Genomic DNA, 130,038 nt, shown 5'->3' with positions numbered 1-130,038 from the left:
TATATATATAGTAAGACCTATTAAGTTGAATTTGTGTGCCCAAATGCCGGTCAGCATGGGTTCATTCACTGAAGTCTGGTTAACCTATCTAGATCTCACCCTTAAAGGAAACTGACTCTCCCGCCCCCAGCAGCCATCGGTTGCCAATAGTGTCTCAGCTTAGGCCAGGGCTTCTTCCCCACTTCCCCACGTCTATGCAGGAATTTTGTTTGGCTTGAGCTTGCATGGGTCTTGTGTGTGCATTGCCATTACTGTGCATTCACATGACCAACTGCCCAGCTGTCTGAGAAATTCTTTCCCTGTGGTCATCCACCACCTCTGGCTCTTAAAGATTGATTTTTTTTTTTTACAAGTGTGTGTGCCTGTGTGTATGTGTGTGCACCACATGTGTGTAGTACCCACAGAGGTCAGAAGAGGGCAATTGCAGGCTGTCTGATGTAGGTGCTAGGAACCCAACCTAAGTCCTCTGAAAGAGCAGTACACACTGTTAACCACTGAGCATCTCTCAGCCCCACTTTTTTCTTTTACAGGGTCTTGATAAGTAGCCAAGCTTGGCTTAAAACTCTCAATCCTCCTGAGTGCTGGAGTGACAGGTGTGAACCTCCATGCCCAGGCTGAACCTGGAAGTTTGAGTTTCTTGTTTTGAAGGTCTGATGCTTTTGTTGTTTTTACTGGCTGGTTTTTTATTGTTTCCATGGTGACTGCTTTGTAATGTTGCCTTATAAACTCCGGCTTCTCTGGGCTTCTTGCACAGAAACCTACACACAGAAGTTCAAGGGGCAACCTGCAACAGCTCACTTTGATCTCTACCAGCCAGAGGGACGGATGCTGCTGACACATGTGGAGCTCATGGAGCACGGTGAGTAAGGCAAGTGTCCACTGAGCCCCGCGTGGGCACGCTGGTAGTTGGCCCTGCAGAAGGCTGATCCCCCAGGACACAGGCTGAGGCAGGGAGAGGCTCCCGTCACTTCTCTTTGCCACTGACTGAATTGTTTTTACGTCCTTTCACACAAAAACCGTAGTCCTTTGAAAAGGTTTAGTTTGGTTTTTTAATATATTTTTTATTTTATTTATTCATGTGTGTGTGTGTCTGTGTGTCACATGAGTGCCTGAGGAGGCGAGTAGAAGGGTGAAACTGGAGTTACAGGCAGTTTTGGGCCGCCCCGTATGGGTGCTGGGGAACAAACTTGGGTCCTCTGTTTGGTTTTGGTTTGTTTTTTGTCTGTTTCTATTTTCAGTTTTGTTTTTGTTCTGAGACAGGGTCTTCCTGTAGCCCCAGCTGGCCTGGAACTCACTATGTAGACCAGGCTGACCTCAATCTCACAGAGACCTGCCTGTCTCTGCCTCCTGAGTGCATGATTAAAAGCGTGTGACACCATGCCAGGCTCCTCTGAAAGAGCAGCGAGTACTCAACCACTGAGCCATCTCTCTAACCCCTTGGTTTGACCTTTTTGAGACAGTCTCGTGTAGCTGAGGCTGGCCTCAAAGTCCTGATCCATACACACACACGCACACACACACACACACACACACACATGCATGGACATTTAGTGCCTATTCTGAAATAACTGATGGGGGCATAAAATACATGAAGCCACAGACCCCGGGACTATAAGGTGTAGGCAAATACATAGGGCCTACAGTGGTCCAGTGGAGTGCTCAGAGCTCTAGCCAGAGGAGACCTGGTTGGAGTCTAAGGAGGCCATGGAGCCTGGGGGCCACAGGTCAGGGTCCAGAAAAGGGGAGTCAAACAGATGCCAAGAGACCCCCCCATTAGGAGCAGGACATGGAGCTCAACACTCCCCAGAACTCATGCAAGTCCGCAAGGGCCATCCCAGCATGGGAGCGTGGACACAGGTCTGACAGTGCCCCCCCACCACCCCCACCCAGCAGGTGCACTGAGCCTAGGGCAGAATGCCGCTCCCTGCATCTCCAGGAGCCCAGAAGCCAGATCTGAAAGCATCCGGCTGTTTCCAAGCAACAATGTCCAAACCCTGGACAAAGCTCCAGCAACTCCTTTGTAGACAAAAATACCTGATACCCCAGGAGGCGAGATCCACAGCTTCTGTCCGGTCAAGTCTGGCACTGGAAACAAAGGAGTAGAAGATGCAGCAGCCATGAAAGCAAGTCCTGGGAGACCAACCTGGAATGACCTGGACCACAGAGTTAGCCCAGGCTCTCCAAACACTTATGGTCACTATAATATGTTCATGAACTTTTAACCAGAGCCACAGAAGACACTGAAAGGACCCAACACACTTCTGAGCCTGCTAATGCTCTTGATGCGACTGACAGCAGATTGGAGGCCTGAGACACAAAGGTCAGTGAACTTGAAACGAAAACACGCAAAAGAAACTGGTTGTGGGTCATCCTTGGCTACATGGTAAGTTTGAATCAAGCCTGGACTACTACATGAGACTGTGTCAGAAAGAGAGAGAGAGAGAGACAGAGACAGAGACAGAGACAGAGAGAGACAGAGACAGAGAGAGACAGAGAGAATAAAATAAAGAAGACGGCCTAGTGTGTAAAGGCACTTGCTGCCAAGCTTAACGCTCTAAGTCCAACCCCCAGGACCCACGTGGTGGAAGGAGAGAGCCAACTCCACAGGTTGTCCTTTGATCTTCACATGAGTCCTGCCACTAAATAAATAAAATGGAACACAAACGTTTTAAAATAATAAAGAAGGCACCATGGCCGGGGAGACAACCTTGTAGCCTGGTGTGCATGTGACAGAAGAGAGGAGATAAAAAACAACTGGGACATTTTTGAAGAAATAATGACCCCCAAACTTTCCAAATATAATATCAACTATTAAAACCCAGAGGCTGGGCTGGCAAGATGGTGCAGCGGGTAAAGGTGCTTGCTGCACAAGCCTGACAGCCTGAGTCTGATCCCTAGAACTCATACAAATGTGGAAGGAGAAAACCGACTCCACAGAGTTGACCTTGACCTCCACGTGCACACACAGATTTGTTTTTTTGGTTTTTTTGGTCTTTTTGAGACAGGGTCTCCCTGTAGACCCAGCTGTCCTGGAACTCACTATGTAGACCACGGTGGCCTTGAACTCACGGAGATCCGCCTGCCTCTGCCTCCCAAGTGCTGGGATTAAAGGCGTGCGCCACCATGCCCAGCTACATACACAAGTTTTATAAAAATTAAAAAAATAAAATCTTGAAGTCTAGGAAGTTCAGCAAACATAAATGAGGGCCCCCATGGAACACTGTCAAACCATTCTAGAGAGGAACGCCGCCAGAGGAAAGACACACACAATCCACGAAGGGACACAGACGAGGAAGGTGGCAGAGAAAGATGCACCTTGGACATGCTGCCATTCAGAAGCCCAAGAGCTCTGTGAAGAAAGTGGTAGCATGTAAGTTGAGAGTTGGGGCCAGCAAGATGGCTCAGAGCAGGTAAAGGAGCTTGCTGCCAAGGCAAGGTGGTGGAAGGAGAGACATGACTCAAAAGTCATCCTCTGACCTCCATATATATGCTGTGGCACACGTGCGTGCGCGCACACACACACACACACACACACACACACACACACTGGTCTCATTACAGTCAGTCAATCAATCAATCAATGTAAAGCAGAAATTTTAAAATAAATTAAGACTGAAAGCTGGCCAGGGAGCTAGAAGCCTGTGACAAGGACCTGGGTGAGAATAGAAGCTCTGAATGGGGTGGGTGGGGAGGGCCATGGAGCAGCTAGCAGCAGGGAATGGGTGGGAACTGGTTTCTGCTGTAGACTGCAGTGGTGGCTAATCTTGGTTGTTAATTTGGCACACTTGGGAAGACACAACCTTAATTGAGGAATTTCCTCCATCAGCTGGCCTGTGGTCAGGTCTATGAGGCATTATCTGATTGCTAATTAATGTGGGACAGCCCATCCCACAGTGGGCCGTGCCATCCCTGGGCAGGTGGGCCTGGGCTGTGTAAGAAAGGTAGCCAGCTGGGTGTGAACCTGGAAGCCAGCCGGAGAGCAGCGTCCTCCATCTCCATTTCGATCCCAGCTCCAGGTTCCTGCTCTGAGGTCCTGCTCTGGCTTCCCTAGTGATGGACTGTGACCTGGGAGCTGTAAGTGGAAATGAACCCTTTCTTCCCCAAGTGTTTAATCAAAGCAACAGAAAAGCAAACCAGAACAGCTACTGACCACCCACATGGAAAGCATGGGACAAGGAGGTGAGGGAGACTGTGGGCTCTGCAGTGGACAAGTCCACACAGCTGAGCATGTGCCCAGTGCTCTGGTGTATGCCTTGGGCACTGGTCTCAGGTATTGTTATGCTAGGAAATGCTGTCACTTAGTAGCATGGAAGTTTATTTCTTTTTCGTGGAAACTTGGTCCTGGGTCAGCAGAGGCTCTCCTCCACCCAGTGACTCTGGGATCCAGGCACCCTTCCTCTTGTGGGACAATATTATGACAATGCAACTTCTGAGGTGGGCACAGTACAAGGACACTCATCAGGCCAACGTCACTGGTATGATCTCTGCCCACAGTTCACTGTCCTGAGAGTCACTTGATTTAATACAACCACAAGGCATGCTGGGAAATGGAGGGCAAACATGGAAGTTACCAAGCAGAAAAGCCACAAATTTAATTTTTAAAATTCCATTCGTGTGTGTGTATGTGTGTTCACATAATGACACGCACAGGTCAGAGGACCACTTAAGTCAGTCATTTCCTTCTACCATGTGGGTCCAAGGACTCGAATTCAGGTCACCAGCCTTAGCATTCTGAGGAGAGGGGGTGGAGGCCCAGGCTTTTTGGAAGAACGGATCAAAGTCAGGTGCAATGCTGCAAGCCTCTAATTTCACCACTAGGGAAGCTGAGGCAGGATGACTGAGTTCTCAGTCAGCCTGGGCTATACAGGGAGACCCTGTGTCCTAGTTTGTTACTGTGGCTGTGATAAAATATCCTGACAAAAAGCAATTTAGGGAAGAAAGGGTTTATTTTAGCTCACAATTCTGGGTTACAGCTCATCACTGCAGAGAAGTCATGGTGGGAACTTGAAACAACTGCTCACATCACAGCCACAGCCACAGCCACGAGCAGAGAGAGATGCATGGCACGTGCCTAGTGCTCAGTTGGCTCTACTCTGTACAGCCCAGGGCCTAAAACCACAGAAGAGTGTCACCCATAAAGGCTGGGTCTTCCCACCTGTAGTTAAAGTAATCAAGACAACTCCATAAACGCACTCAACCCCAACCTGTTCTGGACAGTCCCTCTATAAGCCTCTTCCTGCCTGGTTCAAGGGCATGTCAAGGTGACAGAACTGCCCATCACACATTATCTCACACAAGACAGGAAGCTCAGAGAGGCAGGAGGCCGGGCAGGGAGCAAGGCCCAGGAAGTGAGCCCATTCTCCGCCTCCACGGGAGGGGTACACTCCTTCCCCTAAGTCCTTCCCCCAGCTTTCTTGAACTGCAGGAGCAGAGGGGAGTCATTTCTAGAACCTTCTCTCACCGGGCACTGTTACCCTCTAGGCTGAGGGAGGTGGCCCATCAGGATGGGGACAGGGATTGTCCAAGGCTTTAATTTCTTCCCATCGCTGTATGTGGCAGCAGAGGATGGTCCTTGAGGCCCAGTCCAGCCTAGTCACCAAGTTCTCCACCTTTTTCCACAGCAAGTAATGGCAATGCCACGTGCCAAGCTCCCTGGGGCCTCTCCTCAGTTCCTGGGTGTGTTATTCCAGCCGGCCGGCCAGGCAGGGCTGGGGAAGTTGCAGGAAGAGTCTGATTTGCATACTCGGGCTCCTCCCCCACCCCTTAGTAGGGGCACAGTTGCCATAGCAACTGGCCCCAAAAGCTTCTCTCTGCAGTCTCCTCTTCCTTGCAGGGCTGGAATTCTAGCTGCTTACTCAGCTCTGAGAACTCCGAACTCAATTCCTCATCTTAAGGATGAAAGAAACAGACCCAGAGAGGGAAAGCAACTTGCCCAAGGGCACACAGCAAAATAGGTGCCAGAGCTGGATTCCAGGTCTCCTGATTCCCAGTGTAAAGTGTGTGTGGGGGGGGGCTCTGAACTGGAGGTTGGAGCTGTGGTACCTGTGCCCTCCATGGGCCTCCTGGGGGTCCTAGGGAAGGAGTGCCCTTGGGATGTCCTTTGAAAACATACCTGTCCCCTATCCCTCACCATCACGTGCCTGGTATCTTCCTGATTCACTCTAGCACTGTTACTAAGTGATCAAGGCACCAAAACCAGAGTTTGAGAAGACATTTTGGAGGTGGGAAAGTCTGATTTCACATGGCCCTAAAGGGGTGTCCACTGCCACTCAAAAGCACCAATTAATGATGGAAAGACATTCCTTGCTGAGTAAAGACAGCCATTACCACATAGAGAGAGCAAGCCCCGAGAGCAGCCAGCAGACCCCCTTCCTGGGAGCAGAGTTGTGTTTAACTTTTTATTATGGAAATTTCCCAACATCTGTAGAAAGAGAAGCTGTGTAAAGCACTCCGTGTGGCAGAAGTGCCCGCGAGTGGGCAGAGCACTGCCCTCTGCAGGCTGGAATGGAAACCAATTTTGCCAGGAAAGAGGAGAATGTGGCTGTGAGGCTACAGCAGGAAGTCCCTAGGGGAGGCCCCGGAAGTTCAGGGGGCTCCCAGGGGCAGCTGCACCCAGAAGTCAGGGAGGCCCCTGGTTGAGGGAACCCAGCCCTGGTTCCTGCCCCAACCCCGCCTCTCTCTGTTTCCTTTCCCCTTCTTTCCCCCCTTCACTTGCAATAAAAACATAATTACGGGCTTTGTAAGAAAAAAAAAAAAAGGCAAATTATGGTGACATGCTTTAATTATGTGCCAGCGATGGCGGACTGAATTCCACCGGCAGAGCCTTGAGGTTACCTAAAAATAAAGCAAGAAGGCTCATTAGATGCTAATTGCCACTTTTGCCAACTCCAGTGAGATCCTGGCATGTGTACCATTCGGCTCTGGGCTGTCTGGGGAACAGGGCTCAGGGATGCTGGGAGGGCTAGAGCTGAGCCATGGGGACTAGTCAGCCCATGGGGAAGGCCAGGGAACCAAGGGAGGGCCTCAGTCTCCCCTGTGTGCTCAGTGCGTATCTGAACCCCGGGATGGGGAAAACAGAGCTGTAGGGCCCCCTTGAGAACTCAGTAAGGCACTCAGACCTTCTTTGGACTGGGAACAAGAGCCCCCCAATCCCTGCAGATTTAGAGAGCTTCCTAGTCCCTTTGGTGGGCCTGAGGGCAGAGGTGGTGCCAGGGACAGCTGGTACAATGCTGACTGGGGTCCCCTATGGTTTGGTTCCATGCCCCCACCCCTCCATCCTCCTGAGGGTTTTTCAAATGCAGAACCATCTCTGGGACTTGAAGGAACTGGGACTGGAAGGAACTGGGACTCAGGATCCTCTGTTGCTTTTCCCCAGGTTCTGGGAGGTGTGCAAAGGTATCACTTGCTCACCTGGCAGTCCTTGACTTCAGCCCAGGCCCATAGCTGCATCCTCATCTCCTCCACTATGCTTCCAGGAGATGGGTGCAGAGTCCAGGTCCACCTTCTCATGCAGCTGGGCAGCCCTGAGTTGCTGCTGCCTCAGGGAAACAGACCCACCCCCACTCCTCCCCACCCACACCCTGTATTCAGGGGCTCAGAACAAGCTCAAAGCTTCCCTGCTTGACCCATTGCATAGTGGTCACTGCTTCTCTATGGGACCAGCAGCATTTCAGTCAGTATGGCCTCCTGAGGACAGCTCCCCATCATGCCAGAAGCCACCTGAGGGTGGGCTGTCGGTGGGCTGCTGGATGCTGTCAGCCTGTGTCCACTGTGGGAGACCTGGGGGCTGACCTCAGCCCTTTCTCAGCCTCCCACTCTCCCCTCCTGAGTGTGAGGGGAGCAGAGGCGCCCCCACTGGGAGGTGATTTCACCCCGGCCCCTGGATGAGGTTCCCACACATAGTAGGAGTGGGCTGAGTAGGGCCAGGCCCTCTACCTACCTAGTCTTGAGCAGGGGAGGGGCAGGACACCCAGGCTGGGGTGCTGCAATAATCCCCTGGAGGAGATACTGCACCCCCTTCCAGTGTGCTTGCGCGCACACACACACACACACACACACACACACGCACGCATGCACATGCACACACACACACACACACACACACACACACACACACGAGCGCACGCCCGTAACCTGGGAGCTGCCAGGAAATGCCTGTGATCTGGTCTCTGGCTTTGCCTGACTGGGCCTAGTGCTGGGTAGAAAATACTCTGGGAGGTCTATGGACCATCTTACCAGACAGGGAGAGTGAGCCCTCCTCTTCTTCCTTCCCAACTGTGCTTCTTAGCACATACTGAGCATCCCACATAGATCTGATGGTGGGGGGTGTCTGAGCACAGCTGGCCCCCAAGAGGAAGAGCTGGGTCAGGTTCTAACCCTACACTCAGTCCCTGCTGCCTCCCTGCCCTGTCCCTCTGTCCCTCGGCTACCATGTTCTACACCTGTCATCTAGCTGTGGGGTGAGAGGACTAAGGAGGGGGTGGCATGGAGAATTGGGGTCCCACTGTCGGTTGTGACCCTATTGTGTCACTAACTTCATAATTTTCCCCTGGCAGAGCACAGCCCCTGAACCATACCCCCTGCTGACCTCTCAACCTGCCAAGGGAGCCAGCTGCCACCAGCACAGGCTTGCACACCTCCCTCACACACGTGCCACCAACCTGGAATGGGTGTCCTCAAGACATGGGTGTGCTGTGGACAGACACTCACGGTGCACTAGACAGACAGGTAAACACGCACACAATAAACACACGTATACAGAGGAGACAGATGCAGCCATAACAGACAGGCTGGCAGACCTGCAGGGAGCCACAACCCCACATGCCAACACATGGGTCCTCGGGACACCTTAGCACCTAGAGGTAGGACGAACAAGATAGGGGCCTGAGCACGCTGGAGGCCCAGGGCCAACTTCTGCAGAGGGACCCCCTTGGCTAGAGGGAAAGTTTTGTTAAAGGGGCAGGATCCAGGAAGAAATGTTAACAACAGAGTACCCCTTTGACTAGGAGGTGATTTTTTAAAAAGATTTATGTTGTTTTAAATTGTGTGTGTTTGTGCACGCATGTGAACCTGTAAGTGCAGGTACCTGAGGATTCCAGAAAAGGGTGTAAGATCTTCTGGAGCTAGTTACAGGGAGTCAAGAGCCGCCTGACATGGCTACTGGGAACCAAATAGGGGTTCCTCTGCAAGAATAGTGCACAGTCTTAACCGCTGAGCCATCTCTCCAACCCCAGCTGCTTTCTAGAATGCTCTGCAGTGTCTCTTCCCCCTCCAGGTCCAAGGCCACCACAGAGCCTGGTCCCAGCAGGGTTCTGCAGTGCCCAGCCCTTCTGCTCCCTCGGGACGCCAGGCCATCGGCTAAGGCTGAGCATGCGGGCCTGCAGCAAACCTTCAATAGACACAAAGGCTAACTGCAAAACCATGTGTTTATCTTTATTAGAAATGTTCTTGGTATAAAAACAGTCATGCTACACGTCATCAATAACCATCACCAGACACCCAGGCACTGAACTCCGTGTCATCGGCAGGTAGGGGCAGGCGGGCAGGCGGGCAGGACACACAGCAGACGGGCGGGCAGGAAGGGCGAGCAGGCTGCAGGCCACGGGGACACACAGAGGCCACCAGGAGGACGCAGCACATTGCAACACACTCAAGATTTTTGTTTTGGCTTTTTTGTGTTTTGAATTTTTTTTTTTTTTTTTTTTTTTTTTTTTTTTCATAGTTTTTATTTTTTTTTTTTTTTTTTTTTTTTTTTTTGTCTCTTTTGCAACATGGAAGATTTGGTGGATGGAGTTGTGGGGAGGGGGCCGGAGCAAAGGCTGGAAGAAACAAAGTCAACGGGAACAGGAAAGGAAAATGGGGCGGGGCTGGGACATCCAGATGGAAGCTGGAAGCATGACCAGGGTGGACGGGGGACGGCAGGAACAGAAATTAAAAATATAGAAATTGAGAACCCAAACAGACAGCACATGCAAAGGGAAAGACAGAACGCAAACACAGGTGGGGACTGACTGGGGCCGGCAACAAGACAGACAGACAGACAGGAGGAGGGAGGGAGAGAAGCCAGCGCTGGGCTCCCAAGAATGAGCCCCCATGTTTTGGACCAGGTGGGACACTGGTCCAGAAGGAAGGTCTGTGTGGTGGCCCAGAGATGCCCCGGCCCCTCAGCCTCCTCCTGTGGCCCACCTGGCTTGGTGACAGCCAGAGGCTCTACTGTCCTCAGCACCAAGCCATATCCGTGGGTGCCCACGGGCAGGCAGGATGTCAGCTGGGCCTTCAGGAACGGCCCCAGCCCGATGCATCATCCTCAGAGGTCATGGCTCCACCTGCTTGGCTGTGCAGCCCAGCTAGATTGCATGGTTGGTATAGGTGACGTAGGTCTGTTTGGTGACCAGTGCTAGAGAGCGAGAGAAAAAGAGACCAGGGGAACCAGGAGTCGGTGCTGCCTCTTCCAAGCCCTCTTTTCCCAGAGAACTGCACAGGGGCCCCCAGCCCAGACTCTAGAAAGGGGACCCCAACCAAGTGCTGGACCTGCCCTCCCCGCAAGCTGCTTCTCACACCATCCCCAGTCCCAGGTCCCACATGGGGTTCGTACCAGCACACCTTTGCCCAGGTGGGGCACTGCCTGGAGCACCCCTCCTCCCCCTGGTGTCACTCTAATGTGACCCCAGCCTTTGAGCACCCTCCAAGCCCCTTCACACCTCCTAACCCTATCACACCTTAAAATAGCTCTTTGGATACATGATATAATTAGAGGGTCTTAAAACATTCTCCAAGGGAATCTTTCAGAGGTTCAGCCAGACATTTGCAAAAGAACGGTGTCCTGGAAAAGGAGGTGGATCAGGACCAGAGGAAACAATGACAGCCAGAGAGGGCCCTTGCTGGTGAGCAGCTGAGGCACACGATAGGTTCCCACACTGCCCAAGGGAAGCCCAAGTCTCCTATCCCAGAGACCCTGGAGCATCAACTCTTCCCATTTCTGGTGGCTCATCCCCCTCAGTCTGGAGGCCTCTGCTCCTACGGCTCTGGCTCCACCTAGTATGGCACATCTGGTGTCCTCTCATTTCCTGGCCACAACCCCCCTGGGGACCTTTCCCTAGTAGCCCAGCTAGAGATGAAACTGGCTCTCAGACAATGTGAGGCTCCCCTGCCCCTCCAGGGTATAGCCCTCACAGCCCAGTAAAATGGAAGACAAGAGCCAGGTGTGGTGGTGCACACCTTTAATCTCAGTGCTCGGGAGGCAGAGGCTGGTGGATCTCTGTGAGTTCAAGACCAGCCTGGTCTACAAAGTGAATCCAGGCCAGCCGGGGCTACAGGGAGACCCTGTCTCAAAAAGACCAAAAAAAAAAAAAAAAATCAAAGAAGGGTTGTTCCCATCTGACAGAAATACCAAGACCAGATGCAATGAGGCTGGCTTGTCCTGCCAGGTTTGGAGGTGGCAGTGATGGGGTACCTGGGGTGGGAGGGGTTGTGCTGCTGGGGAAGGGAGGGGCTGGGGGAGGAAATCATGCTTCCCTGGTCTCAGAACTGCCTGGATGCCTGTAGCTCAGACAAGGAGGCACACATGTTGGACTGGCCAGGGACACACAGCCTGGAATAAAAGAGATGGGGTAGTGTAGGATGTGGGTCCACAGGTTCTCACCCCAGTTCTCTCCCCATCTTACACTGGGCACATGGCCACCAAGTTAAGGACTGTGTTTCCCGCCTCCCTTGCAGCTGAGTGGGATCTCCATGGTAAGAGTCTAAGAAAATCCAGGAAATGGATAGTGTGCAACTTTCAGCACAGTTTGATTAAAACAGTGTTTCCCCTGCACGTCCATCCTCTCTTTTCTCTTTCACAACAGCAGACGCTGGGGACAGCCAACCTCAACCCTCTGGGAGCCAGAGGAGTGACAAGATGGAAGGAACCTGGGCTGCTGCCTTGCTCCTGCCCAGCCATGTATTCTGATATGAGAGAGACAAACACCTGTCTGATTTGAGTCTCTCAGTTTTGTTTTGGAACCCTAGGTAGTGCAAGGACCAGAGTTCAGTTCAGCTAAAGAAAGAACTTTCTCCTGGCTAGAGCTGAGGGTGCAACTATTGGCCTTATAAGGTAGTGAGCTCCCTGTCCTTAGAAATATTCAAGCAGAGGATGAACAATCATTTGGCTGAACAGTGGCAGGGAAATTCCAGATGGATGTGTGCCTTAACATTCAAGAAGCAATAAGAACATCCAAGAAAAAATAAGAACAGCAATATATGAAGAATTCCTGCATCTCTCCATGGTGCTGCATAACCAGGAGGAATTCCAGGACTAGAGGACAGAACTGGACAAACTTGGGAGAGGAAGCTGGGACACAGGTATGCCATGTGGGAGCCTCGCAGAGTACCATTCTAGTTGGAGGGAGCCGCCTCCTCCCTGGGTGACATTCCTTCCTTCTCTAATGGGCCTCAGTTTCCCTGCCCATAGCAAGAGCAGACAAACCAAGTGGCCCTTTTTCCCTGTACTTCTTTTCCCAAGCGGCTGCTAATCCTGCCAAACACACACAAAACAGAGCTACAGTGGGAAGGCTCTGCTAGCAGTCAGGACTGCCCTGAGCCAGTTCCCCAGGCTCCACCACCCCCTGCAGAAACTGATAAAAACTTCATTTCCCAGCTCAGGGCTTGAGGTAGAAGGACACTTCACAGCAGTACCAGCTAAACCCCTGCAGGAGAACATGAGCCTGCGGCCCTGCCAGACACCAGGAGCTGTCAGCCAACAAGAAAGAACCCAGTGGTGAGGGACATCTGGGCCCTCTCCCACTGAGTCCAGAGCTGTTGGCTTCCTCTAAAATATCTGATTTACTTGTTCCAGAGCTTGGGGGGGTGGGGAGATTCAGCCATCAGTGGCAAGCCAGGGGGCCCCCCAAGCTCTTTATCAAAGCCTGTCTCACCATCTGGAAAATGGGAACAAAGACTCTCCTAACAGTGAGGCACAAAGGAAAGTCAGGCAGCAGCCAGGAGACCTGGGGCACCTGCTGCCCAGTGACCTACCAGCAAGTCAACCCTCCTCGACCTGGAGCAGTGGATCCCCTATGTGTAAACAGGATGGTGATAAACATAGTGACAGACTCTCAGGCCAAGGGAGAATGAAAACCCATTCAGCTGTAAGATGCTGGGCAGAGGTGCTCCTGAACCAAGGCCTGGGTAGGGACTGAATGCTCAAGAGTGGCCTCATAAGTGAAGGGACGAAGGGACAAAGGCGTGGCGGAGCCCTCCCCAGGGTTTTTCAGTCACCAGAGACTCAGATAGCAATTAGCCAAGCAGCTCAAGGCACAAGTTGACAATCGCCATTTGTTGCCCTGTGATCCTGAGCCAATCTGCCCGCAATCAGGGTTCTAAATTATTTATTCTGTTTGTTTAAAGATACATGGCTTGCACCTGACAGAGTGAAAAATGTCCCTGTTTCACGGAAGTGACACCTCCCCACACTCACACCCCCTCAGCTGGGTTGTCCCTGGAACTGATCATTTCATAGCCCTGTCACTGAGAGATGGGAGACAAGAGAAGCTGCCTCATAACAAAGGGGTACTGGGCCCACCTTCCTTTACAGGCATTGAGGACATGGCTTCCCATCCACCCCCATGCCTTCTCACCTGTTTGGTGACCTGCCTGAGCAGGGCAGAGGGGACAATATCAGTGGGGCCATCAGAAGGCCCTGCCCCTGTGCTTCCCTCTGGTCTGTCAGAACAGTAGTGTCACTCTCCTGAGTTACAGTGTTCCCTCCAGGAGGGGCTGATACATGCATGTGTAAGCATGTACATGTGTATATGTTTCTATGTGTGTGTGCATGTATGTTTCTGTATGTGTACATAGTATGTGCTTGTGTTTATGTGTGTACATGTGTATGCATGTGTGTGTGCATATATGTGCCTTTGTGTGCATATTCACTTGTATGTGGAGTGTGTGCTAAGCTGTTCCAGGCCCAGCACACAGGGCTCCAGAGGAACAGGGCTGGAGTGGGCCAGTATCTGTGGCAGGAGCAAGGGCCCAGGTTGGGCCAGAAATATGGATGCGGCACCGAGGATCCTGAACGTTCAGGTGGACATAGAGGCCAGGGGGGGCATCCTGTGAGGACTTCACGTGGTCCCTGAAGGAGCCTCAGGGTCAGGGGTTAGCTGGTTTTATGGGACAGGCAGGAACAGACAAAAGTAAGTTTGGGGTGCTCACTTTTCGAGCCAAGGCAGGGACATGTCAGAAGTCTCATATATTGCTTCACACACAGGATGAGGTCCCCAGAGACGGGAGGCTTCAGCACAGGGAAAGCCACCGTAGTGGCGCCAGCCAGCCACCATCCTGCTGGGTGATCTCAGGAGGAGCACTCACCTTTCTCTAGCACTCACCTTTCTCTCTCCCCAGCCAGCTTGTCCCTCCTGCCACCCACTGGCTCTGTGTCCTAAGTCCCCAGAGCTTGACCCTCCCTGTTGAGGCCTCCTGATAAGACCCTCAGAAAACACTGCTAGCTGGAGACCTCGACCTTTGAATATACCAAAGTCCCACCCCATCCGTCACCCACCTGTCCCTGGCTGGCCATGTCCTGGGTCTCCATCTCTCTGGCCCTGCTAGGGATAAAGGGACAAAACCAAAGGTCCCTCCCAGGTTACTCAAGGACCCAGGAGTAGGGTCTTTGAGGCAACCCCTTCTCCCAGACGATGGGGGATGTGGCCCAGGACAGGGAGATGCTGGGGTTTCATAGCACCCTGAAGGAACCAGTTGGGCAGGCATAGAAGGATGTGACCAGTCACAGGGAGCCTCTGAGGCTCTCTCAAGGCCACCAGGAGGGGCAGGACAGGATGGCTGCCCAGGACTGTCCCTACGGGACCCTTGGGCCAGTGCTCACCCATGGTCTCAAGTCTAGTGGCTCCCAGAGGCAGGCAGGAACCAGACCAGGCCAAGAAGGAGAAGGGTTGCTGTTCTGAGAGGGCAGGGCCTGGGGAGGAGAGGGGCAGGGCCAGACACTCACCTGGGGCCTCAAGGTTCTCACACAGCTCTGACTTGGCCTCCCCATTGGGCCGGAAGTTGCCCTTCTGCGTGAACTTGTTGGACATGGTAGCAGCGGTGACCACAGCTTTGAGACTGCGCTTGCGCTTGGACACGTTCTGCTCCGGGTGGAAGAGGATGATGTAGACTTTGGGCATGTAGAGCATTCCCAGGGACACTGAGGCGCTCAAACTCACCGAGACCGTCAGCGTGGTCGTCTGGATGTACAGCTGCAGTGAGTGGCCAGAGATGGGATCACAGCCTGCTGGCACCCACGCCCTCAGCTTTGCCCAATTCCTGCCTGCTCTGCCAGGCTCTACCCAGGCTCCTTTGCACTCTGCCCTAGCCTGGCCCTGCCCTGCTCCAGCTCCACCCCATTCCACCCTGGTTCCTCTGCACTCCAGCTCCATCTACTCACTCTGGCTCTGCCCCACTCTACCCAGGCCCCACGCACTCTGACCCAGCCCTGTCCACTTAGTCTTGGCAGGGCCCTGACTCTCTACCACTTGCCCAGGGACAGACCACCCTGCACCTGCTGCCTTCCAGCAGAGGGCAGTCAGGGTGTAGAGCCCGCACTTTAGAACTTCTGGACTTAAATTCCGTCGTGTGAACTTGGACGGGTCAATCCTTGTGCTTCCGTTTCTTATGTACAACACGGGCTTGGCAACCACAGCAGCCACCTCACAGGGCTATGGTGGGGTAGAGTTAATCGTGCTGAGTGTGGGGAGCATTGCCTGGTGTTTGTGTTCTTTGTGGAAGCCTGCAGAACACCCTACTATATTCTATCTGAAAAAAAAATGTCCCCAGGCATAGCTCTTGGGGACCAGCACTGACCTTCCCATGGACAATTTCTGCACAGGGCTGACTTCGAGCAGACATGCCACCACCCCTAGGACCAGGCCCCTCATCCCGTGACTGCCTACCACATGCCACCCCATGAGGAACAGGCCCTGGTAGGGACCCACGACACCCAGCGCAGGATGGTGGTGGCAGCAGAGCCGTCAAGGCGCATTTCACGCTCGCTCACCAGCACTAACAGTGACAGATGTTTAGCAAAATGAAAGCCCATTAATCTGGGTGTCGGATAATCCATTCTTCAATGGCGGAAGCCCTCCAAACAGAGCCAGCAATTCCCACCACCCTACCCAGGTTCCCTCCCATCTACTCCCTTCTGCCAGGTGATCCAGGCCCCAGGTGCCCCTTCTCAGCTAAGCTGAAGCCAGAAGACTCAAGTTGGGGCCCCAGGTCCTGGCATGAAGGAGGCAGGGCCCCAGGTCCTGGCATGAAGGAGGCAGGACGTGCCCTACCCTCATTCATTGGGCCTGAGCTCAGGTTTCTGCCAGCTTCCAGCTGCCCAAAGACATCCTTCACTTCCTGCTGCTAGCCCAGCACAGTGAGACATAGGTGTGCACTATCTTCTTGAGCTCACAGGAGCCCTAAGGGGGCAAGAACCCTTGACCCTGCCCCACAGTGGGCTGCTCAGCAAGTCTGCTTCCCTCTCTGGGTGTAGTGCCCCCAGTACTCATTAACACAGGGGAGAGTCGGCGGCATCTTGGACTTGTGTAATGTCTGCTCAGGTGCCCCGTGTGTGCGTTCACCTCAGCCTGGAAGTGGTGCCTAATGCTAAGCCTCGTCCCTGTGCTCTCCTTTCTTTAGCCCAGGAGCCTTTCTGAAGACACAAGGGAGTCAAGAGCAGCTCAGACTGGAGTAAAGCTGCCCTCCGGAGCTGCTGGAGCCCCTCCCCAGCAGCTTGGCCTGTGAACCCCCGAGGGGTAGGCAGAAGAGAGGCTGCTCTCCTTGCCCCAGGGCCCAGAGTTCCCACTCCATCCTGGAGCTGGCCTCTGGCTCCAATGCTATTTCTAGTGTCCCCTGAGTACATGTGGTCCTGGGAGGGTGGCAGGTGATACCTTCTAGAGAATCCCTGGTCCTCTAGAGTGCAGGTGACACCTGAATCAGGGATCTTAAAGCCAGCAGAGTGAAGGTCACCCTGCAGTATGATCTCACTGCCTAACCATCTCCCAGTCCTCTGGGGCCAGACCCACCGCCATTTTGCTCCTGGTATAGGTGGGCCCAGTCACACTGCAGCTTCTCTGTGGAATCCTGGCTGAAACCATGAGCCACAGGTTCCCCAGGGACAAGCAGGGCTTGACGGAGGATGGGTCACAGAGACAGCAGCTGTGTGCAAGGACCATGAGTTCTCTGTTTCTGTGCCAGGGCTGTGAGGGGGCCCTGGGCACCTGAGGAGCTCTGTCCACTTTAGGCTTCCACTCGGGCTGTCCTCCAGTGGGGACAGAGATGCTCAGAACCTGTACAAACTAATGAACTTCCCCATGCACAGGTGGCCAACTGCACAGCCACATCCTGTCCAAGACTGGCTGAGCAGTGATCTCACACAGAGGTGACCCACAGCAACACCTCAGGGCCGCAGTGTTAAGCTCTGGGAATCCCAGCTAACTCCAAGTTATTGCTGGCTCACTAGAGTGGGCCAGACAGCCTCACACTGCATCCAGGGGGCCATGCAGCTGAGCATACGGGTGCCTGGGCACAGAAACCTGGGCATCTGTGCATCTGCTTACACTTGTGCACAGTATTCATACATGTACCTGAACTCACACCTGGGTGCACACACACTTATCCATAGCCATGAACCCCTCAGCAACCCTCTCCTACCTACTAGGACTGATCATATGCACACACAGCCAATCCATTGCTGAGCATGCAAATGTGCCAAAGGGCGTGTACACACTCTTCTACACCCACACCCCAGAACCCAGCACAGCCCCGCCCTTTCACCTTCCCATGCAAGGCAGGCAGCCACACCCACAGCTTGCACTGGGGTACTCTAGTTTGCCGCAGCTCTGCACCCAAGCTGGAGTCTCTAAGGACCATGGTGTCCCAAGCCACAGGACTCAGAGCTCAACCTCTCTACTCCATTTGGAATCTGGGAGAACGGCTGGAGCTGGGTGGCATGGGTCATACGTTGGTGAGGCCAGTCTGTCACGTGGTCCTGGGCTCGTCCCTCTCTGGATTCTGAAGGGACCATATCAGCTGAGAGGGTGGGAGGGCTGGGCCTCACCATCTGGAGGCAGAAATAGACACCCTGAGAGAACAAGAGTCCCACCAGGGAGGGCTAGGAGCAGAGGAGAGCCCCAACACTGCATTGGAGGGGCTCTCAGCTACAGCCCAGACCCAGGGGAAGCACAAAATGGACCTCCTGGTGTGACCCCTCTCCAGGAGGCCAAAAGCAATTTCTCAAGCTGCCAGCTTCCTGGAGTGTGGAACCACCCATCCCAACAGAACCCCACAGGGGAGTGGGGCCTCTGCCTGCACCTGCCCTCAGCAAGGGGCCTCTTCAGGCCTGGTTGGGGGATTGCCGCATGGGAACTGAGCCAGGGGACTCTGGGCTCAGGCTGCAGAGCGGTGTCCCCTGGTCTCATGCTGCCCACCCTGTCTGCTCTTGTTCCCACTGCCCTTCTATACTTGCCCAGCTCACACCTCAACATATATACTATGTCCACACAACTGGAATGACTGAGAGGGAAGAAGCAGGGCCCCAATTTACTGATGAATAAACTGAGGCCAAAGAGAACAGCAAACCTGCCTAGGTCCCATTTAGACATGGAGCTCCAGCCAGGAGCCAGGTCCCTGGCCCACTGTGATGCTGGCATTCGGCTGAGTCCCTATCCACTGAGATAACTCATCTGTCACCAGGCCGGGGCTGACTGTGGAGGAGCAGAATCCACAGGACTACAAAGCCCCTCAGCACAGAGGCAGCACAGAGGCAGCACAGAGGCAGCCCCAGTCCAGGAGGGTGGGGCCCTTGACTGGCACTACCAACCAAGTCCTGGGCTCCTTAGGGCTGGGCAGAGAGGGAGCAAGCACCCTGATCATTTCACATCTTGGGCCCAGGAAAATGCTGGAAGGGGTAGATGGATGAGGGAGAAGAGAGCAATAGGTTTAAAGCAAACAGGGGGCTGGTCAGAGGGAAGGGACAGGAGGAGAGTGAAAAGAAGGAGGTGGGTGGGGCCAGGTGGGCAGGGATGGGGAAAGAGAAAAGCGTGGGCAAACCCAAGGAGAGAAAGATAGGCCAAGGGAGGAAAGAGAAGAGAAAAGAGACCGAGAGACGGATGAAGGAGAGGGGCAGAGAAAGGAAAGGGCGAAGTAAAAGAAAAAAGCATGTCACTGGGAGAGGAATGCAGAATGAGGCACAGGAGGAGCCTCTGGAGGCTGCCCGGGCTCCTGCCCTCACTCCCGCTCCAACATATGCCCCAGAGCCCTCACCACTCACCTTGTCGGCCGACTGTGAGGTGCCAAAGAAAATGGGGATGAAGGCAAGCCAGACGATGCAGGTGGTATACATAGTGAAGCCAATGGGCTTGGCCTCATTGAAGGTCTCGGGCACACCTCGAGTCTTGATGGCGTACACAGTGCACGTGACCATGAGCAGCATGCTGTAGCCCAGCAGGCAGATGAGGGACAGGTCCGAGATGTCACACTTGAGCACGCCCCTAGCGAAGCGGGGGTCGAGCGTCCGCTGGTCCTGGAAGTCCACCACCGAGTGGGAGGGGTCCACCACAAACCACACGCAGATGCCGAGCAGCTGCAGGGAGATGAGACTGAAAGTGATGGCCAGCTGTGAGGCCGGGCTGATGAAGCGTGGGGCGCTGACAGACCGCTTGCCCTGTTCGAAGATGCGGTAGATGCGGTTGGTCTTGGTGAGCAGGGCTGCATAGCTGATACTCATGCCCAGCCCCAGGAAGATGCGACGGAGTGAGCAGGTCCCCAGGTCCGGCTCAGCAATCATGAGGAAGGTGGTAGCATAGCACAGGAAGATGCCCGCCAGCAGCACGTAGCTCAGCTCTCGGCCTGAGGCCTTGACAATGGGCGTGTCATTGTAGCGCACAAAAGTGACCACCACAAACAGTGTGGCAGCGATGCCCACCACAGCCAGGAAGAGGGGCAGCACAGCCCAGGGCGAGTCCCACTCCAGTTTGATGATGGGGATGGGCCGGCAGCCGGTGCGGTTCTCTGTGGGCCGCATGTCGTAGGGGCAGGTCTTACAGGTGTAGCGGTCTACCTGGTACTGGTACCCTGTGCAGGGCTCACAATGCCAGCAGCAAGCCATGCCCTTCACTGTCTTCTTCCGCTCGCCTGGCTGGCAGGGCAGGCTGCAGATGGAGCGGGGCAGCTGCTGCCCACTCCCTGGCCACTGCATCCGCTCTATCTGGTAACGACAGCATGGCAGAGCTGGCCTCAGGACGTGCGCCAGCGCCCAGACCTGCCCTCTGGCTCCACTCCTGAATCAGCCTGTTACTCGGTCAACAGCCCAGTTGCCTGGGCCCTAACCAGAGCTCACTGACTGATGCCTAGAATCAGAAAACTTTCCCACGGGACCCAGACACCACTGGCCTAAGAAGAGTTCCAAGCTCTCAACCTCCTCTGGAGAAACTAAGTCCAAAGAGCTCAGAGGTGACACCTATGGTCACATGAAGCACTGAAAGGGAACCCAGGAGTCCTACTCCAGGGCAAACAGAATGTGGGGATCCTGAGCTCCAGACGCAAGGCCTGGAAACTGGCTTGCCAGGAGCAGGCTGGAAATAATCATTTCAACCCGTTCAGACCTCTGCCTGGAGAGTTTCAGCAACCCCTTCCCATGGGACTCCTCGGCACAGTGGAATGGGGGACTCTGCTCCCCAGCTCAGCCCCAAGCTTCTGCCCAGTGACACAGGGAGAGAAGTCATGCTCAGCAGAGAGCAACGAACAGAGATTTAATCAGAGGACACTTAACGTGTGACCAGGGGTTAGCATTCCTTTACATCTGGCTCCAAATGAGAGCTACTCACAGTTCTGGGGCTCTGAAGATACAATTTGCTGCGAGCAAAGGAGCCACAGGAGTGCCGTCACGCCTACCAAATGGGTTAGGCTATTGAGAAAAATAATCAAGTGTCCTAGAAGAGCTATGGGCGCTGGGCAAGGGAGCCCAATTAACCTGGGAAGCCCAGGTCAGAGGGAGTATTCCCACCAAGTGGCCAGCAGGTAGCGTTCCTTCTTAAGAGCAGCAAGTCTGGCTAGAAGGGACCCTGTGTATGTGTGTGTGCTGGGTGTGGGTAGGTGTGGGTGGGTGGGTGTGCATTCGTGGTACATGCATGCATGCATGGCTGGGTGTGTACAAGCATGTATGAATGCATGAGTGTGCCTGTGTCCATGTGTGCACGTGAGTGGGCATGCATGTGTATGCATATGTGTATATGCATGTGTGTATATGTGTGCATGTATCCATGTGCATGTGTTTGCTGAACGCTCACTCCTGCAGAAATGTGCCTGGCTGATGAGGCCGCACAGTGGGTTCCTCACCTGAGGGCAGTGGGGCGGGGGGGGGGGGCAGTGTTGGGCAAGATGGTACAAAACCTCCTTGAAGAGGCAGGTAGGAAGCCAGCTTGCCTCTTGCAGTGACTACCACAGGGACCATCACAGGAATACTGTTAAGTCCTCACTAGAACAACAGCTTCCAGAAGCTTTGTGCAACTGCTCTGCTAACTCCGCAGCCCCCAGGGTTCACCCATAACAGGGGTCCGGGGAGCTTCCCTGGAATTGATGGACGATACCCAGGCTCTGATGAGGTGGGACGCTTGTGCCAGAAGCCTTCATTCTCAGGTCCCTTCGGGTAGCCTGGAGGCCTGAGTCCTTTTCCCTCAGCTTCTAGAACGTTGACTGCTATGGCCCCCTCAGGACAGCCCAAACCTAGTCATTCAAGGAGACAGCTACAAGGTCCAGTCCCAACCCTCACCTTGCCACCATGACTCAGTCCCGCCTTACAGGCCAGAGACAGGATAGGCATCAGGAGGGTATCCAGGGCTGGGTCAGACTGGGGCTTGGGGATAGACAGACTGGAAGAGAGGGAAGCGGGGACTTTGAATCCACCCGCGCCTACCCCTGCCTTCAGGCTCTGCATCTGTGAAACTGTAACGGTACTGCATCACGGAGCCGCCAGCCACACACAGCAAGGGTGCAAAGTCAGAACTGCAGTACACATGCATGCGCTGTGCTGGAAACAGCCCTGACTGTGCAAAATGCGCCTTCATTGCTGGGTTCCTTCCATCACGCAAAGTGTGCCCACCCACCCTGATCTGCCTTCTCTCCAGCCAGCATCTAGGGAGCCTCATTACAGTAACAGGTCCTGTCCCTCTAAGAGTGTGTGGCTCAGTAGAGCTCCAGGGCTAGTGTCCTGAGACATGTGTTGCAGCTGGCAAGGCTCTGGGGCCACATGAGACCATGGGGGTCCATGCTAGGAAGGGCCGCAGGGGCTCTGTGCCTGGAGAGGATGCCAGGAGGTGACCAGGTAGCTCTCCAAGGTCCCGGAAGGAGAAGGGCTGGATCCAGGTTGGGACCTGGTCTCCTGAGTCCAGCCCTGCAAAATGTCACACACTGTGCCCACCAGAAGGACAACTCACCTTCACCCTTGCAGGGCAGAGATCAAGTCCCCAGGCGGACACTGCAGGTGCTTTCTCTCCAAGAAAGAACACCTATCCACAGCTGGGGACGTCACACTGAGGGCCAGAAGGAACGCTGCAGCACACCTCCCTACGTAAGCTGAGAAGCTGTGACCAGGCGTGCCCAGAAAGACGGCTGCCTTCAAGTGAGGTCTGAGGGGCTGGAGGCTTGTTCCCCAGCTCCCCAGGTGCTGTCTCCCGGGGCCCTCCCTGCCCTCCTGCTTACTCTGAGGTGCAGGTGGTCCGTCCAGGAGCCAATGACCTTGTATTCAGCAGAGCCATTTCGCAGCTGGTACTGGTAGATGTCATAACGCCCAGGTGCATCCCCATTCTCATTGAAGGTCACAGGGTTCCCTGCAATACCTGTGGGGGAGCAGGGAACTTTGCTGAGCCATGGATTCAAGACAGAGATATCTCAGGGTGACCCCTCCACAAAACATCTGAAGACTCTGCCATGCCCACCCTGAGAGCCCAGACCCTCTGTACCCTGCAACTGCATGACCCCAGTGCCCTGCTCCACACCCCCACCTGAGAAGTTGACGTTTCGGATGTACTTAAGCAGCTGGGTGCCATCAACAGGGTCCATGCGGGGGCACAGCCCCACGCGGCCTGGACACAGGTCTCGGTGCATGGCATGCAGTGCATGGCCCATGGCGTACACAGCGTCAATCACAAACTGCACCTTCCCCTCCTGCTCATAGGCCGAGTCCTGCCCGATGCGCTCTCGGTCTGTGAAGGGACAGGCACCTGTGAGGCCTATTGAGCTCAGTAGGGTGGTGGGAGACTGAGCCTGCCCAGCGCTGGACACTCCAAGTCCCCTGATTCAAAGCCCTGTGCCTATCCTACTTCCCTGATATGTGTATGGAGGGGGTGCTCCAATGGATGTCTAACAGGTGACTCCAGGGGGTAAAAGAGAGAGTCCACCACCCTCCACTGTAGTCCACAAGGCCCCAAACAGCCAGAACAAGCCCCTTGACTCTGCCGCCTTCAGCAGGCAGCTGTGTGATGCCCTTGGGGCTGCAGTGTCTGTTGGTCCTCTCCCACATGGCCTGGGGTTGTCCATAGACAAGGAGACAGCCAGGACAGAGGCTATGTCTCTCCTGAGGGTTGTGATAGCCCTAAAGCAGGTCACCACAGGCAGCCATTCCAGCCAGAACACAACACCCTCTCCCTAGGGTACAGGTGAAGAATGGAGGACTGGCTTCCTGATGCCCTCAATGGCTTCTACTTATCCAACACCAGAAATTACCACCATCCCTATTTTCTCATCCCCTACCTCACCAAGAACCTTCCCAGAAGCCAGGGTGAGTGAGCTTCACAAACAGGAACCCACCCACGGCCTTCTCACTACAGGCTGCGGCACCCTCCCGCTTGCCCATGTGCCTCCCACGTGCCATCTTCAAGATATCGGCTGCACTTGTACACCACCATAGCTCAGCATGTGAACTGTTGAAGTTCCCTCATAGAAGGGAGGCATGCGGATGGTCATTTGCCCCTCACCTGAGTGTCCATTCCAGCCGCTTGTATGCAATTCTGTCCTAACTGTATGTGGCCTTGGGGTCTTGGGGGAACGCTAGAGTAAATAAGCTGGGGTGGACTGTGGGGGAAAAGAGGCTCCATATATGGTCACGGGGCAGACATCCATGCTGGGTGCAGACCTTCCAGGACAGCTGCTTTAGGGTTGCCCATACTCCTGGCCGTCACCCCTCACCCATGTTCTATAGCTAACCCCAATAATCTCACCAATTCCCCTGGGTGAACTTTGGTGGAACTGAGTTTTGGCTTGTCCCTTATGAGGAGGGGGTAAATGTTGTTTATACCTCTCCAGAGAAGGGGTTCCCACCACATTCCCTTTGGTGATCACCAAGGCCCTGCTCAGTGGCCCCATGCGAGCTCCTTGGCTGCCAGAGGCCTGAATGCCCTTTAGAGTAGGTAGGGGTCCACTGATCCTGCTTAGACAGGCCGTGGAGGCTGCAGGGAGGTGAAGCGTGGGCAGCTGACTGGATCATGTCCTCTGGGTATGAGTAGTCAGAATGGGGGCTTCTGAGGCCACAGCAGCCGGGAAGTCATCCTGGAGGCAGCAGCTCCTGGCCGGGCCCTGCGTGACAGTGACAGTAAGGAAGCAGCATCTGTGGAGCCTGTGTGTCCTGGGCCCTGTGGATCGATTCACTGAATTCTCAGCTCACTGACGTGAATAATTACCCCCATTGCAGCGATGGAGAGACTGAGGCACAGACACACTGGGCAAGGGGGTGATATTCAGGACCCTGCAGAGCAGAAGCTGGACACAGGTATTCCAGTCCACCACCCTGCACACTGCCAGCCTGGAGTCAGAACAAGGACAAAGGTTCTCAGTCCCACTCCAAACTGTGCCTCCCTACCAGAGAGCAGGAGCCCTCTATGTTGTGGAGTACAGTCTGAAGATGACAGGGAAAACAGGTGGGTAGGAGCCAGGTGGACTAGGTCTGCACTAGGCCCCCATTCCCTGGAAGCTCCAGAGAGCAGTATGTCCTTCTCCCTGCCTAGAACACCTCAGAGACAGATCTGGGATTGGAGGAGCTCATTGCCCACCCCCACCCCTGTGGGGTGTACCTCATCACTTAAAACCCCCATACCAAGAAGGACAGTCTCCAGGAGATGGGGTTGATGGACTGTGGCATCTGTCACCCACAACTGGGCCGGTTGCCTAGTTGGCCCTGCCGGTCAGGAACCCATCCTCAACCAAGCCAGGGTGAGTGTCCACATGTGGCCTAGTGGGCATTAGAGATCCCAGCACAGCCATGCTGAGACATGTTACAGATGAGAAAACAGACCAGGAGAAGGGAGTCCCAGCCACTGGCAGGACAGGGCATTGGGATGGCGGGGTGAGCACGCCAACCTCCAGGGCCACCCTGCACCCCTCCCCTACCACACTCGGCCCAGGGCCTCATCTGAGCCTCAGCACCAGATTTGCTAATAGCACCGTCAGTTCTAGGTCACGAGGCAAACAACCAGAGCAGCAAAACACAGATTCTCCATTTTGTCGGTCTAGCCTTCTTGTCTGAGCCCTCTGCCATGGGGCACTAAAAACCCAGAAGGGGAGAGAAGAGGCAACTTGTTCCCAAAGGGCAACAGAGGGGCTGGGCAGGATTTCCCAAAAGCCTCTTTGAACCAGGACTCAACATCCCAGCCGGAACCCCACCTGGGCCCTGCACCCCACTCTCTCACAGCTCTCAACCCCCGCCCCTGTGCCTCATGGCGCATCCGAAGAGAGGCAAATTACTGGGGAGGGATGCGGGAACAGAGCAGGAGGCTGTTGCTGCTTCCCAGAAGGCAGTTTTCACCCACAGCCAAGGACACCTTGGGGTCAGGAGGCTGGCTGCTCCACTGATGAGACACCCTAGGGTCTCTCCTGTTCCTGGCTCCCAGGGAACCATCCTCACAGAACCTCAACAGAACATCAGATCCTGGGTCATTGTGTGTGCTCCCACTTAGACTCACAAGCCACCAGAGAAAAGGATGCTAGGGGCCTGAACACCTCCCCCGCACCAGGAACTACCTTAGCCCATCTCCGCTGGGGTGGCTCTGGGAGGGCTTTGGGTGCAGTCTTGTGCCCAGCCCTCCCAACTCTCCAACTATCAACATCGGGACTGGCCACAGGATCCTGAAGCCTCCTCAGTGTTCTGGCCCAGCTATGGGTGAGATGTAGTAAGTTGCCCTATCAAGGGTGAGCCAGGCCCCTGTGTGTGGCTCCTGCTCATTCTCTCCTTCCCTGCTTCCCCAGCCTTGAACTCCAGACCCAGCATCCTGTAGCCCCCAGAAGGCAATAGTAACAAGCCAGAGTGCCCACCCATGGGACAGGGATTTGAACCATAATCTCTTGCTGCAAGAGTCTCCATGCCCAGAATAGCAGGTGCAGGGAGCTCCCACTGTCCCCGCCCTGCCCTGGGGCCTAGGCTGTCACTATGTCTGGCCAGGTCTAAGATAGCATTAGGGACACCCTGTAGGTCTCCAGCAGGGCTGTGACAGGAAAAGGAAAAGATCAATGTCCCCTCTCATAGATGAGTAGACCCCAGGGCCAGACAAGGCCCACAGCTCTGGGAGGAGGCCAGACACACGTGCTGGAGGAGATAAATTCCAGACACACGGTGCGGTGACAGCAGCAACAGTTTGAAGATGTCCTAATTGTGTCCTGGGGCACCGTGAGGCAGAGATGCGTTTGGCTCAGCCACGGGTGACAGGCAGCTGGGACAACAGGGAGGATTTTCTCCCTCAAAGCCTGGAGCGGTGGTTACTGCGGAGATAGCAGCCTTTGTGTCCAGGTTGTAAACTGTAATCGGAATGAGTTTTCAAGGTTGAAATAATCAGAGTCCATGGATCCTCTCCACTCTCTCACATGCCGCACCCAACTACCATCCCAAGTGCCCACTCCTGTAGACACCCGCAGGCCTGAGCCGGCTCCCTTGCCAGCCTTGGACACACAGACTCACACACATACATATATACCACACATACATGCTCAGACACAAGCATCTGTATAGACACACATCCAATACATACACAGCTACATATTTAACACACCCCACTTACAGATCACTCAGGGCCACCACGTCCAGGGCCAGGCCATCCCACAAGGAGATGCTGATAACTCAGAGGGTACCTCATCTTGTCTTCTTAGGTCAGCCAAGCTCCCTGTCTGACTCCACACTTGTTTCTAAGTTTTTGTTTAGTTGGTTAATTTGGTTTTGTTTTTGCTTGAGTCAGGGGCTCACTCTGTAGTCCAAGCTAGCCTAAAACTCACACTGTAGCTCAGGCCAGCTCAAACACCTCCTGCCTCAGTCTCCCAAGTGCTGGGATTACAGATGTGCACCACCATGCCCAGAAGGTGCAGGTATCTTAGTGGGAAGGATTCCACGGTGTGTGCGTGCGTGCGTGCGTGCGTGCGTGCATGCGTGTGTGTGTGTGTGTGTGTGTGAGAACTGCAGATGTCAAGAGTAGGGGACACAGAGGGCTGACAACAGAAAGCGAGTGTGTGGGCTCTGTCTTCCTGAGGACTCCCAGGACATTGGGGGGTACCTGTGAAAGTACCTGCCCACTGCAGAGATCCTACCTCTCTGAGGTCACTGAGGACCCAGGATGGCTGAGTCCAATGGGCGTGCTATCCTCCCCTCAAGCCACACCATTGTGAGGCCACTCCCTCCCAAAGACTCCCCATTATTTCTGGGACACCACCACACCCCCTCCTCTCCTTGCCCCCAACAGGCCCTGCACCTTAGTCCTGTGCATCTCCAAATCTACTCCCCTGGTCATTGCATCCAGACCAGTCTGTTTGCTGACACCTCCCTGTGTTCCTAGACCAGGTTCCCACCTTTCCTCCCAGCCCATTTCTCCTGCATTTTCCCCACTCACACAAACAGCATCCATCCAGTGCTGTCTTAACTTCTTGTCCTCTTCCTCTAGCCTTAAGTCTGTAGCCACACTGAAAATCTGCCAAGAACTGACCCCTGCTCACCTCAGACCCAGACCCAGACTCCCAGCTGGCCTCCCCAGGCCCCTTGCCATCTCTACCAGCCTCTTTCTCATACAGCAGGCAGAGGGGGCAGTTAGAATAGCAATTGGATCCCACCATCTGTTCATGACACAGTAGTTTTATCTCAAAGACCTTACTAACTGCCACATGATCTTGGCTACCCCACCCCACCTCTCCAACCTTATCTCCCACCTTTTGTTCTGCCTATGGGTCCTCTTGCTGACCCCCAGCACTGTCAGGACATTTGTACATACTAACCTCTACCTGGCACGCTCTCTCACTGCCCTCAAATTGCTCAAATGTCACCTCGGTTCTCAGAGAGGCCTTCTCACTTAATATGCAACCTGCCTAGGCTCCCAGCACTCCCAGATCCCCTCCAGGATCAGCTCTCTCCCTGATGAGGGCAGGCTGTCAGGCTCCACCGCTAACCACCCTGGCTCCCCTTGGTCTGCAGAGTCAGATTGCAAGAGAGCGCCAAGGCAGGTCTGCCCCTGACAGAGTGGTACAGGCTAGGCAGAGTCAGCCTCTCTCTCTCTCTCTCTCACTCTCTCTCTCTCTCTCTCTCTCTCTCTCTCTCTGTACATTTGTATGTGTGAGGATGTACATGTATGCATGTGTGGAGGGCAGAAGTCAATTTCAGAAATTAATCTGCAGGAGCCATTCACCTTGAGTATTTTTGATTTTGAGACATGGCCTCTCACTGGCCTGGAGCTCACTGGCTCACTGGCTAGGCTGACTGGCCAGGGAGCCCAGGGACTGCCTGCCTCTCTTTACCTAACATTGGGATTACAGACACACATACCACACCTGGCTTTTTCACATGGGTTCTGGGGATCAAACTCTGGTTCACATGCTTTGCAAGACTAGTGCCTTACTGACTGAACTATTTCCAGCCCCTTAAGAAAAGCCAGTAGTTTTATGGTTAGACAACCAAGAAGAGGGATTGGAGGTTGGGGTGCCAGCATCCCCTGACCACCGGGAAGCTGATGGTTTGAGTAACTATGAGTTCCTAATGAGTGCAGAGCTGGTACACAGTAGAGGCTCCCAAAATGCTGTCCTTCCTCCCCTCCCCCAACAGGGATGCTTCCTTAGTCCCTCTGGAGAAGAGGTGGTAGAAAGAGCCTCCAAAGGGAGACTGAGGAAGCCTGGGGCCGGACATCTCTGGAGACCTGGGTTCAAATTGTAGCTCTGTCAGTTATTTCCTATGTGACCTTAGGTAAGTGCTTAACTTCTCTGAGCCTTAGGTTCCGCATCTGTAAAATGGGTGATTGCAAAGATGAAATGCAAAACCCAAGACGGAGCTTGATGATTGATGAATGCTGTTTAAATATTAGCTGTTAGGATCACTCTGTTTTATTGTTGTGACTGCGGTTAGCAGAGCGAATGATTGGCATCTCCTCACACATCCCCAGCCGTCCCATCCTGCCCTCCCTCTCCAGGATCCCAGGCCCTGGGAGCAGCCAACAGTAAATTTTTCCTATCTCCTCATAAACCGAGCCTTCCTCTGCTCAGCCATCACCTGGCTGGCAGTGCTGTCAAAAAGACAGATGCCACATCTGCCTTGTTTATGACTTTAATTCCCAATCCCTGCTCAACACACTCCCAGGGAGGGGCTGGGCATGGAGGAGGCGAGTGGTAGGTGCGGCCCTTCCAGGCCTGACAACCGCAGGACGTCCCTCTCAGTGACCCGTCTCGGAGTGGGCAGCCAGTGGGCCATCTACAAGTCTGGCTTGCACATCAGCTCCCATGGAAGTTTCGAGGGAGGGCCACTGTAGGATGGGGCTCCAGGGGCTGAGCGGGGTGACAGGATTCCCATTACAAATGAGGAACTGGGGCACCTGCTCAAGGTCACATGGGCAAGCAGCAGCAGAATGCGTGTACATCCAGATCTGCAAGCTCCCGTAGCGGTGTCTGGGAGAAGGCGGCTTCCACTGGGGGCCTCCTCCGCCTTCATCTCGTCCCGGCCCCACCAGCCCTGTGCACCGCCTCAGGAGAAAGAGACACTGAGGGCTTGGAGCCTTACAGCAGCCCCACCACACCATCAGACCCCAGCTCCTCATACTCCTGGGAACAAAGGCTTGCCGTTCTCTGTCCTTAAAGCTCCTGAGAACTGAGTCCCACTATTTCCAAACAAACCCACCTCAGGGGAGGCCAACTTCAGACTCACCCCCAGAGTAAGCCCAGAGATACAGTGGTCCTTCCTATCCTCTTGGTAGGCCACCCACCCATGGCCCATGTTGGCAGGGGTGGGAAGGTCTTAACTGGGTGAATCAAGAGAAGCCCACAGGCGTGGCCCTTGCTCACTGGGAGACCTTGGGCAGGGCAGGGGGGACCACGGGACAAGATGAATGGAGGATGAGGGTAAGCAAAGGGGATTGGGGTAGAGGAGGGGACTGGAGCTGGGCTCCAATGAAGAGGGGAGGTGGGGACACAAAGAGGACAGAAAGAAAAGATGGGGGCATCTGCTCCAGAGTCTGGGGACAAATGCACCCTGCCAGTTCTAGCACCAAAGTGCTCCACAGTGGCCTCAGTTTCCTCTTCTGTAAAGTGGGCGTTAGCCTGTGACATTCCACCAGCCCTCAGGATGGCACAGTCCCTTCTGTGCCTAGGGCAGCAGACCAACAGATGGGCTACTGAGGGACTCGGGCTATCAAATGAACCATTACCTGTCTAGATCCCAAGTGCCTCACCTCCTTCCACAGCCACAGTGCCCACTGCTCTATTAGCACCCACTATGCTAGTGCTATCTTCCAAACAGTTGTGTGTTCATGTCCTCACAGCAACCCATGGGGACGGGCAGGGTCTCCAGTGAGGTACCGTCCCTTCACACCTCCTGTCCTGCCTGGACTGTCTGCCATTGTCCACTCTCCTCCCTCCACCTTCCTTTCTCTCTCTGAGCCACAGGGTCCAAGACAGCCACAGAGGACAACCCACCAGGAACTTTAGACAGAGCCTGGTATGCCAGGTGAGGTGGGGCACATTTTAATTCCAGCACTCAGGAGGCAGCGGCAGGTAGATCTTTATGAATTCAAGGCCAGCCTGGCCTACACAGTGAGTCTCAAAAGAAAAACCAAAAAACACCAAGTCATGGTAGCTCACACCTCTAATCCCAGGACTTTGAGGCCAACCTGAGCTACAAGAGACCCTGTACATCAATTTAAAAACCTGTGTTCAGATGCCTGTAGTGTAACTTTAGCTGCACTGTCCTGGGGTGGGATCAGGTATGAGTATTTTTAAGAAATCCACAGTTGGGGCTGGAGCGATGGCTCAGTGGTTAAGAACACTGGTTGTTCTTGCAGAAGACCCGGGTTCGAATCCCAGCACCCACATGGCAGCTAACAACTGTCAGTAACTCCAGTCCCAGGGATCCAACAGCCTCTTCTGACCTCCATAGGCATTGCATGACACAGGTGCACTTACCTACATTCAGGCAATACATGCATACACGTAAAATAAAAATAATAAATAAAATTTAAAGAGAGAGATCCACAGTTAACTCCCTGTGGACCAAGCTTCAGAGCCACTGCCCGAGCCTCAAGTCTGAATTAAAGTCAGCTAGGGAGCTTTGAAAAGTCCACAGCCGGCCCCACCCAGAGGCTCTGATTCAGTCAGTGGGGACCCGGGGCTCCCCAGGTAGCTCTAATGTACAGCCAGGCTGCACAGCTTCCGTTTCCAGCTCAGAATGCACCTCCATTAGTGCCCTCACTTCCTTCTGCACTCCTCCCCCCACCCCCACCCCCGCCCTGGGCCTGGATCACATCAGCCCAGTTTTTCAGATGAATAAGCAGAAGATGGGGTGGGGGATCACAGAGCTGGTCCTTGGCACCCCACAAAACATGCTCTCAGAAGACCTTCATCTGCCTTCTCTGACAGGCAGCCAGGAAGCAGGGCTGCCTCCCTGTGGCTCCACAGAACTGTCCATCCAACCTGAGGCCAGAGTCTGTAGAGACAAACAGAACTTCTCTCCCAACCCCCACAAGACAGAAAGTGACTCCAGAAAGCCCTGACACTCATTAGCGAGAGACTGGAGTAGGAGGTCCTGGCTGTCCATCCCCCACATCCAGCCTCCACCCAACCCCAGCCCTGACAGCTTTGGTAACCCACCACCAGGGTGCCCGAACCATGTTTCACCCCTGCAGGGACAGTAGGGGACAGAAGTAAACAAGACCCATGGCCATCCTGCCAACAAAGGCTCAGCCTCTACTGCTAGGTATATCTGTATTTCCTTGTGTGTATGCATGTGTGTGTAGCCATGTGTGTGTGTTTGTGGAGAAGTGTGTGTGCACAGGTACACACATGCACGTGTGCACACAGAAATCAGAGGACAGCCCTGAATGTTGGTCCTCGGGTACTTTCCACCTTTGTTGGAAACAGGGTCTCCTATTGGCCTGGAACTTAGCCAAGGAGTTTAGGCTAGCTGGCCAGTAAGCTCCAGGGATCCACCTGTCACGGCCTCCTGTCTCTCCATCTCTGGAATACAAGCCACCATGCTTCACTTTTTCTGTGGGTGCTGGGGATCAGAATTCAGGTCCTTGCACTTACAGGACAAGTGCTTTACCCACTGAGCCATCTCCCCCGCCCTGCATATCTGTACTTCTTAGACTGTTTTTGTGGCTACTGCTTCATACGGTATGTGCTGTGCAGCCTTAGACACCTGGCTAGGCCTCTCTGAATCTCCACATTGTGAGGATTTCTAGACTTGTGAGAGAGAGGAGCCTGGAATGTCGAAACGTGAGAAATAGCTCACGCAGGACACATGAGCCTCCTCATAAGACCCCCGCACACGCCCTGGCTCAGACTGACCACTCATGCACACACAAAGTCTCACACACTGGCCCTCAGCCCACTGCCCCTCAGCTCGCTCTCACACCCATATTCACTCTGCAGTTTAGACACTGCGGTCTTGGCTGAATCCCCAAGAGAAACCCACCGCCCAGTGGCTGCCGTAGCCACCAGAGGCCTGCAAACTCCTCACCCGACCTCCTACCCCCTTGCCTCACCAACCCCCTTCTATTCCACCTTGGGGGACCTCCATCTTTCAAAGATTCTTTACAGCACGCTCCCACCCTCATCCCTCTACCCAAACTGGCCAAGCTGCTCAGACAGAGCTCTTCCTTAGTACAGTGCCACATGCTGAGGTGCCAGGAACCCCCACTATCACTGAGGGGTCCTGAGCTGTGCAGATCCAGAATACTCAGGACCTTGGCAGGAGTTCAGGGCACTGCTACCCTGGCATGGGGTGGGGGCTGGAGCTCAGGCCTGGGTTCAAATCCTGATTTAGCTCCTGGCACTAGTGGGAACAGATCCTCTTTCGGATGCCCCACATGACTTCTTTTGGGGATCGGCTTCCTGGCCACTGGAAAGGGCTGCTGCCTTCCCCCATTGATTATATTTGTACTGCATATCTTCCTCTGACACATCCCATGATTTATTTATCTTGTTTATCATCTGTCTCTCCATTAGAAAGAAAACTCTAGGAGGATTCCGACTCTTTGTTCTAGAGGAGATCCTCCAGAAAAACAGGGTCAGGAGGTCCTTTGAGCCAGCTTGGTGCTTGCTGAGTGACTGGGGGGGAGTACCCCTGAGGGGTTAGAGGTATGCTGTGCTGCTCAGGAATGGACAGAGGCCATTCAGGATCAGGCCATCGTGGTGAACCCCAAGGCAGTCAAGAGGCTGATGGCTCCTCTGGTGAGACCCTGGAATCCCTTCCCCCATCAGCTCTCCTGGTCGATCTCCGAGGGGGCACAGTGGGTTGTGCGACCCTCCCACTCTCAGCTCTCAGGGGCTGCTCTGGGCTGCACCCCAAACTGACTGTAGCCCCGCCCCTTCAGCCCTACCAACTCCGGTCTCAGGCCCAGCCCATTTGTATACCCCCAGGTGCAAGGGGGACTGCTGTCTCTGAGTACTAGCTGGCAGGCCTCTCTGGCAAGGCTCTTGGCTCTACCACGTTTGGCTGGAGAAACGGGTGGAAACCAGGCTTGGCACTAGCACCTAGCCCCACCTCCCTCTTGGGCCCCACTCCCATGCCGGACCCCTTGCCCCACAGGCCCCGCCCCCACTGGCCAAGCCTCCCACTGGCCACGCCTCATAGGCGTGTCTCTCTCTCTCTCTCTCTCTCTCACACACACACACACACACACTCACACTCACACACACACACGCGCGCACACTCTCACACTCTCACACACTCACACTCACACACACACGCGCGCACACTCACACTCTCACACACACACACTCACACACACACACACACACACAGGCCAACACCCGGGCGCATGCTCACTGGTGCACTTCTTGATGTGGCTTCCCTTCTTGAGTGCGTGCCGGCTCAGCTTGCAGTGGAAGTTGTCCTCCCAGAACTCAGCAAACCAGATGTTGCGCCGGTTGTTGTCCAGCGTCCGGCTGGAGAAGTAGCGGTCGAAACCTGGCAGGGAGCTAGGACGTCAGGGCCTCGTGCCCTGCTCTTCCCACACGCACCCAGACTTGGAGATGACCCAAGCCAGGGAGGGAAGGAACATCCTTTGATCCTGGGCCCAGCAAAAACAAAATGAGGAGCATTCCCACGCCATGCAAAATGAAAAGAGCTGGGTTAAGTCCCAAGGCAGAAAGAAGTATAACCCAGGGCCACTGCCTTTATGGCTGAGACACCCTCAGTGGCTCAGGTCCAGCCTGGGCACAGTGGAAAAGGAGATGTGGCCAGAGAAGGCAGGGGTCACCTCTAGCACACTGTACAACCTAGATCTTACTGGTCAAGTCGAGACACTTGCTCCACAACCCTCAGCAACTGTCAGGCTCTCTTCCCACCCAGGCACCCTTGCCCCAGGCCCGCACTAACAGGGCAATCCCTCTCCCTCTTCCCAGAGCTCTTCTGTGGCTCTCCCAGTCCGGGGAAGGGTTCAAGTGGAAGCCAGGGGACTGTTCAAGCTGCAAGGACAAGGTGACACGGAGGGGTGGGGATGAAGTCCATCCTAATGCGGGGATTCTCAGCCTCAGCACTGATGTTTCCAGCTGGGTACTTCTTTCTTGGGGGTGCCTCTAGGGTGTTGAGGAGCATCCCTGGTCTCCACCCACTAGACTCTAGAAGCATCACCCCCTAACTGTGACAACTAAACGTTTCTTCAGACAAGAACCAGTGTCCTCAGTGTCACAAAGAGAAAGGGTACTTAAGTCCTGGGTTCAAATCCTGCCTCTGTCCTGGCTGCAGGACGGGTGACTCAAGGGCCAAGCTTCTGGAAGTTTAAATGAGGCCCCTGGGAGGGGCCAGCATCTGCTCTAGAGGCAGCCAGTGGTGACAGTTATTCTGTGCTCATTAGGCTGAGCGGGTATGGAAACTTCCACTGCTTGTGCTGGCTGGGCCTCGGGGTGAAGAAAGGATACTCAGTGTGACCTTGGGCAAGTGATGAAAAGTGTGATGGAGGGGCTGACACCTGCGGTTCTTTCCAGCCCCGTCAACTCAACATACACCAAACAGAGGGCGGGGAAAAAAGAAGGCCCTGGAAGCCACTTCCCTCTGATGAGACTGCGGGTCCCTGCCAAGTCGGGCCATTACCACGACACTGACATCATACCTCACACCCTGCAAGACTCTGGCCAGAGTGATTTGCTCCTGCCCCAAGGCGATTGTGGCCTTTACCCCAAAGGAAGGGATGTAGGACAGAGGAAAGGTTGCAGGGCAGGGAGGAAGGGAGGCAGGGCAGGGAGGAAAGGATGCAGGGCAGGGAGGAAGGGAGGCAGGGCAGGGAGGAAGGGAGGCAGGGCAGGGAGGAAGGGATGCAGGACAGGGAGGGATGCAGGGCAGGAAGGGATGCAGGGCAGGGAGGAAAGGATGCAGGGCAGGGAGGAAGGGAGGCAGGGCAGGGAGGAAGGGGAGGCAGGGCAGGGAGGAAGGGAGGCAGGGCAGGGCAGGACAACTGAACCCTAGCCATTGGTCCTGAGCCTGCCATACCCAAACACACTGTCCCTTCAGGGCTTACCTGCCCTGCCTCTCACCCCCTCTCTGGCAAAGGCCTCTCCAAGTAGAGATGGTCCCAGATGGGAGAGACTGGGGTTGGACTGGTAAGACTCTTTTCGTGACAATGTGCCACGCACCTCCTATAACTCAAATCATCAGAGAAGCAAAGTCCTACTGACACCAGAGACCTCTGCATGCAAGAGGCTGTGGACCAGGGAAAGGCAAGACCAGATGGGGGCAGACAGGGAGAGAAGACAGAAGGGGAAGAAGGACAGTACCAGTGGTATGGGATGATGTAACAGTGGAGGGCATGGAGTCCCCCCATCTCCACCTGCCAGGCCTACCTCGCACAGACATCCTCTTGGGGAGTATCGTAACAGCGCCCTCAGCCACCTCCTCCAGGCGCAGGACAGGGGCGCTCTTGGAGCCCCAGCTGTCAGAACCCATCCAGAAGAAGTGGCCTGTCTGGTTGGCCCTGCGTGCGGCCTCCAGCACCCGCCTGTGGGGACATAGAAGCCCAGCCCTGGCATGTATGACCACTCAGCCGTTCCCATACCTCATGCATGTGCCCCGGGCTGTACCTGGACCCTCCATCAAACTCCTTCAGCCCAGGACCCATGGCTGCCCCAACTACACACACACACACACACACACACACACACACACACACACACACACACACACGGCCCTATCACAGCCCATCCCCAGGCTATTCCTGAGTCCCTCATCCCCGACCCATGGCCCACAGCTGCCTCCACGCCAGGTCCCCGAGGCTATGGCTTCTCCACTCTAACCTATATCTGCCCACAAGTCCACAGCTACCACTCTCTCCTAGGCCCGTCCTCCTAGGCCCACATCTGTCCCTGTAAAGACTTCTCTCATGTCTCCCCACATCCATGCCTGCCTGACTTGGGTCCCAAATGACACCTGCCCAGCTTCTGTCTTCTTAGAGGCATACTCTCCTGACACTACACCATCCATACCAAAGCCATCCTCAAATACATACACACAGAACCTACCCATCCACCCACTACTGAGCCAGAAGTCAGGCCCTCCCTCAGCTGCTCCAGAGCAGAGCAGGATCCCCAAAGCTTGCCTCACCTCCAGGTAGGGGCCTTGATCAAAGCAAAAAGGCTGAGGCCATCGTAGGGCTGAGGAGCCCACAGGGCACTCCACGGGCCTTGAGCTGGGTGACCCTCAAGTCCAGGTCTTATTAGGGGAGAAGAGGGGAAGAGGAAGTACTCTCTTTACCCAATTCCCCTTAGAGAGGTCCTGGAGCCAAGAGGAGTCAGTAATTTGCATGTTGGAGACAGACTCCAGGAACTCCAGAAACAGCCCTTGCCCTTCCTGGTGAGGACCAGGGTGCAGGTTCAGGGCCCGCAGCAGTGCCAGGCCTGAGCAAGCAGCAGCCTTGGGGCAGTAACTGGACTTCTCTAGAAAGTATGATCTCTAGGCCACAGCCTACCTCTAAGCCTGTCCACATCACCCTGGCCCCAACCCCTTGGTGGGTCACCACCTACCTCAGGCCACCCCTAATGACAGATGGGGCAGCAGAGGGAACCACAGCCATAGCTCTGGGGTTTTTTTTGGGGGGGTTGGTTTTTTGTTTTTATATTTTATTTATTACTTTTATTTTATGTGTATGAGTGTATTGCCTGCATGTATGTGAGCACACCCGTGTCGTGCAATGTCGCAGAAGTCAGAAGAGGGCTTTGGATTCCCCTGGAACTGGAGTTAAGGAAGTTCGTAGCCACCATGTGGGTGCTGGGAAACAAACCCAGGTCCTCTGCAAAAGCAGTGAGTGCTCTTAACCACTGAGCCATTTCTCCAGCCCCACAGCTCTGTTTTTTAAATTTATTATTTTTGTTTTTAATTTGTGTATATGTATGTATTGCCTGCATGTATGTAAGTGCACCCATGTCATGTATCGCCCACAGAGGTCAGAAGATGGCGTCAGATCCCCTGGAGCAGGAGTTACAGACAGTTGTTAGCCACCATGTGGGTGCTGGGATTCGAACCCAGGTCCTCTGCAAGAGCAGTCAGTGCTCTTAACCACTGAGCCTTGGCTCCAGCCCTGCCTCAGTTCTAGTAATGCTGCCTGCATCCATGAGACAGGGAAGATCAGAACTCCCATCCCCACACCCAGCCAGTCACCTGTGTTTATTTTTATCTCACTTGGCTTCTGAAAACACAAGCGGATTTCCAGAAATTGCCTGCCTCCCACGGGGCTGAGGTCCTGCCTCCCACCAGAGATGGGGGACTTGGACCTTCATCCTTCCATCTAACAAGAGGTCCATCTGAACTAAGGTACCCCACAGAAGAACGGGCCCAAAGTGGGATGCATAGCTGGGTGTGGAGCTCGATCTAGGGGTGTGAGGCAGGAGCTGGGTGTGGCTCAGAGAGGCCTATAGCCACCAATGTCAGTACCCCATGAGCACCTCGGGGGAGGGTCTGCATCTAAGGAACCTATGTGCCTTAAGGGGCTTGACTGCCTCTGTATAGCCTGGAGGGGACACCCTGTTAGAGTGGGTCCTTCCTCCTCTGACCTTACAGGAACTCCACAGTATTCCTGGGATTTATCTATGTTACTGTAACTCATGACTCCATGGTGGGATCAGAGAAAGGGTTAAAAGAAAGGGAAGTAGGGCCAGCGCTGGCCTTGGCAGGGGGGTAAAATGGCGAACCAGGCCCATAAAGAGCTCGTGAGCTTACGACCCATGACCCCTAACAGGAGTTGAGGGACACAGAGATGCTGGCAGGGTCCCCATGGTCTGTGCATACAGAGCCACCAGTCTGAGACACAGGGAGGAACCAGCCTGCCACAGTGGGAACATGCCCAAACCCTATGCCCTGAGCTTACCAATGAACAAAGGGAGGGACTGAGTGGTGGCCAGGAGTTACTGGGTACCCATGTCATGCCAGGTCCTGCTCTAAGGACCCTAAGCCCCTTCCTGTATTCAGTGCTTTAACACCGCTAGGCAGGCATTGTTTTATTTTGTTTTGTTGTTTTGTTTTGAGCAGCAAAGAGGCCCAGAGAGGCTAAGAAACTTGGCTGTAGGGCTGGAGGGGTGGCTCAGCAGTTAGGAGCACTGGCTGCTCTTGCAGAGGACCCAGGTTTGGTTCCCAGCACCCACATGGCAGCCAACAACCATCCATAACTCCATCTCCAGAGGATCCAACACCCTCTCCTGGACTCTGTACACACAGGGTACACTTACATACATGTAGGCAAGTTGAAGAAGAAACTTGGGTATGGCTCCAAGTCCACAAGCTAGCCCCTCCCCTAAAATGTCCTGCTTGCCACTGCCGGCTGGTGGAATAGATGTAGGAGACAGAGGAGGGAAAGAGAGCCATTAAAGTAGCCTGGCTCCAGCCTGGGGTGGTCACCTCACTCTGGCTTACTGACCCCTTCCCCTCCCCACCTCTCTGGATAACTTGCCAAAGAAGGCCTACCTGGGCTACCGTCTGTTGCCACCACCCTACCTGATGTCATCCTCGTTGGCAAAGATGATGATAGCCCTGGCATTGGATGTCTCTAATAGGCGTTTGATGATCTTGTCAAACTCGCCAGTCTTGGGCTCCCGAGGAATCTTCACTGATTGGGCAATGCACACGCCTCCTGCAAAAAGACACCCTGTCCGTCAGCCTGGGTGGCCAGTGTGGTCTGAGCTTCCCACTGGCCCTTCCAACATGTCTGAGTAGATTGTGACCAGGATCCCCAGCTTGACCCCCAGTCTCCCATGTCCTGGTCACAGTCACACTAGTCACATTGGCTCCGCTTACCAGCCTATCATGCCTCAGTTTCCCTAGATGGAAGTGAGAGGTTAGCAAGAGTCAGACTACCTGAGTTGAAATCTTGACTCTACTAGTTACTTCTGGGTAACCTTAGGACTATCTCTGAACCTCCCTGTGCTTCAAACATATCACTTATAAAGTTGAGATAATCAGGTGATCTAGTTCACTGGATTGTTATGGAATCAGTGCATCGGCGTGAAAAAAGCCGTTGTCTAGTGCACAGTGGTGCCTTGAGGCACTAGCTATTTTACTGGCATCACCTCAAAAGTTTCTTTGGAGGATTACATCTGAGAATGGCCACCCCGGCCACTGGAGTCCTTACCCACATGTCCACACAGCTCCCCAGGCTCCAGTCCCCGAGGCCCTGCCTACCAAGGCCTTGAGGGAGGGTTGCAGGTGTGGCTGCCTGAGAGGCCTGGGCAGAAGAAACAGTGTCCTGAGATGCACCCCAGCTTTGTGGACAGCAGACACCCAGAGAGCAGGTTGAACTCTGCCGGTTCCCAGCCACAGCTGCAACCATGACAATCAGGGCAGCGCCTGCACAAGGTAGTTGGTAACTTTCATGTATTTGTAGGCTACCCGCTCTGCTATGGAGAGCAGCTGTGGAGAACGTGGCATCCATTACCCACTGCCTGGGGCAGATGAGGAAGCTGGCCCTGCCTGGCCCTGCTGAGTGACTGGGGGCCCCAGACAATAAGACCCAACAGGCCCCTGGTGAGGGTGGGGCTCCATCAATGGAAAAGCACGTGGGGTAAACCTCCAGGAAGCCAGCCCCTTGGAACCTCTGTCCTCCTGCAGGGCTCTCCCTGGACCCAGCCCTGTCCCAAGAATCACCGCTAGATCCCAGCTGCTACCCCCAGCTCCCCTGGGCTTCCACCTGGTCCCTCTGCACAGAACTAATACCCACAGGCACTTCCATGGAGGAGCCTGGGCTGTGAAAGGCTGATAGTGCCAGGGACGGCAACCACACTGAGGGTAGGGAGATGACAGCTCCAGGAGGTTGCACCTTAAGGGGACATGGAGTGTGAGAGGGCAGGAGGTGGTCAGCCAGAGGGCACCCACAGTGGCAAAGGGTGGCCACTTTGGGCCAAGACACACATGTGTATGCACACACACATGCAGATCATGGGGTTTCCCCTAAGATACATAGGAAGTTCCAAATACCAAACAGAGAAAGGCCTCCAAGAGCTCATGGCCAGGGGAGCTGGGCCGGGGTCTCCGGTCACCTCTCCCAGCTCTGGGCCATAGAAGGAGCCTGGGAACTGGCTGCTGCCCTCGCTGGCTGGCCATATACTCGCCGTGGTGGTGCTCAGCTCCCAGCCAACCCCTCCATATGGCTCCACTCCAGTGAGAAAGTGGGCCAGTGGCAATATGTCTTTCTCCCATCTGGGGAGGCAGATGGACAAGAGGAAGAGCTTGGGCAGAGGGGACAGGCACCTGGCTCCAAGAGGAAGTGAGAAGAGGGAGAGGAGTTCATCCAGGGACGCAAGTGCTAGGTTGTCACACTCCTGTGTGCTGTCCCACAGGGCACAGATGCTTGCCACATGCTGGTGAGACATTTAGGTGACAATGGCTCAGTGAGAGGAAATGTGAACCCTATGGTCTGAGGAGGGTGTGATATTTATGGAGCACCCCACATAGAGTAAATGTCACCATCTGAGGTCACCATCAGCACCTCTCACAGAGGTCAAGTGGCTGCCCCAGGTCACAAAGCTAGTCAGGTGCAGAGCCAAAATTTAAACTCAGACCACCTGACAGCTGGGCCACCTGCAGTCCATTATGTGGGGAAGGGGTTGGCTGTGGAGTTGGCGGGGAGGGGCTAGGGAACAGGAGTGTAGGCACACCTGGGCATGGCCTGGAGTAAAAGTCCACTGTGTCACTGCATCTTGAGAAAGCAAGTGCCCACAGTGCCATGGCTTCACTGCCCACAGTCAACATGGCTGTAAGGGAGTGGGGACAGAGGGCTGGCTCATGGGGACTCTCCTGGGGGTCTTGGCTCCTGGCAATGGCACAGCCTCTGCCTTTCTTCTTTCCTGGTTCCCTGTCATAGCCAGAGAAGACTGGAGTGGCCCCTGAAGCCCAGCACTGAGTACCCACCCCCTGCCTGGTCCTGGCTGGTCCTGTCCATGAGTCCTCACTCGATACCTCAGGGCAGGTGCTAATATTTCAACCTAATAAACATGGAAACTGAGGCTCAGAGCTGACAAACACCCTAACAAAGATCACATGGCCAGAAAGTGGGGCTGCAGTCCACTGAGTGCCCAGAACCTCGCTCAGACAGAGACCCTCTCCTGCAGGCCTCCTCTACAGCTACCTGGGAGTGAAGGGTGAGACCCAAGTCCACACCAGGAGAACAGAGGGATTGAGGCCAGAGAGAAGCTGTGCCCTGCTCAGGGGCACACAGCAGCTAGGGCAAGCCTCTTCTGAATGCCACTCCGATCACTACCTGGGGTCTTCCAGAATCCAGATGTCCTCTGACTGCCCAGGGCAGGAGCCTCCCGCCCCCTGCTGCTCAGGCTCCTCCCCAGCAGAACACGCTGGAGGGCCACTCAGCAGTCGCTCACAAAGCTGCCAGTATTGCTGCCTCCAAGCCAGCACTTCCCCTTCCACACTTGTCCCTAGGGAGGCTCCAGCATGTGGGTCTGGATGCACAAGATGGGGCTAAAGCAGTGTTTGAGGCTGTAATAAAAATCAGAGGGGCATAGTGGAACGCAGCTTTAATCCCAGCACTCGGGAGGCAGAGGCAGGCAGCTCTCTGGGAGATGGAAGCTAACCTAGTCTACATAGTGAGTTACAGTCCAGCCGGGGCTGCAGGGAGATCTTGTCTCAAAACAAACAAACATAAAAGAAGTTTTTAGAAGGCTGGAGAGATGACTCAATGATTAAAAGCACTGGCTGCTCTTCCAGAGGTCCCAAGTTCAGTTCCCAACACCCAGATGTCAGCTAACAACCATCTGTAACTCCAGTTCCAGGGGATCCGACGGCCTCTTCTGACCTCCTCGGACATTACACTGACCTCCTCAGGCATTACACAGCACGGGTGCACTTACACACATGCAGGCAATACACTCATACACATAAAATAAATTAATAAAATACTTAAAAATAAAAAAGAACCTGAATCATAAACAAATCACAGCTTACAAATGTTTGCTAAAGCTCACCACAGAGACCAGGCTACAGAAAACTTAATTTTCCCCCTGGGGTGCTGAGCATCAAACTCAGACCTCAGCCATTCTAAGCAAGAGTTCTGTCACTGAGCCACAGCCCACAGTGCTGGACAAATTTTTATTTTTTTTATTTTTGTTTATGGTAGTGCTGGTGTGCGAGCGTGTGTGTGTGTGTGTGTGTGTGTGTGTGTGTGTGTATTAATGCATGTGTGTTGGGTATGCACACCCATGCATAGGCCAGAGGAGGGCATCAGGTATCTTTCTCTGTCTGCCTGCCTATTCCCTTGCGATAGGGTCTCTCACTGAACCTGAAGTTTGCAGTTTAGGCCAGACCAGTTGGCAGTTGAGCCATCAGAATCCACTTGTCTCTGCCCTCCACTGCTGGGATCACAGGCACATATACCTATGCCTGGCTTTTATGTGGATGCTGGGGATTTGAACTCGGGTCCCTATGCTTGGCTCAGCAAGTACTCTTACCCATTGAGCCATCTTCCTAACCCCTACAGACAGAAGTTTTAGAAACATGACAGCAAGGACACATCAGTCCTCCTGGTGCATCACCTGAGGAAGGCCTCACGGGGTGCACCTGAACCCCTCCGCTCATCTGTCTGTAAAGAGGACACACAGCACCGCCTGCCCAGTAACATCTACTGCATGTAGGGGGCTGCCTGTACAGGATGTCCCTCTGCCCTCAGCCCTCTGGCTCCCAAAGTCCTCTCTTTGCTGGGGACTGAGGATACTCTGTCTGCCCCTCCCCCAGGTCACAGGTTGCCTTGGAGGCCACCAGCAACCTTTTGTGGCTTCCAGATGCTCTTTGTGAACTCTGAGCCCTCTCCATCTGCGGCCTGGTGATCATTCCCAGTGTCCTCTGGGCAGGGCTGTTGTCCCTGTGTCAATGGCTGCTGTCCGGGCTGTGTGCCCCTGAGGTCACTCAATCCTCATTTCTGTCCCTGTCTTTTGAAAAGTGTCCTCCTCAGGTAATGCCATAGATGAGTCCTTAAGAGATGCAATAAACCTGAACTGACTCACACCTGTCATGCAGGTACTTTAGAGACTGAGGGAAGAGGACTGCCAGGAGTTTGAGGCCAGCTTGGGCTACACGGTGAGTTCCTGGCCAGACTGGGGTACATAGTGAGTTCTAGGCAAACCTGGGCTATAGAGTGAGACCTTGTCTCAAAATAATAAAAACAAAACAACAAAAAGAAACACTAACATGCAGGATGATCCCTCAAGAGCTCACAGCTGGGGAAGTTGAGCCAAAAGAGAGAGGCTTCCACCTGGGTGGAGGGGACCCAGGCCAGCTCTAACACGCTGAGGCAGTACAGGCTGGAACATGGTTCAGCACATCTTCAGGGCAAGCCAAGGCCCCTCTCACACATCCTCCCAAGCACTCCCTCTCCTTTCCCTTCGGCACACCAGCATCTGCCCAGACTCTCCCTAAGGAAGAGGGGTGCTGGGCCACAGTGACCAGGTGGGGCCACTCTGAACTCTGCCCTGACTTTTCTCTCGCTGTTCCCACCTTGCCTGGGACCAGGAATTGATAGCAGTGTAACTCACAAATCCCACCTTCCAGTGTTAAAACAAGTTCATTTTTCTGTCCTGCCCAAGCCTCTCCTGGGCTGTCTGGACTTGGTTAATACGCAAGGTGGCTTGGCACTTCCCTTTAGCCCAAGGCAGAAGGGACCCTTGGACCCCATCAGGCTGAGTACTTTCTGTGCCCCTAAGACCCTCCCCACTCCACCTGTCTCAACAGATCCAGCCACCAGGCTTCAGAGCCCCTCAGACCCTCTGCCATCAAGGCACTTCCAGTGTAAGATATGCCCAGCCTTGTGTGTGGCCCCAGGAGGCAGAAGAGGCCCCCACAGCAAGAGTATGCCTTTGGCCCCATCTCCTTGCTTTCAGGGCAGGATCAGGGGTTCCCTGAGCTCACAGCTATGTCCTTGAGGTTTGGGAGCCTCTCCCTCCTCCCCACAGTTTCCTCAAACTCCTCATTCTCATCACTTGACATGATTGACATGAGGCCTACCTGCCCAGGATCCAGCACAAGGCTTGGGTCCTCCGGGAAGGAGCCGAGCCACAATGCACAGGCATCAACTCTTAGGTCCCATCTGCTCACCCCAACATCAGCGGCCCTGCTGCTCTTTCCACTGGACAGCACTATGGTCATGGAGCTCCAGGTGAGGGAAGACCAAAATGCCCCTGTGGAGCTCAGAGCATCCTTCTGTCTCTGCCTTCAGCCGCACAAGGCCCAGCAGGGTCGGGTTTTTCACAAGCCAGCAGACAGGAACTCCTCTCCTCCCTGCCTTATCCCTTTTTGAAAAATGCTTATGTAAAAACAGAGGAAAAAAAATAAGGAAAAGACCAACCCCAGGAAGTCAAGTGGAAAACGTACATTGCAGTAGAACGTGGGAATGTGGTAGGCTGCAGTCGGGGGAGGGGGGGGACACAACTCACAGCCCATGGGGCAAGGAGGGGTTCCCCAGGTCATACCAGCCTCCCAGCAGACAGTACAGCAGGCAGGAGGGAACAGGGGGACACACACACCCCACTTTCTCTCACCCTCCTTTCCTTCCTACCCTAAAAGCAAGGTTGTCGCCAACCCCAGCCACAAACCTGCTCTCAGAAAAGGGACAAGAAACAGTCGCTCAGAGAAGTGAGTGGCAAACAGGGTGGTCATGGGGCTGGGGCCCAACAGTGTTTGGGGTTGGGGAACTTTAGGGCCCTAGCAATCACCCCTTCCCTGAGACTGCTCTGGGGTCGGGGTGTGGGAAGGGTTGGACTGGGGTCCACCTGGGTCTGAGACTGTAGAGAGCCCCATGTCTGGCCCCAGACTACCCCAGTGGCTCTGTACTGTGCACATATATGCACATACGTGTGTGTGTGACACTTGAGTCACCTACTCAGGTCTGTATCCTCGCCTCACACAGGCCTCCCAGGATCGGCCCATCTGACCACATCTGCCCTCCCCAACAGGTCTTTGGGCAGGAGCACCCCAGTGACACACACAGATATTGGGCACCCCCTCAGTGCCTGGCCTCTGCTCCATGCTGAGCCCCAGGGTACCACATAGCCCATAACCAGAGCAAAGCTGGTCCTTGGGGAGTGCACGTGAGCCCTGACCACACTTAGAATTTCATACCCTCAGGGGCATCTCTTTTACTTTATTTATTTTAATATTTTATTTATTATTTTATGTGTATGAGTGCATTGCCTGCATGTGTGTAAGTGCAATGCCTGCGGAGGTCAGAAGAGGGTGTCAGATCCCCTCAACTGGAGTTACAGATGGTTGCTAGCTGCCACGTAGCTGCTGGGAATCGAACCTTGAGTCTTCTACAAGAGCAGCCAGTGCTCTTAACCACTGAGCTATCTCTCCAGCCCCTATTTCATTTATTATTGTTGCTAGGGGATGCCCATGCCACAGCACGCCTGTGGAGGTATGAAGACAGCTTTCAGGAGTCAGTTCTCTCCTTCACCTTATACAGGTTCTGAGGAATGACCAGGCTTGGGCAACAAGCACTTTTACCACTCAGCCAACCTGCCGGTCCACTGTGGGCATCTCTCAATCCTGCCTGCTGCCCCTGTTCATTTTTCCTACCTGACTCTATTCCCCTGCAGTGAGAGCTGGGAGAAGAGGTGAGCAGAAAACGAGCCAACAACGAAACAGCATGCAGGCAGGTTAACTGGCCTGTCCCAAAGGCCAGTATAAAGACAGCTGGGCCAGGGAGGGACATGAGGTATACCATCGCCCTCCTTGAAACAGGTGATTTCAGCACGTGGCAGGCAGAGAGCCCACTGGGGGGAGATGTGTCAGGTCCTAGGAATGCTTAGGTGCCATGGGGCAAAGGGTGGCTTCTGTCCCCTCAGTGTTTCAGTGCACCCCAGTGGGCTCAGTTTTGTGCACAGTGAGGACTCTGCCTATGTTCCATGCCCACTTGTGTCCATCCTGAGGCTAAGGAAGGGGAGCCAGACACACTGCTTCCTGGCTGAGGCTCTGAATGCCAGGTCTCCAGTCTGTCAAACAAGAAAGGACTTCAACTCTCCCTGGTAGGGATAGTGGAAGGTCAAGTGTAAGTGTTTGCGAAGGCCTGATGCTGCCCCCTATGGCCACCACTTCTGGGGAGCAGGCAAGGCCTAATGTTGGGGGGGCAGAGGCTAAGAGGGATCTTATCATTCAGTGAGATCAGGACCCAACACTGCTGAGGTGTACAGCTCTGCAGACCAGGGACCTGGGCTCAGTGACAGCTGTCCCAGTTTCAGGGTCCTGGGCAGATCCTGGGCCACAGTCCAAAAACCCAGGGGCTAACCAAGGCAGTGCCAGCATCCTCTCTGAAGGCCCTTAGTGCCAATCACCAGCCCCACTACCATATACACACACACACACACACACACACACACACACCAGGACTTCACAGAACCGAGCAGCTGGTACATGGGTACAGTTCTCCCTCCCCAAAGAAGAGCCCCCAATGTCTCACACAGCCACTACCACAAGGATCTGTGCAGGACCACACACCCTACACAGCCACACCCCATCCAATCCACAGTCACTTCCACTTATGCAAGAATCACACTACAACACAAGTGCAGGCACGCTGCCCACTGCCACCATCACAGCGTCTGCACGCCACACAGCTGTGCATCCTACAAGAGTAAGGTCAAATCCATACAGCCACATAGCTGTGCTCATCATGGTGGGCACCCAAGCATAGAACCACCATGTCATATATACACCACACACAGGCACAGACAGCATGTGATCACACCACACCACACAGACACACGTCCCTAGCCAACCCTGGCCAGGTCCCTCCCTCTTAGAGCTCCCAGTTTCCCATGATCACCCTCTGTGCACACCCCCTCAGGCCTGCCTCCTTCCTCAAGAAAGTCCCCTTATTGAGTGTCCCATCTTACACCAGGCACCATGCGGCCCCACATTCTCCAGGGTCTGCCAGAATCTGGAGGGGTCATGGCAGCTCCTGGAGTCTGGGTACCCCCTTTACAGGGCTCAGCCTGCCCCTGACAGTGGTTTCCAGACAGGGAATGAGGCTGGGTCACTGCACAGCACTCCAAGAACTGAGGCAAAGACCACACCTCCACTGTCTCCTCCCTCACTCAAAACCTGGTTCCTATGCTCCAGGGCCAGGGAGGACACATGAGCCTCAGTGTAAGCCCTGCTGTCCCTGGCCAGGCTGCAGTGGGGCTTAGAGCTGCATTATTCATGGTGTCGGCTCTCAAGAGGGAATCCACTGAGTGATTGCCCTAATATCTTAACACAAACGCATTTAGGCAAAACACCTTGAAGCAAGGAAGGTGAACAAAATGGAAAAGCAACGTGCTGAAGGGGGGTAGTGGTGGGAGGGGACCAACAGGACAGAGCACATGCAGAGGACTGGGGGGACCCTACCCAGCCCCTCCTACATCCACCTCTGCAGTATGACTGTCCACTGACAGCGGAAACCCTCCTGTTCCCCACATCACTGCAGAGAGAGCTGGAGCCCCCCAGGGCCCCCCACACTCACAGCCACAGCCACTAAGTGAAGTTCTGGGTCTCCTGCCCAGCTTAGTCGTCCAGCTGTGGACTGGGAACGGACCCGCAGCAATAAAGGCCCTCAATCTGGCCAACCTGAGCCACATCCAAGGAAGTCCCTTCCTTCCTTCGCATCGTCCCTGTCTCCCAGTGGACACTTGGATTAAGGACCCTTCAGCCCCGCCTTCTGCTTCTCAGGCCCCTCCTGCCTCTTCTTCCTCAGCCTCCCACCCTCAAGGAACCCTTGCTGGCCTCGTCCCATTCCAGGAAGCACCCTTCCCCTTGCCAAGCCCACCCAGCCTCGGGGTCTGATCCCTCCACCTTTTCCTTTGAGAACCTCCCAGTTCTCTCCTGCAGTGGCCCTGTCCCACCCCTCTGCTCTTCTCTTAGGACGCAGGCCTGTGTATTTACCTCAGCCTTGTGCTCAGTAAAGTCTGCTTCAGGGAGAGGGCTGAGCCAGGCAGCCAGCTCAGTTCCCAGCTCTGCCACTTCTTAGCTGTGTCTTTGAACAAGATACTTAGCCTCTTTGGATTTTCTTCTACAACAAAGTGTCTAAAATGGGGGGCTGGAGAGATGGCTCAGTGGTTAAGAGCACTGGCTGTTCTTGCAGAGGACCCAGGTTCAATTCCCAGCACCCACATGGTGGCTAACAACCGTCCGTAACTCCAGTTCCAGGGGATCTGATGGCCTCTTCAGACCTTTGTGGGCATTGCACAACTTGGGGACTTACACACATGCAGGCAATATATTCATATACAGAAAATAAAATTAATAAATAAAATTTTTTTTTTAAAAAAAAGGATGAGCAAGCAGATACAGGTAAGGGGCATAGACCAGTCTCTGACACTGACACTCAGCAAGCGTTTGCAATCGTCCTGAGCTCAACATCCCTCAGCATAAGCCCCTCAAGAGATGTCCCCCCCCAAAGGAGCTCAATCGATGCTGGTTTGACAGATCCTGACATCCAATTACGGTCTAGGAGAGGAGAAGCGCCAGCGGGTTGGTGTTGATCCTGGTTGAGGCTCAGGGCACCCTTGGCCAGCTCCATTCCCAGTAGGAGCACCAGAGCAACCATCAGGCAGGATGGAGCCGCTGGGTTAGGGGCCTCCAGCGGCGAGCCTGTGGTTTGGCCAGAGAGGAGTGGGGCAGTTACAGGCTAGGATAAAATATTTAGAAGCCCACATTCCCAGGAAGTGGAAACTGACAAGCAAAATGAAATGTTGAGATGTAATTACGCAGGCAGGCCGAGCATGTCTCGCCGCTGGCACTGGCAGCTCAGCCCCCAGCCTGCCACACCAGCCACTAGTAACAAGGTCCTCAGGGACCCTCCTAGCAAGCCCCGCCCCCTCTGTAAGTCAGGCAGGGGAGGGGTAGGGACAGTTGAGCCATAGAACCAGGGGCCTGGGGCAAGCCCTGCATGGATGTAACAGGGTCAGCTTCCTCAGTTGGAAAGCAGAACCACTGACCCTTGCCTGAAACGGGGTACAGTCAGCCGGCTTTGGTGGGTGGAGGCCAAGGGCAACACCTGCCCAAAGGAAAGGAAACTGGTCTGACTCAGCATAGCAGGCGAGGCTACCAGGAACCCCAAGCAGCTGGTCCATCAAAATTGCCCTAGGCTCCTACAGCTGTTGGGAAGGGCTTGGTGCTCCCCTTGATGGGAGGGGAGAGATGTGCTGGCAGGAAGGGAGGGGAGGCACAGCCTTAGTCCTGGAGGAGTTGTGGTGGTGGTGGGGTTGTCCTTCCTGAATACCCAACTTGGAAGCAGTAGGTAGGATCTGCTAGCTTTCCTCCTTTGGAGTGGGACAACTTCCTAATGTGGGACTGTCACATGCTGTGGCACAGGGGCATCCTGGGAATCTCTGCATGAAGTATCAGTAGAGACCCAAGCTGTGATAATCTCACACCTCTAAGAGCCTCCAGGGGCAGGGTGGGACTGCTCAGCATGGAGAGTGACTTGTTTGTTTTTTTGAGACAGGGTCTCCCTGTAGCTCCAGCTGGTCTGGAGCTCACTATGTAGACCAGGCTGGCCTAGATCTCACAGAGATCCACCTGGGATTAAAGGCATACTCCACCACTCCCTACTAGAGAGTGGCTGTTTTTTGGTTTTGGGTTTTTTGGGTTTTTTTTTTTTTTTTTTTTTTTTGTCTTTTTGAAGTAGGGTCTCCCTGTAGCCCCAGCTGTCCTGGGACTCACTATGTAGACCAGGCTGGCCTTGAATTCAGAGATCTGCCTGCCTCTGCCTCCTGAGTGCTGGGACTACAGGCATGCACCACCATGCCCAGCTCAAAGTGGCTGTTTTTTAAGGATTTGATTTGTAATTATGTGTGTGTGTATGTATGTATGTATATATGTATGTATGGTAGTATGTGTGTGAATGCAGTGCCAGCTGTGGCCAGAAGAGGGCAGTGGATCCCTTGGAGCTGAGTTACAAGCAATTGTGAGCTGGCTAACATGGGTGCTGGGAACTGAACCCGGGTCCTCTACAAGAGCAGCACATGCTCTTTACTGAACTACCTCTCCAGCCCCAAGAGGTATTTTCCTGTTCTAAAATATTTTATTGTTTTTATTTCGTGTGTATGAGTGTACTGCCTGCATGTGTGTAACTGCACCCACCCATGTCGTACAATGCCACACAGAGGTCAGAAGAGGGCATTCAGTCCCCTGGAACTGGAGTTATGAATGGTTGTTAGCCATTATGTGGGAGCTGGGAACTGAACCCGGGTCCTCTGCAAGAGCTGTGCTCTTAACCGCTGTTTTCTGATCTAAACCAGAGCCCAAAGGGGGGGCCTTGATTTGTCCCAGGCTGACCAGCATGAGCCCTGGATGCACACCCACTGCTTGGGCCTCTTAGCAGGCTGGTTAAGGAGCTCAGATACCTCAGGAAGATTTAGCTTTGCCTGGCATCAGCCAGCTAACCATTGAAGTCCCAATCCCTGTGCACTCTTCCGTTGACCCTATCCCCATGGACCATGTGACCCCTACCAGCTGACGTCTACAACACTCCAGCCCCCTCATATCACTCCCCTCCCTCAGGCCTAAGCCAAGACTCCAAAGTCCCCTCCAGAGGCCCTGCGGAATCAACCCAGCACCCCCAAAACTCCCTCCCACTGCCCCTCATCCACAAAGAGAACAGTCAAGAACCCTGCACTGCAGCTCACATCATCTCTGAAGTGCACGTGGATGCTCAGGAAGAAAAACAGCTCAGAGAGCAAGCTCAGCTCATTGGTTGTCAGCTGGACTAAGGTTGGACCACGGGCGAGAAGGCGCCCTCCATCCCCAGCTCCTGTCCCCTGCCTTCCCATGATGGGAAGATGCCTTCCTCATTCCCTGCCTGTCCTCCAGCACCCCCTCCCTCCCTCCCTTCTACCTCATTGTCTCCCTCATGACCACCTAGCATTCCTAATATTTATTTGACAGCTAATATTCCCTTGTATTACCTTACTGACCCCTCCCAATCAGCTCACATCCTGGGTTTTGTGACCATTTCACAGATAAGGAAACTGAATCCACCTGTGAGCCAGAGCCTGTCTGGGCTGCCTCTGCCTGTACTGTCTCTGCCCTCATTCCTCCCCTGCCCCGCTTTCTCTCCTCCCACCCCGTTTCCATCTTTTAGGTGACCAGTAGACTGTCCTATCCCATCCCCACCCCGCCGAATCTGTGTCTTGGGCCAAGCTGAAAGTTCTCTGGAGGTGGCAGAGGCCACTGAGCCTCCCGCAGCCCTGCCCATCCCCTGCCTGTCACTCTGTCCTCCTGCCTTCCACACCCAAGGCCTCCCTTGGGTCCTCAGACATCGTTAGCTTCCTTCTGGCTCATTAAAAAGGAGAATCTGCATAGAATAACCACACGATCATCCCATCTACAGAAAAACAGAGCTAGATACAACATAGTTTGTCAGAGAGGATGGAAGCTCAGAAGGAAGAGGACCCTGGCCCCAGGAGGCCAAGTGCTCACCCTAGGGGGTACCCAGAGGCAGCCCTGCACCCTCCAGCCCTCACTGGGCTTCAATGATGCTGATTTGTCTGTTTTAAATCATTCTAACAACCAGCAAAGACTAGAATTACCTCCACCTTTATTTCTTTTTTGGTCTTTTTGAGACAGGGTTTTCCCTGTAGCAGCAGCTGGCCTTGAACTTGCTAGACCAGGCTGGCCTGGAACTCACAGAGATCTGCCTGGTTTTGCCTCTGGAGTGCTGGGATAAAAGCCACGTGCCACCACACCAGACTGAATTATCTCCACTTTACAAAGAAACCAAAATCCCAAAAGGACCAATGGCCTGTCCATGTAGGCAAAGCCTCCCGGCAAGTCCCGGCCACATGCGCTGCCTCAGCACTGGTTTACTTCACCTGCTGCTGGCAAGAATGTGGCCTGAGTCCCTCTCAGAGGCATGGAGACTGCCCAAACCCTCCAGGACACACCCAACCCTGGGTCCAGGATATCCTGAAGGAAGCTCTTTCCTGTTCTGGCCTCCCCATCCTGCAACCACAGCTCCACCAGTCATGCGTAGAGATTGTTGGAGACAACCACTTCAGGCCTCTCATCTCAGCTTCCTAGCTGCAGGCAGACCTGACTGGTCACAGCGATGCTCAGGAATAAATGTGTTTGGATAAGAAAGAAATTGGTAACAAAGTGGAGGGGAAGGGGCCTGCACTTCACAGATGCTGGGGTCAGCGTCTGTGGACTGGCTGGATACAGACTGTTTGAGGCAGGCTGGAGCCAACAGCCCCTGCTACCCAGAGCAGCCCAGGAATTGCCCAGCTTGGAGGCAGGTGCCACTCTCCGTGGTGCTGAAGTCTGGAGCACTGAGCTTGCAAGCCTGGAACCCTGTCCTCTGTCCACACGAACCCAGGACCACATTTGTGGGCTCGTGACCCAAAATACAACCCAACCTGGCTCCTCTCACTACCTGCACCCTCAGTCCAAGCCCTCACCTCTAAAAAATTCTGCGTGTGTGTGTGTGTGTGTGTGTGTGTGTGTGTGTGTGTTTATGGGGTGTATACAGGTGCACACATCCAAATGCTAGAAAAGAACATCAGGTCCTACCCTATCACTCGACACCTTAGTCTCTTGAGTCAGGATCTTTCACTGAACCTGCAGCTAGGCCTTCGACCAGCAAGCCCCGGCAATCTCTTGTCCCACTTCCCCACAACCCCTAGTGCTGAGGTTACAGGCTCACACTACCACACTTGGCTTTTTATGTGGATTCTGAGGATTTGAACTCAGGTCTTCATGCTTATGTAGCAAGTGCTCTTACCCACTGAGCCATCTCAACAGTGCCCAAACCCTCATCTCATAAAGGCCTTCTCAGAGCCCAGGCCCACAGTCTAGTCCCTACAGAACAATCGAGTAAGTCCACTACCCAAGAGTCCCTTCACATCCCCTGTGTGCACAGCCCTCAATGGCTCTGTCACATTCCAGCAAAGCCAGCACTCCCAGTGGCCCAAGAGGCCTGCCAGGGGAGGTGCCCAAAGATGGCCGCCCTTGCCTGAGACAGCTCCCCCTGCCTGCCCTCTACCTACGCACACTAGATTCCTCATGGCAGTGTGTACCGACTCTTTGGAAATATATTAATAAGGCTGCACTGACTTATGACCTAAGCCTCTTATGACCTCTCCCCATTGTGAACCTCATGAAGCCAGGGGTCTGCATCTACTTAGACCAGTGAGTGTGCCCAGCATCCTGGTTTGATGCTTGGGCCCCAGAAGGTGTTCAGTAATCCATATTCCACAGATGAATTAGTGCAGGGGCCAGGAAGAAAGTGCTAAGGTGTAGAAGAAAGGTGCCCCACTGCCCTGAAGTGTAGAAGGGTCCCCAATGCCCTCTCTATCTGCAGGGTCCCCAGGGAGTGCTGCATGACCTTCAGTCCCAAAGAGAGCCTCCCATCTATGTCTCTATCTCTGTGTCTCTCTCTCCTCTGTCTCTCTGTCTCTCTGTCTCTCTGTCTCTCTCTCTCTCTCTCTCTCTCTCTCTCTCTCTCTCACACACACACACACACACACACACACACACACACACACAAAGTTTCCACCAGGGGACCAGGTGGCCAGGGGACCACCATAATGCCCGGCCTCCGAGCAGTGAAGCAAGATGGAAATGCTAAGGGTCATGAAGAGCTCCCCCAGAGGAGCCCTGAGATCCCCTGCCCCGGCACCTCTACATCATTGAAGAAGTAAGGCTCAGAGAACATTTACCAGCCCAGGCTCACACAGTCAGTTACAGCCAAGTCTAGAACACAGCTATCCAACGTCACCACTCCCATTAGACAAAAATAGAAACTGAGGCCTCAAGTTCAAGGTAGCACACCTCAGGGATTTGAATCCAGCCTCCCACCCCAGCACTTGGGCTCTGAAACACCCAGAAAGACTGGGTTCCCAAGGCCAAATCCGTGAAGGGGCTTCAGTGGGCAAAAAAGAATTCTTTGAACTTTAAGATCTTCAAGCATGCTCCTGAGTGGCCAGGTGTGGGTGCATGGCTTCCCGTGGAGGGTGCAAGGCAGGAAATTCAGAGTAGGCCAGCCCAGCCCCTATCTTCCGCTTTGTACCCTGAAGTTCAAAGGCCTTCGGAAACAGAGCCCCTATAGGCCAGGCACACACATCAGATACCAGCCAGCGAGAACCAGGAAAAGTGGCCGCACAAACCTGAAAGGTGTCAACACCCTGCTACGGGCCAGGGAGGCTGAGAAATCAGAGCCGACAGGCGAAGTCCCTGGGGCAAGCCGTGAAAGCATGGGGGTTTCTCTTCATCACATGGGATTGACCTGGCCATCACTAGCACTCACATTAATGCCAACACCTTGCCAATCCCCAGTCCAGAGAAGACACCAGCTAGGGCATGGTGAGTCTCTCACCTCCACAAGGGCACCCAGGCCAGTCCGATGGCAGAGTATCAGGCCCCAGATGGAATGGAAAACATGCTGGGTCTGAGGCTCAGGGCAGCCAGGATTGTAGGGGCCAGCAGTGTGGCAGGGCACCCTCCCCTCCTGCATTCTCCCCAAAGGGCACAGTGGCCTAAATGACCAGCTACCTCCCCATGGGGCAGACAGCTGGTAGGGAGGTCCAGGGGACTCCCCCAGGAACTGCTGAAGCCCCAACAGGCAGAAACTACAAGTTAAAGCTACCACAGTTTCCTCTAGTCTTCCACAAGCCCTGCGTGAACTACCTCACACAACACCTTCTAGGCTTCACCCCCAAGTACCTGGCATGATCCTTCAGGAACCTAAAGAAGGCACCCCGATGCACCCCTCTGGGCACCCACTCCTATAGCCTTGGGGTCCCTTCCCCAGCACCCCTCAGAGAGGCAGGCCTAAGTCTTAAGCTAGTGTCTGTAGATAGTTAAGCAGTATGACAATAAGTGCTTATGTGAAGGATGCTTGGGGCCCCACGCCTGCCACAGAGAGAGAAGGCACCCAGCAGGCAGTGACCTGCAGGAGGGAAGAGCTGGCCACCTGTCACTCCACAAACGTTGATGAATGCCACTGGGCAGAGGTGGCTAAGTCCCACTTCCCCACCAAGGTGAGCAAACCTGTCTGAATGAGGCAGAAGGGGCAGTCTGCAGGGAAGGGAGCCCCCGCAGTGGGCCATGAGAGGCAGGTAGGTACCCTGGAGCTTAAGCAGGTTGGGCTGGTGTGGGTTAACATCTTCCCTCAGGAATGCCCAGCAGACTGGACCCAAAATCCATCTCCCAGCCCCTCTCTCACAGGGTTCCCGCACAACGTTGCTAGCACTTGGCAGGGGCCCCTCGCTGGGTCCCGTAGCCGGCTCTGTCCTGCCTCCAGACCCTCTCTGCTTGCCACCTGCCTGCTCTTGCCTCCTTAGCCAATCAGCACTCCTCTGGACCTTGGACTGTTGTCCTGCCAAGCTGACCCTGAGCATGACCCGGAGGATATCACTTCTCTTCCATAGACCTGTCATCACACCCCTAGGGAGGAGGACTCCAGTCAGCCCCTCTGCACATGTGGCCCTGCAGACTGCACCCACTCTTCCTGGGTCCCAGGAAAAGGCTCTGAAGGCAGTGACCATGGCCTGTATCCCCTCATACACAGAGCTGGCACTTACCAGTTGTGAAATAAAATGCCCTCGTCCTCCTCCTCCCTCTCAGGCAGGTCTCAGGATGAAGAGCCAATTCACCCCATGTTTCAGACAGAACCCCTGATGCAGCAGCTGTAGGCTCACATCCCTGCCTTCTGTCTCCAGGAGAGGATTTCTGTAAACCTCCATTCTGCATCAAAGGGTGACAGACCTAACAGTTTTGTCACCTGAATTCCAGATGGTCATGCAGAGGTGGCTGGCACAGGCTGGGCTCCATCAAGGGCCATTGGATCACCCCAAGCACGAGTGAACAGGTGAGGGCGCCTGTCCCAGCTCCTCCAGTCTGGCTGTACAGCCTTGGGAAAGCCACTTGCCCTCTCTGATCTCTTTCTCTTTGAAAAGTCAAAACCGTGCTCCTCTGAAGGACCAGAGCCCTGTCCAGGGTAGAGGCCTGCCCTACTCCCCACCTCTGTGAGAATCCTCAGCCAGTGACCAGACACACCAATCTCCTTCCCCCTCTCTCTTCTTCTCCCCTCAAGCCTCCCATGGCCTCCCAGCTGACTTATCCTTCAGAGGATGAATCAATACAATAACGGCCACAAACATCTTTAATCTTTCTTGAGGATTAGGCTACAAGGTGCTGCGGCCTCTTTCTCCCAGCACTCAATTCTGCTTTCAATTTGGCCAGCTGGGGCAGCTCTCTTCCTTTCTTTTTACCCACCAAATCAAATTCCATTTAACGGCAGAGTAGGACAGGGACTCAGCAGCCGGTGGGTACAGGTGACGACAGGAAGATGGAAGGTCGAGGTGGGCAGCCGGACCTCAGAGGCATAGGACAGTGTGGCCAGCGAACTTGTGAGGGACAGAGGGACCAAGAGGGGAGCCGGCTGAGGAACTGGTTTTCTTGCTTTTCTAGACTTCCAGATCTTTTTGTTGTTAGCTGTTGTTTTTGAGAGTCTCCCTGTAGCCCCAGCTAGCCTGAAACCCACTGTGTAGATGAGGTTGGCCTCAAACTCACAGAAATCCCTCTGCCTCCCAAGTACTGTGATTAAAGGTGTATCCCATCATGCCCAGTCCAGGTCCTTCTTAAATATCTTCAATAACTGGTTCTCCCTACTTCCCAACACCTGACTAGACACGAAAGAAATTCAGTCTTGCCTTCAGCTGAACACAAGGCTGGTCCCAAGCCCACCCAGCCTCTCCTGTGCCTGCAGGCCACGTGCAGGAGCTGGTGTGTGCCCCTCACATCCCAGCTGGCCTACATGGATCCCAGCAACAGGACAGCATGGACAGAAGACACAGTAGAAAAGGATATGGAACTAGTTGAAGCCACTTGCCCTGGAGCCTGAGGTTGAAACCTCACCCCTCTTGTCTGATAGGGTCTAAGGTTCTAGGTGGCTCCTCTGAGCCTCAGCCCCTCCTGTAAAAGGTGATGCCTCTACATAGAACAAGGGCCACCTGGATAGCAGGTGCAGCATATAGGCTGTGTGAGTACTGGGGGGACGTCTCCAGGTTCCCCCAGGGTAGGGACTGAACACTATGGCTCTGGTCCCTCTACCTTCCACTGCCTAGCACCTTGGTCCTGTGTCCCATGCAGGACAGAATTTGTGTCTTCAACAAAAATTCAGCATGCTTTTCCAGGGCAGGAGTCACCCTTGGGAGGATGGGCACCCGCAGTACCATGTGTCATCCCAGCAAAGGAGAGAAGGATTCCTGGGAGGGGGATTGTGGCTCCCAGGCTCTGACTCTTGTCTCCCAGGGTCCCAGCATTCCATCCATCAGCCCCCTGCAGAACACTGGGAGTCTGCCTGGTCAAGGCCTCCCACTCTCAAGGGCTACAGAGTGGAGGAGGCCCCAGCAGTCATCCACCAACACCACCCCACTTCCTGCCGCCCCTGTGCTGGGCTATGACGCCTAGGCAGCTTCCCTGTACAATTAAAGGGGCTTATTGGAGACTTATAGCAGGATTATGCCTGCAGGGCATCACCACCGCCAAACTCCGGACACTCTGCGGTCTTAGGAAAAGCAATTAGAGGCCTGGGCCCTGCGGGTATAAATATATGCCAGCCAAGGTCAAGAGCAGCAGTGAGCTACTTAGAGACCACAGGACGTGGCTGCCAGGAGGGACCAGGGCCTCCCTGCATGCACCCTGTTCAGGGGACCCCAGGAAGCTACAGAGCTCAGTCCCCCATCCTAGGCACCTGCCTTCCATCTCTAACCCTTCTACTATGACCCCACCCTTTCAGGGCCCTGCTAGTAGATGGGGTCCCCATGGAGACGTTAACCCTTGCTATGCCAACAGCCTGCCATGGGGGGGTGGCTCCTGAGCACCTGTCACAGGAGCAAGTGAGGACAGCTGTTTGTTCAGCTTAAAGGGGAAGCCAACATGGGGACCCAGCCTTCACTGAAGTCCAAATTGGCACACTCCACCCACTAGGGAGGGTGCCACAGCTGCTCCCAACCCAACCTCACCTGCATCCCTGAACATTACCTGCTCCAAGAACCTCCTGTTGGCCACTCATGTCCCAGGATTCCTGGTACCCCTTGAGTAAGGTCCCTTGATTCCCTCCCTCCCCCTGCCCATGAGAACAGGACTGCCCACATCACAAGGGTGATGTCCTTGTGAGGCCTTCACCCACAGAAGAGCAAACAGCACCTGGGAGGCCAAACCTGGCTCCGAGAAAAGTTGAGGCCCTTGCAGCAGAGGGTCCATCCTCACCGGGACTCACCATCCTCTCGTGATTTCTGGATGAAAGCCTCCACTCCACTCTCGCCATAGCTGCCCTCCGAGGCCAGCGTGGACACATAGTTCCACTTGAGGGCACGGACGATGTCCACCATAGCCTGGGCCTGGTATGTGTCTGAGGGCACCACGCGGGAGAAGAAGTCATAACGGCTGTTGTCGCTCAGGTCAGGGGCTGTGGAGGCGTAGCTGATCTGGGGGATCTGGGGGTGAGACGGACATGTGGATGGATGGACAAATGTACAGATGGAGCAGCTGCTCCCCAGCCTGCACAACAACCTCCCCCACCCATCCGCAGAGCCTTGGACCTCTGGACCAAGAATTGCCCCTCCCGTAGATACTGTCTGCCCTCTTCCAGGGCAGACCCTGCAGCAAAATGGCAGGACAGGTCCTAGCCGCGGAGTGAAGACAGAGCAGGTCCAGTGGGGGTCTGTCCTGCCTCTAACCCAAGCCAGAGAAGGAGGCTGCCCACCTCCCACCCAAGCTTTACCTGAGGATCAAGGCTGGCAGTGGGCAGACAGGACAGCAGGACAGTACCAAGCCTGCTCCCCCAGGAAGACTCCCAGCCAGCCTCACCAGCCTCACAGGGTCCATGACTGCCAATCTCCAAAGATACCCCAGACACACACACACACACACACACACACACACACACGCACACGCACACACACACGCACATGCGTGCACGCACACGCATGTATACAGGCACACTTGGAGCTTGAGTTTCCACCAAGTCCCTCTGGTGGTCATCCAGAAGGCTCAGTCTCCGTGGTTCCCTATAGCCTCTGCCTCCTCCCTCCTGCCCACCCAGCTAGAGGACACAGCCCAGGTTCCACATCTCACATGCCACCCCATCTCCACAAAGGGTAGGCCAGGTATCCAGAGTAGACGTCTCTCACCGCCTGGGAACAGGGCCTAGAGAGCCCACCTCCCAACAACTGCAGCATACCCCAAGCCTCTGTCCCTGCCCATACCTTCCCAACCATGGGTTAACCCAGCCCCAGCCCTACACCTGGGTATCCTAGGCAAAGATGCCCTTTAAATGGCCCTTTCCTCCTGTAGTGCTTGAAGTCATCCCAAAAGATGATAAAGAGGCTGTGAGGACCCTCTTCACTGTACGTTCCTCTTCTCCAGCTCCTGGGAGACCCCAACCCCCTGTTCCAAATGGATTACATACAACAGGGCTAGGGAAGGAAGCAGCCTCTGGAGAAGGCTGCCCTGAGCCCTGTGGATGTCTACCTAGACCCAGTCCATACCACACACGCCAGGAATACCTCCGCCCCCTGCTGTGAGTGCTGGAATGACTCCAGACATAGTCAGATGTCCCAGAGGAAAAGACTGTCCCAATTGGAGACCATTGTTGAAAGATTCATACTAAGCCATTAGGGAGGAGGTGACAGGGTGATGTCCGGGTCTGCCTCACAGAATCCCAGTGCAGCAGAAGGAAAAACGAATCAGTCGGCTGAGAACGACAGCCACTCACTGCCAGGCACATGGGGACCTGCTGCCCTATTTGCTGTGCTTCTGTGTATGTCTAAAAGGTCCATGTTTGGGCTGGAGAGGTAGCTCAGGGGCCAGGAGCACTGGCTACTCTTGCAGAGGACCCAGGTTCAGTTCCCAGCACCCACACGGCAGCTAACAACCATCTATAACTCCAGTTCCAGGGGATCTGATGCCATCTTCTGGCCTCCACAGGCATTGCATGACATGGGTGCACTTACATACATGCAGGCAATACACTCATATACATAAAAAATAAATAAATACAGCCAGGCGTGGTGGCACATGCCTGTAGTCCTAGCATTTGGGAGGCAGAGGCAGGCGGATCTCTGTAAGTTCAAAGCCAGCCTGGTCTACATAGTGAGTTCCAGGACAGCTGGGGCTACAGGGAGACCCTGTCTCAAAAAAAAAAAAAAAGGCAAATAAATAAATAATCTAAATGTCTATGTTCCAGAGAAGATTGTTATATATGTCACCAATCCAACAAAAACATCATGAATGTGGAGCTGGGGCAGGGGTGGGACCCTTGGGATGAGGCCCATCCACTCAGGCTTCCTCTAAGTCCTGGACCTCAGCAACCGCCAAAGAGTAGGCATCTCGTGCTGAGTCTCCACTCCCTCCTGATGCGCGCCTCTCTGCCCTTGTCTCCCCCTCCCATTGATAGACCCCTGGGTATCCCAGTGGCAGTCCCAGCCGCAGTGAGCCCAGCCCCTCTCAGCAGCTTCAGACCCAGACCCACACCCAGAGAGTGAGCCAAGTGTATGGCCCTCCACTTCACCGCATGCACCCCATTACCACACAAGTGATGAACCAGCATGGGACTCCTGCAAGGTGTACCTATGGGTGGATGGCAGGATAACAGGGCCTTGGGCTGTCCCAACAGCCCCTACGGCAGGAGGCCAGCCCCTCTTCCCCACTAGCTCACAGGTGCTAGAGCTCCTTCCAAAGGTTTCAGGCTGAGGTTTGGGGTTCAAGTCCAGCTCTGTCCCTCTCTAGCTAGGAAAGCTCAGTTCAGTTCCTTCCCTTCCCCAGGCCTTAGTCTCTGCAGCTGCAGAGTGGGGTTATAAAAAGCTGCTGGTAGGAATGAGGGATCCACAGGACCCCTGGGAACAGGGCCTGTGACTTTCTGCAATGTTGTATGTGGCTCCCTGCCCTGTCCCAGCATCCCCTGCTCTCTGCCAGCCTTTTTCCTCCCAGACCTACCCCTCTCTGAAAGCACCCCAGCTTCCTCCACAGCCTCATCACTGTCAGAGGCTCCCTCTTTCCTACCTGCCCCTGGAGTAGGGGAGGAGGAGGGGAGGGACAGGGCACTCGCAGGACAAGGGGCCTGTCTTAAGAGTCTATAGCAGCAGCTGACCCAGACAGCCAGGCAAGTGGGGCTGTGCCCTCCCCTCCTGCCCAGCTCTCTCTCTGTTGCAAAGCCCAGCTGGAAGGGGAGGGGACCCTCAATTGACATTCTCCTCAGAGACGCTACTTCTTACAACAGCAGCCAAGAGAGATGCCTGCTACTTCCCTCAGCCTCCCCTGCCCTGACCACACACAGAGCATTCACTGGCTATGAGGCATGCTTTGATGGGGGGGCAAGGGGGGGCCAACATCATAGCCACCAGGCTCAGCAGCCCCATCCCTCTCAGGGTTCTGGCAGAAGCCAGAGCCCATGACCCATCTCATCACACCCAAACCTCCCTGCACGCACTGCCTGGTCAGACGTTACCTCCTCCAGAAAGTCCTCCTGGGTCCTCCAGGGTCCCCTCAGCCTCCTACCCACATCACCAAGATCTCCTTTAATTTAAGCCCCCTGCTGTGCTGTGCAGAGAGAAGCAGAGGTGTGTGACTCATCCCACCCAAGGTATCCTGGGAGTCAGGTAGAAGGTGCTATGCAAAGTGTTCCTTAACAGGGCCACCTAGATAGAGATAGTCTCTCTCCCCTCCCTCCCTCCCTCCCTCCCTCTCTCTCTCTCTCTCTCTCTCTCTCTCTCTCTCTCTCTCCAAAACCTGCTTCCGTCTTCAGCAACAATGAAGCTGGATTCTCCATTGCATCAATGTGTGCATGCATGTGCAGGAACACGTGCAAGCCTGGGTACACAGGCGTGGCATGCTCCTTCTGCAAACAGCCACAGAGCTGCAACCTAGCACTGAGTGCTTCTGAGCCAGTGGACACATCCCTCGCTCCCCAGGGCTCCTGCCTAGCTGTGGGAGGATGAAGCTGAGGAGATCAGAAGCATTTCCAGTGGGGTAAAGAACAGAAGGAGCTGGGCATGGGGGTACATACCTGCAACTGCAGACAGGAGGATTGCCAGGAGTTCTGGGCTAGCCTGGGCTACATAGTGAGCTCTTGTCTTTAAAAAAAAGGAAAATAAAAAGTAGGAGGCAAAGGCAGGGTGTGAGGCAGGGGACAGGGAGGCCCCGCCAAGGTGACATTTAAGTCATATCTTAGGTATTTGAGGGAGCATTCTGTACAGTGGGAGCAATGATGGTGTACAAACATGTGCACGTGTGTTGGGGCACACGTGTGTGGTTAGGATTGCAGCAGGCCCTCACCCCCACCAGTGCAGGCAAGCCAACCAGTGCATAGATGGGCCCAGCATGTCACAGCTTGGGCCTGAGGAAGAGGCTCCCAGAGCAGCAAAATGTAAGGTTCCCAGGGAGCAGCCATCAGCATCCCCCAAGGGGACTCAGACAGGGATCTTTGAGGGCCACACAACCCAGCCTCACTGTTGAGCAGTGCATCCTGAGGCTAGCCAGCAACCTCACTGGTCCTGATTCCCCCCCTATGAAGTAATGAGAGTTCAAAAGATGACTCCATACAAAAGTCTTAGGACGATGCTAGCGCATGGGTTCTCCATAAAATCTTTTTTTTTTTTTTTGGTCTTTTTGAGACAGGGTCTCCCTGTAGCCCAAGCTGTCCTGGAACTCACTATGTAGACCAGGCTGGCCTTGAACTCACAGAGATCTGCCTGCCTCTGCCTCCCGAGTGCTGGGATTAAAGGCGTGCGCCACCACACCTGGCTATAAATTCTATTTTTATAAGAAATTGTGGAACCCACTTCGCAACTAAGGAAACTGAGGCTCAGAACACTGATAATATACAGAATATCCCAGCTAGAGCCACTAGAAACAAGATGATGGCCAGACTGTTCTGTCCCCAGCTTACTGTCCGAGTGGCCTCCAGGCCTGGCTGAGCCTCACTTGCCCTCTACAGACTGTTACTCCATAGACTCAGGACCCTGTAGCCTCCACTGGCCACCAGTCAACCTAATTTGGGTCCCAGGCTGCCCCCAAGAAGCCATCCACTCAGGCACAGGTCCACTCAACCACAGTCTCTCACCCTGCTGGCTCCGGTACCACTGGCCGCTCTTCGCCCACGGCCACCTGCCTGGCTCTCAGTGAGCTGTTTTCTCTTTAGATGAAAGACAGAAATGCTTCCAGGTACATGAAAGCCAGGCAGCAGGACTGCAGCTCAGAGAAGCCAGCAAAAGGGGGAGAGAGCCAGGATCCAAAGGCCCTGCCCACGGCGCTGTCCCCCACCTGTCACCCCCACCGCCACCTCTGCTGCAGGACCCAAGCCCAGAGGAGCCGGAGGAACTGAGCAGGTACTGGTTCCCTGACGCCTCTCCTCCCTCTATGGCCACTGTCCTAAGCCTCAGGGGGTAGGGCCAGAGTTAAATAGTTTCAGAGAGGTGGCTGGCAGGAGGCATAGATGCTGAAGGCCAGGGACAGGGCAGCTGTGGACATAAAGGGCCCTTAGGGAAGAGTAGGAGACCAAGCTGGATTGCCAAATGGTCCAATGGTCCGACCACAAGGTGGGGGAATCCCATACCATGCCCAGCAGGGCTCGGGATCCCAGAGAGGGACACTGAGGGAGGCATGGGGAGTGAGAATAACTACAGGGCAACCCTGACACCACACTCAGAGACAGCACAGCACAGGCAGCGCCAGGGCCTGGGGCAGGAGGAGGAACTAGGCAGCACATCAAGGAGACAGTATTTGGGACCAATTCTAGATTATTAGGAAGCAAGTTTAAGATGCTCCTGAATTGGGCTTGGCCACAGGACTATGGAATCCAGCAGCTGGGACAGCTGTGGGGACAGGCAGGACTGGGAAACAATAGAGTGGCTTCCTCAGGGTGAGCCTTGGGTGCCACAGACATCCTGTGAGGAAGCCGAGGCATGGGACTGACAGTTGGCAGGCAGAGGGGAGCCTGCCACAGGGGCTACACTTGGGCTAAAGGGGCCAAGTGTGGGCAGTGAGGAGCTGGCAGGGGCCCACGCAGGAGTTGCGGGGCATCCCAAGGGCAAGGGAAGCTGAGAAGAGGGGTGCTCTAATCAGGGGGATGTGGTTGGCAGGAGTCAAGGCAACCGGGAAGGGTAACCAGAGAACAGGCACAGCAGTGGGCAGCAGTGGCCCCATACTCCCTGGCCAGGCCACCTCAGACACTGACCCCACAGTTCAAAGACAGCATCAAGTATGGCCCACATGGCTTGAGGCAGCCCAAGGAGGCCTGATGTCTCCCCATGCCCAAGGAACAGTCTTGGTGCCCTGGGCAGGGCTATGCAGGCAGCCTGGTAGTCTTCAGAAGGATCAGTGTCGACCGCAGATGAGGAGATGGCCTGCTCTCTTACCATACACTGGACCTTCCTCTTCAGCAACCACACCCACCAGAGTCACCTGGGCCCCAGCTGCTTCTCACAAATCCAAGCTGGGCCAGGCTGATTCATCAGTCCACAGCAATCGCCTCTGTGACCACAGGCAGCCACAGCACCAACATCTGGCCACTCTGGGTCTGGTCATACACCCTGCATTGCCCTGAGAGAGTCCATCAGGATGCCCTGCCCAGACTCCATCCTGGGGGCCGGGCCCAGGGCAAACAGGCTCTCCGGCTCAGCCCTCTCACCCAGACCCCAAGGTACCCTGGTCTTCCTCCATCCCTGAAATTGGTAACCCTACTGTGACCAACAGTGCTTATCAGAATGTCCAAACTGCCACTGTGCCATACAGGTGGTAGAATTTACCCAAAGCCTCAACAGGTCCCTTCACTTCTGTGGCCACCATGGTTACCCGCACTCCTTCAACATCCTCCACCTTCATTAGCTCACTCATGAATGACTTTGGGGATGTCTGCCATGTGTTTTGTCTTCCTTGGACTCCGAGGAGCACACAGACCATGGTGGAGCTGATCCTAGCATGAAAAATGCATGTATCTAACAGTGGGTGCTGCTCACCTGAACCTGCCCACACAGTCAGTGCTCGCCTTCCTGGTACATGTCTCCGTGACTGGCCGGGTCACTCGATACATCCTGTCCATTGAGCTGGAAGCAGGGAATGCATATTGCCTATGGGCCAAAGTGTATCACTGCAGGTTGGAGACACCAGAGTTCTCTTGTAACTGTAAGCATCACCGTTGAGCCTTAGTGCTCTTAGGGCAGAGCACTAAGCCAACCCGTGTGGTGTGGACCATAACAAGCACATTCTAGTGAGCTGCAGAGGTTTTTAGGATGGTTGTTACTGCATCTCCTCACTTGTACTGACTGATATAGGCAGTAAGTCTAAGGTCTGGTTGTTACTAAAGTATCCCCTCAGTTGTATTGATAGATATAGGCAGGCTTAAAGCTTGGTTGGGGTTATGGCAGCATCACAAGCAGCAGAACTGAAGGGTAGTTGTTACCTCAGCATTGCCTCACTTGTGCTGACTGATACAGACAGCAGCAACATGATTCTCCAACACTGAGACATCAAGAATGGTTCTCATTTATTTCCACCTCAGAACTTGAGGGTGTCAGGTTTGTACTTATCAGAGGCTGGTTAAGGATACACTGGATTAAATTAGATTCATACAAGCACACACATGCACTCATCATAAATATCATCAGAGCCAGCATTGATTGATGCCTGCCGTATGCCAACAGCTGTCCCAGGTAGGATTTTGTACTTAACACCTAACCCTATAAACACACTAACCCTATAAAGTTGGTCCTCTTAATCTCCATTTATTTGAAACTGAGATACAGAGAGGTCAAGTAATTTGTCTGAGGTCACATAGCTACTGACTGGCTGAGCCAGGATTGGAACCCAAGGGGACTTACTTCAGAAACCATGCCACTATTTGCCATGTGAAACCTCGGTCTCCCCGGTGCGAGGGCCCCTCCACACACACACATGTGCATATACACACATAGCACACATTCACAGACAGAATCTGAGGGTGGTGCCCACAACCTCCTGCTTCTCCTGTAGGGCAGATCTCAGACAGCAGGAGCGCCTTCATCCTCCTACTTCAGCCCCACCTCCACTCCTGCCTGTCACCCCATGGACTACAATGGCCCTAACACAAAGGACAGGGCAGGGGTGGGGACCGGGGCCCCAGAGGGTTGTATAAATGGCTCTGCTTTGAGCAACAGCTAATTTCTAAACATAACGATTAATTTCATGCTTATCATATGCAAACCTCTGCCTCCCCAACGAGATGAAATTGATTTAATTAGGAATTCTATCATCAAGCCTTTTGGATCTGAGCTTTAATTAGGACCGCAAGCCCACCCGAGGCTGCCCAGGAGTGAGTGCTCTAAGGACACAGCCTTGGCCAGGGTGTGTGGGCACCTCTAGGGCCACCAGTGCCCACAGTGCCTGTCACTAGGACCCTTGCCCAACCCGTCCCCACAGCACAGCCCAAGCCACAAACGGCCCTCTTTTCTCTTCGCAGCACAATGGGGAAATGATGGGGAAGAGCACGTACCGTCCCCCCACCAAGGGCCTGGCATCCAGAATAGGGGGCACTCAGGCTCCTCACCAGCCTTCCCGTGTGAGCACGCCCGCCGATGCGCTTTCCAGGTAGGGCAGCCTGTCACAGTCACTAACATTTGTTGTTTTAACAAAATATTTTCCCACGCATGGCCTCTAACATCATCTGGTCCCACACCTAGCTTGGTTACACAGCTCCCACCCTACCAGCCTCCCTCTACAGCCTGAGCACTGTAAACATGCCTCAGGGGCTTTGCGCTGGCCAGACCCACAGTTGGAGGCCCATTCCACAGCCATGTATGCACCCCACTCCCTTAATCCTCAATGGTAGAGTCAGCTTCTGAGTCCTATCCTCACATTACCTAATGCCCAGCAGGGGCCAGCTGACACATCTGCAGTGAGTGAGCTACTCATGACAGCACCCACAGGTGAATGATGCTAAGATCCCATCATCTCCCAGGACCCTCCCAGTGAACCTCTAACCTCTAGGGCCCCACTGCACCTTGTCCCTCTAATTTGACAGTGACACCCTGGGAATGATGACTGAGGGCCTGTCCCACACTTCTGTCTCCCCTCCTTGGCCGCCCAGCATCTTATCAGGACAGGAAGCGGGCACTTGGATTAATTTCCAGATGGGTTTGAATTACGTTTTCCCGGAGAGAACCAAACAGACCAGAGAGGTGCAGGCAGTGGGCTGTTGAGCAGGTGTCTCCCCAGAAGGTGCGCTATTCAGTCCCTTGTCTCGCCCTTTTAAGCGCTGCATGTTTCTCAGGAGCCCAGCACCCCTCCCTATGAGGTTGGGAGATGGAGGAGAACGGGGTGTGGAGGGAAAAGGGAGGAGGGCGCCTAGCTCGCCTGGCATCGCCTGGCACCGCCTGACAAAGGAGCCACACACTGGTGTGTTGGAGGCAGGGCCTGGCGACAGATAAGAGCGGGTGGGTGGTGAGCGGGTAGGTGCCGGGCTGAGTGCAAACAAGATCCCCAAATCAGCACTTGTCCTATTTCCTAAGCAAAATGTAGATCAATAAATTACACTCACTTTAGCAGGGTCAAGAGCTGACTGTGCCACCTTGTCAGTGGTGACTGTGACAACTGCGGGGGAGGTGGGTGGTCGGAGCTGAGGCCTGGTGGGGAAGGCCAGAGCCCAATTCAGCTGCTATGCCCTGTTCAAGGAAGGCTGGAGCCAAGTTCCCAGAGGTGAGATGCAAGTTGCTAGGTGACCCTAAATCAGTGGCAGCCCTGAAGAGCCTTAGTCCACAATCTGCGAAGTGGGCATCATGGTGAGAATCAGATCTCTGTAAAGGTCACGGTCAGGGGCGCACAGGGAGATGGGTGGGACGGAAGCTGGGGAAGGGGAAGGGATCTCTTGGAACGTCATGGGGCCATCGCTGTCTTGGTACACAAGTAGCAGGGGCTAAGGCCTTCTTTGGCTCTTGTTCCTTAATCCTCAGTATAGTCCATAGGGAGAAAGCTTTGCCTGGTTCACAGAGAAGTGAAGAGACTCACCCCGTTGACTCTGCAAAGCGCCACCTGTACACCAGGGAGCCAGTGACACTGGACCAGATGACCAGGGCCCAAGCTGAGATGGTGTCTCAGGTGGCAGCCCAGGAAACAGGCAAGAAGAGGCTAGTGTCTGGTGAGCCAGAGCTATGGTCCAGTGAGAACCAGTTCTGTCCTTACACTTCCCTGGAACCACCACATTCCTTCCTCACCCAACAGGAATAGTGTACATTACCTTCATTTTTCAAATGAGAAAGCCAAAGCTTAGGAAAAAAGATCTTAAGATCACATAGCACTGTAAAGTAGGATTTGGACCTGGGTCCACCTGGTTCTACCTGAATGTTCTCTGCCCCCTTTCCTGGAACCACTGTGTTCACCCACATCACCCTCGGCCCTGGGAGACAGCCCAGACGAGAGTCAGGAGTCCGTGCTCCTGCCAGTGCTCCCCATACCCAATGGGCAGGCCGCTTCATATCTCCACTCTGCTCCTGTCCTGTTTAGTGGGGTCTTAATGACCTCCCCGGCTCCTGGAACAGGTTCAGGGATAGACCTCCACAGGAAGTAGGGAGCCATGAAAACCTCTCTCAAACCTGGTGACCTTTCATGGGGAGGGGGTCAGGACTAGGAGGACCACCTTGCGGTTCAACACCCAGGACAGCTGCCATTGCAGGGACACCCTGAGGCCCACTTGGCTGCTGAGCACCAGGGATGGGGGTGTGGCCAGTGTCTGAGGAAATGAGCCTCATGGTCTGCCCAGCACTCTCCAAGTCAGGCTAATGTGCTGTGCATGTCTGATGTATTGCGCTATATTAATATAAGATGATCTAATGGGAAGTATTAACATCATTGAACACATGAGACGATAAAAGTCACACCACCACCACTCCCCATGATTTATGGCTGCAGCCAGGCCAGAGTCAGGCTGGCCGGAGAGCAGGGAGGTGGCCCCACTGAGGCCCTGGGGGGAACTGAGTCCTAAGCAGAAGGTGAGAAAGCCTGAACCAGGGGTTCAAGGGATAAGCAAAGTCAGCAGGCATGACCATGGGGTCCCCAGCCAGGTGCCCAGCTGTGCCTCGGGGGCCCTAGCCAAAGCCCCTAACCGGCCTCCCCACACTGGCATCCATCGTCCCCACTACAACCTCTAACCCATGTGACCTCCCTCCTTACCAGGTCCCAGTGCCCTCCTCAGCCTCCTTGGCTGGCCCAGTCTCTTTTCCATGCCTCAAGCCTGACCCCAGGGCTCAGGGCTTCCCTGACCTGCCTCCCTCTCTGCTCATCCCCAGATGTACCTTGACAGCCAAGCCCAGTGTTCTCCCCTCGATCCCCAGTGAATGGGCAGGTCAGACCTCACAGAGCAGAGCTGCAGGGCCTCTGTGTTCTTCCTGATGTTCAGTCCAAAGCCCTGTCAAAACCTCAAGTCTTTCTCCATGCTCAAACCTGACTTAACATCAATGTCACTGGCTCTACTCTGGAAACGTCCAGAACCCAGCCACCACCCACCAACTCTGTCACATTGTCTCTACCCCATCCCCAGCTTCTGCCTCCTCACTAGCCTCCTAGCCTCCCACAGTCAGCCCCCTCACACACACAAGCCATTCCCATCTACTTAGCCCCAATTAGATCAGTCTTTCCCTCTTTCCTCCCCCCTCCCCAAGCTTTGGCACTCCAGATCCTGCAGGATCGGGCCGAAGCCTGACCTCTCCTTCTACTACCCTCCCGCCACTGGACTACTCTTCCCAACAGGCCCAGCAGGAGCTCACCCCAGGACCTTTGCACCTGAGGCTCCCACTTACACACTTGTGACACCACACAGTTCCCTCAGGCTTATAGATGTGTGCATCCCCAGTGGAATGACAGTCCCCAAGGGCAGGCGCTTTGTCTGTCCTGCTCCTGGCTATCACTCCAGGATGTAAGAAAAGAACATGAATGACTAAACAGTGTCCAGAGCCACAGTCCACTCTACTGATTCTCCTTGGTGGGTCCCATCAAGATTCTGTCAGAGAAAAGTTTATGCAAGGGGCTGGCGAGATGGCTTAGTGGGTAAAGATGTTTGCCACAAAGCCTGAAGATCTAAATTCAATCCCTGGAACCCACATGATGGAAGGAGAGAACCAACTCCCACAAGTTGTCCATTGACCACCATGTTGGTTCAATGGTACATGTCCATGCACTCACGCATGCGATCACATAAACATACACACACACACACACGCACACACACACACACACACACACACACACACAATTTTAAAGTTTTTTGGTTTTTGTTTTTTTTTTTTAAGTTTAAGGGCTTGGAGCAATGGCTCAGCAGTTAAGAACACTGGCTGTTCTTACAGAAGACCTGAGTCGGAATCCCAGCACCCACATGGCAGCTAACAACTATCTGTAACTCCAGTTCCAGGGGATCCAATGCCCTCTTCTGGTCTCCACAGGCATTGCATGACACAGGTGCACTTACCTACAGGCAGGCAGTATACAGATACACATTAAAAAAATAAATTAAAGTTTATGCAATTCAAAAGAGTCTGAAGCTCACAGGCCTGGTCCAGCTCAGATGCCAAGGGATGGACATGCCAAGCGGGAGCAAGTCAGACCACAGAGCCAATCGGTGGCTAACACTTACAGGGTTCCCTCTTCCGACCCCACCCACCCCAGAACCACCTCAGTGGGTGCACACAGCCTACAGGGGTGCCTATACCCTCCCGAGCCCTCACAGAAGAATGCCAGGCACTTCCTCCCTTCTAGGCTGACCCCATGTCTGTCCTGGGTATCCTCCAAGCAGGTCCACAGATGGCGGTATGCCACCTTCCTCTTAGGGGATGTTCACTGCGGAAGTTCCTTCCCAGGCTGTGACATGAGGGCTCCTCGTCCCTGGCAAGAGTGGGGAGGACAGGGCCCACCCTGCTCCCCCAACCTGCCCCTACCATGGGAGCATTCGTGGGAGAGCACCCCATCTCACACACACACACACACACACACAAAACACATATGCACACACACGCACATACACGTACACTCATACAAGCACACATGCATGCACGTGCACATACAGGCATACATGTGCCTGGAGAGACCAGGCCCCCTCCCTTTCTCACCCTGCAGACCCCGTAACTGCCATTCAGTCAGGGCCCCAGCAGAGCCTGCCCCAGTGCAGTTGAGCCTGAGAGGGTCCCTGGAAGTTCAGGAAGCAGAGCTTAGAGGGCCATGCACCCCCACAGCAGGTACAACCAGGTCCCCTGGTGACAGGAGATAGTGGACATCTGTGGGGAATAGTCACAGGAGACTGAGACCTGGAATCCCAGCACTCGGAGACTGAGACAGGAGGCTCATGAGTCTGAGGCCAGCCTGACCTACATAGTCAGAACCTGTCTCAAAACCCAAGGGCCCTGCAGCTCAGTGGTGAGTTCTTTTTCTTTTAATATTTTTAAATTTTATTTATTACTTTTATATTTTATGTATATGCATGTATTACTTGCATGTAGCTAAGTGCACCCATGTCCTACAATGCTCATGGAGGACAGAAGAAGCTGCCAGATCCCAGGGAACTGGAGTTACGGACAGTTGTTAGCTGCCACATTGTGGGTGCTGGGATTCAAACCCAGGTCTTCTGCAAGAACAGCCAGTATTCTTAACTGCTGAGCCATCTCTCCAGCCCCTTTGTGGTTAGTTTTTACCTCACATATGCGAGGCCCTGAGTTCATCACTGGGCAGAAAAGGGGGTACTCAAGGCCCTGCCCCGTCCACTCTGCACTGCCCAGCACCCACTACCAGTCTGAAGTTCCCATCATGAGGTCAAACCCATCCAGCTCCCTGAAAAGAGGTTTTCTGCCACAGACCTTCAGCTATGGGGGTATGTTCCTGTACCCCAGTGTCCCCAAGAGGAAATCTTCCAAGCAGGGGGCTTGGGGCTTCACAGGGGGACCCGTTCCAGCTCCAGCGGCTCAGAGCTGAATCCGCCTCCTCACTTTCACAGGTTCTAGGTCTGTCCTGTGTGTCCTGCGCTGAAGGCCTCCCTGGCTCTACTCTGTCTGTCTCCACCTCCAGCCTGGCCAGTATCCACCTGTCCTACTTGCCTGTGACCCAGGGCTGTTCATGTGACACACAAAGGTGTACCAGAGATGTGGTGGAACCCGAGATGCTCCCTTCCTCCTACACTCAAGAAGAGGGCATGTACACACTCAGGGCACTAAGACACTGCCACACACACCAGGAACATGGGTGTGCATATGCACACAGGCACTCCCTGAGTTCCACACATTCTGTCCTGGACACACATGCACAGGACCCACAGTGAGAGATGCACCTGACAGTGTGAACACAATCTGTGTATCTGAGCTGCACACACGCCTCTATGCAAAATTGACTCTGCACACATATCACATATGCATACACATGTCTGCACACACACACACACACACACACACACACACACACACACCAAGCATGCACACAGACTCAGGAGAGCAGGGTAGTTTGACCATCCACTTGGGTTGCATAAGCATATTCATAACCTGCCATTGCTGAGGGCACAAGCCTGTCATCTCAGCCACCCAGGAGGCTGAGGCAGGAGGATTGCAAGGTCAAGTCTTATGTGAGGGACAAAGTGAGTTCAAAGCTAGCCTGTGTAAATCAGTGAGACCCTATCTTGAAAACAGAATAGCTGGGTGTGGTGGCGCACGCCTGTAGTCCCAGCACTTGGGAGGCAGAGGCAGGTGGATCTCTGTGAGTTCAAGGCCAGCCTGGTCTACATAGTGAGTTCCAGGCCAGCTGGGGCTACAGGGAGACTCTGTCTCAAAAATAAGTAAATAAATAAATAAATAAATAAATAAATAAATAAATAAATAAATGATTTTTTTAAAAGGGAGCTGGGGAATGTAGCTCAGTGGTAGAGCACTTCCTGGGTATATGCAAGGCCCTGGGTTCAATTCTCTCCAGAAGGAGGAGAGAGAGGGGGGTGGGGAAAGGGAGCACACTAACCTCCCTAGTCTCATCTTCTAGGAGGCCTGGCAAACAGCTACGATTCCACTGCCCCGTATGAGCAAGCTGCCAGCCTGGTCTCCCATCAGCACCCAGCAGGGGACAGTGTCTCCAGGACTGTGTAGAGCCAGAAGGAAAACTCGGGGCAGGAACAGAGGACAAGGTGGGTTCAAGTGGGAAGCAAGGGTCAGAAGGGCAGTGGCCAGGAGGCAGCATGCTGGAAGGGGACTGAGGGGTGGGTTGGGGTATCCCCGAGGCTATGTGACCATGTCCCACTTACCCCCTAGGACACTACTGGCCACCCCAACCCTTTCCATACTCCAGCTGTTCAGACCCTGGAGGCTTCAGGAACATGGGAACCCTAACAAACAGGATGTGAGGAGCACCTGACCTTGCTCCAAGTTGCCTCTAAATAACCGCAGTAGAAAAGGGGGCCAGGACCCCTCCCTGAAGGCTGTGCTCCTGTAGGGAACAGGGTGGGGACAGCAGTGTTTGTAATTTGTTGAAATAATCCTGCTGAACTGGAGGAAAACTAACAAAGGAGAACACAGCTCGGAATTAATCAAACTTCTCCCTGTCCTCCCCGCCCCCCAGCCACCCCACCTTCCATCTTAATGAAGGTTATTTATCCAACAAGCAATAAAACACAGAATTAAATTAAACAGGCCCTCTGTTCTCTCCTCTCTCTCTGCCCCAGGGAGGCAATGGCTTTATAACTGTTCAGGCTGGCCGCTATCGTGGACAGTGACACAGGGTAGAGGGGGTCTCCAGAAGGAAGCCCAACTCTCACATCCCATTTGTGTCTCTGCAGCTCTGCCAACTTGAAGAAGGAAGGTTCACTCAACTATACACTTCTTGGTTGACAGGGGAGGCCCCTGGTGCTGGGCATGCCTGATGGGGTGAGGACTCACCAAGGTCCTGAAGGGGGACATAAGGGTCCTGGCCTCAGCCTTACAGTGGGAAGCTATTGGCAGCTCAGCTGAAAGAAAATTACCCATGAAAACCAAAATCAACACCCACCTCATCTTCCCCGCCCAGGTAACCCAGCACCTGGCACTGCCACCCTCTGGGCCAAGGATGCCCCCATCCCCTCACCTCCTCTGGAAGGTCCTTGACCTCCCAAACCTCTCTCTCCTCCCTGCAGTTTTGGAATCTGTGTATACTCCCAGCCAGGGCACATTTAGAGTGACAAGTGCCCTAGGTAACTATGCTTAGCCTCTGTCTCAGCCCTTCCCTTTGGTCAGTCCCTCCTCCCTACACTTTGACAACTGTGATCCTAAGTGCCTTCTGTTCCCGGCTGTCAGATATATTCCCCACTCAGACCTCACATCAACTGCAACAGATGAGGAGACCTGAGGCCCAGAAAGGCCCTGGCCTCTCATGCACTGAAGACCCCAGCCTTGCAGGGAACAGGACTGCAGAACCAGGCACCCTGAAAGACTCCAGCACCCTCTGGGGTTTTCTGTGTAGCAGGTCTGGGGACAGATGACCCCCCCGGCAGGGGAGAAGAAGGGAGGGTAGGAATTAGAGATGGAAGGTGATCACAAATCAGCTCTTCTAGGCAACTGAAGCCCCAAGCATGCACAGAGCCATCGCTCTATGGCTGCTGGGGAGGGGAGGGAGGAGGGGGGCCTTTCAAAACATAAATCTGGTCTTGTTGGAATGGCACACACCCATAGTCCCAGCACTCAGGAGGCACAGGCAGGAGAATCAGGAGTTCAAGGGCAGCCTGGACTGCATAATGGGTCAGTCTCAAAGAGTCAACCAAAAAAAAAAATCATCATAATAATAAAATCTGAAGCAGGCCTATAACCTCAGAACTTGAGAGGCTGAGACAGGAGGATTACCTGGGCTACAGATGTGCTCCAGACCAGCCTGAGCTATATATAGTATAAGACTATAGTTTAACAACAGCATGGGCTAGGGAGATGGCTCAGTGGCTAAAACACTTACTGACCAAGCAAGAGAATTAAGAGTTCAGGTACCCAGAACACGTGTGGGCACGGTGGCCTGCCTGAAACTCCAGCCTCAAAGATAAGGCATCTCCAGAGCTGGCTGGTTAGTGAGCCTAGTCTTATCAGTGAGCTCTGGGTTGACTGAGAGACCCTGCCTCAAAGAATAACATGGGAAAGCAATTGAGGATGATTCACAATATCAGATATCAACCTCAGGCCTCCACACACATGTACACAGATGGGCACACACAGGCATATATACATGCAAGAATTCCACACCCAGAGACAACTAAAAAGAAGAAAAATGGCTGGGCATGGTGGTGCACGCCTTTAATTCCAGCACTTGGGAGGCAGAGGCAGGTGGATCTCTGTGAGTTCAAAGCCAGCCCGCCCTACAATGCGAGTTTCAGGCCAGCTGGGGCTACAGGGAGACCCTGTCTCCAAAAGACCAAAAAAAAAAAAAAAGAAAAGAAAAAGAAAAATTAATAAAAGCCAAAAACACATTAATTTGATCACACTCTCTGCTTAAACTTCTCAAAGGTTCTTTTACAAATTGAAGACAAAGTCGGCCTCAGATCCCCCAGGCACTGCTGACCCAACCCCATGACTTCATCCCCTCATTCCTCCTGCTGTTTCTAAAAATAGGCCAAGCATGCTCCTGCCACAGGGCCTTTGCACTGGCTCCACCCTCACCTGAGTCTACCTTCAATCCCCAGGGTTTCCCTGATGGCCTTGCTCACAAGCACCCCACTGGCTCCAGTCTCTGAAGCTCAACTCTTTGTAGCCTCTGTCCCCATTGAGTCATGACTTGCCCTGTTTATGGTCATCTCCATGGAAACCAGCTCTTTGCTGCTAAATTAATAGCCTAGCCCAATATCTAACTCATAAAACAGTCACTTGACTTCTGAATGAATAAATGAATGAATGTCACTGTACCTAAAGTCATCACGTAGGCCACTACTGCCTCTAGCTTAAGCTACCCACCATCCCCTAGTCATACACTCAACCCCAGGTCTCACCCTGCAACTGACACTGCACCCCACCTCCAAAGGACTCCTTCTCACCCCAAACCCTGCCAGGGCACACCCTGTAGTGTCACCCCTCGTCACAGCCTGCCTCCGTGTACCCACCACCCTGTGCTCCCTGATCCAGCTTCCTTTCTGTGGCCGTGATAAAACACTTTGACCAAAAGCAACCTGGAGAGGAAAGGGCTTATCTGGCTCATGTTTCCAATCACAGTCCATCACTGGGAAGTCAGGGCAGGAGCTCCAGGCAGAAACTTGAAGCAGAAATCACGGAGGAATGTTTCTTGCTGACTCTCTCACTGGCTCATGCTCAGCTAGCTGTTGTACACAGCCTGGGACCACCTGCCTAGGAAAGGTGGCACCCACAGTGGGCTGGGCTCTCCTGTACCAATCAACAATCAAGACAATCCCCCACAGACATGCCCGCAGGCCAACCTGATCTAGGAAATTCCTTTCAGATGACTCTAGGCTGTATCAAGTTAACAGTTAAAGCTAACTAGGGCATTCCCCCATGCCATGAGCCCTGTTGTGTTCCACACATGCCATCCTATCTCAGACCAGCCGCTGTGACCTGCAGGGCATTGACCATCTTCTCCAGGAAGCTACCTCCAAGCATTCATCCAAACTGCTCTCCAAGCGCCAAGATCCTCATCCCCACTGCCACCACCACCCCCTACGCCCCACCTTGCGTGGTGACCAGCCATGAACATGTCACACCTCCCCATCTGAGAAGAGCCAGATTCGTTCACTGTGACCGTCTCCCACCCCAACACCTACTCTGCACCACCCATGAACTTGGAACTCTGTAAACTCTGTAAATCGGAAGGAACCAGGGCAGATGCAGGCCAGGGAGTGTAGCCATTAAGAAAGTCCTTGCCTCCAGGTCACTGGTATCTCAGGCTGGTCTGAGGACACATAGAACTTTAAGCGCCACTTAATTGCTCCACACAGGAGCAGTCGGATGGGCATTCTGATAACCTCTCTTCAAGGGCTACCTGGGAAGAAACCCAGGCCCCCATGTTGAATGGTGACCAGAGCCCAGTTAAAATGGAAACACTAGGCCTCCAGCCCAGCCACTGGCCCCAACAGCAGCTCCTGTCCCCCTCCTGGCTGCCTGTATGTGTGGGCTTGTGTGTGGCTGCCCCCTTGGGCGAGGACATCAGGCACAACACAGCCAAGGTTGAATTATTTATTCTGTACATTGTCAGCGCAGTAGAGAGAGCAACTGTGTCTCCAGGCTTCAATTAAAATATCAAGGCACCCACACCGTGTGTCCAGCCACACGCCTGGCTCCCATCATCATAGGTAGGAGAGGACCTGACTGCAGCAGGGGCCCCAGGCCCACACAGAGGCCTTCCTTTGCCTCCAATGCAGGCCCGTTTCAGCACTGCAGACAGCAGCCTCAGGATTCAGCACTGTGGACAGCAGCCTCGGGAGCCCCAGGGGACTTCAGCCCACAGGCTGCAGACCTTTCAGCCGTCTCTCTCCAGGACCACTTAGTCAATCAATGGCCTGAAAGAGCCCTTCCTGCTTCCCAAAGGGACCCAGGACCAACCTCGCTGTAGGACTGATCCAATCCTCGCCCTCTCCACCTCCCTAGAATGCCCCTTGTAGCCAAAGATAACCCTGAAGTTTTGATCCTCTTGCCTTCTAAGTATGGGGATTGTATTCATGTTTCACAACATCTGGTTTATGTAGTACAGGGAAATGAACTCAAAGCTCATGCGTGCCAGGCAAGCCCTCTACCAACTGAATCATATCCGCAGCCACTTAGAAAGGGACTTTGAAATGGTAAAATGGGAACGTGTCAGTCACACCTGAATAGAGGTAGACTTACACATGGTGGGTTTCTGCAAGCTCCTCCCCCCTACCAAAGCTGGAAAGCCCCTGTTTCTGGGGTGGAGACTCAGGATGACGACAGCCCATGGAACCTCTGGGGGCTGACTGGTCACAAGCTAACTGGGTCGCCCACGAGATTCCATTCACCAGCCTCCGGATTAGAACATTAGGAAGTGGAGTAGGCGAGCTAAGAGAGAGCAACACACTGCCATGATATGCCATGGGAAAGAGCCACGCAGGCAACCAGGCTCCAGCAACAGGCAGCAGACAGGCAACCCCAGAGCCTCAGTTTCCTCATGGAGGGGTAGTGTCAATGCCAACTTCCTGGCTGGCGGCCTACATCATGTGCCCCACATGAAGCTTCTGGGCTTTTTTTTCCCATGTTTATGTGGGTGTGGTACACATGCATGTGTATGTGTTTTGCACATGTGTGGGCACATATGGGTATGAATGCATGTGTGCATATGGAGGCCTGAGGTTGATATTAGAAATCATCCTCCATCACTCTTCCACTTCATTCATGGAGGCAGGGACTCTCAATCAAACCCAGAGCTCTCCAGTGTGGCTAGTCTCACTGGCTAGCTTGCTGGGGGGGGGGGGCTCTAGAATTAGAGACAGGCTTCCACACCCATTCAGATTTATGTGGGTCCTGGGGATCCAAACTCTGATCCTCACACTTGTGTGGCAAGTGCTTTAAGCCCTGAGCCATCTCTCCAACCCCATGGAAATTCTATTTAGCAAATGCTAACACAGAAACTGAATCTTTCCTTTAATTAAGCAAATGTTCCATCCGAGACAAGGGAGGGTAGACCCAGGAAGAAGGGCCACAACCCTACGTAGTTGAACCCAGAGTTGCTGCCCACCAGGATGCAGACAAGCTGGCTTTCCAGATGGGTCTCCAGACACAGACAAAAGCTACACAGAGGCAAAACCTCTTTGAGAAGATGATTGAAAGTTCCTGCTCAAGCTGACTGTCGATGCTGTTCCTGAGCCGGCACTTGTAGCTAACATAACAGTCTGGGAAGGGAAGCCTTTAAGTCTACTGAAAGACATTCACGAACATTCAGAGCCACTTTCATCATGATAGCCAAACACTGGATTCATCCCAAATGCTCAGCAGAAGCAGCACACATGAATAATGAATTAGCTAAATAAAGACAAAGGGAATAGTACAGAGTCATAAAAAAGAGGGAACTGCTCACACACCCTGCTTCATGAATGGATCTCATACACAATGAGCAGAGGGCACCGCCGTCTATGTGTGTTGAGGTACAACTCAGATCCAGGCAACAGAACCTAGCTATAGGGCGGCAGCCTGCAGATGAGCCTCAGTGGGAGTGGTACCAGCCAGAGGGACTTCAGGGAACTTTCTAAAGACACTGTAGTGAAGGCCATCAAGGTATCTGCCTTTAGACCTCATTGGGAAATGCACCTGAAATGTGTGTTTTACGGCAAATAAATTACACTTTCTTAATGTAAAAAAGGGGCTGGAGAGATGGCTCAGTGGTTAAGAGCACTGGATGCTCTTACAGAGGGCCTGGGTTCGATTCCCAGCACCCATATGGTGGCTAACAACCACATGGACCTCCAGTTCCAGTGGATCTGACACCTTCTTTTGATCTCCACTGCAAGCACATGGTGTACTTATATACATGCAGCAAAACATTCATACACATAAAATAAAAATAAATAAATCAAAAAAAGTACAGATATAAAGGAACAGAAAAGGAGACCGTTCAGTCTTCTGAGGGACCAACAGACAGAGAGGCCAGCAGACAGGGGACTGTGAGGCCCAGAGAACAGGTGCAGAAAGTGGCAGGGCTAGAAAGGTTGGGGGTGTGGTGATCAGACATTCTAGCCCAGCCCTTGAGGCCTTTCAAGGCCAGATCACATCATCCCCCTGAAAGCCTGGCCCCCTGCCCACCCCCTCCCTCAATCAGCATACCTGACTTAAACTCCAGGCTTAATTTTGGGGATTTGAAGTCACCACCCCCCACCCTGTGCTACAAGAGCAGCTGACCATGTCCCTCACTCCAGGCATTTCCAGAGACACCAGCTCTTCCTCCCACACTCCACCTGCTGTGTCTACCTCCCCACTGCCTTCCCTGTCTTTCCCACCTGATTTTCCCAGACTAACCATTTCTATGGGTGCCATCCCTCTGCTGCCCCCTCCAACCAGCTCTGGGGGCCACACCGTCACACCTCCTTGTGGAATCAGAGGCCACTAGAAACGCAGACATGGCCAGAGAAGTGGTCCCCAGACTGCACATCCAACTAGCCACCAATAGGTTTCTACCAGCAACGGTCAGGGCCCCAGTGGGTAATGGTGTAGCCAGTAGACAACACATTTCAAAGACTAGACAATAAAAAGTGTTCACCACCATGGACCTCATAAACACTGGCTGTATTATGAGTCCAACCTGCGAAGTTAACAGACAATACACGAGTCAGATTACCACCCAAGACGGGGGAGCTGAGCGATTTTTATTTTCTTCTTTATGTTTTGGTGCCCCCGCCCCTGTGTGTGTATGTGTGTGTGTGTGTGTGTGTGTGTGTGTGTGTGTGTGTGTCTGTGTGTGTGTGTGGTGTGTGTGTATACGCCTCTGTGGAAGTCAGTCAACATCAGGTGGCTTTCTCAATCACTTTCCTCCTTCTTTTTGAGACAGGGTCTCCCTGTAGCCCCAGCTGACCCAGAACTAGCTATGTAGACCAGGCTGACCTCGGTCTCACAGAGATCCACCTACCTCCTGCATACTAGGACTTACGGTGTGTGCCATCATGCCTAGATCCACCATATTTTTTTGAGATAGGGTCCCCCAGTGAACCTGGAGTTCTGTGACTCAACTAGACTAACCAGGCAGCAATCCAAGTGTCCTCTTGTCTCCCCAGTCCCATTTTTTTGTTTTCTTCCAGACCTACAGAAATTATATGGGTTCTTACTGATTTTTATTGTATGTGCATGTGTGTTTTGCCTGAATGGATCTATGTACACCATGTGGATGCAATACCCACAGAGGCCAGAAGAGGGCATCAGATCTCCTAGAACTGGAGTTACAGGTGGTTGTGAACTGCCATGTGGGAGCTGAGAACCAAACCTGGGTCCTCTGTAGGAAGAGTTAAGTGTTTTTAACCACTGAGTCATCTCTCCATCCCCTATTGGGCTTTTAAAATCACAGCAGGGCTAGGAGTGGTGGCACATGCCTTTAGTCCCAGCACTCAAGAGGCAGAGGCAGGTGGGCCTCTGTAAATTCAAAGTCAGCCTGGTCTACATAGTGAGTTCCAGGCCAGCTGAGGTTACAGGGAGACGCTGTCTCAAAAATAAATAAATAATAAAATCACAACAGGAAGGGTACAGGGGACTGGGCCATGGCCACATGTATGATCCCAAAGCTGGCTGTTCTGCCCTCAGGCAGGTAGACCTGCACAGAAGGAGCTGAACTAAAAGGAGATACTCTTTGACTTCTGGGTACTTAGGAGCAGAGCTGAGGGCTGGGATCTGACTCAGCCCAGCTGTGAGTCAAACCTTTGTGGCCTCCCCATCTTCTCTGAACCTCCATGTTCTTGTCTGTAAAATGGGGTCACTGTCTTGATGACTCTGTAAGGTTATATGGGATGCTCTAGAAGTGACCATAAAGGCTGGGAATGTGGCTCTATTGGTAGAGAGCTTAGCCGGCATGCACAGGTCCTGAGTTGACCCCTAGCACCACATGAACTGGGTATGCCGGAACACGCCTGAGGTCCTAGCACTTGGGAGATGAAAGCAGGAGGAGCAGATTTGAGCTATCCTTAGCTAAATTAAGCCAGCTCCGTCCAGCCTGGGATACATGAGACCCTGCCTCAAAACACAGAAAATAAAAATAGAAGTTACAGCGAAAACAAGTACGTGAACTCTGGGGAGTGACACTGAGTTCCTGTTTCCTATTCTCCCCAAGGCCCTACGTCGGCACAGATGCCGGCACCAACAGCCAGCAGAAAGGCCTGAACCCAGGGGCCACGGTCAGGCTGAACCCCCAGGGGCACATCAAATCTGTGTGCTGTGCCTGAGCCTGGGGGCACCCCTGTATGGCAGCTAACACAAGGCTTAGAGGTAGAAGAACCTCAAAGCATTTACAAAGGAGGCCAACCTCCCAGAAGGCACTAGGCCTCCCCATCTGCCCTGCATGCCACGGAGCTGCACAGGGTTGAATGAAGCACCTGCTACCCACATCCAGAGTCTCTGCACCCAGTTTCTTCCGGAAACAGACAAGCTTTTCCAGGCTGATGCTGCCATGCAAATGTTTCACACTCTTTGGATCCTATGGGATCCACAAGAAACACAGCCTGCTTCGGGCTGCAGAGGCCAGGTCAAGGTCAGCCACAGAACACCCACAGAAGTGCCCTGTCTGGCTGGACACAGAGCCGGGGGCCTGCCACAGGTCATTACCCAGTCTAGCCCATGCCCTGAAGGAGCTGCCTGGGCACAGCAGGTGAGACAGAACCCTCCAGCGCACATGAGAGAGACTTAGCTCAGAGGGGCCAAGAGGCAGGGAATGTCACACTGCCACAGAGAGAAAAGGGCCTGGCACACCCCACCGAGCATTTCCCAGGAAGCACACAGGCAGAGGGACATGTGTGTACCCAACCCCTCCAGCTATAGCTGTAGAGAAGGTCTCCTGACAGTCTCCCAGGAGTGCCTGAGACCTCTGCGCATGGGCCCCTGGGGTAGCCTCTCCTGGGGGACCTCAACATTAAACAACAGAAGCATGTCAGGCATTCAAACGCTAACGCCACCATTTAAGAGAAAGTCAGGCCCAGGTGCTGTGAGTTCCCCAGTTGCTGGATAAAGAACGTCTTTTCAGGAGACCCTCTAGGCTCCCCCAAGTAGCCTGGGATGCCTCAGAGGGAAGTGGAACCAGAAGCCAGTGGAGCTCTGGGCAGGACGCAGGACCAAGAATATGATAGGCTAGATCCTGGGCAGAGGGGATGGAGTAGAAGGTGAGGGCTTCCAGTTCCTCTTGCTGGGTTTGTTGCTACTTCCCTAATTGATTCTGTGTCTGAGTCCCCAGGACACTCAGGGCCATCTTAGAAAAGCCACTTAAGCAATTTAAAATAATCAAAGCACTTACAAGGCACTCAACATATCTTTACACTTCAGACTCCCGTGAGTCCCTTGGCTTTGCCATCAGGAGACATTCCTGCAGGGATGGGGGTGCCTGTCATGCCCCTGTTCCCCACAAATTGTCACCTCCTTTGGCATTGCTGCCACCAGAACCCTGAGCCAAGCAGCCCCCTCTCCAAGGCAGGAGAGTCAAGCTCCACACATGGGAACTTGCTGCGACCTCCAGGCCTCATGCTCGCTGTCCCCTCCCCAATGCTCCCTTAACAACCAGGGCCATCAGTCATTGTGGACTTCTGACACTGTGGCTGTGTCTCACAGGTAAAGACAATCAGGCTCAGCAAGATCCAATGGGATCCCCAAACTAGAAAGTGGCAGTGCCCAGCAAGGGACTCTTGGTGGGATAATCCAAGTCCAAAAACCCCTGGTCATGCAGGAAAACGAGTAAATTAATTCACCGAGGCAGAGACACCCCCTTCTTGGAACACTATGCACCCAAGATAAAAGGAAAGACGCCATGGGCAACGAGGCATGAGCAAAAATGCAGAATGCAAACAGTAAAATCTCATATCAGGCTTAAGCCAAATGTTATTTGTAGGTAGGGTTTCTTTTTTTTTCTTTTTTTTTTTTTCTTTTTTGTCTTTTTGAGATGGGTCTCCCTGTATCTCCAGCTGACCTAGAACTGGCTAGGTAGGCCAGGCCAGAGATCCACCTGTCTCTGTCTCTCAAGCTCTGAGATTAAAGGCATGCACCACCACGTCTGGCAATTTATTTCTATTCTAAGTGTTTTGCTTGTGTGTGTGTGGAAGAACTCTACATGCCTGCAATGCCTGTAGAGGCCAGAAGAGGGTGGAGGACTTAAGAATGGTTGTTAGCCACCATGTGGGTGCTGGGAACTGAACCCAGGTCCTCTGCAAGAGCAGCCAGTGCTCTTAACCTCTGAGCCATCACTCCAGCCCCTGTAGGTATGTTTCTTAAAGTGCATGAGAATTAAAAGAATTTTAGATGACAAATTCAGCAAAGAGCAGCAGGTGGGGTAGAGAAGAAAAAGACGGCACCCTACAGTCTTGGTTGTTAAAGCAAAAACAAATTTGGGTGCTGCTACAATGGGATATTAACATGTGACCAGGTGGGAGGTGCAGGGAGTCCAGTACACTTTGCTCTGTAACCTCCAAATACTTGAGTTCATTCATAGAAATACATGCAGAGACTGGAGTGTGGCTTAGAATCTAAGCTCAATGTGCAAGAGGCCCGGGGCCGCCCCAGCACCAAAGCATCATCTTGTTGAAAGCTTCCACCAGCAAGATGGCCCAACGGGCTTAAAGCGCTTGCCACCAAGTCTGTTGACCTGAGTTCAATCCCCAGGACCCACATGCTAGGAGGAGAAAACCAACTCCTGAGAGCTGTCCTCTGACTGCCACAAGTACACCATGGTACCTACACACCCAGAAACACACATACACATACACACACACACACACACACACACACACACACACCATAAACATAAAAATAAAAATAGGAACTGAAGAGGTGGCTCAGAGGTAGAGTACTTGCTGCTCTGGCAGAGGACCTGGGTTTAATTTCCAGTACCTACATAATGGCTAACAACCGTCCATAACGCCATTCCAGGAGATCCAACCTCTTTTGGCTTCTGTGGGTACCAGGCATGCACATGGTGCACTTACATACATGCAAGCAAAACACTAATACACATAAAATAAATTTTATAAGAGCAAGAAAGACAGAGTCCTTCAAGGGAGACCCATCACTGATTTTCAACAGTTAAAGGCCAGTTGTGGGTGCCCCCCCCACCATATTCTCCTAAACTTGGAGTGTGGCCTGGCCAGGGTCTGTCATGTGGGGGGAAGTCTCACCCTCTCCCCTGCCTCTGGTTGCTGACAACTTCTAGAAGCTGACCTGGGAACTGTAAAAGGCAGCACTAAACACCAACACCCTATCCTGTCCTAGGTCCTGGCAGAGGTTAGTGCTACACCCACAGATCATAGCCCTGGGGGGCAGGAGGAGGTAGATGCTGTTTTTGCAACTGCCACGGGGGGCCCATTAGAGCCCCTCACTCTCCCCTAGGGAAGAAGTCCTGGGGAGGCAGGACTGTTTGGCTGTGATGGGCTTCAAATCTCCCCATGACCTTGGGGATGGCTGCAGTGTGGGTCACAGCTGTCACAGGCCTGTCGCAACCCTCTGTGCACCTGAGCTAGACCAGGGTGAGCAGAGCACAGCATCTGCCCTCAGTCAATCCCCAAAGGGAAACTGAGGCCTGGAAAGGACTGAGCTCTGTGAACTAGGGAAGGAAAGGGGAGAGGAGAAGCACAGAGCCTAGCAAGGCTGCTGCCTACCTTTGGATACTGCCACTTCCTGTGAACCTGGGTACCGGGTGCTGGACTGTTCCTTCCCACTGTTCCATCAGACCCACTGCCCGTCTCAACACAGAGTCCCAGAAACTGGATTCAGATTGGGTAGCAGAGTCAGGACTGGACCCAGACTACCATTTCCTTTTCTGGAACAGATTCATGCCAGTCAGCCCAACCTGTCTCCCTCATCCCCTGGAAAATAAAGATGCCGCCAACCTCATCCCCACCCACAGCCAGGAAATCCCGAGAGGCACCAGCACCTGCCTGAGGAACTTTCTGGAGCTATGGTGATGGTGGGATGTTCTAAATCACAAGAGAGGGTCCAAATGTGTCAGGGGCCCACCAGGAAAAGCTTGGAACTGAGCTGTTGAAGGCTATAATGAAGGAGGGGTGATGGCAGGAGTGGGCTTGAGGCCCGGCAAGAAGCAGGTGGGCTCAGTAGCTGGTTTTGGTCCCTTTCTTGACCACAGAGTCTGTCTCACAACACCAGAGAGCCCTAGCCAGACTCAGAGAGAAGAACCCAAAAGGGAAAGAAAGAAGGGAGCAGAGGCTACCAGTCAGAATGAGGCAGGTAGTTAGGGACGGACAGACAGACAGACAGACAGACAGACAGACAGAAAAGGAGGTGTGAAGCTAAAGGAGCCCCTGCCCCTCCTGCAATGGGGCTTGGGGACACAACTCCCAGATAACCTTGGAACCCAGAGCAAGCATCTCCCTCACCCTGCCCAGCCCTGAGCCGACGCACAAGGAAGGTCAACTGGACTATTAAGTGGAATTGGCTTTCTTTTCCTTTCCAATATGTGTGGGTCATAAAAATGTTAGTTTAATAAGTTGAGGGACCCAGAAAGTTCACAGCTCGTTAGAGGGGAGGCAGAGGAGGGCAGTAGGCTCCACCCTGCAGACCTAGACCCATCTTACCAGCCTGTCACCTAGTCCACACTGTCCCAAGCCTGCCTGCTCCTTTGATCTGCCTACCTGTCTCTCTCTAGCCAGGCCATGGGGCATGGGGGAGCCATCAAGCAGGGCTGCCCGATCCTGTCCCCTACCATGCTGGGGAGGTAAGTGTGTCAAGAAAGTTCTAGTGGGTTGAATTGGGCCTTGAAGATTCCAGCTGCCCATCAGCTAGCAAAAAGGGCATCCCAGAAGGAAGCAGGCAACGGTCAAGGCAGGTTTTGGAAAGCACAGAGCTCGATCAACTAAGGAGCTGGGGTTACAGACTACACAGTCTGAGTCCCTCAGTTACAGAGACAGCAGCCAGCTCACCCAAGGCTGCGTACAGAGCAAACTGCCTAGCTAGTCCATGAATGCAGGTCCCAACTATGGGAGGCCTCAAAGCCTTCCCCAAGCCTCTATCCCCTCACAGGGTCAGCCACAGTGGGAAGGACTGCAGGGTCCTAGATCAGCAGGGACCTCACAACACTGAGCAGTCATCCTTATGCTAAGCCCACCCTTCTGACCCCAAGCTCTCATCCTTTCTTCCTTTGAGATCTGTCAGCAGGAGAACAGGATTGAATCACCGAGTCCATATCCCACCCCACTGAGCCCTCATTGAGCTCTCATAGGTACCCTGAACTGGACACAGGCCTCTACCCTGTTATAGCCAGGAGGCATCCACATTGTGCAGCCAATATCTTCCATTACTGTCTCCAGAATCTGGACCATACTCCTCCACAACCAACAGCCTGGACACTTCCTACATCCCCACTCAGCAGCCCTCATAGCGCCCCACCAGGCAATACCACAGGTATCCCATCTTACAAAAAAAGAAAGTGAGGGACAGAGATGCCTCCTGTCCAGGCATTAGTGGCACAGCAGGTTGGCTGGTGGCTTCCCAGGGACCACTTACTCACTTACCAGGTGAGGGGACTGAGTTTTTAAGAGGCCCAGAGACCTGCCCAGGGTCACCAGACACCTCTGCAGCATGAAGGAGTAGGTGTGGGTTTTGGAGGCTCCTTAGTCCTCATTCCTTGCTCTGGGGTGTCTTGGGTCATCCTCCCTCAAGTCAGAAGCCCCAGGCCCTTTGCACTTACTGTTCCCACTCCTAGAACACTCTGTCAGGCACCTCCCTCCATTCAGATGCCCACAGAAAAGTCCCCTCTCAAAAAAGCCATCCCCTGCCCAAGCTGCTTCCTTACTTTGTTCTTGACCACGATCACACTGACCCTGACATTATGCATTCGTGACTCACATTTTTCTGCTTCTTGGAGCAGTGTGCTCACCTGGGGTGCCCTCGGAACCACCCAGGGAGCCCAGGTCCTATCTCAAATCATGAATGCTCAAGTCCTGGGTACCAAGTGACACCAATGCTCAACAAAGGGGAGACAAAGACATGTGACAGGCATGATAGCACAGATGCGGTGCAGATACAGGCATGGCTTACATATGGGTAAACTGAGGCCAGCTGGCAGAGAGGGAACCTTTGCCCCTAGAGTGGGCCTCACGCTGCCACCCTGGCGCTGAGAGCTCCCCACCTGGGCTCCAAGGCTCCCCCAGGTCCTCTTTAGGGGCCTTATCCTTCCTTCTCCCCTGCCAAACTGACCCAGGGCACATGGGAGCTGAAGCCCAGGCTGTTCAGTTTCTAGACCTCTCATAGCACCAGAGGCTCCAGGGGGAAGCTACTGCCCATGGGACCCAGGGACCAACAAGGTCACAATCCTGCCAGCTGGTGTGTCAGCTCAGACCCTCGCCCAGGGCCTCTGCCCTCCAGAGACCAGAAATGGAGCGTCTGCTAGATGCAGAGCGGCTGCACTGTATCATCAGGTATCGATCCAGTGGAGCAAAGATTCTGGGACACACACACACACACACACACACACACACACACACACACACAAACCCTGCCCCCTCCCCCCAGCCCGCATGGCCCAGGCCCCAGGGCAAGAAGGGTTTATCCAGAGTACAGAAGAGGACTCTGAATCCCTCAGGCTACAGCTCCAATGCCACTTCCCCTACACTCTGACCTAGAGATTTCCCTTCCCAAGCTCCTCCCCCCGCCCGGACCCCCAGAGGCCTGGGGGTGAGAAAGTACCACCCACTGAAATGGCAGAGAAAGAACAGGCAACAGTCCTCAACATGACCTGCCCTGCACCTTGCCCTCTCCTGCCACGCCCCCTGTGGCCTCCAACTATTTTAAAGTTCCAGGCACATTCAACCTTTTAATATTGTAACATCATTTTATTATGGTGTGTGTGTGTGTGTGTGTGTGTGTGTGTGTGTGTGTGTACCCAACATGAGTACAGGTGCCCACAAAAGCCAGAAGAGGGTACCAGATCCCCTGGAGCTGGAGCTGGAGTTACATGTGATTATAAGCTGGGTGTTAGAAACTGAACTTAGGTCCTCTGAAGCAGCAAGTGCTCTTACCAGTTGAGTCATCTCTCCAACCCCTCATAATGTTTTAAGTAAGTTTATGAGTTTGTGTTGAGCTGTATTCATAGCTATCCTGAGGTACATGCAGCCCATAAGCTTTGAGCTAGGCATGCCTAGACCTTAAAGGCTTTGTATAGTTCATGGACCATACACACAGGAGCAGGCCAGATATGGAAGGGGGGCCCTAGGCAAATTGGAAGAAGGACAGGTCTGAAGGTGAAGAGCCTGATGATGCAGCTGTGAGGGGTTTCAGGAAGAGAAAGGACAGGAAGTGAGGTCAGACCACAGGGAGCTGAAGGGCTGCAGGACAAAGACCCAGCTTCAGAGTTGGGGAGAAGATTCCAGACATTGGGGGGACAACAGGTGCAAAAGCCCTGGGGTTGAAAAGCAGCTTGAGGGCGGGGCGTGGTGGCCCACGCCTTTAATCCCAGCACTCCAGAGGCAGAGGCAGGCAGATCTCTGTGAGTTCAAGGCCAGCCTGGTCTATATAGTGAGTTCCAGGACAGCTGGGGCTACAGGGAGAACCTGTCTCAAAAAGACCAAAAAAAAAAAGAAAAAAGAAAAGAAAAGAGAAGAAAAACAGCTTGATATCCTCAAGGAACATGAAGGCTGGTATGGGGTACACACCTAGAGAAAGGGATGTGGATGGGGGCGTCCGACAGCGTAGGCCACCAGCTAGGTGGGGACTGACATTGCCAAGCACAGTGGGAAGTCAATACAAGGCTTAAGTAGCCAGGACAGCAGATTCAATTTGATGTTTTGTTTTTTCAAATATTTTATTATTTTTATTTTATGTGTATGAGTGTATTGCCTGCATGTATGTGAGTGCGCCTGTGTCGTGCATGCCGCAGAGGTCAGAAGAGGGCTTCAAATTCCTGGAACTGGATATTGCCTGCATGTATGTAAGAGCACCCATGTCATGCAATGCCATGGAGGTCAGAAGAGGGGCTTCAAATTCCCCTGGAACTGGAGTTAAGGATGGTTCATAGCCACCATGTGGGTGCTGGGAATCGAACCCGGGTCCTCTGCAAGAGCAGTCAGTGCTCTTAACTGCTGAGCCATCTCTCCAGCCCCTTCGATTTGAATTTTAGAAAGATGGTTCTAGGTGCTGGGGATGGAGCTCAGTTGACAGAGTACTTGCCTAGCAAGCAGAAAGTCCAGCGTTCCAGCCCCCCGCCCGCCTCCCTCTGCACAGCATAAACTCGTTGTGGTGCTGCATGCCTTCAATCCCAGTACTCAGGAGACAGAGACAGAAGAACCAGAAGTTCCAAGTCAGCCTCAGCCTTACCTCCTGTTGAAGGGACAGCCTAGGCTACAAGAGGTCTTGTTGGGAGGGAAGGAGAATAGGAGGGAGGGAGGGAAAGAAAGATGGTTCCAAGCACTGAGCAGACTGAGGACCCTCACTGCCAGGCTGGGGCAGCTCGGAGGTCTCTTCCTCCCCCGACAGAGCCCAGCAAGAACACTGTCACACTACCCACGGTGACGCAGGCTGCTCAGTCAACACTCTGAGCACGGAGCCCTCACAGGAAGATGAGAGAGAGAGACCTGGCAGATGGCGGGAACTCTCCAGGATCAGCCTCAAAGGTCACCGTCTGTCGCAGCAGCCCGTCTGATCGGAGCTCTTCTGCATCGGTGGAGAATCTCACACTGACTTAAGGCCCAGCTCCAAGCTGGGCAGGACATTTCCTGAAGGCTGACTGTGTGCCAGGCATCATGCTGGTCTTGCTCATACCCTAACTCCTAACCCCCACCACCACCTGGTCAGGGAGGTTGGGGGCCACTGTCATCTGCATGTTACAAACTAAGACACTGAGGCCAGGCAAGGTTGACCAGTGTGCTGAGGCGGTCTGTCCTAGGCTGTCTGGCTATAGAGTACAAGTTCACCAACCACACTGGACGGCCTCACCTTTGCCAGACCTCAGCTCTCTCCCATGTAAAACAGTCTGACTTCCTTACAGGTGCTCAGGGTAAACGAAAAAAACAAAACTGGTTCCTCTCAGGAGCCGGTACTCTGTTCCTCCCCCTCCCAGCAACAGCTGTTCTCAAGAAAAGATCCTATTGGCTCATTCACACTCTGGTGTCAATGACTGATATAGTAAGTGGGGGTCAAGTAACTCTGGAGGGCCTGACAGAGCTATCCCCACAACACGGCAGGTATGGCCACATCCTCAGGGATTGGGCACCTGACAAGGAATCCTTCAAACCCTTTTCTGGGAGAACAGGCCAAGCTGAAGCTGAAGAAGCAGAAAGTGAGGGATAGACGCTGTCAGGCCCTTGGATTCCCAGAGACCTGCTCCCCAAGAAGGCCTGAGTCCACGTCCACTTTCCACCCAATTTTTGTGAGCTGGTTGTTAACAGGACACACAAGCAGCCCAGCTGTGCTCCACGTCTCGGACCAGGAACCAGTCCCTTGCAGTTATGATGTACAACCAGGTCCTGACTGCACCCCATTAGCACCTTCCAGGCAGGCTATCCACTTGGGGTGTTCTCCAGCATACATTTCCTGGAGGGGCCACCAGAACCCTGCTCAGGAGGAAGGAAAGTGGTGGTCACAGTGGCAAAGCCCAGCCCCCTTGCCAGAGTGTCTCTATCAGGACCAAGGGGATGGAGACAGGCAGTGCCCACCTAGGGGAAGATGCCTGCCAGGCCCCAGTGCCACCTCCCCTCAGCTCCTGCCCCACCCTCCCCTAAGAAATTCAACTTTCTTGCCTCTGTAAATGGTTTTTGAGTTTCTCACCCAGCCTCTCATTTCTACCAGTTTAATTATTGAGGAGGCCTCTCATCACCAGTCTGGACCATTAACACTGCTGAAAGGGACCTGGGGAGCACAGACCACAGCCATCTGGCTGAGCTCCCCTACCCCTTCTCCTTAGCAGTCCCCCTGTCAGGACCTCCCTTCTCTCTCCCCAGGCTCCCAGGCTCCCACCCTGAGATACACCAACACCTGCGACCCTAAGAGGGACAGACCAAACAGCCAGGCCCATTCACATCTGACCAGGACAAGGAGTCCCTGAGCCCCAGCCCCCTCATACCTAACCACCCCATCTTTGGGGAGAATAGCACAGAAGTCACAGCCTCCTTGTGGAGTGGGCCCTAAGTACCTTGTCCCCCAAATATCCACATTCCTGTAAATATACTTTGAAACCTGATACCCAGATGGGCTATGCTGTGAGTTTCTGCAGGTCAGGGGGCCAGTGCCCTGACGCAAGGGTCCTCCTCCCTATATCCTGGGCACTGGGAGGGCCCTTCACCGAAGCTAGGCCTCTTGAGTTCTGAGCAAAGAGCCCCAAGGTTCCATGCAACCCACAGGTGAGAAAGCCACTGCCACACCTGCAGTGAGCCTTCCTGAGGCGTGGGAGCTAAACCGGTCTCAATGGGAGCCCGGAGCAGGTCCCATCTGCTGGGTGGTCCAGGTCCTCCCCAGCCTGGCTGGGCCTGGCTGATTCACTGGGGCAGGCCAGGAACAATTAGGCCCAGCATCCCCACAGTCCCCTCCTCTTCACGAGGCTAGCACTGTGGGGGGACCCAACCAAGCTGCTCGCTCTAAGCAGTCCTCCAAGAAGCCCTGAAATGGTCAGGGCAGCACAGTCCCCAGGGACCATTTGAAATGCCCACTGCAGGAACAGCATTTTCTTTGAGGTTCCTGCTGGTCCAACACCCAAATCAAGTAAAACGAACAGCTGGGGGGGGCGGGGGGGAGGCTGTCCTCAGAACCACAAGGCACAGTGGGATGGATGCACACGAAAACACACACACACACAAACACACACATTCTTGATGGCTGCACGTGCAGGCAGGGTGTATGTACTCTCCTACCCCATTGGTCGAGGATCCTCTCCTCCACTCATCCCCTGACCGCAGCCTCCTAGAGGCACCCCCCCAAGTCCTGATGCATCCTGGGAATTGGGCAAATGAGCCCCAGGTGAGAGGGATCCGCCTCTGCTCTTCCTGGAGTGGTACCAGTAGCTTCTCCCAGGCCTCAGCCAGCTCTGGAGACCAGAGAGCCCCAGAGGTCAGAGTCAGAGGGAAGAGGGAGGACCAGCGGCCTCTTCTGGTGCCCTCCTCTTCCAGTCTCTCTTCCACAAGCACAGTGCAAACAAGGCAGGCTCAGGGAAAGAGGAGCCGGTGCATAATTATTGGTAAAATGCTCGTAACGTTTTTTTCCTTCTCCCTGGTAGCTTTCAGTTGTTTTAGCAGCTTAGCGAAGCACTTGGCTCCAATTGAATTGCAAATCAGCAGCTCTGGCCCCAGGAAGAGAGGAAAGGAGGCAGAGGAGGGGGCAGGGCAGGGCTCCGGAGGGAAAGGGAGGCAGTGGAGGGGGCAGGGCGGGGCTCTGGAGGGAGAAGAGGGGAGGGCAAGAAGGAGGCAGGGGCTAGGTTCAGAGCTCAAGGCTGGAGGCCCAGGCCTGCTCCCACCGGGCCTGTCCACCTTCCCCTCGGTACGCTCCTGGGTCCACAGCCCTACCCCATCCCAAAACCAGGTTGCTGTTCTCCAGCTGGACCCAAAGGAGGGCCTCCAGGGGCTTCCTCAACTACCCAGAAGAAAAACACACCTTTCTTGGGAATTCCAATTATTTGAGAACAGTGTCAAAACAAAAGCCTTGCTTTTCTCCCTGGCAACTCCAACACTGCTGTCTCTGCCCTTCCATCCATCCATCTGCCTGCCTGTCTGTCTGTCTGCCTGTCTGTCTGTCTCTCCTCTCTGACGTTCTTTTGCACTTTTGCCTCCTCCAGGTTCAGGGTCCAAGGGAAAAGTGGAAGCAGGCGCCACTGCCTCAGCACCATGGTCAGCACCCAGACCAGGTCCCCAGGTACCACCCTCACCGTCTCTGCCCATGTTCCCACCACAGGACCAGGCACCAGGGCCTGAGAGCCGCCCTATTCACACACTCTACCATGGAGGACAGGAGCCACCAGTCAGGAACCAGGGGTCCACAAAGGCACTAACCTTGAAGAGGCGGAGGATGTTGGCAACCATAATGGAGACAGAGCTCCCAGAAGCTCCAATAACACCCACCACACGTTCCGGCTTGGTGATGATGGGTGGGCCACCACTGCCGCAGCGGACCTCTGTGCCGTCCTTCTCGATGAGCGCCTGCACAAAGGTCAGGGACTGCTCCAGGGCATGGGTGTCCCTGGAGCAGGTGTCCAGAATGCGGGCGCCCAGCGTGATGTTGGGCAGCAGGTCCGGATCATTGTTGATGCGGTCCAGAGCGAACAGCATGGCCTCCAGCCGATGAATGCCCTTCTCCTTCTTCAGCTCCCCGCAGGCCTTGCCCTCAGAGCCCCGGCCGTGCACAGGGAACAGGCCTCCCAGCGTGATGTCCCCATCAATTCGGATGGAATTCATGTGGGGGTGACCCTTGGGCTTCCCCAGGGATGAAGGCACCCAGGGGCCATAAAGGCTGAGGATCAGGCAGAGGGGCAGTCGGGCCCACCACCAGCCCCGGCCTCGCTTCCCAGGCATCTTGGAAAGGCCTAGAGACCCATGAACAACAGGCTGCATTCAGCCCTGGCAGGCTCTGGGCCCCATGGCCTGGGCACACATAAGTAGGACAGCTTCAGCAACAGGGTGACCGAGGATGGCCAGTGGGGTGGCCCATGCCACAACTCCCCCCTGTTCCTGGACACTTTGATGGTACTCAGAGGCCCACACAGGCCAAGACCACAGACCACAGCCAGTGGCCTGGGCTGCAGGAGGGTTTGGATCCTCGTTCCCACCACGGATTGCTGTATCTGGCTTTGGAAAGGGAAGCGTGCTCCTGGCCTGGCGTATCTTAGCATCAAAGAAAAAGAAAACAGCTCCGATCTTCTCCTACCAACCTGAGAAAGAAGAGAGAGAGAGAGAGAGAGAGAGAGAGAGAGAGAGAGAGAGAGATTATCAAACCTCAGCCTGAACAAGACATTAGCTATTCTGATCCCTCATCAGGAGCCTGGGAGATGGAGCTGGGAGGTTATCGCCAAAGACACCATAAATCTCCACTTGATTTCCGCGGCTGCGGCCCAGCTCCTGGGGAATGCAGCACTGGAGGCAGAAACTGGGTCACATTTGAAGACCTGCAGGGCCTGAGCTCACTACCCACAGAGGCCAGTACTCCCAGGGACAGCACAAAAGGCTGAGGAGGAATGGGCTCCTCAACATTACCCTCAGAAGCTTCAGCAGGACACCAATCCAGAGATGGGGAAACTGGGGCCCTGGGAGAGCACTGTGTTGTGAGTTCCACAAATACTTCAGCTCACAGCTGTGAACTTGAAACTCAACTGTTTGAGGGACTCAGGATCCAGGAGGTGAAGCTAGGACCGTGGGAGGAGAGCAGCCAGCCAGGAGCTATGATTCTCCTTAATGCTAGGAAGGAGCAGAGCTCTGGGGATTCAGAGAGTGAGGTGGTCCTCCACTTCCACACGTTCACCCCAGCCACACAAGTGCTTGGAGCAGGGGGCAAAGCCAGCATCCCCTGCCTGTCCCCCTCTCTTCCTCCTTTTGTCTCCCTCCAACTCTCTACAGGGCTTGGGTTGCGGCCGGAGTCGGTGCATATTGTCCCAATCATCGTCATTATTGTTGTTGTGATTAAATATTTATCTGCGGGAGTAGAGGAGAAAACACAGCTCTTCCTCATTCTCACAGCTAATTTGGGCTAATTTCCCCTGGGGTTCCAGTGTTCCTCCCCCCCCCAGCCTCCCCCTTGAAGCCAGCAGCCTCCCCGCTCCATTTCAGAGGTCACCCAGAGAATGGCTAGGAGCTGGGTCAGATGACACTCCCCTCAGGCCCCTTCTCCATGGGTTTGTCAAGTGAAGGCCAGATTACCATTTGACAACTCTGTCCCTCAGTTTCCCAGGCAGTTGGAAGAGGACCTGGGCTTTGGATTGAGAGCTCCCCCAGAGAAATGGTGTGCCTCTACTAAGGCCCAGCAAGGGTCTCACAATCATCCCTCCCCCAACTATTCCTCCCACTGAGGCCCCCAAAAAGAAAGAAGATGCCAGATCTGAGTCCAACCTCAGATCCTGGACTTCTCTGGACATGGGGACCTCACACGGTGTGTGTGTGTGTGTGTGTGTGTGTGTGTGTGTGTGTGTGCGTGTGTGTGTGTGTGTGTGTTGCTCTATCACTGAGGTACACCCCAGCCCTCCTCTCGTGTTCCATCTACATCAGCTCCTTCGCAGCCAGATAGCTTAGTGACTGATTCCACTTAGCCCCACTCTGCCAGTGAACTAGTAGCCCAGAGGCATCCCATAACTCTCCCAGAGTCACTCAGCAAATCAAGACACATCAAATCTAAAAGCAGAGCACAGAAGGACGCAGGAACTTAGGGCTGGGCACCAGGACCGGAGTCTTGGGCTAGACTTGAGACTACCTCTGCTCAGAGCGGTCACCCCTCATCCCTCATGTTGAAGGAGTCAACCAGATCACTTTCTGTGTGGCTGTAGGAAAGACCCAGTGGGGACACTGCTGTTCATACCATGAACTGACAGATAATTCAGGAGAGACTGCCCAATGCCCTGGCCGCCTCACTGCAGGGCCAGGCAGTCCCTTGGGCTTGCTGAGGTGTCACATAGAAGGGGTTGGCACTATGACAGAATGTGAGTTGTATCAGGGTGGGCTGGGGATGGGAGCCCAGATATAGCAGCTTCTGACAGAGGCCCTGCTCAGGCCTGTGGCCCCTCCTACAGGTCCACTGCCTACTTCTCCAGGAGGATAAGTTCAACACATCACACACTTGAGATGGTCAGGGCATGAGAGGAAGGAAGCCCAGAGAGGAGAAAGGCCAGAGCACACAGGACTGGAATCAGGAGCTCCAGCTAGCCAGATCCCCCACAAGGCCTCCCTCCTGGGTCTGGGTCCCAGCCTCTGGCCACAACGGGTCCCCCGCCCTCCAGGCAGGCCTGCCATTCCTGAGCGCCTCCTAAGAGCTGGGCAGACAGCACCTCCTTCAGCCTCCCCTCTGTCCTTTGATGCTGTAACAGGAACAAGGAAGGAGTAAAAATACCCCGAAAGGAGCCAGAGAACAGCTCTGGGGACGTCAGTCTCCACCTGCAGTGAGATGGGGGCTTCTTTGAAGTTCATTCCCCAGGCCCCAGACTCTCCACCCCGCCAACTAAAAATAGCCAGGGAAGCTCAAATGGGGCAGTGAGGGGTGCCTCTCCCCAGAACAGCTGCAGTCCAAGGTCTCCCTCCTCTTCCTCTTCCCTGCCCCACTGTTCCAGGCTCAGCCCTCCTCTGTCCCCTTACCCAGGGCCACAGGCTAGCACCAGAGGAGGAAGAGCAGAGGGGAGGGTGGGCATCACAGATCAACAGCTGAAAGATGTTTTCCAGAACATTCTAGAACAGCCAATAAGGATATAAGTGGTGCTTGGGATGGGCTGCAGTGTGGGAAGGATGGGGACCAATGGAGGGGCCACACTACCTGAAGGCAGTGTGATAGGGCTCAAGGACCTGTCTCAGGTCCTCACAAGCAGGTTCATCCTGCTCTTCTGACCTGAGTCCTTCCTGTCCAGGCATGGCCTAAGCCAGGAGGAACCACAGGCCACAGAACAACTGCCAGGCCAAGAGGACCACCAAGATTCACCAAAGCTACAGTGATTTTTCACTGAGCTGCTTTTGATTCTTCCAGAGCCAATGAAACAGAACAAAACCCAAACGCCAAAACAAAAGAAAGAAAAGAAAAAAAACAGGAATAACCTTTTGTACCTTGTTTACAGGGCTGGAGTGGCCACTGCCCTTGGCCCTATGATGGTTTTTCCCCAGGAGGGGTGTGGGCACTCGGGAACACCAGGCCCGCCCCCAGCAGGAGCAGGGAGAGCTGGTGAAGCCCAGGCCACATCCTCAGCTCTCCTGGACCTCCTCTGTACCTTCTGCTCAGTGGCCTGTCCATAACCTCTCCACCACTTTTCTGGGTACATTTATTCCCATCCAGTCCAGCCCAGGTGCTCAGACCTAGGGGCTATGAATGGCTCAGCAGGGGGTGCCCCTAAATCTCCTTAGCTGTGTAGATACCTCAACATTCACATTTCATACCCCAAATGGCAAAATGAGGGGGAACTGGAAGCCTCTTCCCTATTTACCTCAGCCCTTCTCTGCCCCACCCACCCCTTGAGGACCCCACTGCCCAGCAAAGATGCAGTTTGTTAGACAATCTCCTCCCAAAGGGGCAGGGACAGCACCCAGACCTGGGAAGCAGGTCACCCAAAGCTCCCCAACCTCACAGGTGCCCAGTGAGAAAGCTCACAACACACTGTCTGCCCGAGGCCAGCACTCCTGCTTGGCCTGGAACACAGCCTTCTATGTGGACAGCAGCGTCCGCCGTGTTCTCTGTGGCCTCTGCACCCTGAAGTCCCTGCCTTTCATGGTATGAAGCCTGGGTGCTATGAGGGGATGGTGGGGGCCTGTGTTCCTCACCAGATGGCCTCCTCTGTGTCTACAGGGCCTTCTAACCAAAAGGAGCAGCTCTAACAGTGCCACTTGAAGCAGGGGCTCAGGCTGTAAAAGGGATTGATGGACAGGGAAGAGGTATCTGGAATTTTCCACCACCAAGCCTGTGACCCCCAAGCTAGTCCAGCCTCATTCTAAATGGCAGACAGCTCTGGGTCTCTCAGCATCCTGCCTACAGCCTTGTTCTGAGAACAGAGGGCTCCATCGGGGTCCAGCTCTCACCAGTCCAGAATGGGAACCCATCAAGTTCTGAAACCCAGATTCTACTTGTAGGCCATCCTTCCTGGTTCTCTCAGAGTATAGACCTGATTCAAAGGTGACTGGTTCTCTGCAGGACAGAAAGCACTGGAGAAATGTGTGTGGAAAGAGAAAGAGTATGGGGATGGGATCTAGAACACACCCTGTGGCTGTTATTCCACCCTTCCAGAAGCAGCTGAGAGCCTCCTCCAGGAAGCCTGCCCAGACTATTCCAGTCCCTTGTAGCAAATATCCCAGGCCCCTCAGATGACCTGGGAACACATTAAGGGCCCATGTCTCCTCTTCATCTTCATCTCCCGTTCAAGGTTCATAACACACATAAAAAAGGGATGCTAAATGAATTACAGGCGAAGTCAGATCCCTGCCCTGAGTCAGCTGTGCTACCCCGCTGAGGCAGAGCCCAGGTCAGGGGCTTGCAGCATCTGCAGTCCACAGAGAAGGGATTCAGCCTTAAAACCAAATGCTTATGACCCTCATGTGTGATCAAGCACGGAATACAGTTTCTACTGCCAACCACAACCATTGAGCCACTCAGCGTGGCCTTCAAACGTGGGCTGTGCAATCACGGTCTGCTTCGCCCTGCACTGAAACAGACATACGAACCCATGTGTGCAGACATAACACACCCATGCCTGCAACTGGATAGCTGGGGGTGGGAGGCGGTGGGGCAGGTACCCAGAGGGCTTCTTTGGGAAGAGAGGACCATCAGAGAAGGCTTCTCTGAAGAGGTAACACTCAAACAGAAATTCAGAGCAGGAAAAGGGAGAGACTTGTGGATCTCCAGGAAAAGGCAAACCAAGGAAGAAGGAAACATAGGTGCAAAGGCCCTGGGCTCAGCATTCTCTTAAGGAACAGCAGGAGGCCAATGTGCCTGCAGGGCTGCAACAGTGGATGAGGGACTGCTGAGGACCACAGATAGTAACTGGCTAAGGCCAGATGCCCACCATGGAGACAGATAAGCCCCCACCATGGGGACTTTGGGTTCAATGACCAGGGACTCAACAAGAGAAATCTTAAGCCTAGAAGAGCAGCTACCTGTACAGGCCACAACTGCCTACATCAGCTGGAACAAGTCTCATCAACTTGTTCCATCTATCACCGATGCACAGGGCATCAGCCATCTATCCCATCGGTCCAACCCAGAAACACTTTGTGCTGTCCTCAGAGCTCCAAAGTTCACATTACCATGTCTCCTCCAACCTTCAGGCCCCATGTCCATGAGCCCTGACGTATCCTCCCCATCCCACCCCATCCCCAGCTTTCCAGCACAATCCCCCAGTGCACAAGTGTCTGGGTTCTGGCTGGCAGTACTGCCGTCTCATCTCGGCCACGACTCCCTCCAAATCCTGTCTTCTTAAACACAGCCAACAACCCCCAGCACTGCCCTGGAGTAGGCGTTTGACCTGCCCTTCCGCACAGCTATGGGCAAAACTATGGCAGAGGGTGGGACTCCCATCCCTAGGCCACACAGAGGCCATCCACCAGGAAGGTGCAGTGATGGCGACTCTATGACAGTGCCCACCAGGAGCTCCAGAATTCAGGTCGAGTCCCTGATCTTCATCTCTATATTTAAATCTTAAGACGGCTCTGTAGCTGGGGCAGGATTTAATTTTTTACTATTAGTCCTGCCCCAACAAGCAAGTCCAATGGCTGGTTTCTGTCACCTAAGGATGTGGGAAGGTATCCAGGGGACCCAGGATTCTAGCCCCCACACCTTGGCCCTGCCCGCTGGAGCAGCTGCTGAGTTGGCCTGGTCCCACAGCCATCACTCTCTCATCACAGTGACGGTAACTGTGCCTTCTCCAGGAGAGTTGTGGCTTAACTAGACCATGTCACTCGGGCTTAAAATGGTACAGGATGTCATTATGGGCCATCATTTCCCAATTACTGCAGATAATATCTACTTTAATTGAACGGGGTCCTGATAATGCCATTACGAACACATCACCCAATTCATTTAATATATGCATGTACACATACATTAACACCTGACTGTCACCATGAGACTGCTTGACAGCGAGGTTTATAATAAAACACATCGATGAGAGGGACCATCATTCATTTAAGGAGGGTGACTTTTATCATCTTCGAGGTGCTGGTTTCACCAAGAAGCCGACAGAACAGAGACAAGCTAGAATAGCCTCCCCTCTGCCTGTGTGCTCAAAGGGCTCGGAGTCCGTGGCAACTCAGAGCTGAGCCAGCCAGGAGCCAGAGTCGGATTCTCTAAGCAGGTTCCTCTTATGTCACTCCCTGTAGGAGTCACTCTGGCAGGGGCAAAAGATTCAGGGTGGCAAGCAAAAGGAGGCTTGCTGGGAATGAGAAGTCACAGACTTGGGAGGGAGAGAAGCCAGAGGGAGACAAAGGAGCAGAGAGCAAGGAGCAGGTAGGAGGGGACTGAGGAACAACTGGCACTTGACCAGCCCAAGGCAGCCACAACTCCCAGTTGGGGTGTGTGTAATATACCTATGCACACAAACAGGTTCAGGTGCACACACACACTTGTGTATGTGTGGAGAACAGAAGTAGACGTCAGGTATCTTTCTCAGTAACCCTCCCCCTTTTATTTTGTTCTGTTTTGTTTGAAACAGGGTTCCATTATGTAGCCCTGGCTAGCTGTTAACTTACTTTGTAGACCAGGCTGGCCTTAAACTCCCAGAGATCTGCCTGCCTCTGCCTTCTGAGTGCTGGGATTGAAGGTGTGTGCCACCATGTCCTGAAAATATTTTTTAGATTTTTGTATGTGTATGAGTGTTTTGCCTTCATGTTAGTGTACCACATGGATGCAGTGCATACAAAGGCCAGAAGAGGGTGTCAGATCCCCTGGAACTGAAGTTATGTGTCCATGTGAGCCACCATGTAGGTGCTGGGAACCAAATCTGGGTCTTCTGCAAGAGGAGCCAATGCTCTTGACCGTTAAGCCATCTCTCCAGTCTCTCCAGGTTTTGAGACAGGTCTCTCACTGAACAGAAAACTCGTTGATTAGACTAAGCTGGCTGGCTGGCCTGGGAGCTCCAAAGATCCACCTGTCTCTATCTCCCCAATTCTGGGACTACAGGTACACCACCATAAATGGCTTTCTTACATGGGTGCTGGGAACCCAAACTCTGGTCCTCTTGCTTCTGCTGCAAGCACTCTACTGACTGGACCACCTCCAGCCCCTCCTCAGTTTGTTTTTCTGCAGTCCCAGTTGACTAGGGCGGAGCTGACACTCATCAAAACAAGCTCTCAGTGGGAGCCGCAAGAAGTTGGTACTCCATCCAAGCAGCTCTGCTTCTCTCCCAGGTGGACCTGTTCAGCCTGCAGCCCTTCTGCCAGCCCTAGGAGCCTGGATGCCAGCTCCCCCACGCCTTCTCCAGGTGGCAGGCAGTGGCATTCCCCAGAAGCCAGCAAACCTTCCAGGGGCAGACAGCTGACAGGTCCAGCTGCCCGGTCTGCCAGTAGGCAAACCCACTGGAAATTTGGGTTCTGGGCTGAGAGGAGGAGGACAACAGGGGTGGGCAGATGCCTTGGGGTGGGTGGTAATTAGGGGCTGCTGCTCCATGCTTGTCTAGGGGCGAGGACATGCCTGTCAGCTATAATTACAAGGCTGTGTAGTCCATGGGTTCTGCTCTGTCTCTTCCTACCAGCTGTCCCCTGTGGTGGGGCAGGGATGGCCCAACAGCCCAAGGTTAGGCTGTGGACCCCTCAGGATGGGGATGAGGTACAGAGCCCTTCCAGGCCCTTCTGACACCACACACACACACACACTGTTCACTCACAGCCTGGCCACAGAGCTCCTGGAGACATCAAACCTCCAACAGAAGGAAGCTACCCACACCAGTCAGGGGAGGGGAGGAGCAACCTGCACTAGGCCAGAGGCCAGGAAAGCTGCTAGTTCCTGCCCTGCTCCTGGCTGTTCCTGCCTCCCACCTGCAGGCTCTGGACCTGTTCTCTCTGACCATGCCTGAAAATCTACCACACATGGAACATTGTTGTAGGTTGAACACCTCCAGCTTCTGGGTGGGGAGATCACTGCTGAGGGTACATCTCCCTGAGTGGTGAGAGGATGATAGCAGCTGAGGACAGTCACAGAAAGCAATAGCACCTATTTCCCAAGAGGGCAGGCATACAACGCAGGGCTGAGCTCAGAGGCTCCATTCCCAGGGGTCCCCACCCACGACTAGGATCTGACCAAGACTTGGGGGTGGGGTGTCTGGGAAGCAGTCCTCTGGGGAAAGGGGAGGGCTGACACCCTTGGTACCCTACAGCCTGCCCTGGAACAGTGATAGGGGCCTCTCAAGTGTCCCACACCAGTGTGCACACTCACCAGAAGTCTCCAGGCTCCTGTGGGAAGTTCTAAGCAACACAGGAAAACCCCAAGTTCTCAGCTCTTCACCAAAGTCCTGCCACCATGCACTGGGGACCCAGGCCTAGGGGAAAGTGGGCCAAGGCCAGGCCACCCAGAGGGCTCAGGGGTTGGAAGGAGAAGGGAGGCTTCCTTCCTCCCAGGGCTGATTGGATATCAGTCAGGCTGGGCTGCAGAAAAGCTCTATGAGACGAGGGTATTGAGGAGGTTAACTCTCTAAGCACTGCCTCCCTGCCTGTCCTAAGTCCCCATCCAGAAAGGGGGGGTGGTGTCTGTGACAGGTACACTCCGGAGCACACCCCGTGGCTTGGAGCACCCAGCCCTGCAAGTACAGCTCAGAGAGTGTCCCCCAAAGCCAGCTTTCTCCCTGGCCAGAGAGCAAGGGGAAGAAACGGGGCAACCCTCCAAAAAGGCTAGTCTGACTGTGAGGGTGTCGCTCTGGGCCTAGGGGCAGAGGGCGCTCGTCCTTCTGGCTCAGGACTCCCCGGCGCCTGCTGCTGCCACAGCTCGGCACAAACAGCCTGCAAGCGCGGGTGCGGGGGCGCCGGCGCACGGTCGGGCCTCTACCTCTGCCCCGCCCCCGCACGGGGAGGGGAGCTGCGCCCACGGGTGCGCGGGGAAGCCGACCCCGAAGCAGGAGGGACCTCCCGCGACACTCGCGCGCACAACAGAGCCCGCGGACACACACAGCCAGCCCGCTGAAGGGGCTGCGGCCAAGACGCTCGGTTCACCAGGGTCCCGGGGAGGGGACGGTCCCAGTAGTCCAGGAAGAGCCTGACCCCCAGGTTCCCCAGGCTGCGAAGAGACACCCCCAGACCTGCAGCGCCACCGCAAGCCGCGGCAGCTGCGGACGGGTGGCGAAGGTGGCACCCGGGCCAGCGTGATGCCCGGGAAAGGAGCCGCGGTGCGGGGCCGGCGACCGCGGGACAGAGGCGCACGCCCGGGCCAGCGCCCCCGCCACCCGGCCTCTCTAGAGAACGGGCGCGCGGGTGTTGCCACTCCCCACCGGGACTGGCGCCACCCCCTCCGTGAAGCCCAACACAGCACCCCACTCCACTTTCCCCCAGACCCGCAAAGAGCCGTGCCCCGTCCCCTCGGGGGCGTCGGAGGGGAGGCCCCAGCCCAGAAAGGAGCCCCTCTACCCGGGTCCCGAGCCCTCCTCCCGGAGCGCGGGAGCTCGCGGAAGACTCCTCCCCAGGCGCGAGGGTCCCCTCCGCCCGCGCCCCTCGGACCACTACTCACCACGCGCCAGGAGGTGGACGCAGCAGCGAGGGGTCGGCTGCTCCCCGGGAGCGCAGGGAGGCGGTGGCCGGCCTCCGGTCCTCGCGGTGCCCGGAGCCCCGGCCGCGGCGGGCGGTGCTGACGCTGCGGACCGAGCCCGGCACGAAGCCGCCCGGAGTCCTGGGCGCAGCGGGGATAAGCTGGCGGCCGAGCGGCCGGAGGCTCCGAGCGGCCACGGTGTTAAGCTGCTGCTCCCGGGGAGCAGGAGCCGGGAGCGGCGGCCGCGGTGGTGCTGCTGCTGATGCTGCTGATGCTGCTGATGCCAGCGGAGCCCAGCATGTGAGCCCGAGAGCGCAGGCGAGGCGGTGCGGGGCGCTGCATGCACCGAGGCTCGGGGCTGGGCAGCAGCGAGCGCAACCGGCCGGGGTGCGGGCACCTGGCGGCGCCGCGGCGGCAGCGGCAACGGCAGCGGCGGGGAGAAAATGAGAGCGAGCGAGAGAGCGCGCTGGAGAGCGAGCAGGAGAGAGCGAGCGAGGGACAGGGAGCGAGGCGGCGCGGGAGGGGCCCGAGCGCCGGGAGTGCAGGCCGAGGGCCGAGGGGGCCGCTCCGCTCCCGGCGCCCACGGCCCTGCAGCACCGCACGCGCGAGCCCAGCCCGCAAGTTTGCACGGCAAGTGCGGGCCAAAGGCGCGGAGCCTCCGACGGCCTTTTAAAGAGCTAGCGCCTGCTCCCCCCTCCCCGCCGCCCCGCGCGCGCACCTCCACCTCCGGAAGCCGGGACTCGCCACCCCTCCAACGCCAGCCCCGCCGGCTGCTCCCGCTTCCACCACACCGGCTCCCGGAAGCCTACTCTCCTACCCCCCCCAACCCCAGGTGCGCTCCAGCTCAACCCCCACTGCACCCCAAAGACACGGCAGAGACCACCTCCTCCTCACCCCCACAGGCCGAGGGTGTAGGAGCACAGCCTCCCGGACGCACACCCTGAAAAGTACAGCAGAACCCAGGGACACAGAGGGGCGCGCTGCTCTCCCACCCGGTGCGTCACTGGAAACCCCACCCGCAGGGCCTCTTCTCACAGCCGCGCACACGTGGCATAGGCCCCCCTGTGGCATGTTCATTTGCACGCTCCTGGTTCTAGCATGACAAGGGAGGAAACTGAGGCCCAGTGAGGTCTCACAGCCTGTGAGGAAGGGGATACTTTCTCCTAAGCCCCCAGCACCTCACACCCCACCCAAACTAAGACAGCAGTTCACCAACGAGCCCACAGGACACTGTAACAGGTGGCCTGCAGCTAGCCCCAAGGAGAATCCCTCAGCTGGAGAGGTTGGCAGCCAGCTCCCCTCCCAGGATAGGATGCCTTAAAGGCAAGCAGAGGAAGAAGCCAGAGGCAAGCCACGCAGTCCATTTTGGGGTGAGCATCTGGACTCAGACTGCAGAAGTGGTTTTAGGGAGAGTCATGGCATGTGACCATCCTTGTCCCAGGAAGGTGGTGAAGAGGGTTGGCTGAGCTGGGGAGGCTGGCCAGGGGACTCTGCTGCCTGGCTCACCTGCAGAGTGCCACCTGGTGTTCAGTGTGCCCAGGCCTGGGGCACCCAACCACCCAGACTGCTGGAACCTTTATTGACAGGAATGTCTGGAGGAGTCTGGGGAAAACAGAGACTGAGCTCATAGGGGTCTCTGTACTTGTCTTCCTCCAGGTCCCCTACCAGCCTATGTCCCCCTCCTCCAGCTCTCCACACTGTGCTGGCCAGAGCCACCGTCTGTTGACCATCTTTCATGTAGAGCCTGGCACCATGCCTGGACCACAGTGAGCTCAGGAGTGTTTGGTGAATGGATAACTGTTGGCAACCCATGTACTCTAGTTGCTGTCACATGTAATGACCCAAATACATGTCTCATTTACTCAGTCAGTTTGAAGTCTCTAATGGAAGGGCACAGATTGTTCATTCATGCTATGTGTGTGAAACTGACACCAGATCCTACTTCATTCACAGTACTGGGAACATACATTGGGCCACCAGGGATCCAGCCCTGGGCAGGGTCCCACCACCATTCCTACTTCAGCAGGAAGCCATTTAGAGACAGAATCAAAGACCTTGGAGTCCCATTACCAGCCAAGTGTGTGTGGTTCTCAGGGAACTCCCGTCAGTGGTTCAGTGGTTCCTGATGTCTGCTGTGTCCAGACCTGTCTTGGCGCTGTGGCTGAGCATCCCAAGGGCTGCACTGCATGGTCCAGCACCCAGGCACTTTGCACAAAGCCAGCAGAAAAAAAGAGTTGTATGCTCAGCACCGGCTGCCTCTTTGGGTGCCCATAAGTGGGAGTCGCTGCACTTCCTGTACAGAACATCCTTTGGTTGGTAGGATGGATAGATGGTGGATAAATGGGTAGATGATGGATAGGTAGATGGATGGATGAATGGATGGATGGATGATGGAGGGATGGTGAATAGGTGGATGGTGGATGATGGATAGGTTGGTAGATGGTGGATGGATGGATGGTGGGTGGGTGGGTGGATGAGTGGATGGATGGATGGATGGATGGATAGATGAGTGGATGAATGGTGGATGGATGGATGAATGATGGATGGATGGGTAGATGAGTGAATGGATGGATGGATGATGGATGAATGGTGGATGGGTGGATAGATGGATCGACGGGTAGATAGGTGGATGGTAGATAAATGGGTAGATGAGTGGATGGATGGATGGATGGATGGATGATGGATGGGTGAATGAATGGTGGGTGGATGGATGGATGATGGGTGAATAATGAATGAGTGGATGGATGATGGGGTGAATGGATGAATGAGTGGATGGGTGGATAGGTGGATGGTGGATAAATAGGTAGATAATGAATGGGTGGATAAGTGGATGGTGGATAAATAGGTAGATAATGAATGGGTGGATAAGTGGATGGATGGATGGATGGATGGATGGATGAATGATGGATGGGTGGATGAGTGGATGGATGGATGGATGGATGATGGATGGGTAGATGAGTGGATGGATGGGTGGATGAGTGGATGGATGGATGGATGAATGATGGATGGGTGGATAGGTGGATGGTGGATAAATAGGTAGATAATGAATGGGTGGATGGGTGGATGATGAATCGGTGGATGAATGATGGATGATGGAATGGGGGGGTGGTTGGATAGGTGGATGGATGAGTAAGTGGGTAGGTAAGTAAGTGGATGGAACTGGAAACAACACAGGCCATAGTTTGAGAACTAAAACTACCAGTCAGCCACTCCCCTACCCCTGCCCCTCAGTACTGCCTCCATTCTGGCCATAATTATCCCACCCCACCCCCTACCAGCTGTGCTGTGGAAGGCCAGGCAGGCTGTATTTTCAAGATTAAAAAAAGAAACACTGTTGCTGGCAGATGGCTGAGTGTGACTGGGCCAGGGTGCAGGTTCCCAGCCTGAAACCTTGGTCTGTTGGCAGCAATCCTGGGCCACCTGCCCCTCAGTACTGCCTCCATTCTGGCCATAATTATCCCACCCCACCCCCTACCAGCTGTGCTGTGGAAGGCCAGGCAGGCTGTATTTTCAAGATTAAAAAAAGAAACACTGTTGCTGGCAGATGGCTGAGTGTGACTGGGCCAGGGTGCAGGTTCCCAGCCTGAAACCTTGGTCTGTTGGCAGCAATCCTGGGCCACCCCAGACCTCCACAGCCAAGAGTCTTCTGTCATCAGCCCTCAACCTGTGGGCCCCAAATGGCCTCCTGGGACCCATCATGGAGACATGCACAAACACACACTCCTTAGGGATTCCCATGGTGTCCCCTGCCCCAGGGCAGCCAGTGAGTTAGACACTGTAGAAGAATAGTGACCTGAAGTGACCTCCCTAGGGTCATATAGTAAGCAGCCCCCCAAGCCCAGACATCTGCTAGGCCCTAGCTTGAACCTGCTGTCTGCTACAAGCCACTCCTAGACCCCTGGACCTCAGAGCCAGCTCAGGCTGGAAGGGAAGGGAACAGGAAGTAGGAGGCCAGGTTCTCTGTGCTAAGAACCTTGGATGCAGGAACTCCAGCTTTTCTAAACACGGGGCTCCCACCTCTCAGGCCCAGGGCTGGGTAGAGGTGCCTCTAGAGACTCCAGGGTTCAGAGTTAAGTCTCATTTTAAAACCTTTCCAGGAGGCTAACGCAGCGGTAGGGAAGGGAAGGAATTCTAGCCCACCAGGCCTTGTGTTCACAGGTCTACCCGGAGAAAGGAGACCCTGCTGAGGGCAGAGGGGAGAAAAAACAGGTATGACTATAGAAAATAATAAACCAATGTGCTTCCTGCCTTCGTAGCCTGGAAGACAATCTTGAGGTCTGACCTAACTCTCTCCTGCAGGAAGTTCTTTCCTCACACTTTTTTGTTGTTTTGTGTTTGGGCTTTTTTTTTTAATGTGTATGCATCTATTGCCTGCATTTATGTAAGTGGACCTGTGTTGTGCAGTGCCCACAGAGGACAGAAGAGGGCCTCGGATCCCCTGGGACTGGAGTTATAGACACTAGTTAGCCACCATGTGGGTGCTGGGATTCGAACCCAGGTCTTCTCCAAGAACAGCCAGTGTTCTTAACCGCTGAGCCATCTCTCCAGCCCATGTTTTGGCTTTTTTTATTATATTTATTTGTGTGTATGTGTGACTATGTGTATGTATGTGGGTACAAATATGCCTTGCCAGGAGTCAGTTCTCTCCTTCCACCTCAGGAAGTCCCAGGAACCGAATTCAGGTTGTCAGTTTTGGTAGTAAGCAGCTTCACCAGCTGAGCCATCTTACCAGCCCTGGTTTTGGTGTTTTGTGACAAGGTATTCCAGGCTGGCCTTGAACTCACAGTAGTCCTCCTGGTTCAGCCTCCTGAGTGCTGGGATTACAGGCTTGTGCCACCGTACCCACTGTTTTGTTTTACTACATTTTACTTATTTTGTGGGTGGATGTGTGTTTGTGTATGTGTGTGCTCAAGAGCCACAGTACACGTGTGAGGGTCAGAGAACAACTTGTCAGAACTGGTTCTTTCCTTCCAACATGTGGGTTCCAGGAATTGAACCATGATCATCAAGCTTGGCAGCAAGCGCCTTTATCTGCCGAGTGAGCTCTCCTGCCCTTGTTTCAGGATTTTTATTATTATTATTTAAAATTTATGTATGTGTGTACACCATCATGTGTACAAGGGTGCCTGAAGAGGCCAAAAGAGAGTGTCAGATCCCCTGGAACTGGAGTTACAGGAGGTTGTGAGCCACCCAACATGGGTGCTGGGGATGGAACTCAGGTCCTCCAGAAGAGCAAAGTGCGCTTAACCATTGAACCATCTCTCCAGCCCCCTGGTTTTGCTTTTTAGACAGGAATGACATTGACCTTCTGATCCTCCTGTCTCCACCTCCAAGTGCTGGGGTTACAGTGTGTACCATCAAGTCCAGTTTACATGGTGCTAAGGATCAAACCCAGGGCTTCATGCATGCTAGGCAAGCATTCTACCAACTGAGCTACACCCCCAGCCCCACACTCAATATTAAACTGATTTTGCACTACTGGGGGTTAGACCAAGGGCCTCAGGCATGTCAGCTGGAGAGATGGCTCAGCAGTTAAGAACACTAACTGTTCTTGCAGAAGACCCGGTTCGAATCCCAGCACCCACATGGCAGCTAACACCTGTCCATAACTCCAGACCCAGGGGATCTGAGGCCCTCTTCTGACCTCCATCGGGCATTGCATGACACGGGTGCACTTACCTACATGCAGGCATAACACTCATACACATAAAATAAAAATAATAAAATATTTTTTAATAGTTTTAAATATTTTATTATTTTTATTTTATGTGTATGAGTGTATTGTCTGCATGTATGTAGGTATACCTGTGTCGGGCTGTGCCCATGGAGATCAGAAGAAGGTGGATCCCCTAGAACTGGAGTTATGGATGGTTCTTAGTCACCATGTGGGTGCTGGGAACCGAACCCAGGTCCTTTGCAAGAGCAGCCAGTGCTCCACCCTCTGAGCCATCTTTCCAGCCTCTTAAAAATTATTTTATAGCTGGGCATGGTGGCTTACATCTTTAATTCCAGCACTCAGGCACAGGCAAGCAGATCTCAGTGAGATCGTGGCCAACCTGGTTTACATAGTGAGTTCCAGGCCAGCTGGGGCTACAGGGAGACCTTGTCTCAAAAAGGACCAAAAACAAGAAAAGGAAGAATCCCAGGGGAATCACTCCTCCTCTGTTTGGGAGTCACAGCCCCTTCCTGTAGCCAACAGGGAAACTAAGTCTCCATGAACACCATAAATTCCTCCCACATGGACTTGGGGACTGACTGGGACCAGGTGAGCAACCCCAGAGGGCTATAGTCAGGCCCCAGTTGGGGATCTGCTCTCCCTTGGCAGCCTCCAGGAACCTCCCACCCCTGAACCTTCCCAAATAACACAGGCCCCTTTCTCCCACTTTGAAGTCCAAACTGCTCTGCAAACCCCATTTTCCCTTTCATTTAGGGCAAACTCACTTGGCACCAAAACTTGGCTGAAGGCCACTCTCTGAGCCTCTAGCAGCAATTGGGGGGGTCACCTTGCTGTACAGCAGGAGTGCCACCAATGTGGAGGGCACACTCTGTGGCACCATGTTAGCTCTCTAGATCCAATTCTAACTGGGTCCTCATAAGTACCTGTATACCCTAATATACAGTGCAGGCCAAGGACGCTCCAGGGTGCCCAGGGCATTCAGATCCACACCCTCTGCCTACCCTGGAATGCTGAAAGGATGAAGTGATGTGAGCTGAGACCAGAATTAAACACTGCTCTGCTGAGCCAAACCACCCAGGACCAGAATACAGTGCAGGTCAGTCACGGGAAGGTTCAGGGTGGAGCATGCTCAGCAGAGCCCCAGACAGCCCTTAGCAGCCTGCAGCCATGGGAATGGTGTGCAGGACAAGAAGGAAGGAGCTAATGGAGGTCTCTGCCTCTTGCTGCTTCCACGAGGTTGCACACAGAGACCAGACGGGGAAGAACTTCAGGTAAGGAGGGGGAAGGGGGAAAAGGGTTCCAACATTAGCGTCCCCAGCTGTTGCTCCAAGACTGATCTGAAAAAAGTAGTGTTGGGGCTGGAGAGGCAGCCCAGCAGTTAAGGGCAGTGGTTGCTCTTGCAGAGGACCCGGGTTCAATTCACAGCACCCATATGGCGGCTAGCAACCACCCTTAACTCCAGTTTCAGGAGATCTGACACCCTCTTCTGACCTCCGTGGGCATGGCACAACACTGGTACATTCACATACATGCAGGCAATACACTCCTATACATAAAAATAATAAATAAAGGCCGGGCATGGTGGGTGGATCTCTGTGAGTTCAAGGCCAGCCTGGTCTACATAGTGAGTTCCAGGACAGCTGGGGCTACAGGGAGACCCTGTCTCAAAAAGACCAAAAAAATAAAATAAAATAAAATAATAATAAATAAAATATTTTAATTGGAAATAAAAAAGGAAGGCTACCCTCTATGAGAAGCAGGGCCAAGATAATTATCTTTAAAAGAGCTGGTGTGGTGGTCCAGCCTTTAATCCTAGCACTCTGGAGGCAGAGACCAGCAGATCACTGTTAGTTCCATCCTACACCCTGCTTTCCATAGTGAGTTCCAGGCCAGCTGGGGTCCACAAGGGGGACCCTGTCTCAAAAAAAAAAAAAAAAAAAAAAAAAAAAGAGGAGGAGGAGGAGGAGAAAGTCCTATTTCCTTTCTTCACACTCAGTTTCCCCACCTATGAGCAAGGAAAAGCTGGGGAGACTGGGAAACTCCCTGCCCCTGGGCCAGAAGAGGAGAAGACAGAGGCTCCTCTGCTCCCCCAAGCCTCAGGGTGGTGGGGAATGAGAGACTGCAGAGACAGGGAGGCCTCCAGATCAGGCAACTTTTGAACAAGGCCTTGAAAGATGAAAGGATTTAGGGTCTGGGGAGATGGCTCAGTGGTTAAGAACACTGGTTGTTCTTGCAGAAGACCTGGGTTCGAATCCCAGCACCCACATGGCAGCTAACAACTGTCAATAACTCCAGTTCCAGGGGATCCGACAGCCTCTTCTGATGACATGGGTGCACTTACCAACATGCAGGCAATACACAAATACACATAAAATAAAAATAATAAATAAAATATTTTTTTTTAAAAGGATGAAAGGATTTAAGGGCAGAGAGAGCCACATGTAGGGGACATAGAGTGCACAGACTGACACACCTGGACCCTCCTCAAACATTCTACTATGCCAAGCACACAGTAGGTGGTCAGCTCACACAGTGGGTGCTCAGCAAACATCATGCTGTTAAACAGTGACTGACTGCCCTAAAGGGAGAGACTTCCTCCTGCTTCCCCTTTCTACTGTCTCCTCCTCCTCCCCTCTCTCTCTTTCTTCTTAAGACAGGATTTTGCAGCCTCTTTGCCACTCTACAATTTAAAACTACTTATCATCTCTCTCTCTTTCCACATGTCCAGGGGCTGTCAGCCTGAGAGTCAAATGTCATTAGGATGGATATCACAAGCCTAGATGTCAAAATACAATTAACATTTAAAAGCTCCACCCACCCTCATGGCCTGCTGGCTCCTTCAGCTGAGTGGCAGGGTGCTGGGCACCAAGAGGAGCCACCAGGTGACTGGCACCAGAGAGAAGCCATCCAGTTGGCCTGGGAGAGGAAGGGGAAGAGATGTGGGATGGGCCTGGAAGGCAGCTGTCCTTACCTGTCCCTTACCTCCTGGAAGCTTCAGGCTAGTCTTCAAACCCTACTGATCTTTTTTTTGTTTTTGTACCCGCCCCCTTCACCTTAGGACAATCTACTTTGGTCCTGGCCCAGTATTACCCACAGGCCCACTGCCTTAACTGATCCTGCTTGGGCCTCAGTCATCAACTATGAAACATGTTGCTGTCACTCTGGGCTGTGTGGGAAGGAAACAAAGAACAGGAATAAGGGTTTCCCATGATAGGTGCTGGTGATCCTTGTCCTCCAAGTCAGTCCCCAGGCCCTCAGGATGGGCAAGGGCCACACAGCCTAAATGACAGATGAACAGTGAGGCTGAGAGTCTCCAGTGGGCCCCTCTGTCAATCCTGACTCTGCTTAGGAAGCTGCTGTGACAGTGGCTGTGCTGGATGGCTTTAGTGTCCACTTGACACACCTGGGTTGAGGGAGCCTCAATCGGGAAATTTCCTCTATTGGACTGGCCTGTGGCCATGTCTGAAGGGCATCTTCTTGATGAGTGATGTGGGAGGGCCCAGCCCACTGTGGGTGGTGCCACCCCTGGGCAGGTGGGCCTGTGTTGCATAAGAAAGCAGCTCAGCGAGGCCCCAAGGAACCAAGCCAGTAAGCAACGTCCCTCCATGTCCTGTGCTCCAGCTCCTGCCTCCGGGTTCCTGCCCTGAGTTCCTACCTTGGGCTCCCTGATGAAAGTGACCTGGGAGATGTAAGACAAATAAACCCTTTCCTCCCCAAGTTGGTATTGATCAGAGTATTTTGTCATAGCAATGAAGAACAAACCAGTACAGTGGCCCTGGAACCCTGGATCCCTCCCTTCTCAAGCTAGGACTACCCCCTGGAACCTCCCACTGGCTCAACCTGGAGGAGGCCATGGATCAGAGGGCTTCTCCCAAGCACTCCATGCTGTGCTGACGCATCTTCACCACCCAGTGCAGAAGTCAGAAAGGCTGGGACGGACCCAGGGGGAGACAGAACAGGAGGGATGTCTTATTCTTCTTGGGGGCTAGGGTCAAGGTTGCAAGGACAACCCCCACCCCTCACCAGTTCTGGAAACCTGAGCTGCACGTAGAATTCCATTCCACATCCCCTTCCCCCCCCCTCCTCCTCCTCCTTCCCCTCATCTTCTACCACCACCTCCTCCTCCCCCCTTCTTTCCTCCTCCTCCTTCTCTTTCTCCTCCTCCTCTTCCTCCACCTCCTCCTGTCCCTTTCTCCTCCAAGTACTGCCTGTCAGCCACCCAGCCATTGCACAGACCCCCAAAGAGGACAAAGCGGTGTTGGGGAAGAAAAGCCAGTGTACACCAGCCCCTACCCTCATGGGCTGCATTCTAATGGCATTTGATTGGATTGGATGCGCTCTTAATTCCCTCCTGGGACATCAGAAGGAGGGTAGGGAAGAATCTTTAATTCATCAAACTGAAATATTAATAGACTTCCAGGCAGCTGGAGTAGGGCATGAGGCCCCCACAATGGAACAAGACAGGGACAGGCAGGAGAATGTGGGAATGAAGGGGGCTGTGGAGGAGGAGAAGCTGGCCTCTGGGCAGGGCTGGGCCGCTAGGTGTGGGAACAGGAAAGAGGAAGTGTGTGCGTTTTTAGACTGCCAGGTGCTCTTCTAAATGGCCATGTAAGTACATCTAGTCCCCTAACAACTTGCGCCCGAGGGACAGAGTGAGGATCCTATTCTGCAGATGGAGCAGCTGAGCCCAAGGTCCCTGGGCTTGTGTGGCATGTAGACCCCACCCCTGGATCCGGAGGGGGGGGATTCAGAGGACTGGGACCTTCCCACCTACCACACACCTTAAATCTCCACAACTGTGCTGGCTGCAGCCCTCCTGCACCACCTCTGCTGGTTCAGAGAGTGACTGGACCCAGAAGTCATTTAGTTCAGTGCTCGGTCTGCCCCAGCACCCTCGGGGTGGGGGAAGAGGGCAGGAGTCTTGGGGAGCCCAAAGCAGTATCTCAGACTTTGCTCCACCTGGCTCCCCATCTGATGTCAACATCAGAATTGCCTTCCCAGGGGTAGAGGCTCTTGCCCTCAGCACCACCCAGGTCAAGTCTGTCCTAAGAGCAGGCATGAGCGGGGAGAATGGAAGGCGGATTGGGCACCAGAGCAGAGACCAAGGAGCTTGCAATACCCATCATGGACAGGGCCGAGTGTGCTCACCTGAGCCTGTAGTCCCAGCTACTCAGGAGACAGACTGAAGGACCTCCAAGCCTGAACTGCACAGGAAGACCCTGTCTCAAAACAGCAGCAGTCCAGGACCCTTGAGGGTGTGGGGGATTGAGCTGCTGTTCCGACCCTGGCTGGCCCCCAGCTAACATGCGCCATGGTTTCCAGCTGGACACTGCACACTGGAGTCACCAACATACCTGCACTTCAGCCCACCATGATGCTTCCTGGTGTGAGGACACCTGCCCTTCCTGGCCTCAGTTCCCCACACAGTTCTTGATCCCTTCCAGCACTAGATGGACTCCCTGTCACTCCTCTGGTGAACCCTCTTCACTGCAACCCATCCCAGATACTTTCCTTAAAATTTTTAAAAACACTGTATTATTATTTTCATTTTATGTGTATGAATGTATTGCCTGCATGTATGTAAGTGCACCCCTGTCATGCAATGCCAGCAGTTGTCAGAAGAGGACCTCGGACCCCCTGGAATTGGAGTTATGGATGGTTGTTAGGCACCATGTGGGTGCTGGGTCCTCTGCAAGAACAGCCAGTGCTCTTAACCTGCTGAGCATCTCTCCAGCCCACCATTCCAGATCTTAAAGGCCCAGGTGGAGAATTCTAGGATACCCAGGCCCCTGGTCCCTATCTGCCAGATGGAAAGGTCATTTCCTTGGCTTACAGTGCGAAACTAACATTGCCTGGGTTTGATAAGTAGGTTGGACAGGCAGGCAAATGCTAACTCCTTCTGCCCACCAAGTTTAGACCTTAAAAAGCACGTGGGGGCCGGGGGTGGTGGCGCAAGCCTTTAATCCCAGCACTCGGGAGGCAGAGGCAGGCGGATCTCTGTGAGTTCAAGGCCAGCCTGGTCTACATAGTGAGTTCCAGGACAGCTGGAGTTACAGGGAGACCCTGTCTCAAAAAAGACCAAAAAAAAAAAAAAAAGCATGTGGACCAAAAGCGCGGGTAGAGAATCAGAGGTTTTGAGCAAGCGACCTGCAGGGTTGCAATGCTCTCCACCTGTACCTGGGTGTGAAGTGTCCTGCGCGGCCTCTACAGAATGAAGGGCCCATTTAGCCACCACCACCACCACCCCCCTCCAGTGAGGGGAGCTCACCTCTTGGGCACTCAGGGGCCCCTGCCAGCGGTTCCAGCTGCAGAGCCTGGGTGTGCGCCCCATCGCGGGCCGGCAGCGCCGCCCGGTGGCCCAGCGCCCTCGCTGCATGCGAGCAAGCGGCCAGCCTGCAGAAGAGGGGAGAGGGGGAAACACCTGGATGCAAAGAGGGTTGTTTTTCACCTGAGCAGATTCTGGGTGGAGGCAGCGGGGGTGGCAGAGGGTCTATTTCAGGGCTTTTTCCCAGCTGGGCCGCCGCCGCCCTCGGATTCGTGCACGACCGCTCACCTGCAGTGACGGCAGGGGAGGGCTTTCAGTGATGCACACAGGCACATCCGCAGGGACCCGGGCAGGAGGCGACAGGTGAGGGGGGTCCCTTGTTTCCTGAGTGGGGTGCAATGCCAAGGCGTAGAAGTTGGGGATGGGCACCGCAGCCCCGGAAAGTTGCAACCTCCAGCCCTCCCAGGCAGCCTGGTCTGTACACCCCAGTCAAGCTTGGTCTAGACCCTAGTTCTTACCCTTGCTGCACATTGGAGCTGCCTAAGCGCTCTTAAACGCCCAGAGCCCAGGCCGCACCTCAAACCAGTGAAGTCAGATCTGTGGAGGAGACCCAGCCTCTCGCAGCCACAGGGGTAGTAGCAACCAAGTGCACAAAGCTAGGTTCTCAGTGTAGGGGAGTGGGGAGATGGCGGGGTGGGCTGTCCTCAGTACTGGGAGAGGTGTGTAGGACAACAGGGAAGTTGACAGAGAACTCAGCCTCTGGGCCTTGTCTGTCCAGGCAAACCAAAGCTCCAGAGTCCAGAGAAGGTTGTCCCAGGCCAGTGGTAAGCAAAAATGAAATCCAGCTACAAAAGTGAGCTGACAGGTCAGGGCCCCTAGCTGAGGACCTGAGTTCCTTCCAGGTTCCCTCAGGACCATGGTGACTGTGAGATGAACCACTGTGATGAAGAAGAGACCAGAACCTTTGCTTTACTGGAACAATTGATGCTGGTTAGCTGGGGCTGAAAAGTCAGCTGTAAGTAATAAGAAATCAGCATCACTGAGGAGAAGTCTTCTGGGAGGTATTTCCTCAGGGTCAGCACACAGAGAGGACCCCAGCCTCCATCTCAAGCTGGAAGCAGGACTTGGCAATGTATAAGAGTCTCCTGCGTGGTTCTGGTGTTGAAAGCATGAAGGGGTCACAGAGAGCAGCTGAGGCTTGGAACGCAGAGGCCAGGAAAGGCCACAGGTGAACGTGCAGCTTCAGTTGCAGTGTCTGCACCTCCCAGAGCCACACAGAGCTTCAAGGAGGATGGCCACCCCCACCCCACCTTCACAGCCAGCTCCCAGGTACTGCTAATTTCAGTCTCCAACCAGTAGAAAGATGAACACCTGAAAATAGCCATCTGTGCACCATGAAGTCAAGGGTCACAAATAAAATAGAGAGACAGAGGCCTGCCAGAGTCAGGCATACTGAGGGACTGATGCCCACATCTTGGCAAAAACCTCTGGGGAACAAGTAAGGATCTGACCATGCTCAGGACCAGAATGGCCAGCTCAGAAAAGCTAAAGGTAGGGGCCGGAGACATGGCTCAGCAGTTAAGAGCCCTGGGGCTGCTCTTGCAGAGGACATGGGTTCAGTTCCCAACACCCATGGCAGCTCCTAATGGTCCATAAGTCCAGTTCCAGGGGATATGATGCCCTCTTCTGGCCCCCATGGGAACTACATGCACATGGTTGTACTTACACACATGCAGGCAAAACATTCTTACACGTAAACTTAAATTAGTTAAAAGTTTCAAAATGGAGAGAGATCATTAAGAGCACTGTCTGCTCTTGCAGAGGACCTGAGTTTGATTCCCAGCACCCCCAGAGCAGCTCACAACCATCTGCAACTCCAGTTCCAGGGGATCCAAGGCCCTTTCCTCCTCTCCACAAGCATTTCATAACACTGGGCACTTACATACACAGGCAAAACATTCATACATATAAAATAAATAAATAAATAAATAAATAAATAAATAAATAAATAAAAATTGTTTTCAAAGGGGCTGGAGAGATGGCTCAGCAGTTAAGAGCACTGACTACTCTTGCAAAGGGCCCGGGTTCAATTCCCAGCACCCACATGGTGGCTATGAACCATCCTTAACTCCAGTTCCAGGGGAATCCGAAGCCCTCTTCTGACCTCCGAGGCATTGCATGACATGGATGCACTCACATGCATGCAGGCAATACACTCATACACATAAAATAAAAATAATAAATAAAATATTTTTTAAATTGCTTTTAAAAATTGTTTTCAAAATATTCAAGAAAAATTAAGTTCAACTGAAAAACATAGTAAGAGGCCTTCAGACAGTACAACCATGTATGGGGGCACACACCTTTGAACCCAGCACTCAGGAGTCAGAGGCATGCAGATCTCTGTGAGACTGAAGCCAGCCTGGTCTACATAGTGAGTTCCAGACCAGGGCTACACAGTGAGACCCTGTCTCAAAAAAATTTTAAAAAATAGAGTACAAAAATTTGATCAGGAGGGTTGCCTGACTCAGCCTCTGGCCTCTGGGGACAGGTATACCATTCACCACTCTTCAAAGAAGCCTCTCTTTGTAAAAGATGGAGGCTTTTACAGAGTTCCACAACTGGTCACACACAGAGAATAAGTGTCTGTGAGATGCCCAACCCTAAGTGACACATCTATGATGGAACCTCTATACCTAAGGCTCATGGAACACAGTAGAACAGAGAATAGAGAGAACAGTAATACATTTCCCAACTCTCACCAGCAAAGCTTCCTCATGCAACAGAGTGCAGTGCACACAGAAGGCCACAACTGGCCAAGGTGCAGAGACTAAGAGACTGCAGAGTGTGTGTCCCTGGATAGACTCCTGTATTGAACCTCTCCCACCCAGGGCTCAGGGACCACTGAGGAAGAGGGGGCGGAAAGACTGTAAGAGCCAGGGCTGGTTCATGATCATAAGGAAGCAAGAGCCTTCCAGGCCTCTGGGAACTTACTCATATGAATTTACAGCAATGGTGTCAGCATGCACAAGACCCATGCAAACTCAGTCAGACAAAAACCTAGCATAGAACTAGGGAAATGGGCAGGAGCTCCAACCTTAGATGGAGAACAATTGGCAGCTGATCACTGCTGGGTGAGAGAGAGCTGATGGTTTTTAGGGGAGTGACGCTAAATAGGCTGACTAGACCCCAGTGGATGAGCTTGCACTAAGGCTGCACATCTGGGGACACAAACTTGACTTGCTAGGCCTTAACATATGTGACAGAAGGCATGAAATCTGGTGGGGACAGCTAAAGGGATTTCTGGATGGGGAAAGGGTATAAAGATGATTGAGATGTTTTGTATTGGGGCTAGAGAGATGGTTCAGTGGTTAAGAGCACTGATTGCTCTTGCAGAGGACCCGGGTTCGATTCCCAGCACCCACATGTCAGCTAGGAACCGTCCTTAGCTCCAGTTCCAGGGGAATCCAAAGCTCTCTTCTTACCTCTGAGACATTGCATGACACAGGTGCACTCACACACATGCAGGCAATACACTCATACAAATAAAATAAAAATATTTTTTTAAAAAAAGATGTTTTGTATTAAATGCACAAAAAATCAACAAACATTATTCAATGTTTGAATAAATTCAATACATTGAATATATAAATAAATAAACAAATAAATAAGATCAATAAAGCAATAAATAAAATGTTCTTATTGTTTTGAAAAAGGGTCTTATGCATTCCGTCCTAGTTTGCTTTCCCTTGCTGTGATAAAAACACTAGCAGCAAGTTGGGGAGGAAAGGGCTTATTTCAACTTACACCTCCCAAGTGACAGTCCATCACTGAGGGGAGTCAGGGCAGGAACTCAAGGCAGGAACCTGGGGGCAGGAGCTGAAGCAAAGACCATGGAGGAACGCTGCTCACTGGCTGGCTCCCTTGGCCTGTGCTCAGCCTGCTTTCTTTTTTTGTTGTTGTTTTGTCTTGTTTTTAGGTTATTTTGAGACAAGGTCTCCCTGTAGCCCCAGTTGGCTTGGAACTTGCTATGTAGACCAGGCTGGCCTAGAACTCACAGAGATCCTCCTGCCTCTGCCTCCCATGTGCTAAGATTAAAGGCGTGTGCCACCACACCCAGCTCAGCCTCTTTCTTATACAAACCCAGGACTACCTGCTCAGGGATGACACCACCCACAGTGGACTGAACCCTCCCACACCACTCAACAACCAAGAAAGTACCTCATAGACACGCCCACAGGCCAATCCTATAGAGGAAACTCCCCCTGTGTGTCACTTTGACAACTGAAGTCATACAGCACATATGCCAGGTTGGCCTTGAACTTTTTATATAGCTGAACCTGACTTTGAACTTCTGATCCTCCTACCTCCACATCCCAAGTGCTTGGATTACAGGTTTTAATACCTGGTTGTAAACAAATAATGAAATAATTTTTAAATAAAACAAGGGGTTTTAAAATTATATTTTATTTACTTATGGGGGCGTGCTTGTGTGCCACAGTGCACATGTGGTGGTCAGAGGACAGCCTTCAAAAGTCAGTCCTGGCCAGGAGTGGTGGTGCATGCCTTCGATCCCAGCACTCAGGAGGCAGAGGCAGGAAGATCTCTGTGAGTTTGAGGCCAGCCTGGTCTACAGAGCAGGCCAGCTGGGGTCACAGGAAAACCCCAAACAAACAAAACAAAACAAAAAGAGTCAGCCCTGTCTCTCACCATGTGGATCCTAGGGATCGAACTCAAGTGTCACACTTGGTGGCAGATGCCTTTATGCCCTAAGTAATCTCAATGACCTGGGTTTTTGTTTGGAGGAGGGTTTTTGTTTTTAATTTTTATTTTATGTGCATGAGTGTTTTGCCTGCATGTATGTAAGTGTACCACATGTGTGCAATGCCCATGGAGGCCACAAATGGGTCTAATCTCCTGGAACTGGAGTTACAAATGGTTGTTAGCCTCCTTGTGGGTGCTGGAAACCCAATCCAGGTCCCCTGCAAGCTCAGCCAGTGCTCTTAACCACTGAACCATCTCTCCAGCCCCAGATTTGGGTTTTTTAAGTGTCAATGTGCAAAGAAGGTATTCAAGGTTGGTCCAACATACAGTGCCAGGAGAAGAAACAACAGTAGGAAAAACGAGTCTCAGACAAAGACAAGCTGTCCCTGGGTGGGGAGGGGATTCTAGAAATAAACATGAATGTACATGGTGAGCAGGCCCATCGAGTGCTTCGGAGAGTTGACCCAGAATGGTTTGCTTGAGTCGTACCTTTTTTTTAATGTGTGTAAGTGCATTGCTTGCAAGTGTGTAAGTGCACTCGTGTGTGCAATGCCCTCAGAAGTCAGAAGAGGACATTGGATTCCCCTGGAACTGCAGTTATTGATGGTTGTTAGCCACCATGTAGGTACTGGGAACCAAACCCAGCTCCTCTGAAAGAGTAGCCAATGCTCTTATATCTCTCCGGCCCCTCATACCTTTTTCTTAAAGATTTATTTTAAAATGTGTGTGTGTGTGTATGTGTGTGTCTGTGTGCATGTGTGTGTCTGTGTGTCTGTGTGTCTGTGTGTGTATGTGTCTGAGTCTGAGTCTATGCTCATCAGGGTAGATGCTGGAAGAGGCCAGAGGCATCAGATCCCCTGGAGCTGGAGTTTCAGATGGTTGTTAGCCAGACAGTATGTACGCTTAACCATGAGCCATCTCTCCAGCCCCCAGCCTGGATCTTTAAAAAAGAAAGGGCATTATCAAGACAAATTTCAGGATGGACTGAGTTTTCAGTAATATTATAGTATCAGCGTTAAATGTGGGCTGGGGAGGTAGCTCAGTGACCAAAGTGCTTGCCATGTGAGGGCCTGAATTTGGATCCCCAGCACCCACGTACAAAGTTGGGTGTGGCTGGGCCCACCTGTAAGTCCAGTGGGTGGGGTGTGGGGACAGGTGGCTCACTGGGACTTCCTGGCTGCACACCACCTAGTTGGAAAATAGTGAACTCTAGGTTTAGTGAGAAACTCTGTCTTAAGGGAGAAAGGTAGAGTGAGCAACAGAGGAGCGACCCGACATTCTCCTCACAAATGTACCCACATGTGTGCATACACCACACATGAAATAATAGTCAGTTTTTTAAAATGAAATGTTTGGGGCATGTGGCAGTTTTTAAACACATCCCTCAAGAAGCAAACCCCAAACCACCATCTTATTTCTGAATCTAAACTCCCAGGGGAGGCTCTGATTGGCAGTCGGGCTGGTGGGGCTGGGTCTCTAAATCCGGGCTCTGTGATTCTTGATCTGCCTATGGAAAGAGTGATACAGTGTTGTCCTGTTGAGGACTGAAGCCACCCAGCCCTGGGGTGATTCACTGGGCGGTCACAGATAACCTACTACCAGACTACTGTGGTACTCTGGATGGTTTTAAAAAAGCCATCCTTGTTCACAGGAGAATGTACTAAAGGACTAAGGAATGAGGTGTGGCTTACAAATGATTCAGAGGAGAAGTAAAAAGCTCTCTGTGTGTGTGTGTGTGTGTGTGTGTGTGAGAGAGAGAGAGAGAGAGAGAGAGAGAGAGAGAGAGAGAGAGAGAGAGAGAGAGAGAGAGAGAGAGAGAGAGAGAGAGAGAGAGAGAGAGAGAGAGAGAGAGAGAGAGAGAGAGAGAGAGAGAGAGAGAGAGAGAGAGAGAGAGAGAGAGAGAGAGAGAGAGAGAGAGAGAGAGAGAGAGAGAGAGAGAGAGAGAGAGAGAGAGAGAGAGAGAGAGAGAGAGAGAGAGAGAGAGAGAGAGAGAGAGAGAGAGAGAGAGAGAGAGAGAGAGAGAGAGAGAGAGAGAGAGAGAGAGAGAGAGAGAGAGAGAGAGAGAGAGAGAGAGAGAGAGAGAGAGAGAGAGAGAGAGAGAGAGAGAGAGAGTCTGCAACACCAGTGGCAAGGGTGGGGGGGTGAGGTGAATGTTGGCCTCACCCATCGGCAGCATCGCTATAGGAACTACAGGAGCCCCAGTCACGTCTCTATTTCTGGGCAGTCTGCAAACTCCCAAGGAAGGCTGTGATTAGCCAGCCCAACTCACCAACCCAACAGTCCTACCACAGCTCAGAGAAGAGGGAAGGGGGAGGGACACTGCCCATAAGAATATCAGGAGGCTGCCGCCTGAAGACAGTCAGCGGCCACGGGCATCCTGCCCACACAGGCTGCAGGAGCCTCTGAGTTCTCATTCCTCCTGCTTGCCACAGGAGAAACAGATTGCTGCTCCTCTATCCCATCTCCTCGGGGGCCAGCAAGATGGCTCAATAAGTAAAGGTACTTGCTGCCAGGCCTGAGGACCTGAGCTCGATCCCCAGGACCCACACATGGAAGGAGAGAACTGACTTCTGAAAATTGTCCTCTGACCTCCACATGCATACCATGGTCCATGTGGGCATGTACACACACACATATACAAACACACACACACACTCACACACCCTGGCCAGGTGTGGTGGTGCACACCTGTAGTCCCAGCACTTGGGGGGCAGAGGCAGGTAGATCTCTGTGAGTTCAAGGCCAGCCTGGTCTACGTAGTGAGTTCCAGGACAGCTGGGGCTTACAGGGAGAGCCTGCTTCAAATATCTAATTTTAGGGTTACCTCTTCAGAGGGGGGAATGTTTTCAAAAAGACAAAAAAAAAAAAAAAAGAAAGAAAGAAGAAAGAAAGAAAGAAAGAGAAAGAAAGAAAGAAAGAAAGAAAGAAAGAAAGAAAGAAAGAAAGAAAGAAAGAAAACCCCCCTGGAGAGATGGTTTACCCATTAAGAACACTGGCTGTCCTTGCAGAAGACCCAGGTTTGAATCCTAGCATCCACATGACAGCTAACGTCTGTAACTGCAGTTGCAGGGGAATCCAATGCCCTCTTCTGACCTCCGAGGGTATTGCATGACACAGATGAGCTTACATATATGTAGGTAATATACACTCATACACATAAAATAATAAAATATTTTTTAAATCTCATCTTCTATTCTGGACCCAGTGAGGTTTGGTCCAAATGGATCAGATGCTTCCTCCTGAGTTCAGTGGCAGCCAAGAGTCTGAGGTCTACAGGTGACCACTAAGTGTGAGAGGGGACGGGGGCGACATGAAGGCTTGGAGAAGGGGATTCTGAGCAGACACCCTCTACAGCAGGGTGAACCCCACAATGCCCCAGAAGCCAGAGATCACCAGATGCCAACCCAGTGAGTCCGGGAGTGATGAGGTCAGGTCAGAGGCATAGAGCTACTCTGGTTGGGACGGAAATGGAGCCTTCAAAATATAAGCCCAATGCAGTAGGCATATTTTTTTTGGCCCACTCCCACCCCACACAGCAGTGAGCTCCCACTGAGCCCAGGAATATGGGTTTGAGGCAGTCAGTGGTTCCCACTCTGTTTATGAACGGAAGCTACTGCCCTTGCCTGAGTGGGCAGGAAAGGACAATGGGCCTCCGTGGGGAGCAGGGAAAGATCAGGCCTCCTGAGGACCAGCCTTGTAGGCTGAAGGGGCTCAGTTCCTCCAACCGAAGCACTGAAAAGCCAAAGCTGAAGAGAAACTCACAACAGAGGGTCCCCCCCCAAGCAGGTGGCAGAGCTGACCTTACAGGTCAATGGAAGATGGTGACAAAATTTCAGGAAAATCATTTTGGATGTGGCTGGTGTGAGGATGGCAGAGGGACACACCTGGAGACAGGATGCTCTGGGGGACACCTAAGGAGCTAGGGAATTCAGCAGAGGACTGGGAGCCAGGTGGGGCAGGAAGGGACTACAGTCACCAGGGACAGAGGGGCTGAGATGATGCAAATGACATCGGGCACTCAAAGCTAGAGAGCTCCGAACATAAAGGAACAAGGCTGGGGTCCAACAGGGGCAACACCGGGGGACCCAGTAAATACCTTCACTTATCTCAGGGGGCAGGGCGAACAGTCCAGCTGCTCTCCTGGCCCAGAGGGAGAAATTCTAAATGGGAAGTGAGGTCCCACCACCCCAAGTGCTCCGTATTGCAGCCTCGAGCAATTTCCACAAGTCCAGGACAGCATGAGGGCTGAGGACCCTGGGTCTGAGATGAAGCCACCAAGCCGGGTCATGGCCCAGTCGCGAGCTGCCTGAAAACAGCTGAGCAAGAGGCTGAAGGGATGGCAGGACGCAGGCAGACCTGCACGGCGAGCCACCCGGTGTCGGGTTCCAGGAAAGCGTTGAGCCTTCCTCGCCTTGGCCCTTCCAGCCACGCCTGTGCTAGTGGCCCTGAGACCCTCCTCGCAAGACATGGCGGATGCATAGAGACAGCTATGATATGTGATAACGTTCCCCAGAGAGCCAGGCACCACGTTGGGACACCTGGCTGCGGTTTCTGACTCAGCCCTGACCACTGTCGGCCAGAAGAGGGCGCTCTAACACCTCTTTTGATCATTCCCTCTTTTTCCGATTTTCCTATCACAGGAGAGGGAGGCAAAAGGGGAAGAGCAGGGAGAGGAAGAGGAAGGGCAGGAGTGGGACGGGAGGAGGAGGACCCAGAAGTGGTTCCTTCATGTACTGAGCCCCAATGTTCTGTAGAAGTTCCTGTGCCCCATCCCACCCCTTCACCAAGGTGGAGAGGAGACGGGAGGGGGAGTGGGAGAAAGGACATTGAGAGGGACAGGGACCTGCCAAGTACTGAGCCCCTACTGTGTACCTCACACAGCTTTTTCAAGGAAATACCTTATTTATAGTGGGGAAACTGAGGCTCAGAAAGGCTATGCTGGGGGCTGGAGAGTCGGCTCAGCAGTTAAGAGCACTGGCTGCTCTTGCAGAAGACCTAGGTTCCGTTCCCAGCACCACATAGTGGCTAACAACCATCCACAACTCTGGTTCCAGGGGATTCGACGCCCTCCTCTGACCTCCACAGGCATTGCACAGTACAGTTCACTCACATACATGCAAGCAATACACCTTTGGGAACATTTCCCTCAAGTGGGTCTGCAAACCAGAGGCTGGGCCTTTGGGAAAGAAAGATGAGGGAAAAATGCAGACTAAAGAGCTCCAAGGGACAGGAGCTACAGCAGGTGTGTGGAGTGGGGGGGGGGGTATGTGGTGCGTGTGTGTGGGGTGTTGGTGTGTGGTGTGTGTATAGGTGTGTGGGGCGTGCGGTGTGGGGGGTGTGGGTGTGTGGTATGTATGCATGTGTGTGTGTGTGGTGTATGTGGGGGGTGTGCAGTATGGTGGGGTGTATGTGTGTGTAGGAGTATGGGGTATATGTGTAGGTGTGTGGTGTGTGCAGAATGGTGGGGATGTATATGTGTGTACATGTGTGGGGTGTATGTGTGTATGAGTGTGTGTGTGTGTGTGTGTGTGTATGTCTCCCTGGCAGATCTCAGCCCCATCAGACACAGCTGTTGTCAGAACCTGTGGAAACTTGACTCCTGACTTGGACCACACTGCTGCCCTTGGTACTGTGTCCTGTAGCCTGAGTAAGAGCCCTGGGGAGCTGCTGGGGCAAAGCCCATCCTGCCAGGGCCACTGACCTCTGCACTAAGTCACTGTGCTCAGTTCCTCTGGGTCTCCAAGGACCCAAAGCTGGCGGCTGACCTTGGTCTGCTCCTGACCCCTCCAGAGGGAAGGTGGAGAGACAGTGTCATCTGCCCACTAATGGCTTCCCTTCCTGCTTGACATCCATGGTAGGGCTTGCGAGGCAGTATTGCTCTAAGTCGCAGATGGGAGAGGTTGATGTCTGGCAAGGATAAGGGGCTTACCTTCACCTCAGGGGTCACTCACTTCCATGTCCTCTGCCCCCCCTACCTTGGAGGCTAGACACCTGAGATATACAATGCAACAGAGAACCCCGCAGCTGGAGAGATGGCTCAGCAGTTAGGAGCACTGGCTGCTCTTGCAGAGGACCCAGGTTCAGTTCCTAGCACCCAGATGGCAGCTAACAACCATCCATAACTCCAGTTCCAGGGTATATGATGCCCTCTTCTAACCTCCTCAGGCATGGGTGCACTTACATACATGCAGGCAATATACTCTCACACATAAAACAATAAAATAATAAATTAAAATAAATAAATCTTTTAAAAAAATAAAACTTGCCGGGCATGGTGGCACACACCTTTAATCCCAGCACTCGGGAGGCAGAGGCAGGTGGATCTCTGTGAGTTCAAGGCCAGCCTAGTCTACATAGTGAGTTCCAGGCCAGCTGGGGCTACAGGGAGATCCTGTCTCAAAAACAACAACAACAAATAATAATAATAATAATAATACTTGCTGCTTTTGTAAAAGACCAGAGTTTGGTTCCCAGCACCCTTGTCAGAGGGCCCACAACCACTTATAATCCAGCTTAACAGAATCTGACGTCCTCTTCTGGCCTCCTCTGGCACCTGCACAAATAAATAGTAAAAATAAATCTTAGGAGCCGGGTGTGGTGGCAGACACCTTTAATCTCAGCACTTAGGAGGCAGAGGCAGGCAGATCTCTGTGAGCTCAAGGCCAGCCTGGTCTACATAGTGAGTTCCAGGACAGCTGGGGCTACAGGGAGACCCTGTCTCCTCCCTTTAGCCCCCCAAGTGCTGGGATTAAAGGCGTACGCCACCATGCCCGGCTCAAAAAGATTTTTAAAAATAAAATAAAATAAATTGTTAAAAAGGAGACGAGCCCTGGCCTGCCTCGGGGAATCCTCATGGACCTCTGGCTGCTTTCACACAGAAAGCCTCCCAGCAATGTTCAACTTCATCCAACAGGCCAGACCTTCCCCTCCCCAAGCACATTCAGTCCTGAGTCCACACTGGAAGACCTGGAGAGAAGACTCTGGTTCCACAGGTAAGGCTGTGTCCTTGCCTCCCTGAATCCAGAGCCCAACCTCTCCTGAGCCCTTGCTGGGCCTCAGCCTGAGCAAGTCCTGGCCAGGGACCCTGTGCCAGCTCTACCTCTTCCACCTCAGGTCCACTGTGGCTTCTCCTGCTGGAGGACCTCCTACCCAAAGAACAGCCCTCCCGGTGGACACAACTGAAGGGGCTTTGATCTCTTGGACTCCTCTGGGCCCTGGGAGACTCACGGGTCCTCATTGCCCAGCCCCACCCACATTCTGTGCTGCACTTCTGCTCTGGTAGGCCAACGTCCTTGCCCACAGCCCATCATTCATCCCAGCTGCCCGCCCCCAATAAGTCACTGAATGTTCACTCTGTATGCCATGTGGAACCCTCACAACAGCACCACAGATCTGTTATCAAGTCCATTGCACAAAAGAGGAAAGCGAGGCCCAGAGGAAGTGTTTGCTCAAGAGCAAAGGGCATGGGACCCCTGGCTGACCATCTGAGGGCTGCATAAGTCACTTAATTAAAACCATTTCTTGGCTGGGTGTGGTGGCGTGTGCCTTTAATCCCAGCACTCAGGAGGCAGAGGCAGGCAGATCTCTGTGAGTTCAAGGCCAGCCTGGTCTACATAGTAAGCTCCAGGCCAACCGGTGCTACATAGAAAAACCCTGTCTCAAAACAATTTCTTGCCAGTTCAGTGCCAGGCTCAGGGGGACCAAGTCTACTGACGAAGCTGCTCTCCACCGGTACAGCTGTGAGAGGAGGGACGGAGGCTGGCATGTCAGAGCCACTACACAGGGGACACAGTCTCAGCTGCCCTTCATGGGAAGGGATGTACCCAGAGTGGCAGAAAGGACCCAGATTGAGTCCTCAGCCTCTGCAGTCTGATCCAATGGACTCATCTTCCAGAAACCAGTCAGATGATCTGCCCTCCTGAGACATTAAAGCAGAATTGTTTGTTTTTTTCTTTCTTTTGTTTTATCAGAGAGGGTCCCAGGTAGCCCAGGTCTCACTATGTAGCCAAGGATGACCCTGAACTTCTGATCCTCCCACCTCTACCTTCTGAGTGCTGGGATTGAACCCAGGGCTCTGTGAAATTCCCAGCAGCCACATGGCAGCAAACAACCTTCCTTACCCCCAGTTCCAGGGGATCTGACACCCTCTTCTGGCCTCCACTGACACTGCACACATATGGTGCACTTACATACATGCAGACAAAACAGTCATACGCACACCAACTATTTTTTCTTAATTATGTATAGCCAGACATGGTGGCATACGCCTATAGTCCCAGCACTTGGGAGGCAAAGGCAGGCAGATCTCTTTGAGTTCAAGGCCAGCCTGGTCTACATAGTGAGTTCCAGGACAGCTGGGGCTACAGGGAAACCCTGCTTCAAAAAGACCAAAAAAAAAAAATTATGTATAAATATTAGCCAGGCATGGTTGCTCCTGCCTTTACTCCCCGCGCCCAGTAGGCAGAAA

General features: G+C 53.7%; 1 protein-coding gene and 1 long non-coding RNA gene across 8 annotated transcripts; one reads left to right on the top strand and one right to left on the bottom strand.

Moving 5' to 3' along the window:
- Positions 1-9,727: 9,727 nt before the first annotated feature.
- On the bottom strand, positions 9,728-104,920 carry Grm4 (glutamate metabotropic receptor 4). 6 transcript variants are annotated; one of them, XM_008840142.1, is made up of 13 exons: positions 104,848-104,916; positions 94,524-95,398; positions 59,196-59,412; positions 39,434-39,569; positions 36,295-36,449; positions 34,283-34,423; positions 23,016-23,216; positions 22,714-22,850; positions 19,286-20,221; positions 15,195-15,227; positions 14,981-15,116; positions 14,534-14,579; positions 9,728-10,396 (listed from the first exon to the last, which is right to left on the bottom strand). In XM_008840142.1, the coding sequence occupies exons 2-13, from the start codon at positions 95,079-95,081 to the stop codon at positions 10,276-10,278; spliced, it is 2,817 nt and encodes a 938-aa protein (XP_008838364.1). In that variant the 5' UTR covers positions 95,082-95,398; positions 104,848-104,916; the 3' UTR covers positions 9,728-10,275. The 6 variants fall into 6 exon arrangements, with proteins under 6 accessions (XP_008838364.1, XP_008838362.1, XP_008838363.1 ...); XM_008840140.1 differs by having other exon boundaries at positions 14,981-15,227; positions 104,848-104,920; XM_008840141.1 differs by having other exon boundaries at positions 14,534-14,576; positions 14,981-15,227; positions 104,848-104,920.
- LOC103739689 lies at positions 67,204-74,552 on the top strand. Of its 2 annotated transcripts, XR_607512.1 has the most exons (4): positions 67,204-67,262; positions 67,410-67,537; positions 72,921-73,054; positions 73,946-74,552. It is a non-coding gene; the product is annotated as an uncharacterized LOC103739689 (long non-coding RNA). The 2 variants fall into 2 exon arrangements; XR_607513.1 differs by lacking the exons at positions 67,204-67,262; positions 67,410-67,537 and having other exon boundaries at positions 72,556-73,054; positions 73,946-74,087; positions 74,212-74,552.
- Positions 104,921-130,038: the final 25,118 nt, after the last annotated feature.

The sequence above is a fragment of the Nannospalax galili genome, unplaced genomic scaffold, assembly GCF_000622305.1.
Source record: "Nannospalax galili isolate Female #2095 unplaced genomic scaffold, S.galili_v1.0 scaffold538, whole genome shotgun sequence".
NCBI classification, from domain to species: domain Eukaryota; kingdom Metazoa; phylum Chordata; class Mammalia; order Rodentia; family Spalacidae; genus Nannospalax; species Nannospalax galili.
Note: the sequence above shows the minus strand (reverse complement) of the source record. Positions and strands in the feature narration are given on the sequence as shown.

Excerpts from the sequence above, each read along its gene's own strand:
- Grm4 (XM_008840140.1), bottom strand. The coding sequence starts at position 95,081 with ATGCAGCCTGTTGTTCATGGGTCTCTAGGCCTTTCCAAGATGCCTGGG. Across the intron at positions 23,217-34,282 it reads CCACATCAAGAAGTGCACCA|ACCGAGAGCGCATCGGGCAG; the intron begins GTGAGCATGCGC and ends GTCCCTTCACAG. Across the intron at positions 22,851-23,015 it reads CCGAAACGTCAACTTCTCAG|GTATTGCAGGGAACCCTGTG; the intron begins GTGGGGGTGTGG and ends GCTCCCCCACAG.